This window comes from Lathamus discolor, chromosome 7 (assembly GCF_037157495.1).
Source record: "Lathamus discolor isolate bLatDis1 chromosome 7, bLatDis1.hap1, whole genome shotgun sequence".
Taxonomy (NCBI): Eukaryota; Metazoa; Chordata; class Aves; order Psittaciformes; family Psittacidae; genus Lathamus; species Lathamus discolor.
The window spans coordinates 18911665-19055068 of NC_088890.1; the positions used below are offsets into that span (position 1 = coordinate 18911665).

The 143404-nt window shown below is 45.1% G+C and overlaps 2 protein-coding genes across 3 annotated transcripts; both read left to right on the top strand.

The window, feature by feature from the left end:
* The first annotated feature begins 10681 nt into the window (after positions 1 to 10681).
* Positions 10682 to 120295, top strand: SYNPR (synaptoporin). 2 transcript variants are annotated; one of them, XM_065687638.1, is made up of 6 exons: positions 10682 to 10790; positions 10900 to 10965; positions 89532 to 89656; positions 107912 to 108110; positions 117591 to 117782; positions 118520 to 120295. In XM_065687638.1, exons 1-6 carry the CDS (start codon positions 10773 to 10775, stop codon positions 118784 to 118786), a joined length of 867 nt encoding a protein of 288 aa, XP_065543710.1. In that variant the 5' UTR covers positions 10682 to 10772; the 3' UTR covers positions 118787 to 120295. The 2 variants fall into 2 exon arrangements, with proteins under 2 accessions (XP_065543710.1, XP_065543709.1); XM_065687637.1 differs by lacking the exons at positions 10682 to 10790; positions 10900 to 10965 and adding an exon at positions 74967 to 75124.
* A 6327-nt stretch (positions 120296 to 126622) lies between these two features.
* SNTN (sentan, cilia apical structure protein) lies at positions 126623 to 130537 on the top strand. The gene is made up of 4 exons (XM_065687665.1): positions 126623 to 126790; positions 127410 to 127444; positions 127819 to 127958; positions 129692 to 130537. Exons 1-4 carry the CDS (start codon positions 126681 to 126683, stop codon positions 129848 to 129850), a joined length of 444 nt encoding a protein of 147 aa, XP_065543737.1. The 5' UTR covers positions 126623 to 126680; the 3' UTR covers positions 129851 to 130537.
* The last annotated feature ends 12867 nt before the right edge of the window (positions 130538 to 143404 follow it).

The following is a 143404-nucleotide window of genomic DNA, read 5'->3' on the forward strand; positions in this document are numbered from 1 at the left end:
CTTGCTGACAACAGCCTGGAGGGAAAGGAAACTTCTTTATTTTCTTCTCCAACCTCCCATTCTTCCCCAGGTCTACCAAATGCTCTCAGACAGCCTGAGCTTGTCATTTCTCCCGGATAAGTAATTTCAGAGACTCAAACCTTTGTTTTCCATCTCCCAGACTGATCCTGTGAGAGCTGACATAGCCTCCAGCTCCTGCTGCACCTGAAGAGATGCCCTTGCAGGACTGCAAATGTTTTTGAAAACTGCAGCAGTAAATACAGTCAAAAGCCAAAGTCTGAGGAAGTGAGACAAGAAGTGGTGAAATACAAAGAAAGAAAGAAGCTGCAGATTTCCCTTCTTCTACTCCCTTTTTAGTGTTTAAGGTCCCAGAACTCACGATTTTTCTCATTACTAAGACCTTCAGAATGAAACAAAACTTAGCTTCTCTTAAGAGAGCTATGAAGAAGACTAAACTAGAAAATGCCCAGCAGATGTAGACAGACTTTGGAGCAACTCAGTACATAGCCCAGTACTGCACCACACAAAACCTCCCCTACCTCTCTCATCCTCCCCTCAGGCACTATATCCAGCCTTCCCCAGCCTTCACTAATTGACTTACTGGTGTCTCTGGGAGGAGCTAACTCAATATAATCCCTCCCTTCAGCAAAGCTCATTTTCTTTTCTTAGCGGCAGCTCTCTGAGTTTTTTGTGCTGGGCTGTGTCTGCTATGCTTTTCTGTTACTTTTCTTGTTATGTTTGTGTTTTTAAAATCCTTTCTCATCATTTTTTCCATCCCATTTTTCTATTTCAGTTTCATGCTGTTTCTTCTGTTTGGTAACACCCTTTCACCATGGCTTTTGTGTTAGTGGTGTGTCTACCTGTTCTCTGTCCTCTAGGGTCTCCTGGTGTTTCTCTTTCCAGTAAAGAAGCAAGCTCTAAGCTCTTCAAAACAAAAGGCAGTCAATTCCTCTGCAGCTTCAGGGACTGTGGGTATTTGGACAACCCTAAGAGGGTATTTCTAACTGATGGGAAAGCTAATTTATCCTCATAAAAGCTGGGTGTTGTTTGGTATGTAAGACTGAAACACTGGCTGGTTCTTTGTGCTTTATGGTGCTTAAAGAACAACTTCAGGAGTAAATTGAGAGGAATGGCTTTCCCCTTTCACCCTGTCCCTGTGGCAAAGGAGAGCCTGGTCAGGGTTTGACTACTAGTGAGGATCCAGGCTCTGCTCTACCTTTGGGGGTACATGTGAAGCTGTGTAGAAACTTTACATGTGAGTACCTTGTTTGAAATGAGGAGGGAATGGGGTCTGGAAGTCCTTGGTGGGGAGGAGAGACTTCAGTGCTGTCCATCTCAGTCACCCCTCCCAGAGGGTGCTATAAGGGAAAATGAACTCAAGAGGCTGTTGGAGTGGGCACTAGAGGATGCTGCTATTCTTGTGTGTGTATTTTAATCTTCCCACTAAACCTTAACCAAAAAAAAAAAAAAAAAGCTTTTCTTAATTAGTTCAAATTGGATGAAACACAAATTTAAAACCACACAAATCCTGGGAGGAAAGAATGGATTTCACTTGTCAACAGTGCTATAAATAGTACTTCAGTAGCCAGCATGACTGTTGCAACAGCTTTATCCAGATTGCATATCCGAAGGAAACTCGGATCCCTTAGCATGGGAAAGGGATGTTAATTGTTATGAAAAGGAATGTCTCCAGTTGCTTTTGGTGTTTATCTATTGTTTTAAATAATTCTCTGTGACAGGTAATAAATCTTCTGTTTTGAGGGGTTACCAATAATCTGACTTCAGCACACATTGGTAAACTATTCACACTGTTGGCTAAACTTCCAATTACACCCAGCAAAGTTCCTTACTAAAACCTAAAAGTTTCCAGCACTGTTTCTTACTCAACTCCAAAACTTGACAAAGCAGTTGGGGAAACAAAGATAAAGAGTGAATAGGGGCTGATGTTCAGGGATGTTATAAGCCCTATTTGAGATCTGTAGGTTCTTGCTTTCTCATAATTTGTAGTCCATTTCACCAAATGTGTAGTCCATTTTTTGCTTCTGATCCCCAAATGTGGGATATAAAGAGGTGCTCATTTCCTAAAAGTTCCTTGAAATCCTGTTGAGGATTACAGGAACTGGTGCTATGCTTAGCTCTTTTATCCATCCACCAAGTACTAATTAGGTGCCTTTTACATGAACATCCAAATGGGTTACTGTCTTTAATGCCTTCAGTGCCCAGGCTTTCACCAAAGAAGCCTGCTGAGTGTTTTGATCGTATTTGGAGCATCCCCATTGCTGCCGTGACCTTGCCCAGCCTGCACAGCAGATGATGCTTTGCCTCCCACCCTGGCCTCAGCTGCAGTTCTGTGCTTGGGGCACCCTCTGGAAAGGATGATGTGAGTTTGAACTTTCCCTGGCTGCAGAAGAGACTGAATTTTCCTCCCATGCTTTGTGTGAGAGCTCAGACCAGCAAGCAGCAGGGTAAAAGGCAGGTAGCAGTTTTAACAAAGAGCTGTTGTCACTCTGAAAAGATAGGCACCAGCTCCTAGCTTCAGGCTGTAAACGCATGTGGAGTTACATGGCTGTTCCTTGGAGAGCAATGGCATTTGGGATGCTTACACTGTTATTAGCTACCTTGCACAGCCAGCTGTGAAAAAATGCCTTCCAACTTGCAGGGCAGTGCTGGTGTGAGTTTTGAGGCAAATAAATGCTCCCCTAGCAAGAAAATAAGAGAGAAAATACGTCTTGGGGTACAGATGTGCATGCTGCATGCCTACCTCATCCGTTTCTAAGGCTGTAAGTGGTGTGCGTGTCCTTTATACCAGTACTGAGGGATATTGTCTGGGTTTGCAGTATTTCTCATCCATTCCTGGAGCTGGCAAGGTGAATCCTCCTCACCACTGGCTAATCCTGGCCCTCTAATCCCTTACCATGAAAAGAGCTTTCCTCCTGCAGCAAGGTGGGTTTAGGGTTTTGCTATTGCTGTGGTGCCCTAAAGGGGCACTGGGGCAAGGCATAGCATGTGGGTACAGATATGTCCCTCATGGGGGTGATACAGCTGAGGGCATCATCTCCATGCAGGACATGGTGCAAGCACCTTCCTCCGAGGTTACCCCAAAGCGGCTCGGGTTTCTGCAGCTGCACCTCGGAGCCAATGCACTGGTATTATTCCCCTCTTCCTTTAAGAAAAAAAAAAAAAAGAGATAAAATCTAGCATTTAAACATTTGCTTTGGTAAAGGATGAAATGGAAAAGTAGGTCGGGTTTGAAGGATCCCAGCCCTGACAGTGTCCCTTCTAGAGCTTCAGACCCAGAATTTTGGAGAGAGACAGAATATGACTGCAGTGGTTCTCCTCATGCTCATGTGTGCTCTTTGTGTTCTTGTGTTCCTCTGTATAGAATCACCCTCAAAATACCCAGGATAAAATTATATCCCCATACTTTCCAAGGCAGGATTTGCTTGCCAGCAATATATTTATGAACTGAAGGTACCCCTGTTCAGTTCCTTTGAAATTTAGCTGGGTTTTACCAGGAAGCAAGGTTATTTTTTTGCTTTTAAACAGTCTAAGCTAAATTAGCTGGAACCTAATTACAGAATGCTTTTGATTAAAGCCAGACAATGCACTGTGGAAGCTAGGATCAAAAATGACAAGACTTGATGTTAGTGACAGATTAAGAAGGAAAAGAAAACTGATGGATTAATTTTAAACATCAAATCACGACTGTACTTTGTACATGGAACAAAGGTGGCAGCGAAGTCAGGCATACCTTTTAGACTCAGAGAAACTTGACTTTTAGTTTCATTTCATGGGCACAGAACTGAAATCCAAACAGAAACACCAAAGATGATTTCTGCAGCTACGCTTGGAGATTAGGAGTGAAATAATTGTAAGTCTTACATGAGACGCAGAACTCTGTTGTAGTTTAAGCCCAGCTGGGAACTCAGAAACCTGCAGCAGCTTGCTCACTCCCACCTTTCTTCCCTGCTTCCCCACTCCCAGAGGGATGGAGAGGAGAATCGAAAGAATGTAACTCCCACTGGTAGATATAAGAGCAATCCAGTAACTAAGGTATAACACAAATCACTGCTGCTGCCACCAATAATAATAATGATAAGGGAAATAACAAGGGAAGAGAATACAACTGCTCACCACCCGCTGACCGATACCCAGCCTGACCCGAGCAGTGATCCAACCCTTCCATGTAGCTGCCTCCAGTTTATATACTAGGTATGATGTGCTGTGGTATGGAATACCTCTTCGGCTAGTTTGGGTCAGGTGTCCTGTCTCTGCTTCCTCATGGCTTTCTGGGCACCTCCTCACTGGCAGAGCATGAGACTAGAAGTCCTTGATCAGAGTAAATACTACCTAGCAACAAGTAAAAACATCCACGTTATCAGCTTTTTTCTGAGGCTAAAGTCAAAACCACAGCACTGCACCAGCTACTAAGAAGGAGAAAATTACTGCTACTGCTGAACCCAGGACAGTATCCACCCCTTATTCCATACCATTCGTGTCATGCTCAGATCCTGTAATATAAAATGCACCATCGCTTTTTACCTCATATATATATACATCCACAGAGAGATATCATTCCTTTGTCCATGGACCAATCCCTATAAAGCTGCTGAATTCATCCAGTCCATGATGCCAGGCTCCACCTCCTGTCACAGTCTCTCAGGGCAGGAGAGATGGTGTGTAGTGTTTGATTGTTGCCTACTGACAACACTGCTGAACTTGTCGCTGCTCAGCTCATCGGGTTTCATCACAGTTCACTTTTTGTTGGGGTGATCATCAGAGGGAAGTCAGGGGCAGTTGATGGTGACCCGAAGACAGTTCTGCTGCTCCTGTCAGCTTTTCCCATGACTTTATTCTCCGCTGACAACGGTGACAGCACATATCTTCTTTTCAAGGCCCGAACTGGTGGAGATGGGCATCTAGTTGAGACCTTTTGGGTCTTTGAAGTACCCTCTCCTGAGACAGTCTGTGCCGAGGATGCATGGAGCCTCTGGACCAGTACGATGGGGTGCTTTTGCCACTCCTTCCCGGTCGCGCTGATTTCAGCCTCCTGTGCAGTCTACTCTCGGGATCCTCCTGTCCCTCCAGAAATACAAATGGGCTCCACCCCTTGATAGCTTGATGGCATCAGGGTACACTGTGCACCGGTATCTACTAAAGCCTTATGCTGCTGTGGGACTGATGTGCCAGGCCATCTGATCTACACAGTCCAGTAAATCCGATTGTCCCCTACCTCCACCTGGGTGGAGGCAGGGCCCCTCTAATATTGATCGTAAGATTCTCCACTTTGGTCTTTCAGAAAGGGATTAGAATTCCTTATCACAGAAGTTGCGGTAAAATCAGCTCTTCCACTTCCATAGGAAGCTGTTCATCGAAGGCTGGAGCAGCAACTTTCTTGGGAGGATCATCCTTGACCGTTTTATTCCTCTTTAATTCATGCACCCGTTCTTCCAGAGCTGAGGTAGTTTTTCCATCCCACTTTCTCATGTCCTCTTTGTGATCCTGCAGGTAAAACCATAGTGTGGTCCGTGACGTGCATCTCCTATATCTTCGAGCAGTAGGATGCCTTTTGTTAATAGCTGAGACTTGGGCTGGTACATGTGCGGAGCTGGATAGATCGGATAGATCATCTCTTGATTGTCTGAACTCCTGGGACAGTTTTTCCACTCCAGAAATGATGGAAGGGATGCTATTGTCTTTGAACTCTCGGAGTTAATGAGTTGCTTCATCCACTGTTGGTGTTGCTGCCTCAGTCCAGGTTATTGCTGCCAACGAGTGGACATATGATGATGGCTCACACTGTGTAAGTTTCTGCCACATGGGTCGTGTACCTTCTACGGGTGCATTCCTGTCATCTGTTTTGTGACAGATAATCTCTAGAACTGCGGATTCCCTCAGGGACTGGATAGATAGATTGACTTGTAGACATGATACTTTTTGGTCACCATCAGCTGTGCAGCCAAACAGCTGGCTGCTTGCCTTAATCACTGAACCTTTAGAAAGTGCTCCATAATTATTTTCATACCATACTCTGCAAATAACCCTGCTTAAAGAAATTGTGCATGTTGCTAGAAAAACAAATGCTGATTCAGCAAAGCCCTTCTAAAAAATGCTTTTGTACCTTCAGCTTAATAGCGAGCAATGGCCTCGGTGCTCTGCTGATTTGAATCCTGAAGACTTTTTATTATCTATCTGGCAACATATTGGGATAAGCATTTTTTTTCCCAAGCTATTTTCCTCTGAGACAAGCACACGTGGGTTTCTATATACAGACTTTTGTCAGCTTCTGAGGGTGGGATATGGTGCAGTACTGTGACATTCGTTGTTTAGTGACTTTAACACGTAGTGAGAGGGGATTGATGTATTGATGTCACTATCCTCCTGACAAAAGGAAAATTGGGAAATGAGTTTCCTTAGGAAATTAGATTTATTAAAGATTATTTATAGGCAGGGTTGCAAAGCTAGAACTTGAAACCAGAACAAGGTGTGGGAGGCTTGTGGGTGCTGGAAAACGTGGAGCAGGGATAGAGACTGGTCCTTCCCACAGACCCCACATGTGGTGCCTGCTCACATGGAAGGCAATTCCTGGCTCTCCCAAGGCCTCATATTTTGTTGCTTATCTGTTATTAAGTTTTAGAGTGAAGACATGAAACAAATGAAGCCAAGCCATGAAATGACTGGCAGTTGGCATTAGGATGGGAGAGTGGACTCCCCTGCACCAGGAAAAGGCGAAAGCTTCGTGGGGAAAGCCCTGGGGAAAAATATTATAACCTAATCAAAATGACTGGTGGCTTTAAAAACAACAGAAAGCCAAGAGATGGCACTGAGCTTTCCCTTTCTGGGGATAATGTATTGCAAGCTAATTTGATGGAGACCCCGAGAGGATGAAATGACCCTCGACAGTGTGGATCTTGAGAAGAGTGACAGGTAGAGTGTGAGACTGAGGCCTGGCTGGAGCTGGGAAATCTGGTGTGGTAAGCACCATATGGTCCTTCTAGCGCGTGTGCGAGACCTAATTTCCACACCCAATGGCTCACAAAAGAAATAGCACTGGTGCTATCACCAGTTGCCTTAATCTTGCTTCAGACCAGGTGTTCCCACCGTCTGGTCCTCCCTGCTGCAGCCCAAACGACCCATGGGTCATAGGCTCTGTGCTCTGCCCCAAGCAAGAAGAGACGCATTTTCAGCTATTTACTTTGTATTGAGTTGCATGCCTATACCTGTAAGTATATCTGGCTTACATTTAATGTCCAGTCTGGCAGAATGAGAGATCGTTCCTTACTATTTCCCCATTAGCAGATGGAAGTAAGATTTAAACAAAAGATGTCCCAAGCAAAGACAAATCCCTGCTGTCCTCTTTCAGTCCCTCAAGGTTGGTATGGCTCTGCAGCATCACCCCCATCCCTGAAGTCAGTGTCTCCTTGCAATGCCCATTTCTCCATTCCCACAGGGACAATTTGAGCCTGAGCCATGTGCTGGCACAGCCGTGCTTGCACTGATCTGCTGCTTGCATTGATCTGCGGCTTTCAAGCACAGTGTGGGCTGCAGTCCATGAGTGTGGAGCAAAAGGCTGAATTTAGTTGTCCTGGTACTTGGAGGACACAGGAATCTATTTGCCAAAATGCAGGTTCAGGCAAGTTAGAAGTCTAACATGATTCTTTTGGTAGAGCTCTGAAAGAAAACCTTTCCAAGGCAAGAGTGAAAGGTAGGCACCTCTTGATGCTTTTCCTACTGATCTGTAACATCCAACAGATGCAGTTCTTGTATTTGCCGTTAATTAGGGAAGCTTCCCACCTTCTGTACCCAAATGAAAAAGCAGGGTATGTGCTTCCTAGAGACAGGAAAGAAATCACTGCTTGTAGCTGGACAAGATGCTAATCCTGAAATGAGGACTTCAGCTTTTACAATTATTCTATCAGGATTTGTGCCAATTAAACTGATTTCCCTGAAGAGGGAAGAGCACTTAATCGATAATGTCCTGTGAGGGACTGGCATTGCTGCTTCCCTTATGGCACCGGTGAGCTCTCTCCATGGAAAGGAAAGGGCAGGAGGCTCCTGTCTTTAGGGAGCACACTGGGTGTCCCTGTGAAACACCTCAGGTCTCTCCAGGCTATTTTTCATTCATCGCAGCGATTTGTAACTGTACCTGTATGGTGGGTTTTGATTCATGCATGTCCGAAACAGTCATCCAGGTGTGAGAACAGTGACTATAATTTAGTATCTTGATATATAGCTTCTTGTAGTACCTCCAGTAGTGGCAGACATACCTCCGCTTGTTTGAACATACATTTCAGACTGTGTTTTATTATGTGGTATCAAAAGAAGTGTGGATCTTTCCTGTCATTTGCAGAGCAAGGTTTTGAAACTTGAGCAGTGGGAAAGAGTTAGCTCTTGCTTCTGAGCTAACTAGGACCATGTATAAAGAGAGCAACTGTGAAAGCCAAAGAGAGACACTCTGCCATATTGAAGTGCAAATGCTAATAGACATCTGGAAGACTTAATAATGGCTAGAAGAGGAACTGACTATAAAATCGGGTTGCTGTCATGGTCCTGGAAAGATTTCCAGCCAAAGAGGGAGCTGAGGTGGGGATGGCTGGGCCCTGAAGAGCACCAAGCCGAAACGCAGCTGGAATGGTAGAAAGGGAATGGAAAACGCAGCATGAGGGATCTCTGGTCACTGCTGCAAGCTAGGGAGCAGTGGGGAAACCATCCCAGGCTTTTAGAGGGCCCAACCTACCAGTGGTGAAGGACTTAGAAAACCAAAAGCAAATATTGTTGTCTTTGACAAGTCATGAATACTGAAGTTCAAGTGCTACTACAAATCTATAATGTTATAATGAAAGGTAATTACTACGGGGTTAGTGAATTAGGGGTTAGTGAATTAGGCTTCCAGTTCTCCATGGCAATTAATGGGGATTTGGCATATTTTTCCCAAAATATACTATTAATAAAATTAAGGGAAAAAAAATCTCCCCCTCTCCTCAGCCGGCTGCTCAGTTATGCCTTTATTGAATATTTCATTATTTTCTTGATCTCTGGAGGTTTTTAAACTCCTTCAGTACATCCACAGCTGCGAGCCTCTCCATGAAAGAAACCTGTTAAAGAAAACAGCACGAGAGTTACAGCAAACCACAAGCAATGAAACTTCCCGTGGCTGAAAGCTTTAGTAGTTCTTGTGCTGGCACAAATTAGAGCTGAGGTCGGATACCAGAGCTGGAATCTCTGCAGGAGGGAGCACAGTTACCTTGCTCCTCTTGGGAGCTGAGCTAATCTCTTCCTCAGGTGTGAGCGCTGAAGGCTCGCACTGACCTGGCTCTGTACCATCTGCACCGGTGGAGACGTTCTGGCTGGAAGTCAGAGGGATGTTTGTGTCCCTGCCCGCTCTCCCCTTCTGGAGCCTAGGAAAAGCTTTGTCCCTGTGCCTCTGTGAAGGGCCCAGCCTCCCGTTGCCACCAGCAGGCAGCTGCTAGAATTGCTGAGAAGTTTTGTATTTCCTAGAGCTTGCTTGGTAACACTTTGTAAGGAAAAGGTCTCCGGTTTTGTCCATCCCCCCTCCCAACACACACACTTTTTTTCTCTCCTAGGGCAGAAAAAGGGCACGAAACACAACATTTTTTTTCTTGAAAAAAATACAATGTGTTTTCAATGCTGAGCTCAAAGCTGGCTTTGGTGGGGTTAAAATTTATTTTATAAAAATACACCTGGACCTTTCCTATTGCTACTACAGACTTCATCTGCTGCAAATCTATGACTTTGACACAAAATTCCCTGCCTCAAATTCCAGTTAAAACTTCCCAAATTAACTCACTTCCCCCCCCCCCCCCCCCCCATCTTGCTTAAGAAGACATTTAGGTACTATTGATTTTTTTTAAACAGAGCTTCAGTCTGAGCAGCGCCTTATTAAACTTTTGCAGATGACTGGTTCCTTACAGGGCATAAAAGCTTCAGGTATCTTTTTAGGCAGATACTGTAGTCTCTGACCTACTTAGGTTCCAAATCCTATTTGAGCACTGGTGTCCTGCTGGTGGCACAGCTGGTTGTCAGGGTGGCAGTTCACTTGAACATCTGAGTGTCTGCAGAGCTGCAGACTGAATCCGGTTGCTGGATGTGTGCAGTTACACAGGGTGACGGGTTTGTGCCCTCTGCACTTTGCCGGGGCAGGACCTGGCTTCATCGCAAAATCCTCATGGTGATGCTTGAATGCCATGAGGATCTGGAAATGCTGTCAACAAGCTAAGGCAGCACAAGTGCGGATGAACACGGGGAGCTGCTGCTCCAGCTAGGCTGTGCCACCCGGGATGTGTTAAAATTATTAAGGCTATGCTGGGGAAAAAAGGCCAAAACAACAGCGAGGCAGAAAAGGTTCTGCTGTCAAGCAAATGTTACAGAAACAAGAGGAGGGAGTGCTCTGAGATCAGTGAAGCCGAGTTGCGCCCTGCTGCCGCCGACCCCGGGGAGGGCGAGAGGGGCACGAAGGACAGGACGCAACGTGGTGCCATCCCCATCGCTGCTGCTGCCAAGAAGACGTTAGCGGTTCCTTCGCAGGCGATGCAGGAGCCGGGTTATTTTCATCTTGTTTTTCCCTTTCCTTTTCCTTCCTGCCCCGGAATAAAACCATCATTTAACCCCAGATTAATGCCGGTTTAAGAAGCGGCGGGCGCGGTGCGGGGCGGTGCGGGGTGTGCGGGGCCCCGCCTGGCTGCTCCGCCCGGCGTGCTCGGGGGCGGCTCCGCTCCGCTCGGCTCCGCAAGGCTCCGCGGGGCTGCGGCGCCATGGAGGCGGTGGACCAGGTGCGCGGAGCCCCGCGGGCGGGATGCGGGGGGGAAACGGCCGGGATGGAGCGGGGGGTGCGCGGAGCGGGCAGCGGGCGCGATGCTGACTCGCTGTCTCTGCCCGCAGCTAGCCTCCGCGGGCACTTTCCGCGTGGTGAAGGAGCCGCTGGCCTTCCTCAGGGTGCTCGAGTGGGTGAGTCCCGGGGGGGGGGGATTGGGGTCGCGAAGCGATTCGGCCGCAGGTGGGTTTGGGAGGGGGGGGGTACCCCCGAAGTGCGCCCCGCGGAACAGGTGGGACAAGGTCTGGATTGGGGCTGGGGGCTCGGTTTGAGGGCTCACATCCTCCAGGGATGTAGCCGGGTCGGTTGGGTGCCGTGTTTGTGTGTGTCCGTCCCCGTCCGTCCCCCCCCTTCCATCTTTGTGCTGGATATAAACAATTTATTCTCTTTTAAACGGGGAGGTTGAGGGGGGGAATAATCCTCATTATGCATTTAGCAAACTTGTCTCTGGGCCGAGCCGCGAAAGAGGCAGATAATTGGTTTGCGGAGCAATGTCACTGTTTGTTGCTCTGATGCTCATTCGTAGTGAAGTCTGCAGGTCAAATGACATTCATCGCCAGTAGGTCTGAGGGAGGAGAGAGCTTCTCTGAACGGAAAGTTCAGAACATGTCATGGAGGATTAATCACATTCCCTAACGCCGGCTGGCTAGGGAATTATGTAAGCCATGTATTTTGGGGGTTGAGTCCCTGTGTGGGTGCGTTTATTCACATTCCACCTGCTGCAAGGGGCTGGGTTGGTGTGCTGGGGGCAACAGCTAACACCAGACCCCATCTCTGCCCATGTTCAGCAGCTCCTCTTCACTGCCGGGCACCTCGAAGCACCAGGTCTGGTGGAGCTGGGTGATGAAGATGTGGTGGTGCCACAGGCTTGTGATGAGGTGGCCCCACAGAGGCTGACCTGCATGCAGAGCATGAACAAGGTACCTTGTGTTCCTCACCCAGAGCTCCCCAATGCCACCTGGTGCTGCTGCTGCTGTCTCAAAGAGAAGTCAGGACATCCAGGGGTTGAGCTTGGTTGAGCGTTAGACACTGGTCCAAGGGTGTTTCAGCCACTCTGCATCACTTGCTGCGGAGCAAAAGAATTGGGAGCAAAGCTATTCCTATGACAAACCGGTGCTGGGAGAGTGGTCTTTTGACTATCTGCTCTGTGTCCAGTGGCGTATGGGAAGCGAGCTCCTCCAGGAAGGGCTTTGGGGGAGGGGGTGTAGGTTGTGCCCTTGAAGAAACTGTTCGCTGTGGCGTGTTGACATCCTCAGGACAGCAAGTGGGAACTCCTCTCTTGACAGTTTCCTACGTCTGTAACTTCTTCCAATGGCCGAATACAAAAGCTGCTGTTGTCATGGTTGAAAGCCACACGTAGAGCTCTTCTGGCTGCTCTATCTGCACGTTGCCTGTTTGTGTACATATGAACACATACGCGGCTGTGTGTAAACAGCTCTGCTGCCATGGCTGGGATGTACCAGTTCTTGGCCATAAGGGAATGCAAGAGAAGGGTGCAAAGTGTGTTAACATTAAAGATGGTCTGAGAAATTACTTTTCCCCCCTTTGACATCTATGTCTAAGTAGAATTAAGCATGTTATAATGTGTGGAAGACTTGGGGTTTTGCTGTTTGGTTTTGTTTTTTTATATTCTTGAAAGGCTTTTTGAATCACCCATATTCCAGCTCTATTCACTTCATCTTGTTGCTTTCATCTTCCTTCTCTTACCATGCCTACCAACTGCTACCCACCTCTCTTTACCATCTCATTTCAGCTAAGTGCCCATCTCTCCCTCAGGCCCCTTTTATCCCCCTAATTATCATTTTCAACTTTAAAAGGCCACATGCTCCAGCTGATTCTGCATCCACTTCCATATTCCCCCGTCAGCCTTGCAGCCACGGTGTGCCTGATCAGTACAGTCAGATTACACTTCCTAACACCTCCCACTTGAGTCCTAGATTGCATCTGCAAAGAAATAAAGTTCATAGCCCAGCTGGTGATGCTGTGATTCAGGGTGTTGGGTGGCTCTCGTGCTTGGAGGGAGGCTTATGGTGTTGCAGCATAGAGAGCAGAGGCATGGGGGCTCCTCAGAGTGGTTGGTGGTGTGGAGATGGTGTACACCAAACATGTCCTCAGCTGTTCCAGCCCCGAATCTGCATTCTTATCTGTTGGGCAATTTCTATAGGCCCATGGTGGCTTAGGGGTCAGCATGCCTTTATTCGTAAACCTCTTGTATTATGGTGCTGATGGAATCTGTGCATTAATGAGTGCAAATGTTTGCAAGTCTGAAGTAAACTGAAGTGGCAGCAGGTTTCTCAGGTGGGAAAATGCATCCATTGCAGAATTAATCTATAGATGGGAAAATTCCAGTTTGCCTGAAGTCTGGCTCAGGCATGGATCATTGTCTTAAGGAGCAGGGACTTTATATGACCTTTTTCGGTCTTCTGCTTTGACTGTCACCTAACACCCTGAGAGAAGATGCTAAGACTGATTCTTCTCAATATTCACAGCACTGTGATAGGTTTTCATTGGTATTTCCTATGTACGTTGCACTCTTATTTTCAGCCAAGGAATTGCATTTAGAATCCATTAAGAGACAACATTGGCTCAGGCCCAGGAAAGGTTAAAAGAAAGAAGGAGAAAAAGAAGAAAGAAAAAGTATCTGATAGCAATTAAGCAAGAGTTGCAATTTTTGAACTCTACCTTGGTAATAGACTGTGTACTTGGAATACGTGGATCACAGATCTGGGCTTGGAAAACTGCACGCACAGCTGTGCAAGATAGACCCTGCTATTTTTCCAGCTTAGAGTCAGCTCTTGCTTCATGGCATGTACCAGGGGCAGGGAAAAGCTGTTTAAAACTGTATTTGTTCTTGCTTTTCTTCATTGCCTTGGCTGTTACTCCACAGATCTTTGCATGAGAAGAGGGTGTCCTTCCGAAGCTTATTTCTCATGGTAATCTGTTGTGGCACTACGACCAGTTGCAATGTCACAAACACTATTACAACTTCAGTTGAAAAGAGGCTCTCCTACATGCACACCTGACAATAATGAATAAGGAAAGATGAAAGAGTGTTTATTCATTTCCCTGGATTAATTTCTGTGAATCTCTGGATGTATTTAGATTACTTTTATTGGGGTTCACAAACAGTGATCAAGACAAGCAAGTTTCTGCGCTCATTGCCTCTTTGGAGCCAAAGAGCTCCCTTTGGAGAGGGATTAAGCCAAAATGCAGGGCTCTGCCCATTCCAGTGATGTATGAGCTACTTCATGTATCATTTTATCCAAATATTTGTCTGAAAATAGCAGCTTCGTGTCACTAGGCTGAGGCTTGTAATTACTTCTCCTACTTTCTTGCAGTGCTTTGCCACAACCAACTTCCCTCCTGCAAAGCAAGCTGTCACATTTCAATGTAAAACAATGGGAGCTGCAATGATGTCCATCACGTCTTTCCTTTGTAACTAACACAGATGCAGGAACTCCACCAGTTTGCAAGCTGGGAGGTGTTATGATTGCCTTGCTGACTGTCTGCTGGTGGTTGTTTTACAGTTGCTCCCTGCTCTGCCAGCTTGCAGCCCTGTCTAGGCACAACAGAAGGGGTGTTTTGGGCACAAAGACCGTAAAAGTAGCTCTGTCTTAAGCCAGTGCTGCTTGTATCGGGGCAGAGGTGAGTTGTTTATGCTGTAGGACAAATCTTGTGGAGACTGGGGCTGTTCTTGATCAGATGACTTGGATGTGGACATTAGGATGCTCAGTGAACCCAAATGTGTCTGAAGAGTTGTTATAAGTCTTATCTCTGTGCAGAAAAATACATTCCAGGCCTTGCATGACTCAATATATTCACTGCTGTCGAGCATCTTCATGGGATGCGCCAAAGATGTCCAAAGCAGTGCAGGGCACTTGGGCAGCAACCCGCCACTCATTTTTGGTGGCAAACTGGAGAAAGGAATTGCAAAGTGATTTGGAAATGTGTGTGTACATGGACCAAGCTAACCTTGCTTTGCTTCCTTGCTTGCATGAGGTGATTGTTTGCCTGATGAGCTAGGAAAAAGGCCAGGCTGCTGCTTCGGTTGTATAGATTCTGTGTATATGTGACAGTCAAGCTTGCTTTAATTATATAGATTCTGAAAGGGTTAGCACCCCCCTCCTTGCAAACAGATGTATGTTTGGAAGGCAAAGGGAATCAGTCTTGAAAGACTGATAACAAGTCTTGTCTTTTGTCCTAATGCTGATTGCTCATCTGGACATGGAGCATGTTTGTTGGATTATATTTGCATGCATATGAATGGACATAAGTAGCTGCATGCTTTCAAGTGTGTCCTAGAAAAGCTTAAATAACTTGAGATGCTGAAAATAAGTGTGGGGGGAAAATTAAGAAGGTAATGCTTGCACGAGGCACGTGTGATTAGTAGTTTGCTCTGTATAGTGTATTATGGGCCTGAGATATTTTTATAGTTGCTTGAGACTCTTCGTCATATTTGCTTGTGTGTGTCTGGCTTTTGCTTAACCAGAAGGCTGCTGTCTACTTTGACATGGGCAGAGACTTCAGGTGACGGAGCAGGGTAACCTTGCTAGAGCTTCATGCTCCATATGGATGCAGGGCTTGGAAGAGTTGAGTGTTTGATCTTCTCTACCCTTGTATTGCAAGAAAAGCCTTAATAAAAAGGATAGTTCTTCCTGCTTGCTGAAGTGGCTTATGCAATGCCAGGATCAGATGCTGCATTTGGTGTTAGGTCTATTCTTCCTGATGTGTAAGGCACATAAACACATGTGAAAACTGTACTGTTGTCTTTTTTTTTATGTCTGCCTTGGGATATAGGTATGTATCTGTTCTTCAAAACCTGGTGCTGCTTCCTACCTCCAGGATCTTGCATGTGTAGTGTCAGGTCAGTGAAACACGTGCCACTTAATCAAAAAATGTAAATCCATTTCTACGGTATTTTAATATTAGAAAGGTAATTACCATGTAACTAACGCTTCTCTGTAAGCTGTCAGTAATTGGATGATTTCTTATAGGCAGCTTAGCATAATGCATGCAAAATACACTGTGGCTCTCTACAGATGAAAACTGCCTCAGTGAAACAAGGGGATGTGAGCATCAAGAGACCTGAGTCCTCTGTATTGGCTTTGCCAGCCCTTGTCGTTGCACCTACAACTTACAAACACATATTGGGGCATCAGTAACCTGCAGGCAGGGAACTCTCTTGGACAAGTATTTTTATTAGGAAGAAGTGGGAGGTGGGTTTTGCCATTCCCCATCGCACACAATGGAACCTGATGTCTAAGATCTGGAAAGTTTTTGTAGTCTTGTCAAAGCCAGATGTGAAAGCCGTTTGCCACTCTGTCAGAGGGACTAGGATAAAGGCAGCAGCAGCGATAACAATGCCTATGTGGTATTTTACCCTGTGGTTATAAAGCCTCAACTTCAGGAAGTTTTGTGATTCTGAAAGCTTTGGCTTTGATAAACCATACGCCTTTGGATCAGGGTGGCAGATGAATGGAAGCCCTAAAGACTGAAAACCCAGAACTCAAATGGAAGAGCAGAAAGTCTGTCTTGTGATCCCATGGTATTATGCAGACTGCAGAGCACTGGCTGTTCTGCATGCTCCTCACATGCGTGTTTATCTGTGTACAGATCTTGTTGGAAACTGAACAACGGTGTCCCATCAAAATGTTGCTGTTCAATGGTGCAAATGCTGGTACAGGCAAGGAAGGCATGGGAAAGGTCAGCAATGCCTGACCATATTGCAGATAAATGACGTCTTTCATCAGGAAAATACCTACCATTTTCCCCTTAAACTCATGTTGTGATCACAGAAAGGTTGATTTTAAAAGGGCACATAATGATTCATTTAAATCTTGATTCTCTAGCAGCCCAGAGGGGGACCTGGTATAAAACAGTTATATAGGATTTTAGTGAATATGGTTGAGCTACAGTGCTCCAGGAGGCAGGACTTTTGGGGTTATGTACTGCTCTTGTGGAAATCCCAGGGTTAAACTGGTTAAACCTCCTCATGGTAAGCACTTTTGATGGCTGGTGTCATCCAAGTGTAGCTGTTTGAAGCAGTAGGAATAGAGATGAGGAGAGAGACTCATTAATGCTAAATTTGATTATATATGCAAACCAGGTTTCTATGAAAGGAAGAACAAAAATGATCTGACTTTCAAACTAGCAAGAAGATGCATGGAGATAGAGGGCTCTGACATTAGACAATACACAGTTAAAGTCTCCTTGCCAATTTTTATGAGGGAGATGTTTCAGTCATCACTCCTGTAAATCAGCATCTGCATAATCGGAGCCGCGGGTAAAAGCCCTGCATGTTGACATCTCTGGATTCAGTCATTGCAGTTGGAGGAGGACAGGATTCGAGGTGCTTGTGCTAAAACCCTTTTGTTCATTATGAGGGTGCTGAGGCACTGGCACAGGTTGCTCAAAGAAGCTGTGGCTGCCCCATCCCTGGCAGTGTTCAAGGCCAGGTTGGACACAGCAAGCTGCTCTAGTGGAAGGTGTCCCTGCCCGTGGCAGGGGGTTCAAACCGGATAAGCTTTAAGGTCCCTCCCAACCCAAACCGTGCTGTATTCACGACACATGTGGATGAAGGGACAGGAGACCTCCTGCTCCCTGGCTGAAGTCTCCACTCTGCCCTGGAGAGACCTCCTCTTGATGTAGGAGGAGAGAGGCAGAAAGCAGGTGATGCTGGGCTCTGCACAGGGCTGGCAATGGAAGGCAAAGTGCTGAGGCCTCAGCTCTGCAAGCACAGCTTTCTTCTTCGGCACCAAATAAAAGTGGTTAAGTAGTGTTCTGGTCCTGGGGCGCAGCGTGGAAAACAGCACTTGGCCTTCTGTCTGCCTGTCCTGCCTGGCAACTGCCCAAAGGGGTCTTAATGGTTTTTACTCTCAGGGGGGTTCTGCAAAGTGCTGTGAGGAACATGATGGAAAGGAACATACAGTGTGGAGGTGCTGCTTTTAAGGTGTTTGCTCAAAGTGGCATATGTACTGTAAAGTGTGGCATAGTTGCTAAGGTGACAGCTTGCTTTTTGGCAAAAGCGAAAGAATACTGAATATAGACAAACTGTAAGCTTTTGCTTTGTTTTATTTGCACAGTTTTATCTCCAGGCCATTGTAGAGACTTCTTGGGTTTCTCTTTGGAAGCAGTATTTTCCTGTTCGGAATGCTTCACTCCATCAGAAAATCTAATATTGCTCCCCATTCTTAAGGAAATGCTTAAATTGCATAAAATGATGGGATTTTCAACAATTATAACTATATATACAAATTATGGCATTGTAAGGGTTTGGTAATGGCATTCACACAAGTAAGAAAGTATTCTCTAAGAACCTTTAATATAAACAACGAGTATTGTGGATGTGGGCACATTCCTGAGCGCACAGCCCAGAGGATTTTTGCATGCAGTATTTGCATACATTTGCAAAGGGCTCCAGCCTACACTGAAATGCATGGTGGGGTGAGAACTCCTGTCAGTCAGGCTCAAAAGCTGGCTGTGGTGAGGTGTGAAGCCCAGGCAGGGAATCCAGCATCAGACAGTGCGGTTACTGCCAGGGCTGAGTATTTTCGTAATGCTACTGCGGGAGGAGAATCAGCAGAGGATTAGACTGACATGGCCCCTCAAGAGAGGGGGTTTTCCACATAAGCAGCCATATGTGGCAGGAAGCAATGTTATGGTCTTCAGTGTGGAAAGGAAAGAAGAAAGAGCTCAAAACCTAATGCCAACTTTGGTCTTTCAGCAGTGGGGTACATGCATGATCCATGAGAAACAGCCAGGAAAGGCTGCAGTAACATACTCATTGCCCTTTGTTTTACCTTTCCCTTCTTTATGGTGTTTTAATGGATAGACAAACGTGTTTCTCTGAATGAGCTGTTCTGTCTGTGCCTTTTCCAAAATGCCTTACCATCTGGGGAGAAGACTGTTTTAGAGGCAGAGCCTGTGGGAGCTGATGAGCTAATGCTGTGGGGAGCAGCAAGTGCTGCAAGCCTGGAGCTTGGGATAAAAGTTGAGGGGAGGTCTGTGGGCTCCTGTTCCCAGATAAGTGCTGGTGCAGGTGTCTCAGTTTGTCAGTGCCATTGCCAAGGCTGAAGTTAGTAAGGGTATTTTCAGAGTGGTCAGAGACCATGATGCCCTAGACAGGGAGCTTTTGTTGGGGGAATGGGGATGTCTCTTTGTTAAGAAGACCCCAACAAGCATACTTGGCTCTGAGATCTGTACGGATGTTGTAGTCCCCTGTTTCCCTGTGTTAAGGAAGCAGGAGTAATACTGTAGAGCAGGAAGGTATCAATGAGTTCTACATTATCAGATAAGAGGGGAATAGTCCCAGCACCACTGTCAGAAATAAGTCTGACTGTCTTGCAAAACTCTCAATCTGTCAACTTGATCTTTATTGCATGAGAAATACCAGACCTGCTACATACAGCCTGACTGAAGTGCTCACGAACCCGAAGTATCGAGGGTGAAATTCTGCCCAGGAAAGAACTGCTAACTAACATTGGCAAGATCATAGATACATCAGGAAGTAATTTATAGTAATAGCTCTTCAGTAGCTCTTTGAATTTCAAAAAGAAGTTTGTTGTGTCTGTCCTCAGGCTTCACTTTCCCTGTTGTTAATTCTCTGCTCTCCTGTGTTATTTCTCAAGTGATGCCTCGGCTCAAATCCTTTGGCACTTGCACTGTTGTGTGCATGTGTGACACTGCATTTGCAGACCTTCCTAATATTAGGTGAAAAGCCTCTGTGGCACCCCAAATAGTACTGTAGAAGTAGCAAAATCTTCCTCGCTGGGTTCCCAAAAGCTGAGGAGACTAGTGGCTTCTTTGTTCAGCCTCCCTGATGTGGGTCATATTATGGCCTATGGCTTCCTTCAGCATCCAAGTCAAAATACCCCAGGATGTTAGGAAATATCTTACAATTTAATGAGCAAACTTCATCCTTTCTTGAACTTTTTGAAGAACAATCTTCTCCCTGGCTGTGTGCCGGAGGTATGCTTGAAGTAAAACAAGAGAAGTCTCCCATCTACATGCAAGTTTAAAACCATCTAGTTCCTTACCCCTACTACTCCTCATGCAGAGTCTATGTTGCACAGAACCCCACTGCTGTACGTCATTTTTTTTACCCCATTTAGAATAGCCTTCATACGGAGAGAGTGGTGGCTGGGAGCAATTGAACTTGGAAAGGTCACAGCTCCCTTTTGGGACTGTGAGGGGAAATGCTGATGGGTGTCTATCATTTCCAACCAAATGGAGCTAGGTTTGATACTGGAAACTGGCTTATTACTGCAGAATAAGTATATTGCAATAATTATCCTTTGGAGTTGAGTAGTTTCTCTAAGTGCTTTTATAGAGACTGTGCTTGAAAAGCAAAGCAAGCGTGGGATTCCCCCACCGCCAAATCCAGCAGCCGATAAATCCAGTAGAGCTCTCCTGATTGCCACCTCCGAGGGCAGTCAGCGGGCTGCGGTGGAATGAGGTCCCAGTCTGAAGGAACATGCCTGCCAAAAAATTAAACAATGGATGCCTTCCTGTTTAATGTTAACATTTTAATTAAATTCTTTGCTGCTGTGCACCTTTGATCTCAGTGAGCTGATATATGCGGTGTCTGCTGTTGAGTCGTAGCGGTGAGTTGTTCTAATCTTGCAAGCAGATGTAAGGATGCATTTGAGTGTGGATGAAAGTGCAAAAGCTGAACGCTGCCAAGTACATTGCAAGCTGACTTTTCCAACTGGTGACCAAATGGATGTGTACAGGGAGATTACTCATGAGTATGGCTCAATAGAGCTGCTTTCTGAACATACTCTCTCCCTATTTTTGATCTACTTCTGTGAATGGCGCTGCAAGAAGAGTCTGCTTGATGGAATTGCTCATTGAGAGGACTGAAGCCAGGAGCTGAGATTTTATTGCTAAACAAATTCAGTTTCAAGTTGAATGATTAATAAAGTTTGATCCTTTAGAGAGCTTAAGCAATACTGCGTGGTGTTGACTGGGCACAGCTATCGATTAGTCCCATCCGAGTGCCCAGTCTGATAGCATTTAATTGTTGTTTTCTATGCAGCCATGCAAAATGTAGGTACCGAGCAGCATGTAGCCAAGCAGCCCCACAACAGCTGACTTCTAAATGTGTGGAAAAGTCTTTAAATAAAGACACGGTTACACACAGTTTCCCCTGCACTGTTGGTAGATAGTCTTCAATGATGTTCAGAGGAAGTAGCAAGCTGGGAGCAGGATGTATTTTCATGGCAATGAAAGGTGCTAAAGTGCGTGTGCTTGTGTATAATAACCTGGAACAGGTGACTGAGGAGTGTGTGGAGCATTTGTCTTTTGCAATTTGAGCTGTACCTAGGTGTCAGGAAAGCATCTGTGATTGCTGCATCAATAAGTTACTGGTAGAGCTTGATTTGGGAAAAGGCATTTCATTTCCTTGGGGAAAAAATAATTTTCAATCGAAATTTCCATTGAAAACTGGCATTCTGGTGAGATCATGGAGTCACAGAATGGTTTGGGGTGGAAAGAACCTTAACGATCATCCAGTTCCAACCCCCTGCCATAGAACAGCTTGCTCCAAGCCCCGTCCAACCTGGCCTTGAACTCTGCCAGGCATGGGGTAGCCACAGCATCTCTGGGCAACCTGTGCATATTGTCTGTCCCTTATTTTGGTCAAACATGGAGTTTTTCTGAGGCAGCGCAGTCCACTTCACAGAGAATCACTGAGCTGCCTTCATGAAGCCTCCTTGTTTTGCTGTGTTGTCTCCGTGGGCTGTGCACGTTCTCTCTGCTGCCTTGCAGCCTGTCACTCGTGGCAGGCGGCTCTGCAGAGAGGGCACCCGATCCAGCACAAAATCTGTGCCTGTCCAGATTGCGTGGCCCTGGCAGGCAGCAGGAGCTGGCTTCGCAGTGGGCTGACATATGCAGGGGACGCTGGGTGTGCCACACTGCAAAGCCTCCTGCCTCCGCTGCCAGTGCACACATTACGGCTCTTCCCAGGGAAGGATGATACTGTGAAAATGGGCTCTTTGCCTGCAGTCCTGCACGGCCCCGCAGCACTCCCCACTGTGAGGACCAAGTGCTGTCACTGCTTTATTCCCCTTTTCTTTTTCTCATCCCATTCATCATGGTTTTTGCAGCAGAACAGCAGCAGCACAGGACCATGATGGGGCTCGCTTCTCATGGTGGAAGTGAATCAACACAGCTTTTATCGCTGAGGAGTTAACTAGAACAGCTCTTTCTGCATACACCCATGGCTCACTCTTTTATAAAAATAGTTTTCTGTCTTTTTATTTATGTGCTCATTAGTGCTGGCACCCATGGGTGAAGTGTTGGTTGTTAATGCAGCTGAAGAGCTCTGATGGAGCTAATAAATGGGGTTTTTTGTGCAGCTTATTCCCCCCAAAGTAGTGACTCAGCAATGATCAGACATCTCTCACGGGACAAACAGTTTCCAGCTATTCCCAACTGGCAATAAAACCTGTGTGTCACTGGGCTGCCAGGAGGTAGGGCTTGAGTACCCCACATCTGTATTTCTTCTGCACAGAGAGATTGCTAAGCATGTTCTGGGTGTTAGGACAAAAGTACTCTTGCTTGGTTTAAAAGAGATGATTATTTTTTTCCTGGGGATTTTTATACTCCACCCTGTGATGCGCTTTGGGATGCATTCAGCTTTCTCTTCTGAATAGGGCTCCAGATGATGGAAATAAATTATCATAAATTAGAATAGATTGCACTCTTCAGCATCTCTACATCTGTCATTATGTTTCTTTAACAGTTCAGTTTAACATTTATACACACTCTGACAGCAGCTACTGGTGTGTATGCTATAAATATTGGCTTGGAGAAGACATTAATGGAGTTTAGGTAAACGTTTGATGCCGCTGAGATTCTGTTCCATATGGTGGTATGCAGTGAAATCGTATTCAATGTGCCATGTATAGCGCTCATGTATTCCCTATAGACTGGCCTCTTGGGATTTCATAAGCTTATCGTGTTACTAAGAAAGCACAGGTGCCTTCAAAGAAGAAAGTGAGTTTCTTGCAGTCTAATCTGTTTTTCACCACCTGTACTCTTTGTTTAAAGCCAGCTTGTAGTGTGTATGGATGGGAATGGCTCAGAGAAAAGAGAGATCTTGCAGAAACAGTGGTCAGGTGTTAGGCAACGAGCTGTGGGAGCTTTCTGCTTTGAATGTGTGTGAAGAAAATCCATGTGATTTTCTGACCAAGATGCCGTTTCATTAGACAGTAACTAACAGGGTGAAAGTTTTGAATGTTGGCTGGTCACGGTTGCTAAACCTGAAATTCGTGACTCTTAACCCCTGATGAAACTGTCACCAAAATCACTTGTAGGAGCATGGACTTCATTTGAGGAATCTGACTTGCAGGAGGACAAATAGCTGAGAACATCATGGCAAGGGGCAGGAAGAAATATATTCTGGCCCCTCATGTTCCTTCCATAGATCAACAGGATTTGGGTGTCTCCCACAGTTTTGTTTCATTTTTGTTTTGTTGGTTTGGGTTTTCTTTATTTTGTTGGTTTGCTCACTGCAACACCTCGATTAGTGTAGGTTGATCATGTGGCTGCTTCTTTTGCAGTATTTCTCAGATTTAGAAACAGAATCACAGAATGGTCTGGGTTGGAAGGGGCCTTAAAACTCATCCAGTTCCAAGTCCCTGCCATGGGCAGGAGCACCTTCCACAAGAGCTCCAAGCCCCGTCCAAGGCGGCCTTGAACACCGCCAGGGATGGAGCATTCACAACTTCCTTGGGCAGCCTGTTCCAGTGCCTTGCCACCCTCACAGTAAAGAATTTCTCCCTTATATCTAACCTGCATCTCCCCTGTGTAAGTTGGAATTTACCCTGTTCTCAAGCTAACATGAGGGTAAGCAGTATGTTGTCTGGCTTGGCACCGCAGAGGGGCATTTGGGGTACAGCAGTGGGGCAGCCCAGCCTCCGTGCCTGATGTGGAAACATCTGGGATGTACCAGCCCCGGGGCATATCTGCAGCAGAGGGGTGGCTGCTTCGTTTGCCCCTGCGTACTGCAATGTAAGTAATGAAGTAACCATAATGTACAAACTGGCTCAGAGCAGGGCAATCTGAAGAGAAAGCGCTCTTCACACTGTAAATTGCTAAAGGTCTTTATGATGCCAGTGAATTAAAAATCCGAGAAGAAAAAACCCTCCAGTGCTGCAAGTTCAAGACACATCTTTTAAAAGCTGCTGGTGGGGAGGGGAAGAGATAACTTATCTGAATGGAAATGTATTTAAACTCTGTGTCTTGTACAGTTCTGGGTTACTGCAAAGAAAACAGTGTATTCCCTGTTGCATAGACTGAATGGGTTTCTGTGATAATGTTTCCCCTTTTGATCTGAATCATTAGTGAAATCTAAAGACCTTTGCAGGTATTTTGTTTAAAAGAACAAGTTGCTTCAGGTGTTCTGGTGATGAGCTCGTGTTTATCCACACTGGTGGTACAGAGAAGCCTGATGCACCTCTATGTACGTCCAGCAAGGCACAAGGCATCCACAGCCTCTTTCCACCCGGCTGGGCAGAACCCCCTCTCTTAGCCTTTCTCAAGTTTCCAGGTTTTACTGCTGTTCTGAGTGCTTGTGGGGTGGTTCTGCCTCAGATTCCCTCTTCTTTCTGGCTCCTGCAGGAAAAAGTGTTTTGCAAAACCATTAGCAGAATCCTTCTGCCCAGAGCAAAATCTTGCCCATGGTTTTCCTCTGAAAACCTAGTTGTCTCTGAGCTTGCAGCTGGCATTTATGTCTCTTGAATGATGCTATAAAGGAACTAAACTGTATTTAAAGAAAGACATCCTTTACATTCACCTGATATTTAAGACATTTTAGCCCAGTCAGCAGGATTTCATGGTGAGCCTTGATCTAGCAGGAAACCCTTCAGCCTTCTTGAAGCTGAAAGAGAAGCTGCATTCCAGGGAGCAATTTCAAAGCAACGAAACTCTGTTGTTGTTATTTGTTGTATTTCTTTCCTGCATCTTTTGTCTCTTTGAGGCCTGGGCACTCTGCGTGCAGTCCCTATAAGATGGCTTTGACAGGCATGGACTTCTCCTTGATGCCCTCATGTGAGCTGGTTCAATTTGAGAAGGGATGTGCAGCAGGAGGAAATTCATGTGAACAGTTTCCATTGGACCATTTGTCATGAGAATATCTCCTTGGATTATTTAATTAGTTGCATTTTTTAATTTAGCTCTGATCTAGACTGTAAAGATCCTCTTGGGTGGAGAGGAGAGAAAAGAGCCCTTATTCCAAGTGATTTTTTTTTTCTTTTGTTCTCATAGGAAATGGGCCTATGCTCTTCTTTTTCAATAAATCTGCCAGGTTTTAGCTTTCCCATATGACTGACATTCATAAATCCCAAATCTATTTCTTTTAGGCTCTTTATCCCCATAGTAAACCTGGGGATGGTGCATTCCCAGTTCCTAGTGTCACCAGTACCTGGCTGAAAGGCCCTTCAGGGTAGAACGGGAGGAAAGGCACGCTTCTTGCACTCTAATCAGTGCTGGATCTTGGTGTTTAAAAATATCACAAGTGAAAAACATGGATGTGAGTCATACAGAAACCACCCTTCACAGCTCAGGGAGAACAAATATCAGAAAAACACATTCTTCAGATGTTTCCTTCTCCTGAGAAGGAGCCACATCTAAGATTTGTTTGAAGTATTCAGTCGTAAACATTGGTCCCCTGCTGTCAGAGTGACCACTAGACAGAGGAGACGCCTATTAAATGTTAATAGCTAGTACTGTGCCAGAGCTACATCAGACGTGAGAGTCTGAGTGAGCTTTGCATCAAGAGAAAAGGTGGAGGAGGCTGTGACTTCACTTCTTGGGTCAAGATACTCCACTGATCACATTCTGCTGTAAATGTCTCACTGCCGGAAAGATCGGTTCTCACTTTGGACCTAAATTCTCATCCACATCTGACATCACTGGTGTCATATCCTAGGACAGCATATCTGCATGCTTTTGGGGGAGCTAGCTTCCTTTTCAGTCATCCGCTTTGCGCCTCAGCAGTTGGGAGACTGTGATTTTGTATCCGCTGGCAGTAATGGTACGTTTGAAGCAAGCGTGTGTTCAAATGCATATGCATTTCTCTGTGTTTTTACAAGATTAATATTTTAAAGGCTACTCAGTACAAAATTGCTCAAAATTATTTAAATCTGAGACACGCTGGAAAGATCAGAGAACTCCTGTCAACTACTAAATTAGTAATGTTGAATTAGACATGAGAAAATCCTTTTCAATTTAAGTGGCTTTTCTCAGAACGTTTTGCATGTTTAATGTCTTAATTCATCCTTCTAATAATTGGTCGAATTTTGGCTCTCCCTGAATATCCCTGCAGATGTGCACAGTGCATATAGTTCAGGCCCTGATCCATTCAGCCAAGCCACACATCCCTGAGGACTATGAGGGAGCCCCCAAACCACTTACCTCTTGGGGATACAGTTTCCTACTATGGATGCAGAGCAAAGATTGAGCCCTTCATTGGTAATTTCATACCTATATTTGAAAACTTTGGTTGTGCTGTTGTTTGAACAGTTAGGGTTGGAAAGGACCTTAAGATCATCATGAGTGCTTTTCAGCATAGACTCTTCAGTATTATCATCCATGAATCTTAAACTTAAAATTTGAACTAGAACTAACATTTGTGTAATAGTTTCAGGAAGGATCCCATGAGGCTCTTCAAGGGGAATTACAAATATTGCATTTGGTTGTTCATAACCCTTGGAGGGGGTCAGCCTCTCTCCAGTCCCCCTTGACAACAAGCTGCTGTGAGAGCTTAGCACAGCAATGTGTGTCCTGGTTGCAGCAGATGGATCTCATTTGTGTTGTTCATAGTCATGATAGGCAGCAAATGGAGTGGAGCCTGAGGCAGCACTTTGCTGCCTGAAGTTGATGTCTGATGAATTACAGAGATAAATAAGGCAAGAGTCTGCCTTTGCTTCTCCTTTTGAGTGTGCACATAAGTGTTAGGTGGTCCACGTTTGAAGACACAATGTGAAATGGGCTTTCAAATATTTCCTTGAAGTTGTCTTTATTATTTCATTATAATGGTAAGGAACAAAGCAGAAGAATCAATACGCCTAATTATTACATCTAAATGCGAGAGAAATTAGCCAGTGAACTCTCCCTTCTCTAGGGAGGATTAATCTTCCTATGCTCTATTTCAAATGTCTTCCAGAAAAATGAAAGGCTTATCACCTAGGAAACATGCGGTCCTAATCGCCAAGGTCTGGCACTTGGATTTAGAAATGGTTGAGGGGACTCTTAGTTGGTCTTCTGAAGCACAAAATTAGACGGTTTTGCTTGTGTTTAACTTGGAGTTTTGTAGCTGGGGGATTTGAATGACAAATGCTAGTGAGGCATGCACCACGTGCCATCCAGATACACCTTGGCTGGCTCTGGATGAGCTGGTGGACCTACTCAACACCAGGCAGTGCCAGGTGGAGGGGATGGGTTGGATCCTAATGTGATGCTGCCAGTGCGGCAGTGCTAATGAGCTCAGCTTCTCAGCAGTGAAGTGCTATATTGATGAGTCTATAATGCTTACAGAGCATTTATCTTTGCACTGTACAATATACGCTTATTTGTTAGCTGTAAGAGACTCCAAGAAGATACCATTTTTCTGTGGCCTGGTGGCAAATAACCATGAGATGCTTGCAGGTGATCCTGGCAGGACTCGATCCTTCACTCTGGAATTAGTCACTAAATTGAAATGACAAAAATATTCCCTGCATGCCAGGCTTAGTATGGCAATAAATTGCGGTTCTATCTCCTTGCTGCTGACTTGTACCAAGCCAATGATGCCTTGTGATATTTCCTACTGGGTTCATTATAACAGTATCAAGCTGTGATGCAGATATAAGGTTATTTCAGATAAATAGCTGAATAAATTCATGTTTATAAAAGATGTGTTTAACCCCCACCTCCCATAAGGTCTGACTTTCTTTACGTTTTGTCATTTGTTGTCATGTGTTGTCCCAGTAGAAATCCAAGACTGGAAATACCAAGATGTGCTTCCCTAGAATATCACCATGTTTTTGCCCAGGCAGATCATACGCAGGAAGAGAAGAGTTAAGTTCATTCCTTGCCTTCAAACCCCACCTCAGTGTAAAGAAGACTCAGCAGCTAAAATAAAAAGTCTAAATAAAAGGGGAAAAGGGCCATTTCTTTGCATAATGCTGGGAAAATCATCCTCAGAATTCACAAACTGAGATGACAGCTCGCTGTAGGGAAAACTTCAGTCCATCATTATTTTGCATTTTTGGATTGCGTTACTCATGGCGGTTTATTAATTAGTTTTTATTTTTCACTCTTTCTGAAACAAAAAGATTTCAACTCATTATGTATCACCCTTGTACCTTTCTTCCTTCCCAAATTGCTCTTTGCTTCATGGTCAGTTCCTGTCTTTCCTGGCTGTCGAGTTGATTAACTGGGTGATGCTGACTGGAGGGCATGAGATGGGCCACTGATGCATCACCTGATTATGTGTCCATGGAAACCCCCAGAGGTAAGGCCTCTGTTATCAAAATAAATTGGGATTTTCTGCCAACTAATAGTTGGCAGAGCTTGCACTAATGCTAGATTCTGCTGGGTGATGCAGTATGGAAGCCAATTAGCCTTTGCTGATAAGCTAGGCTTTGATTAAGCTTTTCCAGGCTTTCTCATCACGAGAAACATGTATTACTCATTGAACATGCAAATGCATTTGCAGTGTGTAATTACAGGATTCTCTAAAGAAGTGACCTATTTTAAACAGGGCTTTTGTGTCACTCTTATTCCTTCTCTGAGCTTACCAACTCAGTCACACAGTCCAATTCAGCAAATGTAATTGACTGGTTTTAGGAGTTAAAATATCCTGTTGTTGAATGTTTTATGCTTCAAATACTGAATATAATGAAGGCCACTGCGGTGGGTATGTAAGCTATCTGCAGCCACTCTGAAAGCCTTGCCCTTTGTAGCAAGTCTTTGGGAAGCAGTGTGCTGGCAGTGCTGCGATGTGCAGCTTGAGCCAGTTAAAAAAATTATCTTGTCCTGATAATGCTGAAAATAAACTCTTTTTCTGCATCCATAGGCAGGGATAACTTACCCTGCTAAATGTGCAGCTCATTGCACTTGATGGGAATTCACTTATTGATCTGATCAGCTCCTGACCTGTTCACAGGGTGATTGCGGATGAAATTATGTGATTAAAATTGATTATGGCTGTGTATTGTGTCTTTAGTCTTTGACACTTGGGATTTGAGTATTACAGCATGCCTTCTGTAGCTGATAGTTGATTGTGAAGAGCATCAAGGGGTTAACATGTTTTCATACTCCTTAGGGATACATTTTTCTGTGTTATATTCTCATTCATGGTCATGTGACAGTATCATGTTTCTTATCCAGCCATACATATTATGATAGTTTAGTCACTTTGTCTCAGAGATTGCATGAGCTAGTAAATGTGTCTATATAGGACAAGGGGTAATGAGTTTGAATTTAAGCAGGGGAAGTTCAGGTCAGATATAAGGACAAAGCTCTTTACTGTGAGGGTGGTGAGGCACTGGAACAGGTTGCCCAGAGAAGTGGTAAATGCTCCATCCCTGGCAGTGTTCAAGGCCAGGCTGGAGAGAGCCTCGCATGACCATGGCAGCGGGTTGGAACTAGATGATCTTAAGGTCCTTCCCAACCTTAGCTACTCTATGATTCTATATCCATACAATGGTGCTTTAGGAAAAAAAAGCCTAGGAAATAGAAGTTTTGTTTTCAGGTGTAATTCATGGTTATAGTCATTGAGTGTAACAAGGGCGTTCCAATAGCTAGATGCACATACTTCCTGTTTGTGGGACCAGATCTACTGCTGCTGTCATAGAGCCTGTGAGATGCAGTCTGAAGTCCATCAGCATTAGTGCTGTGGCACTTTGGCAGTTTGAGGTATTTAGGTTTTGTGGATATTTTTATTTTTATTTTTGCCTTTTTGGGGTGATTTTGGGTGGCAGGAACCAAGGGTTTGACCCCTGCAGAGAACTGGTTGAGAGCCATTATAAGCCCCAATCCTACAGGAGTGATCTTGAGTGTGATATACAGGCTTTGTCCCCTTTGCAGATGACGATTGATGACTTCAGTTTCCTATACCTTAGCACTGGGGCTGGTGGGTTCGAGAAATGCTTGACATGACGGCTTATGTAGAGCTTGGGCAACTTTCACTTGTGGGGCTCTTGCTCAGTCAGTTCCCTCTGCTAATCGCATGGATACTCCCAAGGTTTCAGCTAATGATCACAGAGCAGATTTCTCTTCTTGCTCTAAAGTCATGTGTTTATCCTCTTCCAAATTAGCAGTTTTCAAGTGTCCTACTGGAAATTTGGCCTAAAATAGCCTGAATACTTCTGTCTTATTGCTTTCATGCATGTACGCAGGCTCCAGTGGGGCCATAGTCTAAACTTGTGCCCCATTGGTTCCTTTATTTAAATCAGATTCCATCTATGGTAGGAATTTTGCAAGGGAACGTTCGAGGGATGATGTCTGAGTGTGAATATCTCAATTATAATTGCAATTCTACAGCATTTAGGCTTTAACAGAATTTTCATAGAATCTTAAGAATTGTAATTCTTTCTCATTCTATCAATAGTAACTGCAAACTCGAACATATGCAGCGAAAGGCAGGGAGGCAAATCATTGCGCTAGAGAGAGAACACAAGTGCCTTTTTCATCTGAGGAAAATTAGCAGAAAGGAGACAACTTCCAGCAAACTGTGGCTTCCGATCCACAAGCCGATAAAATCTGCATATTAGTCACAAGTTATTTTTCCAGACTTCTAGTTCATTCTGTTTGCTTTAATTAAAGATGCTGAAATTCTCTTTCAGTCTTTTTAGTCTGTGTTTCATAACTCGTATACATGGTGGTGGGAGAAAAAACAAGCTCAAAACCATCCACCATTATTACAGCTCACATCTGGCAGGTTGTGATTCGGTTTTGTTTCAACCAACAAAGATGCCAAGCTGGGTTTTATTTAGGAGTAAATCCAAAGAAGAATGAATTCTATTAGTTGGACCATGTTCTGTAAAAATTAGATATTTTTTCCCCCAAAGAAGGCATTATTTTATGACAAAACCCTCCACAAGGCAAAAATATTAAATCCAAACCCTTCATTGCATGGTTTTTGTGCTCAACATCCCAGCACATTCAGTGTTGGCACATTTTATGCCAGTGTGGAAGGAGGTAGCCATTCTGAGTCCTTGCAGTGGTGGATGTGGGTCTGTCCAGGGCTTGTTCCACACTGAATTAACTGCTGTGAGGATTAACGATGTTTTACTTGCCTACCAAGTGGTTTAAGTGCCATAAGCACCTGGAGACTCTAAGTCCACAAGCCAGGGACATCTTGAGATGGTGTAGCATCTTTTGGTGTAGCAGTAGTATCACCAGAGAATCAGCTTTTCTGCCAGAGATAGCAACCGCTGGCTAAAGCATTGGCATTGCTGCTGAGGAGAATATGTAAGAGTGTTTTGGTTGCAAAGCTTGGCTTTTACAATTTTGTGGTGTTACAGTGACTGAGGAAATCACTTCAGTCACAGAAGGTGTTTCCTGTACTCTTCTGGCATGTGGTAGTTTGTGTAATCGTTGTTCAGGTTGTGCTGCTGAGCCCGAGTTTCTGCCACACCATCACCTCTGGAAAAGCTTTGTCATTCTCAGCATTGTAGAGCAGCTGGCACAATCAGAGCCCATACCATGAAATCTGTTGGCTCTCATGGTTTCCTAATGCTCCTGTAGTTTGCTGCTGCCTGTTGTTAGTGCATGGAAAGTTTTATTGTCTTTTACTGTGTTTTCTATCCTAAATATCAATTTTATTCACTTTCATAGCAAGGAGGGAGGTGCAAGGGGGAGGATGCATCAACGGTTATCAGAGAACATGCTCAGAATTTGCAGAGTGGGAATGCTGATCTCTAAGCAGAAGACAGCCTTCAGCAAGGGCCAGTTTAACGTGTACAGCGCCTAGTTCCAGTTTAGTTTAGTTAGTTTGTGGTAGAAAGTGGCTCCTCTGCATTATGCATTATTTTTTTTCACCAAGGAATCATCCATACTTGTGTTTTTCAATGGCTGTTTTCCTTCCTTGCATTCATCTCTAGCCCCATTTTCACTGCTACCAGCACAATCATTGCCTAGAGATGTACACGTGTTGGACCATCACTTGTGAGAAGGATTTTTTTGGCTGAAACCAGACTTCACAAAAGGGCTAACAGAGGGTTTGTATTTTATTCTTCAATCTGTAACAGAGAAACTTAAAGATTTTCCAAGCCACTCTTAACTGATGAGAGTTGAAGTGAATCTGCACATCTAGATGCAGCAGAGATGACTATTTCTTTATCCCTTTTCAAATACTAAAATGCCAGTAAAGCAGAATGTTTGTAGTAACTTTATGTGTGCGTATGCATAAAAAACAGAAAGAGAAGTGAACCTTATCGATTTGATGGCACTCATTATCCTAGAGCTACTTTTTCACAGGGTCCTTCTACAGTATTTCTAGACCTTTTTTTTTATTTTCTCTTACAATTTGCACTGACATCTTTTGCGTTTTGGAGGAATTTTCCTGCCACAAGATGAAACGCCATCCTGTCATCTCATTCATTACATGTTTTTTTCACTCATGTTGAACTCTCAGAAGCTAAACGCTGAATTCATAGTGAGCCAGCAGGAATACCTGATTATGTTAACCTTTATGCATTGTTCTGTACCGAAAATGTCCTCTGTTTATTTCCTGTTGAGGCAAACTGCTTGATTTCCCCATGCAAGACTATACCTCCCCAGTGACATGCCACTAATAAAGACAGTCTGTTCTAATAGCTAGAGTGTTGTGTCTTTTTTTATTATTGTTATTTTCAGTGTGACCTTCATGTTGGTTTTGCCTGTTGCTAAGCTGAGCAAGAAACGTTCTGCGGTGTTACGACACTAGCTATAACAGCAGTATTGGGGTATAAATTGTGACTATTGTTGTTGCACAATGTGTGAAGGTGATCGGATACTGCTGTGCTGATACTATAATATTTGTTCTCTGGAAAAGATGGCTTGTTCCTAGAAAAATTGGACTCCTACAGAAATAACCCAAAGCTCTTTGTGCAAAGGGGGAAGCTTAAGACATGGTTTGCAAGGGAGCAGCTCCTCTGGATCCAAGCAAAGCAGGTGAGACAGACTGATTTGGTGATGATAGTGGATAATAAACCTTTGGCATGTGCCCTTGGCCTGCATCTCCTGGAGGGTTCTGCTTTGGTGCTGGGATACAGAAAACCCTGCAGGAGACAAGAAATCACCGTGCCCATTTAGAAAATAAGTCACTAATTTAAATTTACCTTACCTCTGGCATGCTTGGAACTTCACCACCTGAAATATGCGATGGAGAGCCATTCTGTGGGGCTGTAGGTAAAAACGGAGGGTATTTCCATGGACATTGATTTTTACTTTCTAAAGGCAGAGGCTCTGATTGCAGTCTGTGTCCACCAGGGATTCGTTTAAAGCAGATACACTCTCTAAAGATTTAATGATCAGAAACCTTTTCCTCTTGTTTCACTTCTCTTTTCAAGTGAAAGGTTGTAAAACATGGGCAAAATGCAAAGCTGAAAGGAAGAGAAGCCAGGAATACTAAAGAGTGAAAGGGAGCTTGCTTGAAAGTGTTGGCCAAGCAGCTGTTCATGCCTCCTATTTAGCATGAATGGAAGACATAGCCCTGATTAAAAATGGTAGGTAGCAGCTGCACAGCCTGGGCTAAGGATTACCAGATGGTTAACTGTGATTGACTTGTCTCCATGGAGCTCAGTGGGGAGGGAGGAATGGAATATCTCAAATGTGATGAATATGCTAGGTACACAATTTTTTTCATAATGAATGTGCCAGATTTGTTTACATGCTTCTTGAATAAAATATGGCTGCTAGTTTGACTTAAGACAGACATCTTTAGTACATGCTATGTTGCAAAACCTTGCTCTTTTGATTGTAGGTGTGATGATTCCCCTTCATCTCCCCCCCTTGTTCCCCCAGTGCTGTGATACAGCATAAAATAATTGGTTGACAGAATGTTGATTCTGCAGCACAGGGAGGATTTGCACAGATGGGAGTCAAAATATGTCTCTTTGCCTTATGCTAATGCCACCACAAAGGTTAAGGAGAAGTTCAGAACTGAATGTGGAATCCTTGTGCTGCTTTAGCTGTTGCAAAGTGCTTAAAGTCGGTACCTAAAGGAAGAAGATCTGGATCTAAATGCTCTGGCTGTCTGCTCCCTCTCCTTTACAGCAAAAGGGTACCAGCGTTTGCTGCATATTCATAGTACGACAGTGCTTGCGTGGCTGCTTTCCCTTGCTATGTGCCTATCATGGCTGAAGTAGGTTGTTTTTTTTCCTAGCGTAGGAAAAGCTAGAAATCACAGATCTCTCTAAAAATACCGTGGCAAGAGGATGATGCATCAACATGATTCCAAACAGCACCTTCTAACGGGGCTTGGCCGAATTTCTCCCAAGTGCCAAGCAAGTGGCACTTGTTTAAGCAATATGCTCTGCAGAGGCCATGCGCAAGGTGGTGCATTCATCCCACAGCCTGCTCGCTGGGGTGGTGGGGAAAAGTAGGCATCAGTCAGGTTGATGGCCAGACCCACCTCTTCTCTTGGGTGATCCATGGGAAGTTGCAGCCCCATGGCTTGGATTGCCTTCCGCTCTCTCTGATCTCTACTCGTTTGGTAGGGACAGCAGCTCTCGTGGTGTGTTTTTGGAGCCGTAGCACCCTGAATGCAGTGGGGTTTATGGCTCCCTCATGAACAGAGGCCAGTAACTTGGAAAGTGATACATTGGCATGTCTTTAGGAGAAATAAAATAGTATTAGCAGTGAATAATTTAGAAATGCCAAGGTAAATAATGTGTTTGAGGGAATGTGTCACCTCCAGCTGAGGGGAGTCAGAGGCATTGATTGCGTTTCTTTATCCTCTATGTTGAACATTCTTACTTTGTGTTAGCATTAACTTTTAAGAGCAAATTACAAACACGTCAAAACGATGGAGTTGTCAGTTGTGCCAACTCATTCCCTCAGATTTGAGCATGAATGAGATTGTGATGCTCTTCATAAATGCTTTGTTACCTAGAAAATATTACTTTTGAGCCTGTGACACTTAGTACTTTATTTTTAGTCTCACCTGAGCGTTGTCACTATATGAACGCAAACAAAATGCTAGTTCAAGCTTCTGATATTGAAAAGCAAATGGTTTATTTTGACGTTGTTGGATTTTTGGGGTTGTTTTGGCAGTATCAGAGCCTCCCTCCTTCTTCCCAGAATATAAAACCAACTGAAGAATCCATCTGATTTACTGAAAGTGGCAGAGTCTTAAAAGCAATGATTTAAAGGTTCATTATACTCAAACAGTACACGTAAAGGCTGAAGGTGGAGGTTGGGCTGGGGATGGTGGCCACAGCCTCTGCTTCTATGTGGGGTAAAACATTTGGCTGTGGGTTTTGTGGTCTTGGTGTAATGAGAGTCCCAGCTGCAGTAGCACAACACAATTTCCTGCATGTTTTGAGTGCAGAAGAAGCTCAGAAGAAAAACAAACCCGTGTTTGCCAGGCTGAGCATGAAACCCATGAGGTTTGTGCTGCCTTTGTAAGGGCTTTTGTTTTCCTTTTGGGCACTGAACCATTTGGATGCTGGGGTGTAGTGGATGCCAATGGCTGGTTTGATGAATTGGAGGTGCTCACTGAAATAGGGTGTTTATTGGGGTCCCTGTACCTCCCTTTCTTCTGCATTGTCCTGGAGGTCTGATTTCTGGGCAAAACTCGCCCTCAGCATGGTCTGCTTCTCAATGTGCTAAAAACTGAATTAATCTTAACGCTGTCATAGGCCAGGTAATAGACGGAGGTGATAAATCCGTTAGCAATCACACCGAAAAGGCTGAAATACTCTGTGTTTGTGGAGCTCAGGCACTGTTTGTGGAAGAGAAATGTTTGTGATTGGGCTACACGTTGCAAAAAAGAGCAAAAGAGGCAGCCAAGGAGAGCTTTCCTGCCTGGTGTGTGATGTGAAATTGTTTCCTGATAGCAGGGAAGGGTGTGAAAAAGTGCTGGTGTGATGTGAAATGGGGACTGCCGTGCAAGAGGGCTTGGTTTGGTTTTTTGGGTGGAGTGGGCATACCTAAAAATGGGTGCTCTTTAGACACACCAAGGGGAGAACAGCTGGTTGAGCTGATGAACCAGCTCTGTGTGGTTGCAGGCACACTGTAGGTAGAGGAACCCTTGGGAACTTGAGTCTTGTTTGCCAGCATGGTGGGAAGAAAGGAAGCAAAGCTAGGCTTGTGAGGAAACCAGGAGTGATGATGCTGTGCTTCCTGAGCAGCAGGAGACTCGATGACCCTCATGGTTGCTTCCAGCCCTGTGAGAGCATGGTAGTTGCAATGCCCCTGGGACAGGACAGGGCAGAGGCTGGCCCTGGTCACAGCTGTGCTCTCAAGGGGTTGTTGCAGAGTGCAGGGCATGGGAGGAGAAAAATCCGCCCTCTCCCTACATGTGAGGGCAATTTCTTCCTCAAGGAAGAAGCCACGTGCGAAAAAGCCTTCATGTTTCACTGAAAGAAGGCAAGAATGCCAACATTTTGTCTGAGTCAGAGAGAAATACTGAAATCTTGAAAGTCTGTTTGCCTTGAAAAAGATCCCAACCCCCCAAAACTCAGATCTGGTCAACTGAAGTGTTTTGATTTTGCTCCATTGTACTTCCTTTGTTATGCGTCTTTTGCAACCCAAACTGTTAAGTTTGGAAGCCTCAGAAGAATTCTGACAATATAAAACATTTCTGTACTGAACATGTCATCCTTCCTGTCTACAAGGGTTTGTGACAAATCTGAGTTTTAAGGGGAAAACACACATGCACCAGAATAGTTCTTTGGGAAGTTCCTTTCCAGCTGCATCACTTAATACATTATTTCAGTTTCAATGGGAAAGGAAACAGCTACTATAGACCTGTAGTGTATTTTGGGAGTCAATGGCAATTCCTCTTGAGGCTCAGCCAGCCAGCTTCTTGTTGATGGAGAGGGAAGATGGGTCTTCTGTTGTACTGAGAGCACTTGAGAGCCATCAGGAAATCATCTCCCACTACTGCCCCTTCTTAGCAGAAGGACATGCTTGATGACCCCCCCTGTCACAGTCCTGGTGGGACACATGGCTTTACCTGCTGGAGAGTGGAGGAATGTTGAGGCATTTGGAAATGCAAAGACAAAACTGAGGGGCCAGCAGCTCTGCAACCTTGGCTCTGTCCAGGTGGCTGACTGCAAACGGAAAGGTGAGGGGGAGTGAAGGTCAGGCTGGTGCTTTTGGGGAAGAAATGTGATTCATAAAGTGATCTTAAGAGGAATGCCAGGGTTTGGGGAGTGTGGGTTTGCATGGTGCCTCCTCGTGGGTCCTGCTTTTCCCTTCCGAAAGCAATAGGCACCTCTTTATGAGGGGGCAGAGCAGTCAGGAGCAAGTGCACCCTACCAAAGGTGAATTCCAAAATCAAGAGGAGCCTCCAGTTCCTTGGGGGAAACTACCCATGTGCAGCACTGTGTTCAGTACTAGTATTGTAGCTACTGTTAATGAGAGAACATGACCACCCATCAGTGGTGAAAGTGAGGAGGGGTAGAGCTGCACTGATGAGTTCTCTGCCAGCACAGCTGCAGCTTAGGCTTTCCTTTTTATTTCAAAATGGTCAACAAATATATGTGTTGCTGGAGCTGCCCTTGAAGGTAAGTGTTTATGGCCATGTTTTTTGTGTCATTTACTGCTGTTGTAATGCATGAAGATGGAATATGTACCCTATTGCTTCAGCACAGTGTAGTGTACTTGCTGGTGCAAGGTCGCTCGCCAATGTCTTTGCCATAAAATATTTTCATCTGAGTGAACAGATGAAAATATACATCAAGAAGTGCTTGATAGCAAACAGAAAATACCTGACTGCTGCTTATGGCTCCATCATAAACAAAACAGATGCAAGCGGTTTTTCTTCTTAGGGTTGTGTTCTGAGCTTTGGACTTTGAAAAAATCAGTGCCGTCCAAACCTATTTACATTCAGTATCAAAATACCATTTCACTCTCAGAATAAAACTCACAGTCTCCCTGTCATTCCATCATGGATATAGCTCATTGCTTGACATTTCTCCAGCCATATTTCTAAGCAGATTTTTTGTATCCAGTCGCATAAACAGTGTGGACATGGATTTACGCTCTTTAACTCAAGGCCTAGAACTCTGTATTCAGAATAACATCTCACCATCAATAAAAGTTTTGTGTCCGCATCACAGGTGAGTACAGCACCACAGAATTTGGCTCAGAAAGGGTATGATGAATTAGCTCTTTGACACTTGACTTCTGTATGTGTAGTCTACTTCATGGGTGCTTGGGTGACTCACAAACATTCATGGCTGAATGCTACCTTGAATGTAGACAATAACTTCAGAAGTTTTCTTCTTTGATACTGTGGTGTTTATCAGCTTAAATGAACTGTTAAAAAGAATTGTTTGCAATGATATAGAAAAATGTGGACATTTGATCCAGTTTAAGACAAATATAGATTGATTTTTGTCTAAACTTATGCCATGTTTTGCATGTATAAAGCAATATATAAATGGCTTGAAAGAGATTGCATCTGTAACGTGGTTTTTGCTTAGATCAACTAAAGTAAAGTCTTGCCATTGTCCCGCTGCAATATGGAATACATCTACGTATAGAATACAGAAAATATGTGTATGTAGGAAGAATATGTATAAACTTACACACATATGTGGACATATACACACGTATACATATGTATGTATTAAGTAGAGAGTGCATGTGTGGATGGCTGTAGGAATCTGGATTTGAAGCATCATCTGTGAGTTTGAAATCTGTACCAAACTTTAATGGATCAAGGTGTCACTCTGCAGCAGTTTGTATTTAGATATGCCAAGAGTAGTCTGGGTTAAATGAGGCCGGGTTAAATCTCATCAGTGCTGTACATGTTGTAAGCAATATGGTTTGGCCCTTGACCCCCCCCTTCTTGCCTGAGTATTTCTTTCAGTTGGATGCTCCCATGTAGTCATCTTTAAGAGTGATCTATGGATAGAAAATTGAGACACTTACTGAGCTGTCTTGTGACGACTGTCATCATGCAAGCCTTGCATATAGGATCATCCATGATGAACATGTGCAGACATCCCAGCATTGCTCTCATGATGCATGTGACCCCTAAAGCCCTGTATTTAAAGCTTGGATAGCATGGGGAAGCCAGGCAGCAGGTTTTACACACATCTGTGCCTTACATGCTTATATGTTTGTCTATAAAAGCAGCATTCCCTCTGTTACCTGTGCCTGCAACATAAGGCAGTGCTGGGCTCAAGCACAGCCCTGGAGGGGTGTTAAGCCACAGAGGGCTCAGTGCCACTTGCGCACGTGGAGAGGTGCCCGGGACCTTGCTGCACAGATACATCATCTCTTCTTGTGGTACCCTCTGTGTTTATGCAGCACAAAAATCTCATCACAGGGGATTAGAGGGTTTAGCTCCAGTTAAGCTGCACTTGGTTGATCCACGTGTCCAGATATCTTGATGAATTCATCCTGCCTTACAGCATGTGCATGTTGTGCTCTGAATTAGATTTATGCTTTTAAATTTCTAAAATAAAAACCCTAAATAAACTAACAGAGTTGAGCAATTCATCTGGATTAATGGGGACCAACTCTATTAGCCTAATACAACACTAATCTGATTCCAAACTGTTAACATATTAAAGCTGCTTAATTATATGTTTGTTTGACACAATGTAGTAATCCAGTATGATTTAGGGTATATTGTAGCAGCTCTTGACTTGCAATGCCTCACCATTGATAAAAACACAATTAAAACCCTCCAGTGTGGGTTAGGCATTCAATTCACCCTTTGCTGTATTGAAACATGGCTTGTTGAAAGTGCTGCCAAACATCCTTCCTCCTTTTATAGACAGGAGAAACAGTCACCACCTCTGTTTGGTGCATGAAAAGCAAGGGGCAGGAAAGGCTGTTGTTGGCTTGTGCAGGGAGTGGATGTCTGAGCTGGGAATTTAATCCAGGGTTCCCAAGTTTTCATCACTGATTTAAGGATGTGGCAACCTTCTTCTCCTACTGATGCTGCTGATGAAGCTGGGTTTCGTCATACAGCAAAAAAACCCAAAAGTTCAATAGAGGAGGAGGTCTGGAATTACTTCTATATTAACCAGTAGGTTAAGGGATAAGAGGATACAGCACTTTGTACTTGGGCAGTTGTCTGGTGTTGTGCAGTATTTTCTATCCAGCCTGGATACAGCAGTGCTCCAAAAAGTGAAAAGCCTCCTCACATCTGCTCACTGTGAAGAGTGGGATAACGAGATGCACAATCAAAGCAGCACACAAGCCTTCTTTGCTTGTTTGAGCCAGGCGCTGTCAGAGAAGAGACCATCAATGGGAACTTGCTCAGCTGTTTGAGTGCTGTTTATACAAAAGACCTGACGCGGGGAAGATGCTGCCTGGATCCACTGCAGGAGAAGGGACAAACCTGGGATGTTCCTGCCTCACCGCCATCTCTGTGGCGTGGTATGTTTTTTGCAGCAGAACATGCAGTGTGAAATACGACATGGGCCCAAAGGCAGGATGTGTGTTTCCTTGTGCAGAACACAGCATCTTTCTGGCTCTGCATAGAACCAGAGATTTGTGGCTCCTGGTGACAAATGAACTGAATGTGCTGTGGTCACTCATTACTGAAGATGTTACCAGAATAATTAGGATTTGCCTGTTCTAAAAGCTCAGGTACCACGTCTGCTTTTCAGACTGTCCAAAATATTTTCTGTACCAGATTACGAATTGTTTGTTGTTGGCTTTTTTACACCTTGCATAATACCCTTGGGATTTTGCATTGCTATCTGGCAAGGCTGGGGGGCAAATTTTACACAGCATCTTTGAAAGTCAGTAGAGATTGGAGGTATTTTTACTTGCAGCTTTGCACTGAATTGAAAATTTTAAGATTTTTAAATATAATTGAGTATCTTCAAGGATTTCTTGCAGCTTTGGTATGAAGATCTTAGCTTAAGCTTAATGCAGAGGACATGAGGCTTTGGTGCCCTTCCAAAGTGGAAATATTCCTGGAATGGATGCCATGGAGAGTAATGCCTTGAAAACAAAGTGAAACATTTCTGGTCTTGTGTCTGTGTCTTGAATTCAGCATTTGCAAAAAAATCAGATTCCAGGGACTGTTTTATATGAAGATATGGACACCATCCTTCCTGAACCTAATGGTTAGCGTCTGCAGTGACGGCGCCTTCAATGGACATTATAGTAGCCATCTCAAAGAATATGATGATGTGAGGACCTGCCAGATAGATGCTATAAGTTCTGAGGTATTTGATGAGGCTCTGGCGTTGGGATGAACAACAGAGGAAGAACAGAAAGTCCTAATTTCCATAGGATTCTGGAGATTTTGAGGCTACTGTTAAGTTTTGTCACTCTGCAAGGGTTTGCTTGCTTCAACCAAAGGACCTGGGGCTTATTGACCAGTAAGGAAGGTCTGTTTCCAGTTGAATACACTCGTATAAGTGGCAGCCCAACTCGGAGAGTTTTGAGTCCCTCCGGGAGCATCTTTCACGTGATGAGGCAGTGTCAAGATGCTGCAAGAATATTTCCTTATTGATCATCTTCAAAGTGTGGCAATGTCTGTAGGCACTGAGTATGGTGGCAGCATTCCCAGGGCTAGTGCTGAGTGCTGCGTTTGTGTATCCCTGCCTCCACACATGGCATTGCACTGTGGGCCTGGGGTACATTATTGCACGGCTTTAAACTGCCAGAGAGTAGATTTAGGTTAGATGTTAGGAAGCTCTTCACTATGAGGGTGCTGAGGCGCTGACACAGGTTGCCCAGAGAAGCTGTGGTTGCCCCATCCCTGGCAGTGTTCAGGGCCAGGCTGGACGGTGCTTGGAGCAACCTGCTCTAGTGGAAGGTGTCCCTGCCTGCAGCAGGGAGTTGGAACTAGGTGATTATTAAGGTCTCTTCCAACACAAACCATTCTATAATTTTCTTCTGTGAAAACTTTTTTTCCCCAATTAGTTTTGTAACTGATGCAGAAGTGTTGGTAACTCTCATTTTCTCTCTAGTTCTTATATTATGCTGATGTCGAAATGCCATGCATGTACATGAGGATATGAGACTGCAGAAAGATGATTTCCCTCATCTGAGCTGTTTCAATTTCTATCACTCCCACTCTAGTGTTATTTCAGATTCATATAGGAAGTCTCTGTCTCGGCGCCATTTGCTCCAGATGCCAGGACAGGTAACTGCTTTTTACAGTTATCACTTACCTTTTCCCAAGCTACTCTTTAAATCTCATGCTTTGCACATCTGGGTCTAACTCTCCCACAGCTGGAGTTGTGGGATTGACCCCTTCTGGAAATCCGGACCAAAACTGCTCTGTGGTTTGGGTTTTGGCAGTAAAGCAAAGGGTGCAATACTGTGTTTCCCTATGAACATCAGTCTCCCCTGTTCAGAGGCAGCACATGACACCCCAGAGTCCCATCTTTCACGGGAACAAGAGTTATAAAAGCTTTTCTACAGGAATGGAGACAAACAGCACCTGATCTTAGAGGGGAAAGAGGCTGGTTTTTTCTTGTTATATTAGTGGTACGTGTGAAAATCGTCCCTTTGAGTCATAAATAGCCCGATAAAGGAGCGTTTTCAGATCAGATCTGCCTTAATCAAGAAGCTGGTGACACCTGGTGGCAGCGCCAGCCGGCTGCGGAGCTCGCTGGAAAGCACACACTGCCTGACCCAGATTCGAAGATTGCCCTTTAAATGTGCTCCTGCCGAATTTGCTGCTGTTTCCTGACAAGGGCAAAATGCTCCACATCACAATTATTGTTTGCCAGGGCTTTGCAGCGATAAAACCTGGTAGGTAATTGCGTGCAGCAGCGGAGCATCCTGACTGTGATGCGGCTCCCGGCTGCACAGGCAGAGATAATGTTTCTGAGGCTTTCTGTGCCTTTTTCTAGCTGCTTGAATTCAGCTGATCTCCTCCTCTTAGATCACTGGGAGTGTGCTTTCTGTAAAGGATGGTGAATTTGGTGAAGAATAGACTGTAGCAGAGGTTAAGCTCAACTGGCTTCTTATCTAGTATGTTTTGAAGTAACTAAATGCTGTTTCTACTTACCAGGATGCATAAGTTCTGTGTTGCTTCTATCTGGCTTATCTTGCAGAGACATAGGGAATCAACTAAAGAGAAGATAATAACATGCTTGCTTTTATCCATACCTGTTACACTTGCAAGTGTCTAACTTGGAAGAATACTTTTGCACAGTTATCCCGGTGGCGTTTGCCACTGCAGAGCTGAACAGAGAGTCTTAGCAAGGCTGTGATTGGGATCCTTCTGTGCTTCCAAGAGTATAAAACGATTCCAGTCCCCAAACCCTGTAAAATGAAAACCAATTAAAACTGGTTTCCAAAGACTTCTTAAAAGTGATTTTCATCCTTTACAATCACATCTTATGGCTGATTGAAATATAGCGTCGTTGTATCAGAGGAGTGACATGAAAGGATTATTCAGTGGATATTGCTGCAAATGTCCTCCGATGATGGCTTTGTCACAAAAGATTAACTATGAAACCTATTTTTTGGGCAGCCTAAAACCTCCCATGTTTTAAGATCAGAAAAATAGCAACTTTTTCCAAAATCCAGTCGGTTCAGTTGTACTAAGGTGCATTTTCAGATATTATTCAATGTTTCAGGCTCTCAGTCTAACTAGCTTCCTCCAGTTGAATTTGGATTTTGCATGTTGACGAAGTGACTCTTCCCCAAAACCGCCTGAGGCGTCAAGTTGATCTCGACAGAAATGCTGAAGTAAACATTATTATTTGGTAGCTGCCACCTTTCAGAGCTGCATCACTGGTGCCGAACTGTTACTTGCTGTGACAGCTCATTATCTCCCTGCTTTCCCAGGCTCGGTAATACCAAAATCACGCTATCTGTGTTCTTAGGAGATCTTTTTGTTTACCCTGGCGGGCTCCAAATAGATTTGCGTCCATTTTTGCTGTTTTCTGTGACCATGATTATTAAGTGTACAACATCTTGCTTGTGTAAGTTTTGTAAGTGCAGAAGCCAATAAATACTGGTGCAGAAGCATGTACTGGTGTCAGCTTGTTTTGTGAAGTCCAGGGTATACATATGCATATATATATTAAAAAAATACTACATTCTATACTATATATACATTGTATATATACTATATATATACTATGTAATAGTATATATAATACTATATGATAGTATATATAATGCTATGAGTGTTTGTGAGCAGATCAGTCTGCACATGGATGAAGATGACAACTGTTTGCAGTACAGGTTAAGTCTGTGCATACCTTCTGGAAACAGGCAATAAAGAGCTTTCCTGGTCTAAGGTACTCGGAGATGTCTTCCTGAGGTCATCTGGCTCCTGTGATGGATAAAGATATTAACATTGTACACTCCAGGTTACTTATTTTAATAATACACCAAGTGTATCTGTTGTGATCCATCAGGTGTTTGTTGGAATTGCTGTAAACTTTTGGAACCAATCTGAATCTGTGTTGGGTATTTAATGTCCATCTCAATAAAAGTGAAAATATTAAGCATTGAAACTCATTCCTGTGCTGTATTATTTAGATGAAACACGAAGATAAAAAAGCCTGTGTTTGCTTTGCAGTTTGTCCCTCTGTTGGTTTAGAAGGTGGCCTTTCATGTAATGTATCAGGGAAGTGGAGCAGAGGGAAAACTGGTGTGTCCTTCTCTGGCTGGGGATTTGTGTTTCATCGTGCTTTATTGCAGCTGGATCATCTTGGCCATCAAGCTTATTTTGATTGGGAGTTCCCAGGTTTTGCACAAGTGGCTGTATTTACATCAAATCCCACAAAATGTGTTTAAAAGCAAAGGAAAGAGTTATTTCTCTTATGTATTAGGGGGAACAGCAACAGGATCATAATTGCAGAGACTTCTACAGGTAAAAAATGCTGTGACCGGGGTTATGCCACGTGGATGGAGGACTCCAGATACAGAATGTGTTTTCAATAGAACAGCTTGCACAGCTATTGTAGCATTGCTAGGTTGAGGAAAGTCACCAGTTTTAATTACTATTTTAAGTTTTTAAGGAAACATGTTGCCTTTTTGTTCATGACCTGGGACAACCTTGTGATTCTGACCTTCTGAACAATGTTTTTGTATGTACATGGACTCTGTAACCCGCATTACACAGCAGATCATGGCATATTTAAAAACAAAATTAAATCGGGTATCTGGCCTTAGTAACACACTGCTTTTCAATTTCATCAGAAGCAGGGATAGAGCCATCTTGAAGGCCGCAGGTCTGCCTGCAGTTGTGGTTCATATATTTTAGAAAGTGGTTTCTAACACTAGAACACATCCCTGGCAGTGTTCATGCTCAGAGGAGCAACTAGTGGAAGGTGTCCCTGCCTGTGGCAGGGGACTGGAACTGGGTGAGCTTTAAGGTCCCTGCCAACCCAAGCCAGTCTGGGATTTGATGAAAGCCACCAGCTGCGACTGGTGCTGGAAATGCCACTGCAGAGGAAGGATGTCCTGCTCTCAGGGCATCCAAACATCTCTGTCCTAAGCAGATCCCTGGTGCAACAGGCTGAACTTTACCAGCAGCCTGGTCTTTCAAGGCTTCACTAAAAGGATTATGCTCTCACAAGGTGCTGGACTAAGGAGCTCCATTAACATCATCTGCCTGGATCTCAGACCCTCAGAGTGGTGTCTTTTGAAGCTGTAATGTGATTTTATTTAGTCAGCTAGGGGACATTATTCCCAAAGCTCTGAGATAACAAATGCACAGCTTAACGTGCTACAGATGTGTGTGATGATGAATCAGGGCCTTGGAAAGCTTCCAAAGAGCTTTGCTGCTGCTGGTCGTGCATTACAGGAGCTCACATTGGAAGCCAGCCCTGTCACCCCTGCGTGCTTTGGTGTTGTGTAAATGCAAGGAAGCTCCGAGGGGTGGTTTGCAGAGGATGGTCATTAGAGATTTATTTGCTTCTTCTTGTGTTTACTTTTCCTTCATTTGCAATAAATCTCAACAGTGAAGAACTAATGAATAATTTCAGGAAGATGCTGATAGTCATTCCAGACCGGAATATTTTTTCCCCAAATCTTCCAAATTTTATCAGAAATGCTTTTTTTTTTCTGGATTCATTGCATTATGTATGTATATGTTGTCATAAAAATGCTGACAAAAGAATTTGCCAAAATAACATTTGTTTGCAAACATTTAGCATATAAGAACCTACTTGTGATGAAGTTGGATACAGGGAAAAGCTATTTGGTATGAAGAGCAATGGTCTCCATTTATGCCATGAGTTATAACTTTGGCATCAGAGACAACCAAAGGTATTCCTGTGCACTGACTAGTGCATATTTATGTGTAATGTATGGGAAGAGTGATGTTTTAGTGGTATTTCAAACAGTGTAGAAGGAGCCTGTGTTGCTGCAGTGAGACAGTGAATGCCGAGGGTGCATGCAACCCATCTCTCCTCTTTGGTGAGCTCGTATTGCCCATGTATTACTCATGTTACACCTGCAGGTTGGGCAGAGAAGAGATTCAGAGCGGCCCTGCAGAGAAGGACTTGGGGTGCTGGTCAATGAGAAAATGAACATGAGCCGGCTTCAGTGTGCGCTCGCAGCCCAGAAAGCCAACCGTATCCTGGGCTGCATCAAAAGGAGCGTGACCAGCAGGGCGAAGGAGGTGATCCTGCCCCTCTACTCTGCTCTTGTGAGACCTCACCTGGAGCATTGTGTGCAGTTCTGGTGTCCTCAACATAAAAAGGACATGGAACTGCTGGAACAAGTCCAGGGGAGGCCACGAGGATGATCAGGGGACTGGAGCACCTCCCGTATGAAGACAGGCTGAGGAAGTTGGGGCTGTTCAGCCTGGAGAAGAGAAGGCTGCGTGGGGACCTCAGAGCAGCCTTCCAGTACCTGAAGGGGGCCTGTAAGGATGCTGGGGAGGGACTCTTCATCAGGGACTGTAGTGACAGGACAAGGGGTAATGGGTTCAAACTTAAACAGGGGAAGTTTAAATTGGATATAAGGAGGAAGTTCCCGGCTGTGAGGGTGGTGAGGCACTGGAATGGGTTGCCCAGGGAAGCTGTGAATGCTCCATCCCTGGCGGTGTTCAAGGCCAGGTTGGACAGAGCCTTGGGTGAGATGGTTTAGTGTGAGGTGTCCCTGCCCATGGCAGGGGGGTTGGAACTGGATGATGTTGAGGTCCTTTCCACCCCTAACTATTCTATGATTCTTCGTTATGATCAAGCTCCTGTGCTTGGCAGCAGCTCTAGAGTTGCAAGGATTTGACAAACCCACAAATTCCCATGTTTTTCTCCTGTAACATCCAAAATACTGCTCTTACTTTTCAGTTACTGCCACAGTTTATCTCCCCATCCCCAACACACATGGTGTCTATGGTGTAAGAATATGGAAAGAAAACAAAACCAACAAAACACCAAACTAAAACAAAACCCAGAAAATGAATATGGGATAATTTGAAGGCGGTCAGCTTTATATCAAATATACACAGTTCTTATTTAAATCATAGAGAAAGAGAATGGTTTGTAAGGGACATTAATAATCATCTAGTTCCAGCCGCCTACTGTGGGCAAGGACACCTTCCTCTAGGCCAGGCTGCTCCAAGTCCTAGCCTACCTGGCCTTGAACACTGCAGCGATGGGGCATCCTCTTGCTTCCATCACAACTGAACTTGTGCCATGGGAGATAATTCCATACAGGCAGAACCTACATTTATCTGGGGAGTTTCAACCACCTTGACATTAAATGCAAGTCAAGGATGCTCTTTGCATGGAGCTCAATGCAAATGCTTGGAGGCAGAAAGGAGGCAGTCTGACCTTCTCCAGCAGTGAGGACTGATGACCAATAAGCAACTGTGTGTAAAAGACAAGATCACATCCATCCTCAACAGATGTGTGCATGTTATATTTGGAGTGGTCATGCTGGAAGCCTGGCCCAGAGGGGACTGTCTTCATGGATGGAGGATGCAAAAGGAATGAACACATTTGCTGCAGCCCAAATCCAATGCTGTTTTCTCAGTGAACAGACTGAGCTCTGCTGCAGGATTAGCTGCTGCTCCTGCTTGTGAGGCAGGAACAGGTTAGAGAAAAGCAAACCCTTCTAAATGGGCTCTAGCCCAGCATGATTCAACACTGATGTCCCAGGACTGGCTCTTCTGGGCAGAGGAGGGAGGCGATGCCTTGTCCTGAGAGCTGCTTGTCTCTGAAATATCCCAGAAGAACCAGGTATACAGCCAGTGTGGATGAGGGCTGGAGGATAACTCCAGACTGGGATTGACACAAGAAATGTTTGCTGAGAGCTCTTTAATGAACTTTACTGTGTGTCCTTCCTGGTGTCTGCAGTGACTGAGGCTTTCCCTAACAGTAGTGGCACTGTAACTCACTTAGGAGTCTTCCCTGGCTTTTAATAGACTTACTTTCTGTGTTTCTTGGTGCTCTGAGCTATTAAATTACCCAGTTGTCTGCAGCGCCAGAGGGAAGATGGAAGAAAGCTGCCTTCTCAAGAGTGAGCACTAACATCTCTGTGTATAGCAAATGACCCCACACCGAGTGCTCTGTGTGTGCCAAAAGCATCTTACTTCATGCGTATCCAGAGAGCCAGAAAAGTTAGAAGCAAGTTTAAGAAGCCACTATAAAAAGCCTTGTTCGGAATCTATCACGAGGAAGGCATCATCCTCCAGCTGCTCCTTCTCGATGTTGCTTTTCCCAGCAGGTAAAAGCGGGGTGCAGGGAGGGTTGTCCCTGGACCCACTCCAACAGCAGCACCTGCACCCCAGCTGCCGCAGGTTTGCCCAGCAAAACTCTCTGCCATCACTTCATCTCCACAGGCTTTTTAAGGTAAGTCCCTCTGCCTTGTCAGCTTGGCATGGCTCGGCTGTCAAAGCAGCACCAGGGGAGATGCTCCCTGAAGTCAGACTGATGCTACACAAACCCTGCGGGTAATCCCACACTCACCCCTTGGGAAACTTGCCCCTGGGTGTTACACATCAACTCGGGTCAAGGGAGAGATAACTGAAAGTATTTTTTCCTGTTACCTGTTTTGACATCATAGTGCACTGTTTCATTTGTAGTGTCCATAGTTGATACAAGGGGTTTAGTGTGGTTTTTTCAGCAAGTGCACAAATGGTGCTCCCTTAAAGTAGAGTTTAAAGCAAAGCATCCGTTTTCTGTTCTGTGTGTGTTTAAGCAACTGTGACAAGCTCCCTGGCTTTACACACTCCCTGCTTTCCTGCGGTACATCAGATGTGTTCCCTTCTCACTGATGGTCACCAGAAAATTCCTGCTCCTCTCCCAAGTGCTGCACTCCTTACCTTGCTGTGAATCTTTCCATAGCTGTCTGGCACCGATGGGGTGATGCAGGCTGGGCAGTTAGGAAGCTGAGCAGCCAGCCCTGCAGGTGAGGTATGGCTCACTGATACACTTCAGCCTTCAGATCCGTATGTCACACAGATAGATACATAAAACAATATGTTTGGTAGCAAATTCTTATTTATAAAGGTAGAAAAAAGTACAAGCTGATAAATGGGCAGAAGCAGTGTGGTGACTGTAATGGATTTTTTGTTCAGCATCTCAACTAACCTCCAGTTCTTCCTTTTAGGAAAAGCTGGAGTCTCCCTCCATTAGTTTAAGGTGAAGGTTCTTGCTTATATCTTCTAGTGGTTGAAGCTGTACCTTCTTTTTCCACGTGGAGGAGAAGGGACTGACCTGGGCAGGAAACAAAAGCCAAGTCCTGCACCATCCCAGGCAGGAACGCAGCACTTGTTCTTATTTCAGGGTATTTCCTGCAGTTGGATAATGAACCAACCTGGCACGTGGTGGAGGGGTTTTCCTCCATCCTTTATATGGGTTTGGAGGGTTTTTTTCTTAATTACCATGTTGCTTGAATTTAATAACTGGCCTAATTCTGGTTTCTGGCTGCTATGTCTGTCATGGTAGGTACCAAGTGAATCCTTTCACTAACAGGTTTGTAACTACTCTTCCTCTGTGAGCAGCGCATAAGAGCAGTTATGTGACACAGACTGTGAATTTGGGAATAGGATGCTTGATAAGCACAGTTCTCTTCACAACAGAGCAACCACACTTGGCTTTACCGGATCTCTTCTCATTTAGAGGAACACAATGATGATCAAGTAATTGCTCAATTTTGTCCATCCAGTGAGTAATAATTTTTCCATATAATTCAGTTTTTTCACATCCTTTTCCATCTTGAGAGTTGATTTCATCTATTCTCTTGCTCCAGGACAGGATCAGCCTAAATTGTTCCTGACAGGCATTTATCTAACCTACCTATTTCCAGTATGTTCCGTGAAGGAAACCCATTACCTTCCTAAAAGGAATATGGTGTTTCAATATCTCCAGCTACTTATTTCCATTCATTTCATGGGAATAACATGCTGTGAAGAAGATAGAAGTTTGAAACAGATGACTATCAGGATTGCACACTTGGACATAGAGTAAGCTGAGTAGCTTTTTATATTGTACGTAAAAAATGTGCAATAGAATATGTAACAAAACCCAAAACAACAAACTGTTCAGTTACAGACATAACCATATAACAGAACTACTTCACCTGTTGCTGTAGGATTTTAAATGATACAGAGAAAACCACTTTAGTTTCTAAACTCAAGTGTGTGAATTGGGTGTAACTGGATATATAATAGCAGGTAACAGTGAACGGTCTTTTTAAAAGATGAGTCCCAAATAAATGAATAGTTCTTTATTTGAGGGAACTTGAGTGAAGTTGTAGGAGTCAATGCCCGATAATGGCATGAAAGTGAAAAGCAGAAAGAAGTGGGCAGATTTAAGGAAGAGAAGGCGGGGGGGGGAAGTGGCTTTTAAAGATGGTTTCCAGCTCAGCAACTCTTTAACCCACTCATTGATAAGAGTGGGGAAAGTGAGAATTGATCTGTGTATGCCCTGCATCTCCCTCTCTTCCCCTTTTTTCCAAAGTATTAGCTGGCACTGGTCATTTCTCAGCTGTGCAATGTGAAGAAAGGACATAGAGCTAGATGGTCTTATTGGCTGACCCTGGATGGCTGTTCCTGTTTGCCCTAGGGATGACACCATGGAGTGACTGCTTGGTGCTGTGCCACCATTGTCATATTTCCCTCCACATCCCTTTGGATCTCTATTAACACATTGCTGAGGCAGCCAAAGCAGTGTGAGATTATGAGACAATGAGACAAATTGCTCTTGACCTGTACTAATACATTTCACAGACACAGAAGTGTATTTTCTTAATTAGGTAGGTTGAATTTTCTTCTATGGATTTGCACTGCCAGTGCATTCCTTCCAGCCTTCCTTTGATAGGAAGGATGTGTTCATGATGCTGGACTGCCACCGCGAAGTCTGGCTTCTTGGCTGGGTCACAGACTTTGCGAAGTGCTGGCAAGCAGCTTCTTCTTATGCCTTGGTTGTAGATGAGGAGATCTTCTTTTCCTCTATGAGGAGCTCAAGGCTGTTAATAATGCACCAGCCTCAGTGCTGTGATATTAAAAAAAAGCTTTCTTTTACATATTTCTGTGCAGTAGTTTGATCATCACTTCAAAGTTCTCTCCAGATATTTCATTCTTTCTTTATTGATCGGTATTATCCTGTCTCACATTTTTATTAGCCTTTGCCTAGCACTGATGAAAAAGAGATACACATGGTGACAAAGTACAGCTTCTGGTGTTTGCCTTGCAAGGCAGGCTAGGGTGAAGAGCTTATCGCTTGCAAGCCTTCTCTTGAAATCCTGACATGTAGGTTGGAGCACAAAAAGGACCTTTTCTGAATGATGTTGGAGGTAGCATTCAGCTCATAAATATTTGTGTTTCATCACTGCATCAATGCAAATCCAGAAGGCTGTTATAACCCAGTCAGTTCTGTCTTCAGTAACAGGAAAGTTTTAATTGCTTTTACCTCTGGTGCTTCTTAACCCAAATGCGATGTGTGTAATGTGTGCTTTCATGTTGAGTTCAAGGAGAAATGAAACCCCTTCCAAAATTTTTGAGATAAATCATTTAAATAGGGCCTGGTTTTGTGATTAATTCTTTCAAGAAAAAAACATTTTGTGCTTTTTGTAAAGGAAAAGCCTCCCACTGCCTTTATCCATGTCCTGAGTTCAGCCAACTTGTTTACAAGGACTGTACTTTAAAATCAAAGCACAGTAAGGACTCAGTTGTGACTTTGCCTGGATTATAGCGATGACAAGATCCCTAAGTAACTGCATTGTGTTATTGCTGTAAGCTCTATGGAAGAGGCAGCCTTTGCTCTTTACTTTTTGTACCATCTCCTGCAAAGCATACTGGACTATGCCCCAGGTGAAACATCCATCCTGACTTTCCTATGGGAAGCTCTGGTTTGACACTGTCTCCATAAGCCCCAAACTGGGACCAAGGTTAGTGGATCAGTCTTTTACCCTCATGGCAACAGGAGCTGCCAACCTGCTAGAGATAAAACCTTGGGAAAACAAGGTGGACCTGCAGAAGAAAAGGCTGATGAGCAAACCAGGCTTTGGAGGAAACCACCTCTCACCACTGGGTCATCTCTGTTAGGGAAGCTGGGTGTCCTTGTGATAAACTCCTCTGCACTTGACCAGCTCCAGTCTGGGTTTAGGGAGTCCCTGCAGCTGAGCGCTCCAGCGCATTGACCAAGGGCATCCCACTGATCAAAGCAATGAATGTTTGCCATGCTTCCAGCTATCTCCATAGAGCACTCCTGTGGGCTCCTGTACCGGAGCAGGCTGGCACCAAAATAAACCCCAGCAGCAAAGCCAGCTTTCCCCAGTCTTGCATACGGAAGTTTCAAAGCTTCTGTTCCTTTCCTAGGTCCAAACAGCAATTAGGGAGAGAGAGCATAATTGTTGTGCTCTATTTCTTTAGTTAGCTAGGAACTTGAAGATTCAGTACAGCCTCTCTGGCTTGGATAGATAGTGACTGAACTCTGCCCCTCCAGCATAGTCAAGCTCCAGAGAAGGAAGGAAAACCATTGCAGAAGAAGTCAGAGATTTCTTCCAGTGTGTGGATACTCAACCCCAGGTTGGGCCATGCGTAACACTGCCAGTGGGAACTTCATTCCATTCCCCAGCATTAATTTGGGAATGTGCAGGCAGCAGAGAGCTTTAGCTGTGGGCTTGGAAAACAGGGTGTTCCATTTTTAGAGGTTTGGGGGTTTTCCGTGGTGGCTTAAGAGCAATAACTGCAATTAATTTTGCAGTGCTGTGGTTATTTCAGGGGGCTGGCTGAAATCATATGCCATAGGAATAAAGGCCTGTTTCCCCCGTCACCTCCCAGGACTTAACGGATGTAAAAGTGAAGGCAGTCCGACTTCTGTTTTATTTGACGCAACTCTTTTTAGTCACAGACAGTGCCGATTCCCCCAAAGCTGAGCGAATGCACTTGTTTTGACATCCTTAGTATCATAGAATTATTTCAGTTCTAAGGGACCTTAAAGATCGTCTAGTTCCAACCCACTATCTACAAAGCCTTGTTTTAAGCCAGTGTGTGTTTGAAGTCACATACTACAGAATATTACTGAGTTTGTCACTGACAATCCTCATGCAGAGGAGCCACCAAACTCCAATTAGAAACAATGAAAAGTAAATTTAATAAATAATACAATACTACATGTCTGGCTGAAAAAAACTTAGGACTAGAGGGGTTTTTTTCCTTATTTCTCGCTGTTTCCTTCTCAAAGTATGCTGAAGTATTTGCAGTTTGAGTTAATCCAAAACATGAGCGTTAGTGTCACTCGCTTTAAGTGACCTGGTGATACAAACATTTTTAACCCTGCCCCAAATCGCCCAACATGAACAGTAAGCTGCCACCTCCCAACTTGGTGGTAAAATCACAGTTCAGGTATGAACCAGCAGTTCATTTACAACTGTAATTATTAGTCTTAACTGAATCTGGCAGGCTGGAAACATAAAGCTCTTTCCTGCATTAAAACATCTTCAGGCAATGCTAGAACTTTGCAGTGCTCTATGAAACATGCTGTCTCTAGTGAAATCAGTCTCTTTGATGTCAGTCTCCATTTGGGGTTTCTACAAAAACTAGGCAAATATTTGAGAAGAGAATCAAATAGTTACATTACAAATAAAGCAACTTTCTTTCCTTTCATTGGAAACATATTTAAACTGGTATTCCTGAAATTGAAAATACTTGCTTGACAGAAGAGAAGTTGGTTTGTTAATTGCGTGGATTTACAGCAGGTGATTCTCGGGTTTTAAATGTCACAGCAGATGTTCTTTAACCTCTTTTTATCCCCTAACTGGTAAGGGAACTCTTCCAAAATACTTGGCAGCTCTGTGAGACACAAGAAGTGAGCTGCAGGTTAAAGGCTGAGAGATGATAGAGGGAGCAACCCAGGGGTGTGGGGAGAGCAGTTTGATGTCTGGTGACCTGCTGGGGACCACATGAGGAGTGTGCGTCTGCAGATCCCACTACCCATTGCCGTCTGCCTTGCAGCACTGTCTGCCCTGTGAGGCTGCTTTGCAAGGGCACATTTTCCTGCTACATGATCAGGTCCTTTGCATCAGATACCCCAAGCTGGGTCCCTTTCCTCCCCACCATGGGGTGTAACCCTGGCTGCATCCACAGGCACCAGGAAAAGCAGCCTTTACGAGCATAGGAAGCATCACGTAGGTAAGGATGGGCACAGCCTGCTCCAAAACTACTGTGTGAAATGGCACCTGCACACTCCCTGTACAAGCTCCTCCTGGATGGCCAGCTATGCCTAAACATTACACAAGAATGTATTACAAGTCACATTTAATATGATAATACATATAGCCGAAGACACACACATAGAGATTCATGCATTAAATTGTTTGCAGATTCTTCTTTACCACTATTGATTCATGCCAGCTCTGCTCTGCTTTTAAATCCATCCAGGCCTTGGTGTTCTTCGGCTTTGATGTTCAGACTCCTCAGATAGCAATTTGTATGTGTTTTATTTATAACCTCACGACAGGCCACAGTTTTCCTGTGACAAAAAGGGTGCTTTAGAATGATTAAATTGTCAAGCAGCTTCTGAGCATGCACTGAAAAATTGTCCAAGCTAATTGTGTCTTTATGGTTTTCATGAGAATTTACATGTGCTAATTAGGTATTGTATTGCACAACTACCATAGGAGTTGCTGCAAATGCATACAAGCAGGTTTGGCTTGTGTACTTGGGCAAGAGTCAAGAGCTGCTACATGCTAAAAGCCTGGAGGGTGGCTGAAACCGGGCTCAGTCTTGGTCATTGACATTAGACCAATATTATCTTTTAATGCATCTTAATCCTTGTCTGGCTGCTCTGGTTTTGGTTGGGATAGAGTTAATTTTCTTCCCAGTAGCTTGTACAGTGCTGTGTTTTGGGTGTAGTTTGAAAGTCATATTGATAACACACTGACATTTTAGCTGTTGCTTAGTAGTACCCACCGTATGTCATGTACTTCATTCTCTCATGCTCTGCCAAGGAGGAGGAGCACAAGAAGCCTGGAGGGAGAAGAGCCAGGACAACTGACCCAAACTAGTCAAAGGGATATTCTATACCATAGAATGTCATGTTCAATACAGAAACTGGGGGGAGTGGTTGGCCATGAGCAATTGGTCACTGTTTGCGAATGGGTTGGGCATCGGTCAGATGGTGCTGAGCAATGGTATTGTGCATCACTTGTGTTTCTTGGGTTTTGTTCCTCTCTCTACTTCTGCTGCCTCCCTTTTCATAACAATTACTATTATTATGTTCTATTTTATTTCAGTTATGAAACTGTTCTTATCCCAACCCATGAGGTTTACCTTTTGTTTTCCCTGATTCTCCGACCCATCCCACTGGGGAAAGGGGAGCAACTGAGTAGCTGAACAGTGCTTAGTTGTCGGCTGGGGTTAAACCATGCCACTGGTTTCATTTTATTATATGCAGGGGTGCTAGCATTCTGTGTTTCCCTTGATAAGGAGCTAGTCCTTTTTGGACAGCCACAGTCACAGAGGGATGACCATGCAGCTGGTGAGACTAATGTATCTAATATTAGCATGCTGCTTTCCAGGAGTAATTTGTTAGTAATTATTTGGGAAACAGGGACAATATCCATCTTAGTGCTCTGCCCAACTCTGTTCATACACAGAAAGGAGTGAAGGAAGTTTATCTGCAAATCTAAACATTGCTCAAGTTTGGCACAAACCCAGAGTTGCCTGTGCTTTGCCGGGTGTTGAGAGAAGGATGAAAGGAACAGTGATGGATGAGCTGAGGAGGAGCCTGGCCACACCTGTGGTGCATTTGGGATTTGTGAGCATTAAGTTAATCACCAAACCCTGCGTGCTAAAGTCAGTGCAGGTGAGCTCAGGTCAACCGGACTCAGAGTGTAAGAGTCTGTCATTAATCATATTTGCAGTCTCATTCAGCCATAGCTTTTAAGGAAGGCAGGCAGGAAGGGAGAAGGAGAAGCAGCAGCATTTTTAACACCAGCTGGTGCAGATGCAAGCAGAACATGTGATGTGTAAGTCAGGCCTGTCTTTCCTGTTGCCTTTCTCTGCAGTGCAACTCCTGCTCATATGTGGGGTAAGACTGAAGACCTGCACAAGCCAAAGTGACCAGTGAATAATGGAATCAGAGATTTTAAGATGTTTAAGTTGTGCTGTGCAGTTTGATAGGGCTTTATGAAGCCAGTGGAACAAGAGAGGCTGCCCTTTCAGGTAATTTAAGGGATGACTTTGATGCTGAGAAAATATCTGGAACCATCTGATTTTGTCTAAGTATCCTTTGAGGAGATTCAGGAATAGCACATTTGGGGTGGAACTCTGCAGAGGGGGAGGTCTGAGGAAAGGGTTTGGTTATGACATGATGTTTCATAGACTGCAATAACAAGTATTCTTCTGCAAAGCAGCCAGATGGGTATGTTTGGCTGTAAATATATGCCAAATAGCTACAGCAAGCTGGGAGAGCTGCCTAACAGGGAGGTGAGGCAATTCTTCCTCTTTTACTCTGTGCTGGTTAGACCTTGTGAAAGTATCATACTTGGGCTTTATCCTCAAAAGAAGAGATAATTGGGGAAACCAAGTCAAGAAAGGTACAGCATAATTGAGCTGAGAACAGAAGCTTTGGGGAGAACAGTTGTGCTGTTAAAGCTGTTTACTGTCAAGAGGATATAACTGCAAGGAGATAAGTTCATGTTGTTTGAGTTCTCCTGGGCTGCTTCAGAAAAGAAGAGAATGGGCCCTTCTCTGTGTCGTTGGTGGTTGGTAAACCAGGATAGGTGAGAAGAAGTGTTATTATGGGATATATAACTTTAAGATGAGGATGGAGAAGCACTGGGATAGATTTGCCTTGGGAAGTTGTGGAGTTGTAGTCACTGGGGGTCAGAAGTCAAACAAACATCTGCCGGAACAGATAGAGCTGACCCTGCCTCAGGCAGGGTGATGGGCTGCCTGGCCACTGCTCTGCGGCTCCTTCCAGCCCTCTTTGTTATGATGACATGGAAACCAAACTCTGCATAAAAATAACTCAGTGTGTTGCCTTATTCTGTATTTTCCTCTGCAAGGAGGTGCAGGGTGTGCGCAGGAGGAAGAGGAGTAAGGCTGCTGTGTCAAGGGACACAAAGTGACTGAGCTGTGAAACCGATGTAATTATTACTTTCTTCCTTCTCTTTATTAATAATAAACTTTTCTTCATGCTACCAAGGTTGCAGGCTGTTGCCTAAGCCGCTAATGCACTGTGCTCTGAGTTATGTTTTGCAGGCTTTTTTTGCCCCCTCTCAGGAGAGATTTTCTTATGAAGTGTTTTATGAAGGCAGTGGAGCTGGATGCTGGGCTACAATGCACTGTGGCACTTTGTGAACTGTTCCTCATGTTCTGGAACAAATGGTGACTTTCTGACAGAAGAATCCTTTGCTTCCCAACTCCACGGGATAACTGGTATTGACAATAATAAAACACATTGTGTGCACTGGGGAAATAATAAGAGAAGGATTTTTAAGTGGTTTGGAGTGGGATTTTAAGGGCTGGCATCCATGTCTGAGAGAGCTGTCAGTACCAGCAATGTGCAATAAAAAAGTCAGCAAGTGACTATATGGAATCCCAGGTTGGTTTGGGTTAAAAACAACTTCAAAGCCCATCCATTTCCAACCCCCTGCCACGGGCAGGGACACCTTCCACTAGAGCAGATTGCTCCAAGCCCCTGTGTCCAGCCTGGCCTTGAACACTGCCAGGGATGGGGCAGCCACAGCTTCTCTGGGCACCCTGTGCTGGTGCCTCACCACCCTCACAGGGAAGAGCTTCTTAGAATCATAGAATGGTTTGGGTTGGAAATGACCTTAAGATCACCCAGTTCCAACTCCCCCTGTCATGGGCAGGGACACCTCACACTAAACCATCTCACCCAAGGCTCTGTCCAGCCCAGTCTTGAACACCCCCAGGGAAGGAGCATTCACAGCTTCCCTGGGCAACCCATTCCAGTGCCTCACCACCCTAACAGGAAAGAACTTCCTCCTTATATCCAATCTAAACTTCCCCTGTTTAAGTTTTAACCCATTATCCCTTGTCCTGTCACTACAGTCCCTGATGAAGAGTCCCTCCCCAGCATCCCTATAGGCCCCCTTCAGGTACTGGAAGGCTGCTATTAGGTCCCCACGCAGCCTTCTCTTCTCCAGGCTGAACAGCCCCAACTTCCTCAGCCTGTCTTCATACAGGAGGTGCTCCAGTCCCCTGATCATCCTCGTGGCCTCCTCTGGACTTGTTCCAGCAGTTCCATGTCCTTTTTATGTTGAGGACACCAGAACTGCACACAATGCTCCAGGTGAGGTCTCACAAGAGCAGAGTAGAGGGGCAGGATCACCTCCTTTGCCCTGCTGGTCACGCTCCTTTTGATGCAGCCCAGGATACGGTTGGTTTCTGGGCTGCGAGCGCACACTGCAGCCGGCTCATGTTCATTTTCTCATCGACCAGCACCCCAAGTCCTTTCCTGCAGGGCAGAAAAAAAACGGAGGAGAGAGCAAACACAGTCCCTAATATCTCCCTAATAACTAATCTACGCCTACCCTAGATGTACCTAAATCTAATCGAAATCTACCTGTAAAAAACCTTTGCGTGTAACAGCATGAGTGTCCCATGTTTGGGAATTACAGTCCCTCTCGTCCTTCCTGAGCTAGGCTCAGCAATCTGAGGTCTGGCAGCTGTAGTGGTAGGGCGCTGTGCCCTCAGAGTCCTGCCTCCCCAGCTACAGGGGTTCCTGTGCGCTGTCGACATCTGCTCAAAACCAGAGCTAAATAAACCCTGGAAAGCTTCTGTCTGTCTAGAAGCATTTATCATCTGTTGAGATGCTGGGCAGCAGAGTGTCAGTGTGGTCCATAGTTTTGGGTCTCTGCGATGAAAGCTTCCTGATGAGTAAGGCCTTTTTATGAACATCAGTGGTGGGAGGAAAGCAACCTTTGTTATGTCCCTGCTGTGGCGGTTATTTGTATTGCCCTGTGCACTCTGGACTGCAAGGAGCAGGGCTGGCAGTGCTGCTGCTGCGTTGGCAAGGGCTGTTCCACACACAGAGGTCTTCCCATCTTAATAAAGACAGTCAAAGCAAGGCAGTGCAGGCTCTCCGTTGGCTCATTAATGCTTGAGCTTGTCACTTCTAATTGGAAATATGTTGTGTGGATTTTGCGTATTAACGGGCTTTTGCTGTTGCACAGGACTGCGGAGAATTCAGCTGTTGGGAAGTCAGGATGCTTTTTCCCTCGTCTCGGCTCTGCTGAGGGTAAACAGCTCTGCCCTCTAGTGCCGCTTCCCAAATCTGTTCAAACGGAACCCATCGGCGATCCTGGGAATATGCCTCGCCCCGAGCATCCCTTGGAGCACAATGATCAGAGCCAGTCCGGGGCTGCTCTGCGCATCGTGCTGAAACCAGGCAGCTGCCCTGTTAGAAGGGCTTTAGCCCCATGCCGGGCAGGGGGAGCATGGCACATGTTGGCATATCCCCTGCACAGCATCCATGAGGTAATTTCTGTATTTTCCCTGAAGCAACCCCACTGAGCCTGCTATTTGCTTTCCCATAATGTTTGTTATGCCTTTGAGAGACATATAGAAGAGCTAAATGATGAACAGCCATTTCAGCAGCTTTGCTCTTTCAGCCACATAAATAATGAATTCATCAGGGTGAGAAAACATGTGCCCAGACACAAACACATGCAGAGCTTTGTAGAGGAAAGGGAATAAGCACAGAAGTTTGAGATCCAAATGCAGAGCCCTGGGCCAGCAAAATGGGAACTGCTTCTGGAGTGAGACAGCGTCAGAGGGTGGGTATGGAGTTAACTGCCTCACGAGGAGACAAAAAGCAATTAGGAATGCAGGCAAGTGCCAGCTGAGCTTTGAAGTGAGAGGTTGCTACCTGGTTGGCTTTGGGAGAGGGCCGTTAGCTCGAAGGGGACGTTTGCTTTATTGTCTGTCTTTAAGAATCAGCTGAAATAATCTGGTTGCGACTCAGCTTGAGTGGTGCTGGCTCCCAGCAGCCCAACAAGGTACACAGGTGCGTTTTGAACCCGCTGGCCAGCTTCAACTCAATAGGACAGGGTGGTTTCAAAGAGCCTGCATTCCTGGAGGTTTTGCGAGAGTGAATAAATAAATGAAACCCCACAATTCCCACAACTGCCCCTGCTGAGAGTCCTTGTAGAGGTAGCATATGCACAACTTTTTATAGACACCAGAGAACCCACAGTGGGGAGGACTGGAAAGGCAGCTACATGGTGCTTCCTTAGCCCCACTGCTCACAAACGAGTCATGAGGGTTGTGTGGCAGGGCATTGCATTGCAGAACATGCTGCTTCCAGGGCTAATGTGAGAAGAAGGGAAGAGCTGGTTTCTTCTGCTTTGTTGGCAATTCAAATGGGCTAGCACAGCAGAGTGAGGGCTGCGTGTGCTGGCAGGGCGTTTCGGCTGACCCCTGCAGATCCAAGTCTAATCAGCTGAAATACAGAGCTGCAAGCGCTAGCCAGGGGCTGGGGAGCCTGGTGGGATTCAATGCTTCATGCTTCTCTTTGCTCTGATGTATTTTGTCCAATTTCTCAGCACCACCAGCTCCTGCCTTCAGAGAAGCGCCTGCCTGCTCTTTTGATCAACAAATTGCATGTGGCTTGACAGCAACAGCCTCTGTCAGAAGCCACGTCTCCTCTTTGGCCATGGGAGCACGCATGAAGGAGTCAGGCCTGCTACACGTGAGAGGTGGCACTGCTGAGTCCCTATGGCGGCAGAGGAGTTTCAGGGCACCATCACCATTCCTCCTCTGCCAGGCTGGCTGTGCTCCTCTGGGCTTTGCAGGGGCTCTCTTGCCACTGATGCTTTTGGGTACTTTTCCCTGGAGAACCTTTGTGAAGCGGGAGGTTTGAGCCCAGTAGTGTTGGGAGCTGCTGGGTGGGATGGTGGCCAGGGTGAGCTCACGAGTCTGCAAACCTGGCTTGCATTGGGAAGATAGTAAGATGCAAGTGGTTCACCTGGGCAACCTTAACAGTGTTTTGCTGGCATCTTTCTGATAACTCTGTTAAGTTCTTTTCTGTATAAACAGCAAAGAAAAAAATACCAGCTTGCAGTTAGCCCTTCAAACACAAGTGCTTCTGGACAGCCAGCGGAGCATATAGGCGGCTCTTTGATTTATGAAACACTGAGGCTTCAGTTCTCTGGTCCATCTTACCTTGATTTGCACTGATAAGAGCTAGGGCGTTTTCATAAAGTTTGATCATCCGCTTACAGCCTTGTCTAAAATGTTTCATAAGGCAGCTCCCAAGATGAGATCATCTTTTGTGGAGCTGGAAATTTGTTTGGGGAAGGCTGGACAATTCAATTTGGAGGCACTTTGCCACTCAGTGGGTGATGATGGGGGGGAAATTAATGCGGAGTTTAAAGATACTGAATTTCTGAGCTTAACCGGAATTTGCAGTTCTTACGGTGGCATCAAACCCATAACTGCTTCACTAGGGCATAAACAGCCCAACAATCTGCATTGATTTTGCTGTCTTTTAGTTTATTATTCCCCTTGAAACTTGGACCATTTATGACAATTCTTGATTTTCTGCATTTTTCTTGTTGACCTCTGAAGCAAGTGAAGACTACAGAATCTAAGCTCCTTCCTGCTCCCCATAGATTTTGAGCTTCCTTAGTCTGTCTTAGCCAAATTTGACTGGGAGTAAATACTCTGTCACTGGGTTTTATGACCTTTGGTGGCTGGAATAAGTAGAGACCTTTTAGTATCTGGAGATGTTCACTGCAAAGCTGACAAACGGAAGCAGGGAGAAGGGAAACAGAGGCCTTAGTAATTCCCAAGATCAGGAAAAGTTCAGCCAGAGCTTCCCCTGGTAACTGCCAGATCCCTTCTTATCCCCCTGTCCTGGGTTCACCAGTAGCTGTTTTTCTCCTTCTTAGTAGCTGGTGCAAGCTCCTTCCCTTTATATATATTGTCAGTGTCATGGCAAAAGCTTAAATGTGAATGCAAAGGCAAGGTAATTTTGCAGAACATCATTCCTACTAGGGCTACAGTCATTACAGGCTGACATAAGTACAGAGATAATAGTGAAGAGAGAGGAAAATGGATAAGAGTGAGCAAAGAGAAAACAAGTTTTCAGCCTAGTTTTGGGAAGAAACAAAGCTATTGAGTTGGAGCTCATCTAGATGGCAGTAGCAGGCATTACTTTTCCTACCAAGAGAGGTGATGTCTTTTTGTCTCCTTTATTCCGTCCGCTGAATAAAGGAGAATTTAGCAATTGTCTGATTAGCTCCTTTAAGCCCCATCCACTACAGAAAAGGACTAGAAGTAGACTGAAGTGGGGTATCATGGATCTATACGTACTTTGGTTTATTCAAAATGAATGCCTTCTGCTGGGCAGTTCATACCAGTCTGCTTTATTCATTATTCATAGAATAATGTTTGGGTTGAGCAGCTTTCATCTTGTTGCTGCTACAGAGTGGCCAGGAAGGGAGAACGAAGGTGACAGCAGAGGCTTTGCCCCAGCCTGGAGACCAGCACCAGGGTCTGGGGCCATCAGCATGCCCAGCCTGACCCCACTGCCTCCAGCTGATGGGAGTGAATTTTGGGAGCTTTTGCACTGTGCCGTGGCCTGGGTGTGAGCACAGGGTGGCCCCCCAGCTAAAGGCAGTACACAGATGTGCAGAGCCCTCCTGCTCAGCTGCTCATTCAGGGTGAACCAAGAATGCGGGAAGGAGCAAATAGCCCCCAGCATCCTCGGGAACTTGAGGCACATGTATTTTATGGGCTTGTTTATCCTCTGCCCTCTCCTATCGCAACAAACCTGGTGCACTGAGTACCTTGGGAAGGCTGCAGCCTTTTGCTCCAGAGATGGTGCCAACCGGGGGATGTTTTGCATTTGATGTAGGCAGCTCCTTTACCTTTTTTCTTCTTCTTTTTTTTCCCCCTTTTTTGCATGTGAATCCTAGTCAAGGCAGCTAATAAAGTCAGCAGCTGTATAGTTAACAGGAGCAGGTCTTCGCTCTTGCAGGGGTCATTTGTTAGCTAGGCTGAGCACACACAGTGCATGCAGAGGTGCTCACTCTGCTGCCTCACTGCTGTGCCAGATGGAGACGTCAGTGAGGATGGACACAGGTGGGCTGCTTGGTGTGATGGGGAATAATTAGCAGAGCTTTAGGTTTAGGGTGAAGTAAATGGGCTGTCCAGCTGTAGCTGCTGTAGAGAGGAAGTTGAATGTTAATTAGATGCCACCAGTAATTATGGTGATTATGTATTTTTTGAGTGGCTGTTGGGAATAGCTAGATTCAGATCCAGAGGGGGATGTGAATGACATTTCTAATCGCTTTAAAGAAGAGAGAAGGTACTTTTGTTTTAAACAAGGGCAATTACATTAAAACAAAGCTCCAGCAGAATCCAAAGAGCTGTAAGTGGTTTGATGTAACTGCTCAGGAAAAACGAGCGTCGGTTGAAGGAAGGGAAAATGCATTGTGGTACAAGATACACACATCCTGCTTTTCAACACAGGAAAAATAGACCATGGCAGAGATGGGACCTGTACCTGTTCTTCCATCTCCTGGTGCATTTTCTTAACTGAGAGACAAGCAATCCTCTTGAAAACAACTAACAGTTTATTTTGCTGGCTTTCAGGCCCGTCTGATGATCCCCTCCCCTTCTTCCACAGACAAACAAAGGTGATGCCAGTCAAATTCATGGAAGCAGTGATTTTGTAAGAGACTATCATTTTATGTTATTTGCAGTCATTTCAATTTTAATATTTAGACCAAAAACCTAATTTCACAGGCTTGTCCATACACAAGGCTACTCTGAAACTCCATGCATATTTATGTAGGCATTGCGATAAAACAAGTGCCCACATTCGAATCTATTCAGGAATAGCTGTTGTGCTCAAAATTCAATTTTCCTTTCAGTGTTTTCTTTCAGTTGTAGATCAAGCCTCTCACTTAAACCCACTAGTTAAGAAGTGAACTCATTAACATGCCACCCACTGTGTCTGATAACCTAACTAACACCTTCGATCTCAGACAGTCACAGCTCAAGTTCACTCTTAGCATTAGTTGTCGAGCTTATTTGTAGAATAGATTTGCATAAATTCCTAACAGGCGTGTTCTGGACACACAGCCTTTTGTGGAATACTTTACTGGAAATGGCTGGTGTGCAGCAGTGTTGTCTTCCATGCAAACCCACTTTAGTGCTCCTGAGGGCTCCTCACTTCAAGGAATAACAACAAACACTTCAATGCATCTTATATGCACAAAACCATGCAAAAGCCCAAGCACCATGAGCTGATTTGTACAGAAACCCTCCGATGGTTGGACAAGCACAGTCTTCTGCGATCCACAGGGAAGGTCCACCTAAAGCACTTGTGCAGCTGCCTAACTTGAGACTTAAAAATGCACCGTTCCCCTTCATTCGCAGGGGAAATACAGTGCATCACCACTGACTTTCCTGCAGCTGGTGTTTGGAAGACCCCTGCTGATGATGATTCAGGTAAGATATTACCTGGTTTTTACATCAACAATGTTACTTACTGTCAGGGGAATGACTGATCTTTCTGAGCATGGGGACCATACAAGATACCCTCACGAGATTCAGTGGTCAGCTTGTCTCAAACAGAACTAAATAGGTACCCAGCACAGTGGCATAGCCACCTTCTTGGTCTTGCACTGCCTGGGCGTCAATTGGAGAGGTGTAATCTCCAGATGGCAAGCCTCTCACTTTCCTCCAGCTTCTTTCTCCATGTGGAGGTTCTTTAGTGATTCCTGGTCTTGTTACATCGGACAGCCAGCTTCTCTGAGTGTGACTAGAAGTCGATCCATTACAGAGGCAAAGTGCAAGCGTTCTGCACCGTGAGATGGGCATGTGCAAACAGCTCCTCTAGTGTGCCTGCTGCATGATGTGCACTTGTCAAAAGCAGTTGTGCTTTGCTCCCATAATGGGTATAGCTGTATGGCAGGGGAAAGATTGCATGTCTGGGGGAGCTGCAGCAGTGGGGTGCCCCACATCTGGGAACAAGCCTTGGGCTAACATCTGGTTGAAAACTTTTGGTGGGTTGGAGGTGTCCAGGGCTATACAGCTTGCCAAAGGAAAGGCTCCCCTCTGAAGTACAAACACAACCACCCTTGCATTCCTTAATTACTTCTATCTAGGAAAGCTGATTGAACTTTCTAGGCATTTAGGCCTCTTTGATTGAACTATGTTCAATGAAAAGCAGGTGGCAAGATGAATGCTTTGTTTTTTGCAGCTAAAATCCCACACCTAATTAAATCTTATGGAAGCAGGAATGCACTTTTTTCCTTTTTCCCTGGTCAGTGAGTCAATTGAAATACATTTTCACCCTTATCTAATTCAGGGAATAGTGAGACCCTGCGCACATTTTCTTGCATGCTCAGACTTGTGTGCAAACTTGAAAGCTGGGCTTGCCTTGATTTACCCAGTGCTCACACAGCCTGTGCTCTCTTCTTCCAGATTCCTCCTGGAGGATCTACTGCTGGGTGATGGGAAGTTGTCAAAATGCATTGTGCCGCTTCAGGAGGAGCACAGGATAGCCTGGGACTCTCGTTCCTCCTCTTTGAGGATGAAGAGTTGACAAGTTTAAATGGACACACCAAGAGCAGCTGAGTCTGTGGGAGATGGAGGAAGATCAGGAGCCTCTGGCAGTTTTTGAGGCTTTGAAGAATAAGACCCCAAGGATGTTCATCTAGATATTAAGGCCTGTGTTTATAAGAGCAATTGCTCTCCCATGTTCTCCTTGAGGACCTGGCTGAGCATCCAAAGAGGAGGTATGCGTTGTCACCTCCAGTAGAGGCAGGCTGGCTCATGTGACTGTATCTGTTCGGACGCTTTGAGCTTCTCGGCGTGCTGTGCCATCACCAGCACTTGTTCCTATATAAGTTTTTGCTGCTCCTGTGCCCAGTAGCTTCTGTTTGCTGTTTACTCTTCTCCTCTTATTCTGTACTTGGGCACAGAGGTAGTTCTCAGTCTTGCAAATGGGTTTGCTTCAGCCCTGGTGTGTTAGTGCTTCCCTCCTTCATTCTTTCTATGTCTGGTGCAGATGTGGAGGCTCTGCCCACTGGCCAGGGGCTGGCAGCTCACTGACTGAGCCATCGGCACGGTAACTTTGGCTGTATCAGTTTCTCCCGGTCTCTGCAGCTTTCTGGGTTAGGAGATCCATCAGCCGGAGGGTTTATTTGCACTAACACCATGGGTGAGAAAACAAGCCCTGCATCAGGCCATGTTTATTCTAAATCTCAGGGGCTGCTGTGTCAGCCAGGGCAGTCCCACAGGCCCTGCTGGCCCCAGGGATCCAGTCCTGCTGCCTGCAGGCTGTGAGGACCGTCTCTTGAGGGGCAGTTGTACACACTTCCCCCTGCCTAAGCTCCAGCTCCTGGGACCACCAGGACTCTCCAGACTGGGCTTGCTGGGAGCTCTCCTGGTTTGCCCGAGAGCATCATGGTGCCGCTTGGCAGCCCAGGCAATGGCATAAATGATTTTCTATCCTCTTGTCTCAAACATTAAAGCAACTACAGTGATGGAGAGAGGAAGGAATAATGCCAGCTCAGGGAAGAGCTCTGCTCCCTCGGGTTGCACTGGGCACACTCATTCTCCCAGAGCACACAGAGGGGTTTTTTAACCCTGGGATCCCTCTTTGGTGCTGGTAAGGATGTCTCAGGCTTGTGTGGGCAGCAATAGTTTCCATGTGGCTGCAGTGCGCTGGGGCTGGTCCCTCTGTGCTTTGGGGTGATGGGGATGGTCCATCCCAAGGATGGCTCCAGCTCCAGACCATGAGTGAAGGCTGCAGTACCGCAGCTCTGCGCAGTATTACCTGCCTGTGGCTGTAATAGTCAGGGTGACGGCTCTTCCAGGAGGAAAACATCTCAGCTGAAGCAGTGCTCCGTGATCCCCCATGGACTCATCGGCGTGCTTTGTGCTGTCAGGCTGCACATCAGTTGTAGCAAAAAGAGTGGCTCCAGTGGCAGCTGAGGATGCGATGAGGATGTAGCAAGTGCGATGACTCCAGAGCTGGTTCAGGTTCGTGCAGAGCCCTGGTGCTGGCTCCCTCTGGCATGGACACCCCACACCCTGGCTCTGGGACACTGCTTTGGGAAAAGTGTTTCCAATCTGTTCCTCGCCAGCTGTCAGCAGTTTCTGTGTGTGCCCACCAGAGAGCAACCCCAGCACAGGGTTGTTGTCTCCAGAGAGACAGAGGCTGAGATGGAAGGTCTGGGTGTGAAGCCAAATCCGTCTTCTCTCACTCTTTCCAGCCCTATACCTCATCCCAAACCTGAGCTAAACAGTGAGTTTGGCCTCATGGTGTCCTGGGCAAGAGGAGCATTCCACTGGGCAGGGAGGGCGTGCTGCCATGTGAAGCTCTGGCAAGAGACCCTGCCTGGGTCTTCTGCAGGGAAGGACCAATGCCATCTGCAGGGAAGGACCAGGCCAGGAGTTAGCAAGGAGCATCAGTCCAGTGCACAAGGAGCAAGCAGGGGCTCAGGCAGAGCTTACAAAACTTGGATGGGTAAAAGTCTGGTGCTTTATGCAATCTCCTTGGTAAGTAAGCACAATTTTGTGCTCATCTCACAGAATCATTCAGGCTGGAAAAGGCCCTTAAGGTCAAGTCAGTGCCTATCTTTGGTGCTTGAACACGTAGTTGGGTGTCTCAGTGTGGTTTTGCATGTGAGATACTATGTCAGAGCTTAGTGTTTGGGGAAGGAGGAAACCCATGCTTTTCATGAAAGTCAGTGCTGGCATGAAGTCCCAGGGTAGGCAGACACATCTGGGCTGGAGGTAATGCTCAGCTGTGCAATATCGAATACCTTACCTGAGCTGCCTGTATCATCAGGGAGAGATGGACAGGATTTATCCTATCCAGGACAGGGGAACAGAATCGTCTGCTGGAAGGATCTGTCCCTCTCCTCCATGCTTTGCTTGAGCCAGAGAAGCAGCGTCCACGTTTTGTTGTTGGGTGCAACAGTCCATGGCATTGCTAAGCTGCAGGCCCGGTACCTGCAGAACGGGGCTTTGAGAGAAAGCTGAGGGAAGAAACAACCTCTTGCTATTTTAATCGCTGTACCAGCCCCTGGGGATTTCGATTGACAGGATTAGTTATGAAGCCAATATTATGAGTTTAACTATGAGTGAAATAACACAACTTCTGTGGGAAGCAGAGTAAAAGAAGCAATTATACAGTAGTTTAATAATAGTGCTCTGCTGGCTGGGAAGCTGAAAACTTATGGTTGACAGTAATTAGATTTTTTCATTCTTCCTGTTAAATAGCTATAAAAATTACAATAGAAATTCATCTGGTTCTCTTTTATTCCATGCTGATTTTATCATCCAGTTCGTGCCCATTTGGCCTTCAGATTATAATTTTATATGTTTTTAGAGTCTGGTATTTAAGACATGCAGAAACAGCATTTAATGCTGAAAAATGCAGAAAGCCTGAAGAATAAGTGGGTGGCAGTAACATTCTTCTGAGCATTCTTTTTGCAAGATGTTTGGAGGGACAGTGAGGGCTTTCCAAATTGTCTTACCCTGAATCACAGCTAGACTTCTAACGACAGGAGCTGTTCCAAATCATTTCAAATTGCAGTAAAAATTAGATGTTAGAAATTGAAGTACTCTTTTTACCTGCCTGTTACTGGAATGGACTGTGTGTAGATGAACTGCTGGGGGGGAGGCGGTGAGGTGCTGTGATACCTCACTGCACGCTGGTTGCTTGCTGCCCTCACTTCCCTGGTGAGATGGGAGTTGATGCAGTGACCTGGTTTGGGGCTTTGCTCCCACCTCGGGCTCTGTGCTGGTAAGGCAGTGTGAGTGATAGGGGGGTATTTGTCGGCTGGCAAAGAGCTCGGCTTGTCCTAGTTCAAGCAAGAGCCTATGGGGCATCATCTCTTCCCAGTCTTTGCTGCTCCTCTGCAGCCCTGCAGTGCTGTGGTGTGTGCCGGCAAGCAGGGGCTGTGCAGGCATCTCATCTCCCTGTCGTTTACATCCCAAGTGATGCTTAGTTGTCAGCTGCCCTCCTTTCAAGCACTGTCCTTTTTGTGTGTCTAGACAGCAGTGAGTTTTCTCTTACGTCATTAAAATTCGAATTACTTTGGCAGCTGTGGGTTTCCAAACTTGCAGGGTGAAACTTGATGAGCCAGCAAATGTGCGGCACTTGGGCTGCCTATGATCACAGCTTGAAAGTGTTATACAGAACAAAGGAAAGAGCTCTCAGGTTTGCTCTCATCCTTGAAAGCTCAGGTGCTTGGAGGCTGAAAGTATTCTTCCTCTTGTTCTCTTCTATTTTATAATGCGAAAGAGCCAGGTATGATAAATGATATCCCGATGTTGTGAAGGGGATTGAGTGTGAGGTGATGTGTTGCAGCTCTGGTGCCTGGTGTGATCACTGACACATGCAATAAACCGGCTCTGCAGCAGCACACCTGACCTCACAGCACAGCGTACCTCTTATTTGATGTCTTCCTCTGCAATGGCAGAAACAACACAGCTCAACTTCACACTTATATTTTAGTTTTAAAACACACTGAAGATGCCCAGAGCCATTATTAGGGCAGAGGCCACTTCCAGGTATGCTGCTGTCCCATTTGCTTCCACTTGTCAACAGAAATAGTTGTGCAAATGCTGTGCAAATCTGTGGCAGATGCAAATGCTCCAGATGGTACTGGGGAAACTGCAAATGAAAGATTTGATTCCAGCCCTTCCTCACTTTAATAAAATCTCATTCATCTCCCTAGTAGAGCCTTTTTTTTCTAGGGGCTTTTACAAATGCATCCCTCCTTTCTCTCTGAGCTTGTGCCCTTGAGCTCATCCCCATGCCACTGGAAGGCATGCTGCTGGTTGTTGCAGTCTGTCATCCAATGCCTGTGCTTTCCAGCACGTCATTCTGGTGCTGGGATCATGATCTGTAAGAACTGGGTATAATCCATTAATCGGGGTGTCCAGATGTGCCTGTGGTGGGGCCAGTTGCCAGGTTTGGGCCAGGTAGTGATGGTTCATGTGTTTTCAGCACCCAGCCATGCACTGGTGTGGTGCAGTGCAGACCTTCAGTGCATGCTGAGGCAAATAAACCCTTGTGCCCTGGGTTCCCACCACCCCAGTGTAACTGCAGCAGGGGCAGCATCTACCCTGATGCCACTCTTGGGCCTTGCCTGCTGCCCAGGTATGCAATGTTCTTCTGCAAAGCCAATGTAGAAGAGCAGGGAGGCTGAAAGCTGTCACCCTCCAAGGGCAGCCCAACCCATGGGGCACTACCTGGACCTAAATTTGGCTTGGGAGGATGAGGGAGTGGAGAGCTGTCATCTCCCCCATTAACTCCATCTGGAATGACGTGTGCTCCTGATTGTGTGCTGTGCTGATGCTCATACAGTGCCCGAGTCACCACCCTGCATTAGCTTATTCCAGCACATTTCCTTGTTACAAAATTAGATCCGCTTTGCAAATTGCTGCTGCAATGGAATTGGGGGGGGGGGGGGGGGGGTTGTTTGTCTATTTTTTTCTCTATTTTTTTCCTTTTTTCACTGGAGTAAATCAGGAATAAGTCAACAGAATCAAGCCCTCAGTGCTTTCAGCAACATGCTCATTTAAATTGGATGCAAGAGGGTGTCTGTGTTTACATTTGGCCTGCCAAGAATCTCTGTTTCAGAAACTGGCTTACATAATATGTCAAAATTGGTTTACTCATTAGCATTGCAAACTGCATGAAACAAGCCGCAGATTGATAAACTCGCAGCAATATTTTGCAGCCAGAGCTGAACGGCACAGGGGGAGGGGAGATTCATTAGGAAATGTTCCATTTCCAAGGGAGAAACCAATGGTTTCCAGTTATATGCCTCAGACTTCATTGATTTTTTTGGTGTCTTCCTAAATTTAGATAAAGATTGAGAGAGAAATGTGAAAATCTCTGCTAGCAAACAGGAGCCCGTCTTAGTATTTGCTGGGCTGATGGACTATGTGCTGCAGCAACTCCAGGTTGGACCATTCTCCATTCCTTGGTTGAGGATGTAGCCCCTCTGCCAGGCTCCATCCTGCTCACACAGCCACTGCTGCCTTGACTGATGTTTTTGCTATAGCACAGGTGGAATGGAGGCTCTGATATTATTAATTAGCTCCTCCAGATGTTGAACAGGCACAGATGTTGTATCATGGTCCAACGGGCTTGTGGTGCTGCTGCCTCCTTTTTCCTTTAGCCTGGCCAGGGTGAGCATGGGTGCAATGCAGCCTCAGGCAAAGCTGAGGACCGTGATGCTGAAAGACTGATAAACTTTCATCCCTGCCATGTGGTGTGTGATTTTATAGGCATTTGTAAATCTGCACACACACATGAAAGCATGAACAGTGCTTCCAGAGTAATATGGGCAAATAGAGTAAAGCAGCAGTGAGAGGGTCCAAGCATAACTGGTGCTTTTGGACTTCCACTGTGTGGGCTTTACAGAGCCTGCGGTGGGCTGGGGGAAGAGACAGCAGAGTGGTGGGTAGCCAGAAGAGCAGCCCTGTCTCGTGCTGTTCTCATGCAGATCCCTCCTGTGACTAGTTCTGTACTTGGGGAGAAGCCTCTTCCCAGGCTGCAGCCCTAACCATTACTGGTGTCACTGCATCTCTTTTAGCTGCAACCCTCCTGCAGGCAAGGGTTAAACGTCTTCAAACCCTGAGTGATGTGGCAAAGCTGGTGGAAATCTGCTGGGTGTGTACAGCTTTTCAGCGGTATCTAAAGGAGTTTGGGGCTTAAATCCCGGGGAGCTTTTTAGTTTGCTTTGAAGCTCCTAACTTAAGAATCAAAAGTGGAAAGCTCTGATACAGAGAGATGGCACAACAGCCCTGGTATTGGTAGCATCTGGTTTTATGCTTGGTGATCCTGAGTGCCCCATCCAGTGTTTCAGATGAATTTTTTGAATGATATCTAGTAAAGCTGAAGAAAGCACCAGCCTGCAGTGCTGCAGCCTAACAAGTGTTTTGCCTTGTCGGCAAACACCAATGCATCCTCCTTCGACAATGTTAAACCTAATCCACAGCACTCATGGCATGTCATAGGTAAAAAGCAGGCTTGATCTCCTCATGCTGTGGACTCCGTGTTGCAGCATTGTTTGAAGGAGCTGTGTGACAGGACAGGTCATCACTTGCTGCAACACATCATGCTCTGTTTAGAACACCCTCACATCCCACAGAGGTACCCAAGTGGGCACATCTTTTAGAGGGCTGACACAGCAGCTCCCAGCAGCGCCTCTGCAAAACTATTTTAATAGATGTTTCATAAAGTTTTCAGAAGAGTTTTGTGAGTTGAAGTAGCAGCAGTTGTTAGCTGTGGGAAGGGAAAATAAATTATCTCATTGGAAAATGAAAATGAGAGGTGTTTGCATTTCACTTACTGTCACACCTTGCAGCAAGAGGCTGGTCACCATGAGATACAGTGAGTTTCAGTGCCAGCTGGAGAGCTGAATGCAATGAAAGAGGCCAAGAGGGATGAGATGCATCAGCTGGGGAGCTCAGGCAGGCTGAGGATCCTTCGCCAATATGTGGGAGCAATCCAGGCACTCACAGGCTGGAGAAGAGCTCTCCCAAGGGCGTGGGAGAGCCAGCATCACCCCTTGTGCTGATGCAGTGGGTGGTAAGTTCTGTGTGGTCCTCAGTCACCTTTGCCCATTGCTGGCTTTTGGTTCATGTTCCAATTCAGGTCTGTGTTATTCCTACAAAACCTCCTCCACACCTTGTCTGGGCTGTTCTGTCTTTTCTAGAGATAGCAAGGGAGGAGGAGTGAGGTATGTGAGCCCTGTCCTTGAGGACAAAGGCGTGTTGGCCACTGCTAACCAGGCAAATGAGGAACTGCTGCAGCCTGTGTGGTGTGACGCATGTCTTCAGAGGGTAATTCCAGTATGGATTGGGCATCTAAGGGCTGTTCGCAGTGCAGTGGGAGGCAAATTCTACCCAGCTCTGCAGACCAGAGGTGCTGAGTTGTTTAATCTTTGCAGCTGGGACTCAGGCAGTGTGCACAGTGGCTGGCAAGCGCTTACGCATACGTTAAAATGTACCGAGCAGCAGAGCACTGCTTCAGCCTGGAGAAGTCTCTCAGCACTGCGATGTCTTCTCGTTACAGCATCAGGCTGTAAAGCAGGGGCCGCATCATTGGCAGTGACATCTGCCATGTGGCAATGCAGCTCCTGCTGTGGGAAAGGGGCCCTGAAGGTTCAGCGCTCATGAAAGACTGTTGGAGTCCCCTCTGTGCCAGGTTTGTGCTACAAGTGCCAGCCCCAAACAGATAAATTCAATTATCTGTTGCGTTCAGCCTCCTTGCCTTTGTGTTTAGGGCTTACCCTGTGAATTCCAGCTCTTCTCGCACAGTGTAAATCCCAAGCTGCTGGGAAAAGCAATTGTTCCCCAATTCTGCTGCGTAGAGAACTGTTGTCACCCAGCAGGTGTTTCTGTATAGCAGCATGTAACTTCTGTCTCCAAATAAAAGACAAAGTTCACCTTGTGTCTCATCCATTGTCATGTGTACTTGAAAATATTTGATGCAGTGTGCAGAAAAGAGGGCAAAACAGTGACAAACCCCGGGCTGATAAATAAATAGCACAGAGCGTGATTCACAGCCTCAGTTACACCAAGCAGTGCTGGTAAGCACAGAGCTGGGTGCCTGGTAGAGAGGGACCCATGGATCCATTTTGTGCTCTCAATGTGCTGAAGTCCTCAATGCAGAGTGGAGATCAAGGGACCAGCCTGAAAACCCTCTTGTGAGCAGGTTTGTAGTGAAAGGACATGGGGTTTGTGTGCTTGTAGAGCTGCTGTGGGAGGCAACTGTGGCATCTCTCCAAAGAGGTGGCATGCGTTTGCCACTGAGGTGTCCCATTCACAAGCAGGTGCCTGTATGTCAGAGGCAACGAGCTTACCTCCTGCTACCTGCTCCTCCTCCTCCTTCCAACACACATACAGCACAGCAAAGGCTTTGTTTGACTGGATTAACAGCACAGAAATGTCCTCTTTTGGCATAAGGGAGCCCATGGATTTCCCATAGGTTACCTCTGATACACAAAAAAGGGGCGAAAGCTCGAGTTCCAGGAAGGTTCTTTGTGCAGGAAGATGCTTTGTGGGTCTGGTCCTGTTTGAGCACAGGAGGAGCTTAGTGCACACTGAAGTACGGGAGACCTGAGAGGTCTTTTCTGTTTTCTGAATGATCTCGTTGCTCTAGCTTCAGGGCAGCTTTCTAGGATGTGTAACAGAGAACCCCAAAAGCCCCCAGATCCAGCAATGAAGAAGCACTGCTCCAATGGCAGTCTGTGTCAGAGCTTTGGAGGATCTTCAAGCTTAGTACAACTTTAGCCCAGAACTGTGAACTGTTTTTTTCCTACAGTGCACATACAAGGGCTAAAGCGATGCTTCATTAGCAGTGGGGAGGAAGGGGTTGCATCTCCCAGCCCACTGTGGTGGTACCTGCACCACAACAAAGCAATCAGCCTCTCACTGAGGGACAAGTATTTGCTTTCTCTACTTAGAGTGTGTGTAGTCATTGTCTAATAATATGAGCATTTTGCCATCCCTCTGCAAATAAGGCTGAGGCTGCTGCCTGATTGGTATATCATCTCACTTTCTCTCGGCATTGATTTTCTTGCTCTCCTTATTTGCTTCATAAAAAGAGAGGCAAGGAGCTCGCTCCCTCTTCTTCCCTCCCTCCCTCCCTCTCTCTCTCTCCCCCCCTCCTGTGAGAAGCTTTTGGGAGCCTTTATTTTTAGCATGAGACAAACCTTGCTTTATTCCAGGAGACGCAAGTTGGATTATAAACCCTTTTGTAAATGTGTATGGTGATATTTGCTCCGGTAAGTTATATGCATCTCTATTTATGTGTGTAACTGTACTGTCTGGGGGAGAAGGGGGGTTTTACAGGAATCGTGAAGCCCACTAAATAGGTTTTAGGTTTGGTTTCTTTGTACTCTCATGCTGAGCCCAACTGTTCCATGTTATTTAGATCTACTGGAATATTTTCAGTTTGTATTTTGCTTTGGCAAAGGGGGGTGCCTGCTTTGAAAACTTGTTTTGCACTTCATTTTACAGCAGAAACGTGGAGAGTAAGGATTAAAGGGAGAAGGAATGGTGATTTATCCTATTCCTTTTGGCATTTTAGATCAGATGCCTAAAATAATGCAGTAATGTTTGATATAAGAAAAAAAATCAGTAAGAGCTATTTAATATTGATCAAGCTCAAGTATGAATATCTGACTGCATATAACCTTAGAAAGATCAATCTATAGACTGCAGGTTGGCAGCAAGCTGCTCCTCATCAAAATGTATTAGTGAAATAGAGAAAATCTTTAAAGTAATTAAGAAAATAGGTTGCATTTCAGAGTGTAACATCATTAATACAGGTCAATAGACTGTTGCTCTGACTTTGTGCTGCCTGCCTCTGCTTTGAGCAGCTCAGCAGCCTCATTCCTCAGCACTCTCGGCTAACTTGGACACCTCCTTTTTACCTGTAAATAACAGCGAGGGGCAGTTATTTCTCTCTCCCTGTCAGAGCTCTGCTGTGCTTTCCAGGCAGAACAAGACAGTGATTGTAACAGCGTGGCTGAGGAAAACAAGATGTATGGCTGCAATATTTTGATTCTACATAATAAATACTTGAATTTGCAGCATTATATTGGCTAATTTATTGGCACTTCCATTCTTTCATACTTGGATCATATCCATGGGCGCTCATCGCTGTGGTGTTTCAGAAGTCTTTATAAACTCCAGCTGTAGCACAAGCTGGAGCTGCGGTGAGCTTGAGTATATACCTGCTCAGAAAATTAGCGTGTTAGACCCAGAATAACCTGCCTGCTCTCCTGATAGGAGGCTATGCTAACAGATATATGAAGTATATACTTTCATAAGAGATTAGTAGACTGTAACTGGGTTTATTAAACCCAAAGGAGAAGGTAAGGATGTCGTGTCTGGCACTTCAAGCTAAACTCTTCCAGACAAAAATTTCAGATTGGCAATAATTGCTTAGTCATTTTAAGATGCTTTTGGACCGGTTTAATTGTTCCTGTTTCTCCAGGGTGGAATAGTTGCACTTGCCATCTCACCTGCCTGAAAAGCAGCTAATGGGGATATTCTGTGGGGCTCCTGAGCTCTGCAGAGTGTTGCACAGGCGAGAACATGATCTCGGTTCCTGAAAATGTGATAACCAGGCACTACATTCAGTGGGTTTTGGGGTTTTGCTGTTTCATAAGGACCATATCTATTTATAACTGCTGTGTAATTTGAATGTGTGTGCTCGGCACAGTGTTACAAATTGCGGTATGTAAAATGTGTTATATACCACCGTGTTAGAGAACAAGGTACGTAACAGTAATTGTCTTTCACAATCATTTAGCGACTTGGGTGTGGAGGGCATGGGTGTCTGAGCTGTGCAAATCTCACACAATTTCTAAGCATAATTCTGCTTGCCTGAGGATAGCATGAAGCATTCCCAACTTTGCTGAGCCTTGCTATCTGGCTCAGACAGCAGCAGGACGATGTCGAAGAGCACATTTGGGTGATCCTAGAGGGGAAGGGGCTGGGCAGCATGACCTGAGGAGCATGGTTCCTGCTTCCCACACCACAAAACTAAAGGCCTTGGGTTTTGTGCCATGTAACTCATCGTAGCAGGGGTGCCAGACTGCCCTGAAGACTGGGCTGTGGTTTATTAAGGAAGCCAGTCGAGCTCATCGTAATAGCTTTGAAGCAGGAAGAGAGGCCAGGGATGGCCGGTTTGACTGCAGGCAGGGGGAGGTCTCACCTCTGTCCAGGAGGGCAGGTTGCCAGCAGCCAAGGGATTATGAGGCACAAAGTGAATACTATGGTTAAGTCCATCACTACAAGACTATGCTTTGGCAGAGAAGTTTGTGGCTGAAGAGTAATGATCCCGTCAGTCCTACAGGCCGTACCTATAGGATACAGCTGAGACAAACTCAGGGGAACAGGGGAGCTTCCACTGCTCCTCATATTGTACATACAAAAGTGTCAGTGTTCATGGTTTTCCGTCTGTTGCCTTTTGCCCATGCTAGCATGTGTGACGTTCCTTCATCTCCAGCTATTTGGCAGTAGCAGGTCTGGGAGCAGCTTCTCCTGAGTCCCGTACCCCCAGCCACCACTCACCCCTCAGACACTGGAGAAGCCTCCATCACCTCCCCAGAAGCATGGCATCTTCTCTCCAAGATAACCTCAGAGTGATGTGCAAACCAGGGCTTGGTGCAGCTCCAGGGACAGATTGACAGCATTGGCAAGCTCCAGGGCTGAAAACAGGGTATTTGTGCCAGTAGGACTGAGGAGTCCGTCTAGCAGGTGCATCAGGGTTTGAAAGGAGTTTGAAGCATTATTTTAGGGATGCCTGGAACCTCTAAGACCTGTCTCCTTGGCTGCTCCTGTAGCAGATCAAGCAGCTCCTAGAGAAATTCCTTAAGCTATTAAAACATTGATTTCTTACATATCTGCCTCCTCCTGAATGCCAGATCCTCCTTTTTTTAGCCAAGTCCTTGGAAGAATTAATGAGTTCTTTCCTCACCTCTGTTAATCCTGCTCACATCAATAGGCACTGTACAGGGGGAGAGGTGTTTGTGTTGATATTGGGTAGCAGCTGCCTGTCACTGCTGGTGATGGCAGGTGGTGTTTTGTTCTTCACGTCACTCTTGATTAGAAGTTCCTGTACAATTATATGACCATTTCTTTCAGGGGTATTTCCCCATACATAGGATGGCAGATGGCAACTTGACCTAGAGTCTGGTCCTTTCTGATTTTGCTTTTGGGCTCTCTTTCTGTCTGAGTACAAATCGTTTTAAATAGTAGGGTGGTACACCCTTGTGAATACAACACGTTTGTTTGTGGTGGGCTGGGGGTTCAGCACAGCTAATTTGGGAAGAACTGGGACCGCTGTGTCTCTGCCTGAGCTCTGCCTGTGTGGGTACCACTGTGTGATGCAGGCATGAGGAGAGTGGTGGATTCGGGGGACATCCCAGTTCAGTGCATCCCTGCTCCTTCATTCAGAGCTGGCGTGGGCAGCCTGATGGAAGAAGAAGAGATGAAGCTGTTGCCTGCCAGCACAGCACATGTGTTTCAATATGTGGGATACACAGAGAGCGCAGGCAGGCCCAAAGGAAAGATTTAGCTCCTCGCCAGGGTGTGTGGTGGCATAGCATTAACCCTGAAGAAGGTGCCCATCGGTGTGTCTGGTGACAGGCAAGGCTGGGTCCAGGGACGTGCATACTCCTGAAGGGTAGGTGGGAGTAGGACTGTGGAGTGCTTGCTCAGTTTTCATTCAATTCAATGTCCAGTGCAGAAGGAGGGTCTGATCCTGCCTGTCCTGAGCTTGTAAATCTGGTTGTTTCCTATTACTCAAAGGACTACTCAGAGGCCTTGAAGCTGCAGTGAAACTCCTCAGTAAGCCAGCTCTGGGCTGGAGACGTGATGATACTGTGAAACTCTTCAGCCTTGCACTCCCACCATGTACAGCCTTTTATTTTGGAGAAGAAAAACGAAAAGGAAAGAAAGGGAAATGTGAAGGATGTGCTGAGCCCTTCTGCAGAGCCAGGGGAATGGAGAGGTGATCAGCATGGGGTGCCGAATATCCAGTGCTGTGTGTCTCCTCTCCAAAGCACCAGGGCTGTCTGTCCATCCATGCAGAGCCAGGCTGTCTGGGTGTAAGGGCTCTGCTCCACCTGAGTGGCTGTGCAGAGCCTCATCTGTCACTAAACTTTCCCGGCATCGTGGCAAAGCAAATATGCTGCAGCAGGCTGTGAAGCTGTAAACATATGGGCACTAACAACAGATTAAGTGAGTGATTTAGTCTAAGGGGCTTGGTAGATTACCATAAAATGTATCTTAATTAGAAAAGCAATCAAACTTGCACAGAGTCAGTGAGGATGAAGTGTCCCTGTTGGCAACAGTGAGTGCTTTGTCCCTCGTGCCAGGGGATGAGGATGGCGATGGATGCATCTCATGCCCACTTTGGGGGGTTTGCTGTGGTTTCCCCAATCCAGGTACGGGTGGAGGGTACCCTCATGCTGAATTGTTTGGATTTTGACCTGTGAGACCAAGCTGCTCAGAATGAGACCAATGGTGAACTCAGACTCCTGTAGCAGCATTAACAAACCAGGAATTGCTGAAGGGGAAAGAACAGAGCATTTGTACATTTTCCTTTAAAACTGTGTGCAATTACCCAAAGATATATTTGAGTGTTTGCCATGTATAGCACATCTAGTCCCAGAAAAAGGATTGGGGCTTCTAAGTGCTACCATAACACAAATAATTAATAAGTCTATCTCCCTCACTGTGTCCTTATCTTCTTAGTGAACATGGCCATAATTAGCTTTCACCTGATTGTGAATTTACAGCATGTTCAATTGCTTTTTTTTCATTCTGCTTGTGCTGTCTTTGCTTCCTTAGTTTTATTGGCACAAGTTTTATTCCACAGGCCTGAATCTACAGATAAAAAAAGCCAGATAATCATCTCCAGCAGTGCAGATATAAAGGTTGTAACAGCTAAAACCATATTGGTGCATTATTGGTTTTGTGCAAGTCCTTGGAAGGATTTGAAGTACATTGGGAGGTGGCACAGATGTGCAATAGCTGCTAGCAGTAGAGAGAAAGGAAAGGACGAAGGAAATGGAGACATTCAGGAAAGCTTTTGCCAAGGTTTTTTGTTATCTTCTTTTGTGCTTAGAAGCAGGAACGGGTTGCAGATTTCAGGGAACCTTAGTGAAAGGCTGTGAAAAGAAAATGACATAGGCACGAGGTGTGGAGGAGCACAATAAGTGAGAGGATGTAGAGAGAACAGGACAACTTAGGCTGTCCAGTTCAAGTGTGACAACAGTGAGCGAGATCAGGAATATGCTTTTATTTCGGTTTAAGGACACTGTTAGCAGCATGTTGACTCACAGGTGTTGCTTTTCATGATGAAGTGTGGGGAAGGAGAGTGATGCCACCTCTGGGGACACTCACATAAAATGAGGGGCAGAAAAGAGAGGTTTTACTTTAAAAACTGTTTCTTGCTCAAAATGTTCCCTGTGAATTCCCAGGGCTCAGCAAAGCAGAGGTTCATTTATAGCCCTTCATTTTAATTATTAGAAAAGAAATTATTTTTACCATGCGGGCTGACAGTTAGCCAGGAGCAAATTCTTCTTCCAGCCATTTGCACAGAGGTGGGTGCTGAGGTCGGAGCCAGCTCCAGTGGAATTTTCCATCTAAAACTGGTTTGAGATGAGAAAACAGGTCCTAAGTTTGGGTCCCAGATACCCAACAGAGCTCTGATACAAAGGGCTCAAGCCGTACTCCATCATAAAAGTGCCATGGTGAGTCTGGGTGTGGGGCGAGATATCTGTGATGGTCAGATTAATGAAGGACACCCTAACAGGTCTCAGTGGCCAGGGATGGGAGGCTTTGTAGGCATAATACCTAGAAACCAGCAGTGCTTTTCCAGAAGCAGAACATCGGTTCTCAGTGGTGCTGCTCATACAGGACTGAAATAAAAGGGAAAAATTGGGCAGGCATCATCTGAAAGAGAGCTGCTGGGTGTGTAAGAAGGGACTGGAGGCCCCATTGCTGGGAGATTTGAAAGCACTCTGAAAACCTCACAGGAAAAAGCTGTTGCATCAGAATATTAATCCCAAGGGCTTTGTGGATTCTTTCCCAAGTCATTTTCACCCATTTCCTTAAATCTGCTTGAGAAAGGAGACAGAACTGAACACAGGCATGCACGAGTGTGGGGAGGCGGTAGATGACACCAAATAGCAACACAGCAGCACACGGAGCTGAGAGGAAACTACTAATGGCTTCTGATGAGCACAGACGTGATAATAATGAGGTTAATGCCCTTTCATTCACCCATAAACATCTTAGAGAACTATAATCCCTGCTAGTCAATGGGCAATCATTAGGTCATAAATAATACAGCGTGATTGAAGGGCAGGAGCCTTTCCTGTACTAACAACATTCAGTTGGTGCTGACCTGGCAAGGGTTTTGTTGCAGTCCCCATGCTGTGGGAACCGAGCTGAAGGAGCATTTCCTAGTCAGAGGAGCGCTCCCACCTCTCATTTCTGCCATGTGCATCTGTCATCAGAGCAGGAAACTGCTCCACTGGAGCCCAGGTCTGGCAGGTAGAGCTGGGAAAGGAGCTGAAGCTAATGGAAAAGAGAAAGATGCAGGCTTGATAAGGCAGCAGTTACAGCAGCCATCAGACGGTGGTGCCAGGGGCCTCGATCTGCCCAGGGGTACATGGTGGTGTCTTCTCCCCAGATGGGAGAAGTGCCATGTCCCAGCCAGATGGTGTGTGCATTGCGTACAGCACTGCTTTTACAAGCTGGGTCTGCAGTCCCCTGCCATCCAATGCTGTGGTGGTGTAGTCCTGGTTGTTGTTGAGCTCCTGAGGCTGTATCCACCATCAGGGGTTTAGCAACACTAAGTTTGGGGGCACCTTCCATCCACAGAGTGCTTCCCATGTGTGGATGTCACTCAGCCATAATGTAAATCTCTGCCCTTATTAGAGGGAGTAAATCCTACTTAGTAATAACTTGGATCACGCTCTGTATTCATTTATGTTTTATTGTGGGCCATTTTAAACCCAGATGCTTTTAAACCCACCAAGAAAACAAGGAAATGAGCAGCCATCCAACCTTTTTTATTTTATAATTAAATGTTTACACTTGTTACATGGTAAATCCCATATAATCAGCCTGTAAAGCCTGCACAAAACCTGTGTTTTCAAGAGAAAGCAGGAACAGAACTACATTACATTACATTTATGCACATTATGAATGTTTGCTGGGTTGCTGAACCATACCCGTTAATAAAGCAAGAACTAGCATGACCTTTTAGAAAACCTCTCCTTTACCTGACCATGGTTTTCCTTGGGTTTTTGTGGTCACACATGATTGATGCCAAAGCAGCTCATGAAACAATCTGGTCGTGTGGGGGAACAGATAGTATAGATGATAGGAAGGGGATACAGCCCAGGGGCGGCTGCTCTCTTGGATTGGCAGTGATGCTCTGGACACTGTCTGAATGTGGATCCTGGTAGAGACCACCACAGCTGGTTTTTGCTAGCAGTCTAGGGCTGGAAAAGTTTTCATGCCCAAAACTCGGTGCATGTCTCTGCTGAAGTGATGCATGTCACAACATGAGCTATTCAGGTATCATACGTACAAATCTAAACAAATCTGTCCAACTTGTGCTCCCACATCCTTAAAAGAAGAGGGTACAAATGTGGAGCTGTGGAGACTGCAGAGGAAGAGCTGTAACTTCCAGACTGCTCTACAGCTGGGGGAAAAAAAGGGCTGCAGGCTGTAAATGCAGTGAAACTACCGTTATGTACCGTGTCTCAAATGAAGCAATGTGCACCCAGTAAATAAAACAGGTATTCCTAAATCTGTCTGCAACACGTATTGGTGTATTTTGTTTCATGGAAGGCTCCATGTTGATCTGTCAATGCCCATGTGCAGTAAGCAATTTATCCAATAAATTAAACAACCCCTGTGGAAGAGCTTAACATCTCTGCCTCACTGGTATAAGTAGCTTTGTCCTCTGACAACATTTCATTTCAATGAGTCCAAGAAGAGGGTGGTTGAAATATGTCTTTATTTTCTGCCTGTTAACTCTTACATGCGTGCTGCCAACCTCAGCATTATGGCTGACCCATTAAATACTGGACAAAACACATCTCATCAGCTTGCATTACATTTTGAACTTAATAAATAGGAAAGGCATTACCCAGATTCTGTCTGGCCATCTGGAGGAACAATGTTCTGTAGCTCAACGAATGTCTATCTGATCCTCCCATATACAGTTGGGTTTTATTCTATTAAAAATATGAGAAAAGACTACCATACCATTATGTGGTGGTGCTAAATGGGATTTTTAGAATAATCAATGAAAGATGAATAAAAAAGGTAAAGGTTTTCTTCAAAGAAAAAGAGAGAAAATTGTCTCCTTGGGATTAAAGTATTGTAAAACTGAACTATTATAACATGATCGTTACTCATTAAAAATACCCCAGTTTCATTTCCATAAATCTTTCCATTAAGAATAAAATTAAATTCTGTTTGTTTTTTGGGGGGTTGTTTCTTTTTTATAATTTCAAAAATGCAAAGCATTAAATGGAATGCTGTGCTTTAAAGAGAGGATGCTGCGAGTTCCTGCCTGCTGTGGGCTCAAGTCCTACCATCCAGCTGGTGGCATCGAGGGCTGCTCTCTGTGGCGTGCCCTAAAATGCCAAACAGAGGTTTGCTGCTGCAAATGCCCTGGTGAAGACCCCAGCCATGTGGGGAGCTTTTGAGGTTGATCTCCTCCATTGGCTGGCTCCAGCATGGTGGCACCTAAAACCCTTTCCCAGCTGCCACCGTGTCCTGGAGGTGCCTGTGGTCTGCAAGTGCCTCCTAGTGTGGGCAGTTATAGAATCCCAGACTGGTTTGTGTTGCAAAGGACACGGCCAGGGATGGGGCAGCCACAGCTTCTGTAGGCAAGCTGTGCCAGCACCTCAGCACCTTTGTAGTGAAGACCAGGGCAAAAAATCCATTTGAATGCTAAAACCAAGGCACCGCTGGAACTGATGTTCGGGCACATGTGGTTCTTCAAGCCCCAGATTCTGAGGTGTTCCCTCATTCCTGAGTTTCCACCTCTATGCAGACCAGGTCTGGGCAGGGCACTAAACTGTCCTTTGCAGTGCTGCAGTTTATTTGAGAGGGGGCACATTAAATCCCAGCAATTAGTGAACAATTGCTTTAGGGTTTCTTTCTCAGCAGGAGCAGAATATATTTCAGCTTTCTGCCTGTATAGCTGTTGGAGGAACGTGACTCCTGCTAGTCATTCCCTGACCCCCAGTACTGCATCAGCTGCGATGCTACCCACCTCCAATTCATCAACCAGTCAAGTCGATATAATTAGGAATCCCAAAGTCAATAATCTGATAATCTCCAGTGCACAAAGGCTCGTATGTAGGAGAAGTGATTCCAGGAAGTCTGCAGCTCAGATGCGTGCAGGAAATATGCCAGATTTTAAAAAAGAAACAGGCAGAGACTTGGAGGAGAAAGTGCTTCCTAATCCTTCACTGATGACATATTTTGGGCTATCAGCTCTGCAGTAAATGCTTTCCCGTACAGTCATTTAGTGCCTTTGAACCTTCCCTTTACAGCCTTAATAATAATGTTCAATTACTGGTTCTGCTCTATAAATGAATGATCTCAGTTTAACGAGACACTCAGCTGGGTGAGCAATTCTGACTGCGGGGGGATGTCTCCAGGGTGGATGTTCTCCCTCTCACGTGCACTGTTGGCCATGGCGAGTGGCAGAAAGTGTAAAGCAATATAACGTTTGGCAAACGTTTTGCAATCTGTCTATTAAGGAGATCCAGAGAAAGGGAAGTCTTACATCCAGAAATGATGCCAAAGAAATACGTCTTTTGCAAAACACTTGGAGTGTGTAAAATGACTAATAAAGAGTAAGTATTTTAAACATTTCAGGTTGCTTTTTGAAAGCATCAGGAGTTCCCCTTGGCTTTCCAGTATTTGGGCAGGAACAGGGGGACCAGGGGAGACCTCTCTGGGAAAGCAACCAGCAGGTTCATTCCCATTTTCCTCCCTCAACCGCAAGGAGAAGTGCTGAAGACCAGCCCATGTAGTGAGCTACATGTCCCTTGCACCTCTTTTTGAGCTCCAGGCAGGACAGACATGGTTTCTTTTTAATATCTTGCCGTACTGAAGGAGTCACTGCAGAGCCTTCAGGCAGAGTAGAGATCTCCCCTTTGCACCAGGATGGATTTAGGATGCATTCGCAGGGTGGCTCCATCTCATCTCCCAGCTAGCTGCCAGAAGCTGCTACAGAGGGCAGATGTGCTCCCAGAAAAAGCAAGTGGCTTATATAAAAGTTTCATCAATTTTGAATGACAGTGTTATCTTCCTAACAGGATGTTTTAGCTGTAACACATTCTACATAAGCCTTTTAACTCGCCTTGTCAGAAATCATTCTGCCTTCTTCTGGTGCACACAGCGAGCCTGTCGCTCAGCAGGCATTGAAGGGCATTGTCAGAAAGCCAAACACAGAGAAGCAATGGGAAATCATCCTACTTTTCCCATCCACATTGGGGATGGGATGTCCGGGGTCACACACTGAGGCTCTGCCAAGTCTCTAATGCACAGCTGGGATTTCAGCTGCACCAGGGTATTGCACACCCCGAGCCCCCATCCATCAGGGATGACTGGGCTGGGAAATGAGGGTACCAGCTTTGAATGTGGACTCTAGGTAAATCACAGCTCCTGAGTACTGAATTAGGGGATCCATTGCCGTTGTGTTGAAGCCTAGCATCAGAAGAAGAAGGGCTTCCATTTGATCCTGTAAATCAGCTGATGAACCTTTTTCTTCCCTGTGCTGGTGTGAGAAGCGTGTGCTCTGCCGGATATATTACCACTATTTTTCCTCAAAGTGCTGAGGAACCAACTGATCTTTAAAACATGCTAATCTGATTTGATAGGGAAGGCTGTTTATTATTGCTCAGTACCATAATATAAATGCTGTTGGTTAAGTTATAATACGGGATTTATTTGACTTCCTTACACGAATACAGCAATAATGCTGGCCAAGGATGGAAGGTCATCACAATGATGTGGAGGTCATCACCATGACGTGTTAATCAGCATGCAGAAAGTCATTGCAAGCTTCGGAGATGTGCTGCCTTGTTAGAAATGTGTCTGAAACCATATGGAAGAAGGGTGATCATCCAGCCAGGCTGGACTGCACACAAGGAACGAACATTGTTCAGGATCCATGCTAGGGAACACAAATAATGTCTGCTCCTCCTCCTCCCTTCAGTCTATGGTCTCTTCAGGTTACTGCTTCAAGAGGGCATATCGAAAGAGCAGGATGCTTGCTTGGGGTGTTATGCCACATTGAACATGGATCATTGATCCAGGGTGGGGACTGGCATTTTCCATTCCCCTGCAAGGTTCCAGTTGGCTGTGAAGGTACCAACCACCCTGTTGAATCGCAACTGCAAGGCTATACCTGCTGCTGCAGGAGGGATGGGGTGCACAGGGGTTGGCTGGGCTTCACAGGAGCAGCCCAGAACAGCACAGGTTTATTGCCTTAAGGGCTCCATGTTTCTCCCAGCTGTTGATCCAAGGAAGGCAGGCACAGCACTGGCCATCAGGGCTGAGCCTTGAGCCATGCGATAGCCAGAGGTAACTCTGTGCTGGGGAGTTTTATGTAATATGAAGGGGGAAAGCAATATGCATGCACATTGCAGATGGGGCTGGCACTGCATATTTATAGGCAGAGAGTAAATCAGAACATAGGGAAATGCTTTCCTTTTCTCCATAAACTTTTCAATTTCAGAGAGGCCAGATTCAATAAAATTATCTTGCAGATGGAGGTTTTATTGAATCTGACCCATAAAGCTCCCATTATGGGGTTTACAACTGCTATTTACACAAATCCTGCTATAATAAAACACAGTGGTGTTTACAGCATTCCTGCAACTGCCACAGAATTACAGTGTGCACAAAACCTGATGTGTAAATCTTGTTTTATTGCATGGGGTGCTCCACTGACAGTGTAAAGCAGCAAAACTTGGGGGCAGAAAAAGGCAAAATGCAGAGGTAGGAGGAAAAGGTTGCTTGGGTGGGAGGAGAATTATCCCTGCTGCTTGGCCAAGATACTCCAGGGAAATACCATTGGTTAACAGCCATGCTCTCCTTCAATGCAATACACAAATATGCTTCCAAAAGGTGCTGCATGGCCTCACTACTCATTACTGGCAGCTGGGTGATCCCAGCTGTTACAGCATTTGATGCAGCCACGGCAGAGAGCCAAGCTTGGGTTGGCTGAGGCCGTGCTAAAGTTTGGTATAAAAATCTGCAGCTGAGATCTTTTGTGTTTCCCACCTGCCTTATGGGTGCTGCCTGGGTGCTTGTAGCAGAGTGTGTGCTAAGCAAGGGTGGAAATTGGCAGGTAGTGGCTGGAAAGGAAGGAGAACGAAGGGTTTGCTGACTGAAAGCATCTGAAAAGCTTAAGCACTGAACATGGGGCTAACTGGTGAGTAAAGGCTGGAGCTCAATTGTGAGTGACTGAGATTCATGCTTGAGGCTGATGTAAAGGTGCTCTCACTAGGGCAGAGGAAAAGCTAGGAACTCTGGAGATCTCTTCTGAGGAGGAAGAGCCTGGGCTGTGGTTTTGGGCATGGCTCCATGGCCTTGGCGAATTAACATGGTGGCACACATGCAATTGAAATGCATCTCCTTTAATTAAACAATGAACATCAGCATGTCTTTCCTCTGCTTGTTCTCATGCTGAGCACTGACGGATTTCCTTTATGGTAGGTCTGTCTCACACCACAACTTTTTTGTTCCCTCCTTCTGTATCACAGCATTAATCTTTGTGCCTCCCTATGTATCTCCAAAACACTTGCATTTGCAACTCCATTAATTAGGCCAGAAAACAGGTCAGCACTAATCTCTCCTGTTCTCCTTAATATACTGTTTTCTGACACCGCCTCACCAATTAAACTGAGATGATTAATACTGGTTTTCAGTGCTGTGCTACATGTAAGAACAGAAACTTGTGTTTGCAGAGGAAGTATCCCATTTAGGATGAAGGAACTCTATTCAATTTATAGCAGAAACATTTGTTTCATGGCATTTATTTCACAAGTCATTTCACAGTAAAATTCAGCTTTCCTTTTTTCCCCAGCTAGCTCAGCATGATGATTGAAAATTTTTATCCACTTCTCTTGGCACCTAAATACCTTAGCAAATCCGTCCTGGGTGATACACCCCAGTCACACTAGAAGTGAGTAGCAGGGTGGAAACTTGTGCTATTCTTCTGCTATTCTCTGTGCTCTACCTTGCAAGTTACTTTGTCATCAGTGTGGCTCTCCTTGCCTCAGTGCCCAGGAATCATCCCTTTGACCCCGCAGTTTCTAGGGAAAAGATGCCCATACAAAGCCCATGGAGGCTGCCAAAACTTCTGGCTTTGCTCCTGCTGTGAAAGGGGAGAGCTAAGATTAACAGTCTGCTTCAAAGAGCCTGGGGCAGCAAAGATAGGTCTGCTTATTTACTGCATTTCTGTATTGCTTTTACTGAATCATTCAGCCCTTTATTTTGTGATTACACCCGCTTGCTGTATAATTTTTCAGTGCCCAAGAACATGTTTTCTTTTCCAGATGTGCACACTGTTTCTTCTGGGTTGCTGACTTTTAACTTACTTAGTTGTGACTGGTATCAGGTGTTTACTTGTCATTTCCCATATCTACCCCACTGTAGATCTTAGAGTAACTCTGTTAAAGCTGATGGAGTTGCTTCAGAGCTACAGTGCTACAATGAACAAAATCTAACCTGTCCTTCAATTTAAACAACAACTGCATAAATGAACTGTCTTCACTTCTGCTCATGGTCTTCCAAGGAAGCCTGAATTGGTGATGTTTAAAGACACTTATGCCTTCATGCACTTTATATATGGACCCTTGATATAAATGCAAATGCTGATATGTCTCTGGCCTGCACACTCCCTTCTTCACCTTCTTCTCCTGGAAGATTAAGATTCATCAAAAGCAGCCAAGCTCTTCATTCCTATCTGGTTTTCCTGAGCTTATCCTAAGTCTTGATTTTTTTTCCCCATTTTGCTGTCAGTTTACTGCACCCCTACAGCCATGTTGGCTTATAGTAGTCATTTAGGAAAAAGAAATAAGTATTGTGGGTTTTTTTTGCCAAGTCATAACAGAAATGGAAGAGGGGCAGCATGATTTTCTGTTTTGCTGTGTCATGGGATGGTGGCCATATGAGCTGTCTTGGTCTACTATTGCTACTCCTGGTTGCTCCTTCTAAATACTTCTGCCAGCATTTTATTCAGGTTAAGACTGATTCATTCTGCTCGGTCAATATTCATCCTTCTCTTGTCCAAGCTTGTCTGTCAGCGGGATGATTTAAATAGCCTGCCTGGGTTGTGAATCCCAAATGGGGTTCAAAACAGGAGGGGAGGGCTGAGATGCCTGGCACAGTCAAATGGTGATGTTTGTGTCTACATTTGGCAGCAGAGCTTCATGTTTTGTGGTTCTTTTTATTTGCTTTTGGGAAGGGTGCAGGAGTAGTGTCATGCAATGCTTTGAGCGCACGGAGTGATGGATAGACCTGACCTGAGGGGGCTGGTGCTGCAGCAAGAGCTGCTGCATGCATCTGATTGTGGGGGTTGCTGAAATGAAATAAAACAAAAATGTTGTTTGTTTTTGACAGCTTTTTGCAATCTTTGCATTTGCAACATGCGGTGGGTACTCTGGAGAGCTGCGCCTCAGTGTGGACTGTGCAAACAAGTCAGAGAGTGACCTCAACATTGACATAGCCTTTGCCTACCCCTTCAGGTAACCCGGCTTGCTTCGTGGTGGTTTGCTTGCAGGCAGGCATTCAGGGCTGATGTGAAGCCCATTTTCAGTGGGGTTTCCAATCATTTATAGCAGGTTTTGATAAAACACTGAATCTGGGGCTCCAAGGTATTCCTCACAATGTTGTTTAATGCTCCGGGTGTGCATGCGGGATGGATTTGGCTAGACCTGATGTGGATGGGGCTACAGGAACCTCTGGGGAATGGGAGCTTAATGAAGGAGAAGAGAGCAGTTGTGAGCATACAGAGCTGTGTAAAGGCCAGGACAACCCAGGGAATGGAAGAAGGAAAGCAAGGAAAAGGAACAAAACAACATTGGCCCAAGAATAAAATGTGGGTAATGTATATATTAACTGTAGTGTAGCTATTAACTAAGCTGGAAATGTAGGAGGATTCCCAATGATTGGAGGAGCAAAGATCTGGAAGAGATACTCCGTGGGGAAGGTGAAGCAAAACTCGAAGGAAGTTTGAACCATAGTGTTGAAATGCTTTTGAAAATTCCACTAATTGCCTTTCTGCATCTCTTGGTGCCTGAATACTTTAAACCTTGGAATCTAGTGAATTAGGAAAACAGTTTTTCTTGTTTAAGTATGTCTGAAAGCTGTAATGAGTTATAAATATATGCATTTACATGTATATGTATTAAAAATGTTCATGCTATTTAGGATCCTGCTTCAAAAGAACATCCAGAGTCTTCTGCTTTTAAAGATGTCAAGTCCACTCTAGAAACCTTTCACTTCTGTAAAAGTGATTTCTTTGAGGAATTGAGATGATTAAGAAAATGCATAATCCAATCTCAAGTCTAGTGCACTATGACTCAAATTATTTTGCTTCCTTGTGAGATCATATCCTGCTTTGCCAATGATTGCTACGCACAGACCAGATGTAATAGCATCCACTTCTTTTAACGTGTGCTAAAATGCAGCAGTTTCCAAACAGAAAACTGAACTTGATGCCTTTATTTTATTTATTACTCCAAAGAGACACATTTCCTGGTATTACAAATGTTTATTTTTTGTCTTTAACTTGTCTGCATTTTCTTTCATTTCTGCTTAGTATGCATGAGATGGATCCTGAAAATTGAGTTATATGAATTTGTCATTTGATTTGCTTCCAAATGCCTCCAGCATTTGTTACAGATTGCACCCTACAGTAAAGTGCTTTTAGTTTGCATGATCATGAAATAGTACTTTATGTAAAAAGTTAATAAAATAGAGAGGAGTAGCCAGAAAGTACTTCCTGGTGTTTTACAAGGCACAACAACTCCTGCTTCTAGAAGGAAGGGACTGGGTCTGCAGCTTCCCACAGTTTTCCTAATTAGAAAACTGGAAATAATTGCTGGGTAATTGTGTTATTCCAGCATGTCGGAAAGATGAGTCAAAATAGGGTTTATTTGCAGAAGGGATCCAACAGAGTCTGTAGCCGGTCCTTGAACTGTGTGGTTCCCACCTGTGGCTGAATGTGTTCAGCATGCACTGAGTGTAAGACATCTACAGCAGGATGGCTGGCCACATAGTACAGATATACCTGTAATTTGCAGGTGAGAGGGAGATGACACTTAGCCAGCTGGTGTTTATAGAGTTTATTTGCCAAGAGTTTAATCATAGAATAGCTAGGGTTGGAAAGGACCTTAAGATCTTCCAGTTTCAACCCCCCCTGCCACAGGTAGGAACACCTCACACTAAACCATGTCACCCAAGATTCCATCCAACCCAGCCTTGAACACTGCTAGGGATGGAGCATTCACAACTCCCTTGGGAGAAGCATGAAGATACTTAGTTCTTGTGCAGTTTAGAACTTCCATGCCAACTTGAGGCACCCGCAAGAAGTGCCCAAAGATGTATAGACTATGTGGGGTAGCAGATGTGTGTCTGGAACATCTGGCCCAGTGCTGCATGTGGAACTTGGTGTTATTTTACTGTTTTGTCTAAATATTCTTGTGACTTCCTCATGAACTTGCTCTTTCTGCTTTTCTCCTGTGCTGCTTCAACAGAATGGGGAAAGGATGCTCCAAAGCCAGAAGTGAGATTAGTTGGTAAAGGTACCACCTCTTAGAGCAGTTGGTACCCCTGAAAAAAAGCGGGCACATTATAAATTCAGGGTCCCTCATCAGTTGTGATCCTGAAGATCACTTTCAGCAAGGCCATGTAAGCTTTGTAGGTAGGATGAACTTCCCACCAGTTGTCTTGCATCCAGGTCTGAATAAATCCGTATTCACGTGGTGTTTTCCTTTCAAATGCCTTCAGCGTTCTGATTCTTGGCTGATGGCTAGGGGAGGTGTAGGTGGAAGGAGAGATACTGCTGAGCATCTGACATGGCAGTGCTGTTGTGGCTGTCAGTAATGACACTGAAGCAGTCGAGTACCTGAGCGCTGCTTTGAGCTGTGCCTTCCAGCATGACTTGAAACAAAGAAAGCCATGCTACCAGCTGCTTTCATTCCTGTTGCTGTGAGTCTGAGGTTATGTTTTCTTCTCCTAGAAGCTGAACTGCTAGACCTTGGCTGCTTGATGACAAGTGTCAAGAGCTTTAAGCAAGTAAACAAAATTGTAATGCTCAACAGGACAGCTTGGCAAAGCAAGAGGGCTTGGATTCTTTGGGAATGAGATTAAAGGAGCCTGCAAATGTTCTTATCAAGGCATGACAGGAGCAGTGAGGGAGTTTTCCAGACTGCAAAGGGGGAAGGTCATACTTTTGGCTATGTGCTTCTGGGCACATCACTTTTGATGAGATGGGGATGTGTGATTAAAACATACCAGTTGCTAAGCTGACTTCAAACCGGTGATTCATGTAGCTTCAGCCCAGTTCTGAATGTACTGAAGCACTGCACTCCACAGCAGGTAGCTCCAGATGCTTCTGCAAACCAAGGAGCATCTCCATATTGCCTTACTGAATTTCTCAGCCCCAGCCTACAAGCTGCAAAAGTCTCCAGCAAACAATATAAATGAATTCAAGAGAAATTATGAGTTCCACCAGATGGGGAGTTTTGAAGTGTACAGCTAAAAGAATAAAGACAAATGATAAAATTATAGTTGGCTTATGTATTACCTTACTGCTGTTGTAACTGTGGGAGCTGGAACTTTTGAAGCACCAAAAAAAACCCTCAAAGAAACCCCCTATACAAGATAGTCACTTCTCACTTCTGCCAGAATTCAGTCCTTTTCCCAGTTTAATTCTGCTTCTCTGGTATCACTGCTGAGTAACTGAACCTAAATCTGGCTCCACCATCTCCCCTGGAATACGAGGTGAGGTGTATGCCTTTCCATTTTTAACTACACTGATTCATTTAAGCTTCCTGCAACCCACATCCGTGACCCAATATTCAACCAGTAATATGCAAAGAAACCCGTAGTCCAAACCCTACACCCTCCAGCTGTGTCTCCTGGAGCTCTGCCACGCTTTTCTGCATATTCTGCCATGACTCTTCCATGCCCAAGCTGATATTCATGAGGCTGCTTCAAATAATCACCTCACGTTTTCTATCATTATTGCCTGATTCTAATTTTATGGCAAAGGATTTCTTTGCCTCTTCATGCTTTGAAACATAAACCAGCCTTTTTTTCTGGGTACCTGTATACGTATTTCAGAAGTTCTGTGAATATGGACCAAACTTCACCGGTTGCACACTAGTAGTTTTTCTCAGCAGTAGGATCTGTGCCTGGTGTATTGGATCTGTGCCTGGTATATTACCTACTGCAAATCTGGCACACATTAGGGTATTCATCAGCTTGACCCTCACCTCAGTACTGATTTTTTGAGTGGAGAAAAAAATGATCAGCATCTTGGAATTATTTGTTTCTCCCGCAGTCCTTCACCCTTCCAGATTGGATCTGTTACTCATCCAAGTGCCCTGAAGCAATATTTTTTCTGTAGTAAGGGTTCTGGTGAAGGTCCTATTTGTTTATTTTCAATTATTTCTTCTGACCCCAGCAGCATTTTTGTCATGTACTTTGCTATTCGTAGGTTTTGCTTTCATAGTAAGTAGTAACTTTGAGTAGTACACCAACTGTGCATTGCAATGTGGAAAAGCATTTCAATACAGCCCTGTAAGTGTGCTGTCTCTTAAGTGCTGAGGCAGATCTTGAACTAAAATCTCTTTGCCTTTAGATTTTGGGGGTGCTTTAGCCCAGCCTACATACACAGGGTATTCCCAAGTTGAATGGAAACTCATTTGGAATTCGTGTATTGCCTTTTCATGTGGCACTCATCTTGCAAGCTGCTTGGGAAATATTGGCCCAGAGGATTACATGATTAAATTTTAAATACAGTCTCACCTAAACCAAGGGTTAAGGTAAGTACGTGCATAGGTGTTAGGAGAATTGAGCCTACTGGAGAATAAGAGTCTGTTAGGAGAATAGGTATTAGTAGGACAGAACGGGGTTGTTTTGAAGTGCTAACGTGAGAGCCTGTTGCAAGAATAGGTCTGTGCACATCTCTGTATCACAACAGTGAGCAAAAGAAAGGTTGTTTTCCATTTCATTTTAAATCACCTATTAGTATCTTTCCAGTGCATTAGTAAAACTGACTCTTGAAGTAATCCTTGCTTCTGAAGGAAAAGGAAATTGTATCTCATGGGAGTTTTTCATTTACCCTCTAAGCATCTCATTTGGATAAAGACATTCCCATTGAGCACCCTTTAAAGTGTATGCCTCATCTGCATGCAATGGGTTCCATTTGAAATATGACAGCCAGATCTAAATTGCCTACTTAGAAGCTGCAGATGATAATTAAGGAGTAAGCTAACTCTTTCTGCTTTGCAACTTTCTTTGGAAAAAGCCTCTGATAACATTAGCACATTTCTGTGCCGGAGTGTGCTAGCCTTTTTTTATTATTATCCATTTGCAGTAAATCTTGCTTCAGAATTCAGTGAAAAACCATCTTGACCAAAAGATTATAAATGTCTGTTATAGCTGGGAGACCAGGAGCTGCTGATTAGTAAGTCTTCACCAACAAAGTAGTTGCCTGCAGTGCTGCCTTTCAGGCAGCTATGGCAGGCTCTCTTCCCAGCTGCCTTGGGCTGCTATAGCACGTGAGGTTGGGAGATAGGAAGGACTGAAGTCACCCAGTCAGTTAAACTACTTAAGGTTCATGTTTTATTTTGCACATGCTTGTCACACACAAGATGCTCCTTCTGCAAAGGCAAGTTGTAGCCTTGTAACACTTCTGTGGGTAGAGAGAAGCAGAGGTTGCACTAGCTCCAGCTGTGCTCTGTGCCAAAGCGTAGATGGCCCAGTTCCCAGGTGGATTTGGCAGCTCCCAGGAAGGTGAGAGGCACTGGTTAAACTCTGCATAACCCATTCCAGCTTAATGGAGGGAGAAATCTCCATCCTGGAAGTCCTTGAATTAAAAAGTCCTTAGATTAAAGCTTGGTGTGTTTTGAAAAGCTGTGGTTCAGCACAAGGAGGAGTTGCAGGGATGCTCAGGTGAAGTTCAGCAGCAAAGACCATAAGCTGCCTGGTCCCTTCTGGCCCTGCAATCAATTGTTCTATGAAAGCTGCATCAATTTATTCCCTTTTCTTGCTGAACTGTGACCACCTCATCTAGCACTACAGATCTGGGTTTACAATCTGGACTGAAAAGTAAAGGTGTTCAATAGTACATCAGTGAAGCTGGAGATTTGCAGCAATACCTCAACTGTATGAAATGGTTCTTTAGGATGGGCTGGGTCATGGCTTTAATTAGCTTCTTCCACAACAGTTCCAGACCTCCTTCTCAACAGTGCTTTTTATACCCAATTTTGGCCTCTGATTGAATAGATTTGCCTAACAAGGACTTTTAGGTTTTAACTACTGTTAGTAGAAACTGTAAATGATGTGAGTGAGGAGCCTAATGTTGTATCCTGCTGAGCAAAATTCAGGAAATAAATCCTTCAGGATACAAATATCTCTAATTGTGACGCCTTCGCAAAAGTCCCTTCATATTTAATTGTGACCTAATGATGCAAAGCAGACTGAAACATTGAGATGTACTTTTTACTAGGAAATAGAGATGTTAGGGGTTTTTTAGCTGTGATTTGTACATTCTGGGAATTTCTAGTGCTGTCCAGGAAATTGCAGCTCAATTTTTCCAAAATATTTTCTTTCCAATGGAAACCCAGTGAAAATATTGTATTCCATAAGGACATGAACACGAGAACTTTGATTTTTTTAAAGTATGGCCCCAGTACAGTTCTTCCCTGATGGTGAAGGTATCAGAGACCTTCGTCTAGTTTTTGTACTGGAACAAATCTGTAAGCAACCTGAATGTGGAGCTCACATAGGCAAGCTGAGCACTCTGATCAATAAGCCAATAAGCTTAGAGCTGTTTGAACTTACATTGTCTCCTGAGCAGAGGAAAAGATGATCCAGGTCTGCAGAATTAATGTTTCTTTTCAGCTTTGAATGAACATAGTTTTTTAATAGGAAAGAATATTTCACATTTTTGCAGCCAGCTCTGTTTATTATTAGAAAGTTCAAACTTGAACAGGAGAAGTTCAGGTTGAATATAAGGCAGAAGTTCTTTACTGCGAGGGTGGTGAGGCACTGGAACAGGTCGCCCAGAGAAGTGGTAAATGCTCCATCACTGGCAGCGTTCGAGGCCAGGTTGGACAGAGCCTTGGGCGACATGGTCTAGTGTGAGGCATCCAGGGGTTGGAACTGGATGATCTTTAGGTCTTTTCCAACCCAAACCATTCTATGATTCTATGAATGCCATGATTCAGAGCCCTGATAGGATTTTTATTCACCTGTGCATAGCTACAGACTACTGAAGTAGTTAAAATCTGCAAATCAGTGCTCTCCAGTATTCATGAGTCTCTAAAGAGCATGCTAACTCTGGAAATACCATCTTTAGACCAGGAGGATAGTAGAATGGGAGAAAATGTCCATGCTTTTGTACTTGAACAGCCATGGTCTGCAGTAGTGGCTGTCTATGAGCACAATGTACAATTTAATTCCTGTTATCAGGGAGTTTGATGAAATCATTGCTGGTCTGATTAAAACTGATAAAGTAAGGGTGACTGTGGCTTTTCTAGTTTTGAGTGTCTCTTCCTGACCCCAATTACAGTCTTCAAATCCCACTTTGTAGAAACCAAGATTGGCAACTTGGCCAAAGAGTATTACTGATGGTTTGCACTTCTGTTCAAACTGTGGATAAATGCAAGTACCTTTTTCCCACCAGTGAGGGACTGGGAGATGCTTCCAGGCACTTGACGCTTTGTTCCTGCATGACATTTATGTAGAACTACCTGCAGTCTGATACAGCCACATCTTTGTTCTTCTCTTTGAGTAGCACAATGGATGCATTGTGTTGTATGAAGGAAGAAATATCTACCACCTTCACAACTTGCTAGCTGCTCAGAATGGCTTTGCTTCTGTGTCGGCTATTTTGTACACAGACAAGAAGCCACAGCTGAAGGGTGGCTACACAAGTGGCAAAATCTTTGCTCATTCGTGTTGCTGGTGCGTTGGGCTGTGTGCAATGATACGCTGCGTGAATAAGTCGGAGAAGGTCTGGCTGCCAATATGTGTAAAACTGTGAAGTCCCCAGTCCATTGCACAATCAGGTAGAGGCTGATTGCTCCAGTCAGTGGGATTGTCCCAGGGCAGCAGCTCTGCACACAAAATAACTTTTCCAGATCATAGGATCATGGCATGGTTTGGGTTGGAAAGGACCTTAAAGCTCAGCCAGTCCAAACCCCCTGCCACGGGCAGGGACCCCTTCCACTAGAGCAGGTTGCTCCAAGCCCCTGTGTCCAACCTGGCCTTGAGCATTGCTAGGGATGGGGCAGCCACAGCTTCCCTGGGCACCCTGTGCCAGTGCCTCAACACCCTCAAAGGGAAGAGTTTCTTCCTAATAGTTCATCTAAATCTACCTTCTTTCTATTCAAAGCCAGATGTTGAGGTCTTATCAGTTGCCACTATCCTCTGTATTCTCAGTTTCTAGTTTGTAGTTATTAATCCCTTAAAGCTTGAAGCAAACGTGTCCTTGAGTGCTGAATTGAGGCCATAGAGGAGGATTGTCTTTACAGCTTTTCAGACTGGTCAGCTGCTGTCTTCTGTTATGAACATCCATGCACAAACATTGCATGGACACAGGGCTCATGGATGCACAGCTGGCTGGGAAGTAAATGGGGAGGGGAAAGTGGCAGCAGCTCTCTGGAGATGATGTCTGCTGCGGAGAAGGGAGTTCTGCTTCTTAAAGCTTCTACAATTTGACAAAGATTTTCTTTCGGCCTCAAAACAATTGGATTCTTGATGAATTTGGATGGTATTGATCCAGATGGGCTTATTTTGTTTCATAGAAGCTATATTTTATACTTAACACTGTTTTGGTGACAGAAAAATTTTTCATTCATTAGTACTCTAGATAGAATTTGTTCTTAAAGTGGAAGTCACTTTTGGGGTTGTTAACATGCAGCTTTTTCACCATTTGAATTTTTAATATATATTCATGACTAGTCTCTGCGGTATTGTGTGGTGATGGTGCTTTATCTGTGCCTGCCACAAAGGCTTTTGCTAAAAGGCAGGCTTTTTACAACTTCCCTTGCAAGTTTCTTTTTCCACGTTTTCATGCTGCCTGTACAGAAACAAATCAAAGCAGAAACCCTTTGGCTTTGCTTTGTTTGGCATTTGGTTCCAATGAGGGGATGATCAAACCCATCCTTTGCCTTTTCCCTGCTCCTGAATGTGCGTTCACTGAGTAACAGCACTGAAGGTTTCCCCAGGACCATAGGGAACTGAATACAGTCTGCTCTCACATATGGCTTCTACATGAATTTATTTGCCAAGAGTTTAATCATAGAATAGTTTGGATTGGAAAGTACCTTAAGATTATCCAGTTCTAACCCCCTGCCCTGGGCAGGGACACCTCGCACCTAAACCATGTCACCCAAGACTCCAATATTTCTTCTTATTCAATGGACTCTGGAGACAGTGGGCATCTGACCCCATCCAGCATAGCCCAACTATGTGAGGTACCTCTCACTGTCTCGTTTGGATTCCCAGAAGCAATGCTTTATGTGTTTTAAAGCATAAAGGGGCCAGTAGTTTGTCCACAGATCCAACAGCAGATCCACAGTTCTACCTTAGCTCCTGCCCTTGTGCTGCTCTGCCTTTAATTTTGCTCACTGCTCCCTGGGAAAAGGATTTAACGTGTACTTGGAATGTAAATGTTTTGACTGGGAGTTTGATTGGTGTCATGCCTTAAAACTCTACAGAGGACTTAATTTGATTGCTTTAAGTACCTTAGGACAATATATTTGGGAAAATTATAATTAGAATACAAAGTTAAAGTTTAAATACGATACAAAGGAAGAAATAGTTGCTGTATCTTCCGTAACTGCACTTGCATTTATCTCAGCTGGTCTTGGGGGGAAAATTGCTGCTTTCAGGGTTTATAGACCTAGTTTAATTGTATGTGAACCCTGCTTCTCACAGGGCAAAGGATTTATACTTTCATGTGTTTCTGGCGGAAGATGATGCCCAAGAAGATCTGGCATCAGATGATGCCCAAGAATTTAGATTGATTTTACATGGTGTTCATAGCCTGTTTGATTGTGGAAGGCACAGTGGATTGGAGGTGGCACAAATGTTGTGAACCAATGCGAGCGGCAGCAGAGCATGTTGGGGTGCAGGAAAAAGGGGCTCAGCAGTCTCACATCTCTCCATACAAGAGCACTGCCCAGGGATTCGATACATCCGCTTCCCAGCAATGGTCCTATTACACTCAATGGCTGTGTTTTAGGCCTTTGTTTTGTGCTTTCTGTTGCTTATGTTACATCTCTAGGGTTTTCGATTCTTGTAGATCTTTCTTTAAATGGAAGCTTTTGTTCTGTTCTAACACGGGTTTGTTAATCAGGAAGCTGATTCCTGCGCCTGTCTAGATGAGAGGGCAGCAGGAGGAACATAAGAGCTATGGGCTGAATAAGGATCTCCTGGTGGGACCAGCCAATGTCGAACGGTTATGTATGTGGCAATGCTTGTGGTGTTTCCAAGCTTCGTAATTTGTGTCATTCCATTGACATAATGACTTGTTGTAAGGTAACCCAGGGTTACCTTCCTCCAGAGGTAGCAACCAAACTTCCCAGTGACTAGGAAGTGGTTCACTCCAAGAAAAGAGCTCAGTGAAGGGAAATCTGAGAAATGCCACTAATTTGTATCAAAAAGAATGCCAGCTCCCATTTTGAGGGGTTATCTGAGTTTGTGAAGACCAGTGGAGCATGCCTTTGAGCACTGTGTTCTGCTTGCAGAGCAAGGAAAAGCATGTGTTTCTGAGAAGAGCTGTGAAAATATCTCAGGAGATAAATCTGGGTCTGGATGTAGGCTTGGAAGTGGGGTTGGGATCACCCACTCAGCTTTCTGAGCACTCCCGGCGGCGCGTGTTCTATAATGAGCCGATTTATTTCTTTTTTGGTGCTACGATGGAGTACTAGGGTTTGCACTACTGCTATGTGCACAGTCTGGGGAGGTTCATTGCTAGGGCTGGCACGCATCCGGAATGGTTCTTCCTCCAGGAATGCAATGAAGCTGTTGTGTGTGCTGTTTCCCAAGAGCTTTGCGAACCCAGTCCTTAGGAGTGGGTCCTGCAAGAGAGATGCCAAGCTGCGGGTGTGACTATGATGCCCTCCCCACTGCTGTAGCTGTCCCTATTCCAATGTCTTTAGACCCCATCCTCAGAAGGGTTTTGTAGCTTTCTGGAGACCTGAGCACCTTGTAGGGTCTCTGATCTCCTGTGTTAAGGGATGCGAGATGGAGCAGAGGATGCGCCTGTTTCTCCAAGCTGCCTGTGCTGGGGGAATTACCACCTCTCCCAGCACAACACACACAATGTGGGGTGTTGAGACAGCAACTGTGGCTGACAGCTTGTCCTATTAAAAACAGCACTGTAGGGAAATAGTATTGGCCAAATGTTTGCACAACAGCTATGTGTGAGTGAGGGCTGGGAACCTGGCGAAGTTAGAAATTGAAAACATGGGAGGGGGAATGTTTATGGGGAGGGGAAGAATATTTTCTGTTATTTCGACTGGACACAAACCAGAAGAGAATCTAGGTTACTGGAGCTTTCCCGGTCAGCTTCCCTGCAGTGCCTTCTGGGTGTTTTAGTGATGCTGCTCTGAACATGCTTTTGGATAGGTATAAGCCACTGAAGGCAGCTGTGACCAAGGGGAGATCTTCAGGATGCACAAAAGTCCAGGACAGGAGTTAGGAATAAATCTGTTCAAGATGAAGTATATATTTGTGTGAATCTACTGGTTGTGTTGAATACTTCGAGATAGATATGGGTTTTGGGATATTTTTTTGAAGAAACTAAGAGGTTTCATTAAGAGAACAGAGGTTCAACGTTAAATACTTTCAAATATCTTTGATCAGCACACTGTATTCTTTCTTCCTTTAGAAAGCAAGGAAACAAAAGAGCAAGCTTAGATTGCTGAGTCAGCTGAATAATGTTAGTTTTGCTTCCTATCTCCAGAGAAAAACGAGTTGATGTTGTAAGGGTAGAGATTAAGTGGAATGAACATGCTGCTGCTCTGAAAGGGGAGGAGATTCAGCAGAGGAGAGTTCTGAAGGCATCTTTGGATGCTGGGCAGTCTCAAGGGGTGTTGCTTCTGGGGGCTGCTAAAGTGAGGTATGGAATACTGCTGGGATACTTGGGGAATATTGATAAGCATCTCTCAGCTTCAAATGGCTGTGGCATATGCAGGCAGCACTGGGATGTGCATCGTGGCAGATGGGCAGTGGGAACGGTGGGGGATAGGAATGCTGGAGTACATGGTAATTTGTTCATCCTGGGAAAAGAGCTGTTAGAGAGCAGGCCTTGGGATGAGAAACAGCCTTGCCGCTGTTAACAAAGGAGTAGACAACTCTTGTTTTGCCAGAGCACTATAGGTGTAGAAGGGCCAGGAAGCAGCTACCTCTGTGGTACCTGTTGTCCAGCTGCTGAGCTAAGCACATCACATCACAATAGCTGTCCAGGGCTCTAAACACTTCAGTTCTTTGGCTTGGAAGGGTTGAAATCACTTCAAGAAGTTCAAATGTGGTATTAACAGGCTGGCCGCCTCAAAAAGAGACTAATTTCAACAGCTTCAGTGTGCCTGCGTGCAAAGATTCAGATCTAATTATAATATTATAATATAATTGGCAATAAAATATGGACTTGATGCAACTGCTTAGCAGTGACTCCCTCTGCAAGAGTTTGTGGTGTGTGTGAGAGCTTGTAGTGTGGCTTCATTGCTGCAGGATTCAGATTTAGCACTGAGCACATGGGGATGTCCATCACAGGGGCAAATGTTCTTTGTAGTGAGGAGCACTGTGCGCATTGCTTCCTGCTTCAGAACAGGCTGTGAAGAGTGTTGGGAGAGTCAATGGACCTCAATTCCTTTAAAGAAAGACCTTTCCTCCTCGGGCAGATTCCTACATCCACCTGCGTATTCGAGGTTACTTTTAAAGTATTTTTCTTCATACAGGTAATATCTCTGCAGAAGTCTTATGGGAATGTGCTCTGCTGTGAGAGGAAAGGCTCCCATTTATTAGTCTTCTTCCACTAAACCTATGAAAAACTACGCATTTGGCAGGTTGAGAAGGGGCATGTGCCCAGGGACTGGCTGTCTGGAAGCAGCAGTGTGACAGCACATCAGCATAGTCCTCTGAAACAAGGGAGTCGCAGTGTCTCCAGGGCTAACTAAAAGAAATGCCTTTACTTTTTATCCCAGAGAAAGGAATGCAAAACCCCTGTCATGTTCTTATGCCTCGATGGAGCATTTGACTTGCTATAAGGGGCCCTGTGCGTCTCAGCGTTTTACTACGGCATTTTGAAATATTGTTTTTTCTCTTATTTTGGGCTGCATCAAAAGGAGCGTGACCAGCAGGTCGAAGGAGGTGATCCTGCCCCTCTACTCTGCTCTTGTGATACCTCACCCGGAGCACTGTGTGCAGTTCTGGTGTCCTCAACATAAAAAGGACATGGAACTGTTGGAACAAGTCCAGAGGAGGCCACGAGGATGATCAGGGGACTGGAGCACCTCCTGTATGAAGACAGGCTGAGGAAGTTGGGGCTGTTCAGCCTGGAGAAGAGAAGGCTGCGTGGAGACCTCATAGCAGCCTTCCAGTACCTGAAGGGGGCCTATAGGGATGCTGGGGAGGGACTCTTCATCAGGGACTGTAGTGACAGGACAAGGGGTAATGGGTTAAAACTTAAACAGGAGAAGTTGAGATTGGATATAAGGAGGAAGTTCTTTCCTGTTAGGGTGGTGAGGCACTGGAATCAGTTGCCCAGGGAGGTTGTGAGTGCTCCACCTCTGGCAGTGTTCAAGGCCAGGTTGGATGAAGGCTTGGGTGGGATGATTTAGTGTGAGGTGTCCCTGTCCATGGCAGGGGGGTTGGAACTGGATGATCTTGAGGTCCTTTCCAACCCAAACTGTTCTATGATTCTATGATTTGGAACAACATTTCACAACAAATTCCTTCTCAAGAACTACCTGCACTGATTTCCGCTGGTGTATTTCTCTCACTGCTTTACAGACAATAAATACAATTGACAGTTTGACTACCAGAAACAAGCGAGGGGGAAATAAAGCCCAAGGAAAGGATAATGGATCTCTGGGTTTTTGCAAGCACATGTGTGGGTGTTGTAGATTTTGTTCAAGCACGTTGTAGATGGGTTAGGGGGTGGAATACAAGGTGCTATTTTCAGAAAATAGGGCAACCTGCCAAAACAGACTTTATTTTTTTTTTTTTTTTTTTTTGCTTGCTCTTCACCACATCCTAGTAAAGGAATGGAGAAACAGTAACCCCCATTGAGAATTTTTGGAGGCAGAGCTTTATCTGTCATTTATTAATCCAGGCACTGATCAAAGCCCAGGAGAGGAAATCTGTGCCGGTTCATCAATAATACTTGAGCGCATACTTGGCATTAATTACATGTTCTGTTGGTTTCAAGTCTAATCCCTTGGTGCACTGCTGAAGGGGGAGGTTTTGTGAGTCAGACAAGATTAGATCACTTGGGTGCATGCTCTTCTGTGTCTGCTGGCAGAGTGGGGCCTGGGATAAGACTGGTCTTTGGGGTGGTTGGCTCTGACCGTCTTTGTGGTCAAAGATGATGAGGTGGAGTAAGCTGCCTGGAAAAGAAACAGAGGGGCTATAATTAGCAAATTGTGGCTTGAATACTGTGCAAAAGTAGTTCAGGAAGGAAAGGCAACTTCCCATTTACACAGTGAGAGCAGAGCTTCTGCTCCCCCGCTCCCTTGTAACAGCTGTAGCTTTGTTCAGTGTGTCTGGCTGGATGTATTGTTTTCAGAGCGAGGGTAATTAGTGTCTGAAAATGCAACTGCTCTTTGCTATTGTAGAACAATGTAGAAATGCTATTTTTTTCCCAGTGTAAAACATTCCTGCCCTCTTTTGATCTTGTCAAGCTAGACAATACCTCTGTCTTGTCATCATATTTCCCACGGCAACGGAAAGTTTGCCAAATGGTAGGAGAAACCTCAGAAGCCCTTAATTACTGTGACTTCATCAGTGAAACTTGACTGCCTTTGGACTTGCTTCAGATTCGACTGTAGTTGAAGGGATTCAGACCTGGATGGCTTGACAATGACGGCTGCTGTTGGGTAACAGACTCGGTGGGTGAAGGGGACAGTGTCAGTAGCGATGAGCAGCAAGCACAACCTCAGTGCTGCTCTGCTGAGTGAGGGGTACAAGTCACATTCAGGAGTTATCAACTTTATTTCTGAATTAATAATGATATTAAAAAGGGAAAAAGCACCTTCCAGCTTTTTTTTTTTTTTGAGGAACTTGGATGAGGGAAAGGTTTTTATTACTTTTTTCCCCTCATTAGGTAGATTTATCACTGAAGTTCTCCTTACTTGCATTGTCCATCACTCACTGAAAATCACTTCTGCTAATGCAGCCCAGCAATCTTATTCAGGTGTCAACCAAGAGTCACTCCTGGGGCTCCTGCCTTTGTTTAGCAGCTGGAGAGGCAAAGGTGAAAGGCAGAGATGGTGCTGGAGGTAAGAAAAGCAACCAAAGGAAGACATTGGCCAAGGATGACTTGAAGGAAAAGATGAGGTGTAAAGTATGGGAGATAGGAGGAGGTTAAAGAAGTCAGGAAGTAAGAGAAAGAAAAGGTAGTCCTGCATCAAAAGCAGGAAACAGAGGTAGAGGCAATTAGTTTTCCTGAGTCATCACCAAGCCATCCTGCCCCAAGAAAGGCTGACTGAGCAACATCAGTGGAGAAATCAGTTTCTCCCTGAGATGTCATTCCAGATCAAAGAGGCTTTGATCGGTGAGACTGGATTTTCTGTCACTGATCCTCCCCTGCTTTAAGGAAACTTTTCAAATGTATCTTGCAAAGTTAGCATCCACCCTAACCACCCCAGGGCTTGGCTCACTCACCTCTCTTCCCTGCCACATCTCCTCTTCCCAGTTCTGAGTCATGGTCTATTTCAGGGGCCCTTTGCACAACTGAGATCTCAGTTGTTTGGGCAGAGGTGAGGCGGCCACAAGAGGCACTGATTGCAGCACATCCTCCTAGAGGCTAGGGGAATCAAAAAAGAAAGAGCAAGTGAATAAAAATAACTTGCTGGAAGAAGGCTTCTGCGATCTGGAATTCCTGACAGATGCTTGGCCGTAGAAACACTGCTGGGAAGATACAAATGTGGTGTTAATATATGATCTTTTTTTTTTCTGGCTTATCATGATTCAGAGCTAAAGTGCAATTGGAGAAACAGGAACTAGAAAAGCAAACTGGTCTCAGTTTACTGTGTTGCAGGAAGGTTGGTGGGTTGTTGGTGATTAGACAGGATGCGGCTGGGGCCAGGCAGAGGGTGGGCAGCAACTCCCAGTCTAAATCCAGATAGAAACATTCCTTACGTTATTTATTTCATCTTTATGTGCAGCAGTTTGAATTGATACTTGTAATACCATGTGCTGCCCGGTGGGCTGTTTCAAGACTCCGAGGGGGGCGTGGGGTAAGGAAGAAACAAGACCCTAAAGATGCGTTTTACACTTCATAAAATGCATGCAGAATTGCCTTGGGTTTTGTTCTTTAATTCCCCCAAAGCAAACAAATTGTATGTAATATAGTTCAGCCAAGTTCTGTAGTGCTTGTGCAAGGAATGTGAGGACCAGAGCAATTCTCTAAAGCCTGTTTGCAGTATGAGGTGGTAACATAAACCACATCCCACATGCTGCAGTGGGACCTTAAAAAGGAGCTGTGGTACCTGAGCATGGCTGTTCAAACACTGCAAAGCTGGTTAATTATTTAAGAACTGGAAAATACAACTTAAGCATTTGGTAGTTTTAGAGAGGGAGAAAAACAACCAACAATGAAAGAAACAAACAAAATCCACCTGATCTTGAAGGCCTTTGTGTTGAGTTGCAAAGTCTGGGCTGATGCGGAGACCCTGGCTCTGCTGCTGGGTAGGAGCACAGCACGGTCCCCAGCTCTGGCTCTGACACTACCACAGGTATCATCCCAGTGGGAGATGGGCTGGGCGGGATGTGAAGCCTGGCTTAAACCCAGCCTCAAACCCTGGAGAGACCTAAAGAGGACCATGAGCTCAGCCGCTGGCTGCACAGCATTGCATCCCCAGGGGGAAAGAGGGATGGGGCAAAGTTTCTTACTGGTCCACACAAGACCATGCCACTGCTTTCAAGGGGTCTCCAGCGAGGTTCCCAGTTTTGTTCTGTGTCAATACAGCGCCCAAGCAGCTGTGCATGAGGAAAGCAGAGAAAGTTTTCTTTTCAGACCATGCAAATCATGTGTTTCAAATCTTCCCGTAATCCTGCTGATGGGTAAAACTAAACAACTTTCTTTCCAGGCTGCAAAGTTGGCATGACAGGCACTAGGAATTCTTACTACCCTTTTCTCCCCCGCCCTGTAGGAAAGAACAATAAGCCCTGACAAAAAGCATGTGCGCACTGATGCCAGGAAGCTTGGAAACCAAGTCAGGAAACTGCCTGATCATGAGCATTAGAGTCTTTTGTGTGTTCAGAGTTTGCTGGGTTCACAGAGGGGAGGCAACTCAGTCACCGCTCATCTCCACCGTCAAGGCAGACTCTTCCCATGTTTTCATCCCACCGCTTATTATAGCGACAGAAGCTCAGGGAAGAAAATGCCTGAAACAAATAACTAACATCATGCATCAGCTGCTGATGAAAAGGTTCTGCCTATGTGTTTGGGTACATTTAGTCTGGACCAGGAAATGCAGAAAGTCATGCAATCCTCCAGTGTCCATTAATCCATCTTCTGCGATTTCTACTGCGGGTGTTTTGTTTTCCTCAAGGGACTTAACTTTTTATTTAGTCGTATATTCATGGCCTGCTGTTGCACACAGTAATTGCCCTTGATCAGACGAATGCTTCCCAGGAGGCCTCATCCTTTCTCTGCATCAGATCATAACTTCTTTAATCGCTGCTGTTAACTTGCTGCTGGCTTCATCCCCTGTGTGGGGCAGAACAGTGTGATCCCTCTTTGGGACCCATGTCCCCACTGATGCTAATCTGGGCTGTGCAACAAGCATTCCCCCAAGGATTCCCTTTCTAAATCAGAAATTAGAATTACAGCAGCAAAAAGGGTTTGGCAGGAGTTGCCGAACAGAACCACAGATCTATTAGCTGGGTCACTGATTGCAAACACTGCGAGTGTTTGGGCTCAAAATATTAGTGCTTTGGTTACTTAAACCAGGGCATGTGGACTGTTCCTTTGACCCAAGCTGCATACTTCTGCTGCAGCTTGGATTTAAAAGCTTTTAATGTAGAAGCCCTGCGTGGCTCACAGCCCCGTGGGCTAACAGGAACACTAGGCAATTTTACACAAGGAAGTCTTGAACTTCCAAACACAGCCATCTCATGGGCCTAGGTTAGAGGATAAGACTTGTCTTCTGCTGCCTTGATTGTAAGAATTCAAGAATCAAATAATGTCTCATGTTATCCTTTTTCAGTTGTTGCCATGGTAAAACCCCAGAGAGGAATGGGGGGAGGGTTGTACCAAGCTGTTGGAACATCAGCTTTCCTCTGAGGTTGATCAAAAGATGTGTTCAGGTCCTCAGTCTCACCTAGATGCTCACATGGAAGTAACCTCACGTGTGCAAGCAGCTCTGAAAAGCACAGCCCACAAGACAACTTACAGGGCCAGTTATTCAAGCAGGAGATCAATGTGCGTTGGGAATGAGACTGGGAGAGCAGAGCAAGAGTATTTATGTCTCTTGAGACAGGATTCCGTTTTCTATACTTCACCTGCTGCTCTTTGGGATGTTTTCCAGGTTGCATCAAGTGAATTTCGATGCTCCCACTTGTGAAGGCAAGCGCCGAGAAAGGCTCTCCTTGATAGGGGACTTCTCCTCTTCAGCAGAGTTCTTTGTCACCATTGCAGTCTTTGCCTTCCTCTACTCGCTGGCTGCCACCGTGGTTTATATCTTCTTCCAGAACAAGTACCGTGAAAACAACAGAGGCCCTCTCATTGTAAGTGTGCGTTTGCAATGTTTTCTGGTGTAGGTCTTAACCTTTTGCTTTTTTTGGTGGGGTCTGGGAGATTCCAGTGGCCCAATGCCCAACGCATCTCTGCATTCACCTGTTGGGTTTTTTTATCTTAATGGTGATTTGAGCTTTTAACAGGGTAACAGAAACTATATGCCGGTCAAATTTACTCCTAAACTTGTATGTACTTGTGGGATTCTCTGCTTCTCTCCTACTGCCTGCAGTGAAGTTCACACAAATAATGAACAGTTGGTGCGTGGTGGCATGATTGGGGTCTGAGCCATGTGTCTGTGACAGCAGAGCTTCACAGGTGGGGAAAAAAGGGAAGAGGAGATCTTGGGCATCAGCCCAGCAGACAAATGAAACCATGCCCCTGACCAAAGCCTAGCCACGGAGATTGCTTATTGCTTATTATTGCTGGGTTCAACCAGATTATTTTGCTTTGGAGAGTTGTGTGGCTGGTTTTCCGATATTACACTGAGCTCCCAGCACATTTGTGTCTCTGTGCTTGTTTATGAGGCTGCTCATTTTCCAGTTACCATTCTATGCACCCATCAACCTGCAGCTGTTTGTGCCTTTATTTTTCTTTTTACTGGTGCCTGAAGGCTCGTGATAAAAACAGTTTAAGGTAGAAGTTCTTTTCAGTGAGGGTGCTGAGGCGCTGGCGCAGGCTGCTCAGAGAAGCTGTGGCTGCCCCATCACTGGCAGTGCTCAAGGCCAGGTTGGACAGGGCTTGGAGCAACCTGCTCTAGTGGAAGGGGTCCCTGCCCATGGCAGGGGGTTGGAGCTGGATGAGCTTTAAGGTCCCTTCCAACCCAAACCAGTCTGTAATATGATTCTGTAAAAAAGCAAGTGCCACTGTGCATTTGTTTTCTCATAAATCAAGACTGTAAAACCAGTGAGAGCTATTTTGTTCTAGGTGTTCATTACCTGTCAGTGCATCACACCCCATGATACACCCCTGTCTTGCTCAGCTGCTCAGGGCTGGGTGCTGATCCTCCACTGCACTGAAGTTGGGTCAGGTCTCTGCATCTGTGGGCTGTAGGGTTGCACCATGCTCTTCCTTCCACAGGCAACCCTCTCCTCCATGATTGCAAGGATGAGGTTACACTAAGGTAGAGGAAATACTCCTCTGAAGTCTTGGTGTGAAGAGAGCAATTCCAAGAGAAGGTGGGGAGAGATTAGTGAACACTGATGTAAGGAAAGAGTCAGTCCTGGATTTCAGAAAAATCTCGTCTATGTCTGACAGAAAGCAGACATTCGGCTGAGAATTGTGCCTTAAGTGCTTGAAAGCCACTGATAAAGGGCATCAGGAAAGTAACAGAAAGGCGAATAAGTCACCAGCTCGGAAAGGCTGTACCTGTTAAAGGAAATAGCAGCAGTAGCAATAGGCGAAAGAATTAACTGTAGGGAGCTAATCTTAGCACAGGGTATTGAGGGAAAGATTTTCCTGCTGCAAGGAGATGTAAATTGTTTTATTTAAGTTTGCATAATTAAAAACTGATGAATTGTTACAGAAGGAAAAATTCCCATTCCACATCAAAGGAAATTAATCCTCTTCATTTTGGGGGTTGTTGGGACCTTTCCTCTCTCTCTAGAAAATAGTGAGGAAAGGAGGGGAAATCTTCACAGAGGAGAGGTAGAACAAGCAAGATAAAGGGGTCCCTACGGAAGCAATAAATAAAGTGGCTTGCTTCTGCTTGTTGCAGTTAATATCAAGTAATAACTCATTTCAAACTGTCTCATCAAAGAATTAGTTGCAGAGATCTGCCATTTTAATTTTCTTGCAGGAAATAATTCTTTCTTCTGACCAACCGCGTCATTTGGTGAAGCAATAGAAGAAAAATCAACAGAAAAAATAATGCAAATATGTCAGATTATGATGTGGCCATTTGCTGTTGTCTAGGACTTTCCAGATACAGCTGCTGCAGTCATGCTTGTCACAGGATGCACGGCGCAGTCTGTGACAGCATTAACGTGGCATTGATTTAATTTGTTCTGTATAATGGATTGTAATTGAATCTACAGGTTAAATTTAACGAGCGTCTGTTACCAAAGCCTCTGTTTGCAATTTCCCAGTTTCTAAACCAAGCCTAAATGACCTTACTTCTTCAGAATAAAAAGATGCTTCTGAGTTTGTCCTGCAGTAAACGCAGCTCTTGACAATGAGTAGTGTTGGGAAGTGGCTGAGGGTAACGCTCAGCCCATGCCTGCCAGGAGGAGAGTCCCATCTGCAACTCCTTTGTATTGCCAGCTCTGTCATGTTGGGTATTTTTAGGAGAAAGCCCCCTTTTCATTTGGGCCACATCCTTGCTGGTCTCACTGCCCAGTGAAGTGATTGTGGCACCACAGCCTGACTGGAAGAGGGTGTGAGTCCTACTGTGCAGTAGAGATACAGGGAAAACCCAGAGCCCCAGCCAGAGCAAGCAGCTGTAGCCTGGAGGAATTCAAGAGTCAAGAGAAACTCAGAGTGAAACCCAGCTTCCCATGGCTGCAGGCATCACCTAAGGGATGCAATGTGTTGTGCAAGGGAGGCAGGCGATGCATCCCCCAGCTCCAAGCAGATGCTACACTGAGCTGACGTACCCAGCAAGATCACACATGTATCGGATCAGAAGTGTGAGTATGTCTCACCCATGAGATTGTCCCTCCCAAAGACAAGTGCTGCAGAAATCTGAGATGCTTTTGTGCCTGCATGAGCCCAGCCAGCACTCCCAACATGTGTCAGTGCAGGAGGCTGGGCAGCCCTCACTCCTTCATCAGCAGGAGGGATCCGCGCTTCATGCAGTTTCATTTCCAGACTACCGTTCTTTCACCCTCAGTGAAGAGCTAGAAGATGATAGTTTCATCTTTCCTTGCTTCTGTGGCAATGACCGACCACAATTTCATATTTAAAGCCATTCCCATGTTAAGCCTTGTGATTCCTTTTGGCTTGATATGCTCAGTCTGGGACGACATCTGCCTTTAAGCGGCACCCTTGCAGAGCTGGCTGCCTTTCCTCCCGATGAATTTTCAGGATTTGAACGAGTATGACAGGAGCAGAGGAGAGAGGAAAGAAAACCTTTCACTTGAGATTTTATGTCTTTATCCAAAAAATCCTTGCACAGGCACTGCGAGGACCATCAGTGCGCAACCAGCTGGATGCAGAATATATGATTATAAAGAATTTAATGACCACAAAATCACGAGAAAGAGAAAATTCCAGTCACAAATGTCTCAGGTTTACCTTGTTTGATGTATATGACATAGGGAAATCCAACTGCATGTGCTGAGATCTCACCAAAGCATCACTTTAACTGTGGAAAAATATTTTAATGTTCGGTGGGAAGTGAGACATCATGGCAAGGCAATATTTCCAGCAGGAGAAGGCATTAACTCTTTCCATGGCTGTTCGCATGGCACTGGCGTGTTTTATTCACTGTGCAGGGAGCCGTGTCTGTTGCTAACATTGCCTGCAAGGTTTTGGGGATAAAAGTTTTCCTTTTGGTCACAGAGGGTCTCTGTTGTGCTATTCATTCGTGATGGAGGTGTGAGTCTTCCTTTCCTATAGGGCTGTCAGCACCAAGCTCTTGCCATGTGTGCTCTCTGCTTGCTTCGCTGGCTCCATGGAGTGATCATTCGAGGGGGTCCATACTAGAGAAACATTAGAGAGGACCTTTATTCCCGATTTCTAAAGGAGCAAGGAGCAGTTTACCAGGGATTAAACACCTAATAGATATGTGCAATGTGTTTCTGAGCTCTGCAAACCGCAGCTGAGATTTGAGTTACAAGCTCCTGCCCAACAACTGTGTACAGTGGGGAGCTGTGGGGACAAGTGCAAGCTCGCAAATGACTGATCAGTGCTAATGAGCCAGAAACTTTTTAAAGAAATTAATTGGAGATGGCAACTTAATTTTAATGAATGTGATGTACAAAACCTCATCCATTTTCAGTGTATCTGCATCTCTCAGACCAACAGAAACTGGGTTCCACTTGTGTAACACTACGTATCCAGGAGAGACATTGCTGGTTTGCAATGAGAGCAGAGATGAGCTGCACCCTGGGACTGCCACCCCAAGCACCTCTGTCTTGATGCCCTGCTTTGGATCTGCATGTTTGCAGCTGCTTGCAAGTGGAGAGTAACCAACCCAACAGTTAGTCCTGTGCTGAAGTTTTAGTGGATCAAAGGAAGATGCTTCCATATATCTCTGGAGTGGCAAAAATAAAGGAGAGAATAGTCACAGCAATGTGCACCCATCACTCAGCCTTCTTACTTTTTCCATAGTTTCTGTACCTCATATGCTCCATTTAAAACCCACGCTCTGAAACTCTATGTTCCTTCAGGTTTGTCTTTGGGAAGTTATAGATTAGCCATGAAAAAAACACATGCATTCGTGCATAATGCAAAGCACTTTACTTGTATTCCAATCAATTAATATAAAAGCATAAAATGATTCAGCAAAGTGACTGACATAGCCCTGAAAAGAGGTGTTTCATTTTTATAGCGATTTCTTGAGAATCTCATTTTTACAGTGTATAAAGATGCTTACACGTAAGATGAGATCTCTTTGCATCTGGAGTCCTGTGAATTATCACATTAAGCAAAAAAGCGTTGAGTTCTTTTACATATGTTGTGGACCAAGTGAGCCAAGAACACTTCTAGCCTGCTCTTTGGAGATGCCTCTGATTAAACATCTTTTGCTTCCTCCCTTCTGCCCAGCTTTCCAGACAATAAATAGGAAAAGAATAAAGAGCCACCTGTAAAAGCAGATTGAATGCTTTGCAGTTGAAAAATGAAATTATAATAATCTGACTAATTTTTTGCATTTCAAAGAGCTGTTTCAGCCCACTGTTTTCATCTCCTTTCTGAAACAAAACCACAGTGACCTTGCTGTGGATGCTGGTGCCTCCCAAAGGGCTCTGCACATCGTTGCCAGAAGCAAGCTTGCAGGGTCATGCAATACTTGCAATAACCATGTAATTCCTCCAAAGCTTCATTCAGCAGAAAATTTGGGGTGGGACCTTGTTCAGACCAACAAAGAGCTAAAATGCCACTGTAGGAAGGCGCTTTCTGCATTCTGCAGTTGCCTGCAGGAGCCTGCTGTTGACCACTTTCCCAGGTGGGGGCCGGGACTGTGGCTCTCACTGGGGTTGTTCTTGAATTTTTAGGTCAGTTTGGACTGTGGAAATGGCTCTTCTGAGCAGTTTGGGTTTGATGGGGTAAAGAAAACTCCCTCTGTTCCTGTGTGGCTCTCCATGAAACCTGTTGGCAGTGCTGCTGGGCTAGGCATGCTCTGGTTAGGAGAGTTTCTGGACTTCTGCTTTCTTCGCTTGTTTGCTGTGAATGCACGAGAGGGTTTTGTCACATGAAAAGGTTTTGTAGCATGAACATTAGTGGATGGAAATGTTGTGGAGAGGCACTGACAGCCCTGTGTGGAAGCCAGTTATGGAGCCAGCAACTGCAGTAGAGCGAGGGACAAGGGCAGGCAAGTGCTGCAGGGATGCCAGGGCCCTCCAGCCAGGCCAGAGCGGAGGCTTTGCATGTTTTCAAGCATAACAGCCCAGGGTTGTCATGCCAAACTTGGGCCACTCTGGCTGGGAGGGAGAGCAGGGCATGGAGTGCATGCAGGGACCCGTATTACAGCACACTGGGGGTTGCTGAATCCACCAACCAGCTCAGAGCGGGTGAAACACATCCCCTTTCCAAGTGAGCAAACAGCTTCTGCAGATGCTTTTGGCTGGGTGAGGTTGTGTTGGACACCGGGGATCCGAAATTGTGCTTAGGAGACTTAAGTGTCTGCGCCTCCAGAGACAGGCGTTTTGCAAAAGCTGCTAGCTTGATAGCGGGGAGAAATGCTTTAGTCATCATGAAAAGAAAAGGCATTCACAGTTCTATACTATGGCATATAATATATGAAATTCTTTCAAGCAGTCATTTTTGGCAAACTCAGTAATAGCAAGTTTCAACTTGAAAAAGGCAACAGGAGTGTTTTGGGTTTTTTTTTTTTGTTAGACACACTTCGGGCTGTTAAAAATTCCCTTTCGGGGTATTCAGCATATTTTAAATCTTATTTTCTTCTTTCTCCTACATTCTCCTATTTTGCCTCCTTCCCAAAGGCACCTGTAGGCAGACCAAAGTATCCCAGCTGAGATCTGAGAAAGGAACTTTGCAATTAGGAGTGTAGCTTAACTGTACAACAATACACGCTGAAGAGATCTATAGACACCATTTCAAGAGAGCAACTACAAAAATCACTTTGTTCCAAAGGAAAAAGAAAATTCACCCATGCTATAGGGTTATTAAACATTCAAATGCAAGATTTGGTTTAGTATGCAGACACTCTGGCTTTAATTACCAAGAGAAATCCCCCAGATAGACATTAAGCCACAGAACAACTTAGCTTGAAATTCGCTTTTATTCTCAGCATGTCATTATCTTGTAACTCTGTTCCACCCAGAGCTGTGAAAATGTTCAGCCAGAAACGCAAACCCACTTGAAAACAAGAGAGGTTCAAGTTCCAGCCAAAGCTGAAGGTTAGCAAACTTTTGAAATAAATAGGAAGACACAAGTTTGCTGTAGTCAGATTTTGCTTCTTGCACAGCCCACAGGAGATGGAATAAATCCTTCAAGAGCCTGAGTCCAGCTACATAGCCCTGGTGAGAGCACCTGTGGGAAAAATCCTGGTGTTTCTTTGGCCTTTCTGACCTATGGAATCACAGGATCCCAGACTGGTTTGGGTTGGAAGGGACCTTAGAGCTCATCCAGTTCCAAACCCCTGCCGTGAGCAGGGACACCTTCCACTAGAGCAGGTTGCTCCAAGCCCCATCCAACCTGGCCTTGAACACTGCCAGGGATGGGGCAGGCACAGCTTCTTCGGGCAACCTCTTCCTAATATTTAATCCAAACATACCCAATATCTAAATATCCCTCTAATCTAAATTTAGCTTCTTGATCAGCTGTTGGCCAGCTAGTGGACAGGCTGCATGGTTTCTTCTCTAAGTCCCATATGTGTGATCTTTCCCATTTGGCTTAGTGTGCATCTTGCACCCAGCCAGACTTCACGGTTTTGGGGTGTTCCTGTATAAAAGGGCTTATCTCGGCCCCCAGGGAGCAGGGACCTTTTTCCAAGGCTCTGATCTGTTCTCAAACAGGGAAACTAGAGGTAGATTGGTCAGGGTTAGGTTTTGTGTGGACACCCTGGTGCAGGGGAGCAGAGGAAGTCAGCAGAAGGCTAGAGGATGAGATGAGATGGAGAAATAACACAAAATACTTAGTCTGTTTAGGACCAGCCCCTCAACTGCCCAGTGCCATTGGGTGTTTCTAGCAGAGACATGAGCTACTAGCAGTTAGAGTGAGGGACTCCTGCAAATGGTAGTCATTTGTGCCATGAGTTGTGCAAATACGTCACCAGCATGGGGTGAGGATCTGGTAAACACCTGCTGCTGTCTCCTGCTTGAAGAGCTTTGCTGACTTTTAAAACTTCCCTCTGTTTAGCAAGTTCAAGCTCCTACACTGTTAGTTTGGGTCGGTTTGTCTCCGCTTCAAATTTCTACCTGCTGTTCAGCATTTATTTTATTGTTGTTGCCAATGCACTGACTGCAGAGCTTGGTTTAGCTGGCAGAGTCTGAAAGCGAGGTGGCATCGAGGGAGAATCGCTTGGCATTTAAAAAATGTATTCTCCAGAACACTGGTGTGTGCCTCTCTGTTGTATCAATAGAGCCTGTACAAGGGCTTGACATCCATAACATGTCAAGCCTCAGAGCAAATACAAAGGGTATCCCATCATAATCCACAATTCAGTGAATACCTGGTGTTTCTACCAGCTGGAATATTTAGGAAATGTTTGCAATAGAACAGTTGCCTCTAGGACGCTGTTTCTCAGTCAGTTGCTGCCAGGACATATAAGATACAATAATTTCTTTTGCTGGAAATCTCCCTAAGAAGAATAATTACTTTGGGCTATATGCCTCTGCCTACACAGGGTCTCTTTGGGTGTTAGGATAGTTGTCAGCTCCTAGACTTCACGCTCTTCAAGAGAGCCCATTTGGGCAGCGTGAAGGGAGGTCAGAGGATCTCAAGGCTTGGTGGCAGAAACAAGCCTGCAGAAAAAGAGTTGTGGCACTGTTAAAAGAGAAGGATGTATCCTTTGGGAAAGCATCCAAGCACAGTTAATTTAATCCCATCTGCGTGAGCAAAGAAATCCTTTGTTCATGGCTTGCTTGTGCGGCTGGTTTATTGACTGGTGCCTCTTCCATCATGACAGAGGCTCATGTCCTCCGTTCCTGCAGTGCTGTGGAGAGTTCCTTCCCCAAATGTCAGGTGCTCTTGTAGAAGATGAGAGTACTTCCTAGGGATCACTTATTTCTCTGCTTAGCAACCCAAAATGCTATGTTCTTAATGAATGTTTTCTCTTCCTTCCGTGTACACCTTCACTTTGTAAGGGGGAAGGGGAAGCAGCCCCCATGGGAGGTGGGATATCAAGACGCAGCGATGCAGTTAGTGGTACGTTAGACTTTGGCACCTCTACCATCTGCTGTGGGCTGACAGATGGGATGAAATATGACAGCAGAAAGGCTCTTCTGTTTTAGCAAGACACAAGAAAGCTTGAAAAATCACACCTCCTCCCTCCTTTCCCCCCAAACCCACACAACAACAGTGTCACTTGGCCACTTGTTCTGGCTAAGACAGGGAGAAGTTTATGCCTGTGTGTGCTCCTGAGAGTCTTTCAAGGGAAAAGTGAGCAGAGTGGTTCAGAGCAGAGCTGCTTGGGGGTTCTGGATCCTTGAGGGCCTACCACCCCTTCTCCCCTCTTTTCACATGGATGAGAATCAGGAGCAAATGCTTTACCAGGACAGGGAGGAGCTGAGGAGTCTCTGTGCTTGGCAAGTCTCCCTGTTTATACGTTCACTCGTGATGATTAGTGGCTGCACGGCTAGTGAAGCAGGGACATTTGGCCTTACCTGTAGCTGTGAGAAAACTCCTCATCTGGTCGCTGAGGATTAGCCAGTTTCAGGTTTTCCCTGGGATGCTGCCACAGATGGAAATGTTTCCTATTGGAAACCCACCCTGGATGTCTGTAGGAGCACCCAGGGAGAGAGCCAGCCATTACAAGGTCCCAGCTCCTTCCCAGGCATCTATATTTTTTAACTGATCCCAATTCATCAGCCAGGTGCTGTGAATAGCCAAATTTCCAGGGCAGCGCAGCATCCTGGGTACCAGCCACATGTTTGTGGGAATGTGGCTCAAGGCCGGAGATGCAAATGGTAGCCAAAGGGTTCTGTTCCATCAGGCACATCTAGCACTTCTGAAAATCATCTCTGTAAATGATGACAATAAATCACAACCTTCCACAAAATAACAAGCTCTTGGTCTTGTTTTTCTTTTGTCTCCTCTGATGCAAGCTGCCGGTTTTCTGGTGATTTTTAATGTTCTTTTCTTCCTCATGGACACACCAGTATAATGCTTCTAACTAATTTGTCTTTTAGGATTTCATTGTGACAGTGGTCTTCTCATTCTTGTGGTTAGTGAGCTCATCTGCTTGGGCTAAAGGACTGTCTGATGTAAAGATTGCAACCGACCCAGAAGAAGTGCTGCTGCTGATGTCCGCCTGCAAACAGCAGTCCAACAAATGCTTGCCTGTTCGCAGCCCTGTTATGTCAAGCCTCAATACTTCGGTTGTAAGTGACTTTGACCACTACTTTTCACCCTTACCTTGCAAATGTGTTTTCCCCTCTTTTACTCATGTTTTGACCTAAATCAGCTGGTGTCAGTTAGCTGCCATGATTTAATTGGAAGTACAGTCTTGTTGCAGAGAAAGGCAGAGCTTGACTCATTAGAGCCATCTGCTGTGGAGCAGCAGTTTGATGAGCGTGCAGGGTTGGGATGGGGAGAAAGCAAAGTGTCTGTCCAAGTGCATTGGGTGGCCTGTCTGCTTTTAACTTGTTCCCTGCAACACTTTGGAAGGCAGTCTGAAACTCCTGCAAACCCTGAGAAGGTTTTGTACCTAAAATTTTCTAAATCCTTGAAAATCAACAAAAAAATTGATCTTTAGAATTTTTAAAAAGAAATCACCCACAACAAGGCCCTCCAGGCAGCTGATGGATTAATATCTCACTTTAAAGTTATTTTCCTTCTATTTTATCTTTCCATAGTTTCTTTAAACTAGATAATGTTTACAAACACAAAACCTCAACTTTTTGATGGAAGCAAAAAGGAAATCAAACCCGTAAGATACAGTTAAGGGAAGTGAATTTGGGAATTTGCTCCAAAGCTGAAAAGATTTTCCAGCGTGTTTTGGGCAAAGGGTGAAGTCGGAGCAGCACTTACTTCTCCCAGTATGGTGCAGGTCCATAACATTAGGCTGGGCTGTGAGACCCTGGCTGTTGGGTGACCAGCTCCTCTTCTTCCCTCTTAGGTCTTTGGCTTCTTGAACTTTATCCTCTGGGCAGGCAACATTTGGTTTGTGTTTAAGGAGACAGGCTGGCATTCCTCGGGCCAGCGGCATGCTCAGGACACCATGGAGAAGCAATCCAGCGGCTATAACCAAGGTGGCTACAACCAAGACAGCTACGGGCCAGCTGGTGGCTACAACCAGCCGGGCTCCTACAGCCAGGTGGGTGAATATGGTCAGTCCCAGAGCTATGGCCAGAGTGGGCCAACCTCCTTCGCTAATCAAATATAGGGTTCACACAGAACAAGCTCTTGTATCCCTCATGCGTAGAGAGTTTAAAAGGTCTGAAGTTTCAGTGGTCCCAGGTTTTTAAGGGGTTTACATAAATTAATACTACAACATGGTGTTTAATGTTGATGGAAGGTCTAAGCCTACATCCTGAGGTGGCCAGTGGGCTGGAGATGGCCTTTTCTAACCCTGACTAGCCAGATACAGGGCATATGCTCAACGCTGATGGTGACCTGAAGTCAGTCTTGTAGTATGTACTGTAGAGATAACTTTATGGTAGTTTTGTATGTGTTGAGATGGTAGAAGCATTTTGTAGCCTCAAGTCTGTAGTATTTAATATGCATAATAAAATTGAATTTCCTTCTGCATTTTGGTGAAAAACAAGAGTGTTTCACTATTATTTCTACGGATTATTCTGTATATCCATGCATGTAACATTGCACCTAAATTCTCAAAAATGCCTGTTTGTGACTCTTCAGAGCGTTTGTTTTGGTTATACCTTTTGGGTTCAGAAGATTGCACTATCATTTCAGTTATCTGAGACATCTGTAATGCAGTGCATGGATAAGCAGTTTCATACTACCAAATGTCTGGACTGTGTAAATGGAACTTCTCGACTTCTGCCACTACATTTTGTTAAATGTATGTTTAAAACAAGTATGCATCTTTTATATATATTTTGCAGAGTTGAATATATGGCTTACCCAAGTTCTGAATGCTTTGTAACTAAAATGTTTTTCCTTGAAATAGCATTCAGTAGTATATATGGTACCTGACCAATGTTTATTCCATTTAACTCAGCTAAGTATTCATTCTATAAAATCACTATTTCTATGGATGTTTTGTGAATCTTTTAACGTGAGCTGTGGAGAATTAAGGACCAAGTAACTGTGTTATATGTTTACAAAGGTATCTATTTAACTAAGATAACAGAGGTGCAGATATCAGTATACAAATCTATGTGAAAATGCCCTGTTGCTTAATACAGCAAAACATGCAAAGCACATGTATTGTTGTGACCTTAGAAAGCATATATATTCCTTTATGCCCTCTTATAATAACAAAACCTTTCTATCCATGCTGTTCGAAGATTGTCAGATCTCCCTCTGTTAGGTTGCTGCTCTGAGCATTAGCTTGGTGCTACTGCAGAATGTAACTGGACTGACCAAATAACCCAGGCTCAGAGGAACTCATCCTAAAATAGCCAAAGCCAGAATTGTAGCCCATTTGGATCTCTACCTGGGAAATTCATCCCTTCCTCACTACAGCTTATGAGATGCATTGACACAAATGAAAGCCTAAAGCACAATATACTAACCAAAACTGATCATCTGCATTTCTTAATCAAAGTGTATCAGTATATAATCTTATTGTATGAGCTGTAATGTTGAAAGCATCTTAGCTTAAAACAGCTTAGTCTCTTCCATGATTGTTGTAACCAATTTATGGCTACTCAGTGGATGAATCTATATTGTGATATCTATTTGATCCTAATAAAGTTATTGCATACAATGCATGTTTTCAGAGTATGTTAATATTAAAATGTCTCTGCAAAATAACAACGATAACTATTAAAGATAGATAACTATTCCTGTGCTTGACCTTATTGGTCATATTCTTGCTGTTTTCCAACACTTTAATGAGGATTGTTTTAATGTACAGTGGAGTACAACACTTCTACAGACACTGGTCATTAAATGTCAGCATTATAAGTTTAATACAGAATAATTAAAACTGTGCAATTTAATACCTACCTGCCTCATTACATCTCTTTCCACCTGTCAGTAAGATTAGCCTAGCACTGTGCTTAAGTATCCCGCTTCTGTGTGTTGCTGGAAAGCCATGTTTCAGCTGCAGAGAGGACAAACTATATATATTGGAATGTCTCAACGTCTTGGTATTCCAAATGGGAGCAAATACAATTCTCTAGGTCAATGACAAAATAATTCTGGCTCTCAGTTCTTTTTTCTTTGTTTTTTTAAGTTTTGGTAAAGTTTGATAGAAGTAAGCCAGGAGAAAATGAAATCTGTGCGCGCGCAGGAGATGCGGGGGGAATGTGTGCTCTTCGTGCCCCCTCCCACATAATCTTACCTTTTTTGTTTTAAATCCAATTTCTATTACTTAATAAGGAATATCCCAAGGTTCATCTAGGCCTTCCAGCTAGAAATAGAGCTTTTTGTGTCAACTGGCTTTCTCTTCATGAACTTTTCCACCCAAATCAACATGGTCCCATTTCCAGACTTTCCTATGCAATGCTGAGGGTTAGAAACTTGAGTTTTGCTTAGGTTTATTCCTGCATTTCAAACAAGCTGAAACTCTTGTGTAACTCTGTGAGCACAGGAACTGCAGCTTTCAAACCGTTAGGAGTTGACACCCCTGGAGAAAGGGCAGTTTCTAACACAAGATTGGGGCCAGAATTACTTATTTGGGGTATTATTTATGCAACTCCAAATCTAAGATTTTTCTCATGAAGGGCACAGCTGGTCGAAAAGCTGACAGAAGCAGTGAGAGGCACTTGTTTTCATGGGAGACTTGCCCTTTGCTTTACTCACATCTTCACAGGTACCTCAGCTCCTTGCTGCCAAGCAGAACAATTGAGCTGGTTGTTATACTTTGGGGGCTATAGTCCTCACTGTGAATTAGGAATGATGAAAAATCTCTTCACCTATAGCTTCTCATAATCATAGAGTATATAACAGTTGGAACAGTGAGAACAAAAATGATGCATGCACTTGCCTGTGTTATATAAGAAAGCGTATCTGAATGTTTCCTCTGTGTTCTGGATTCAACTCTTATCGCATCCTTTGGCAATCACTGAGAAATTGGAGGTTTATTTGAACTAGAAATAGTGATGGTATAGCAAAGTGTTGAGCTGCAAGAATCATGAAAAAGCCTGTATTTCATGTTTCCTGGGCTTGAGACAAATAGCTAAGTACACTTGAGCATCCTCTGTGAAACTGCTGCTGGCAGGCTGATTGCTTTCCCACTTCACCATTAGTGTGTATCTCTGACAGTTGAATAACTAGGTCAGCCTGGGAGAAAAAAAAACATGTTTCTTGATCGTGTGTGCTGTCCCTCCTGTTTTCCCATGTGTTTCTCTTTATAGCCCATTTCTCAGCTACCCAGGATGGGAGCGTATTTGCATTATCAAGTGTAGAGATGTGGAGGAGAGCTGTGTACTCTCAGGTACCTCTGAGAGTGTGGCAGAGGAAGTGGAAGAACAGGACTTTCTCTCCAGGTGACTCAGAAGCCAAGCAAGAGGAATCATTGCTTTTGGCTGGGGAGGGATGCACTTTGCAAAGCTGCAGCATCATACCTTCCGTGGGGAGAGCAGGGAGCATGAATCTGGGTACGCAGTGACTTTACAGCCTGCTTTGTTCCCTGCCCAGCACATCAAGGAGCCAAGGAGAAGTTCAGATGAAAATCCAGCCCACAGGGCTGTGCCTTCACTAGACAAGGTATTTTCTTATTGTGCAATACTTTCCTGATTAAATCTCCTTCGCCATGGCCATTGAGCTGCCCATAACAGAGCCTCGGTGATGGCCAGGACTTGGAGGAAGTTTGTGCTCCTGTTGCATGAATTCATATTGCAGTTGCGTGACCTGATTAGGTTGATTATTTCCAATCTGTATGTGCTCTCAATTTGAATGAGCAATTCGGGCTCTAGCCCTGAAGTATTCTTGGCTGAATGCTGATGTACTGATGACACAGGCAGTCGCATGCAACCCGCATTGCACCTGCCTGTAGTCTGCTCCTGACATCATCTCCAGAGTTTCACAATTAATGTTGCAGACAGATAAAGGAATACTGAGTAGAAAGTACCATGTATTGTTCCATCCTTTCTGGAAAAGTTCTTCCCCTATTATGCCATATCACGTCATAAGTATCTAGTCCTCTGTCTACTAGTTTTAAGCCAGATATGAGTCAAAATCTTTATGAATGTGAATGGATAGTATTAATATCTGGTGCTGATCATCCCATCATTTGTCAATGCCATACATCCTTAGTATGGAAACCTTAGCATTTCAATGTGGAATTTTAATAGTTCAACAGGGATGCACCCCACTTATTGCATTTATCTACCAGCTTCATTCCTTGCATTTTTCTTGTTGTGTCCTTCTTTAATAACATCTTAGGGTTTTATAGCTGTCTTTTTAAAATCTAAAAGTCCTATAATAAAACGTTGCTCAAAGGAAAAATTATTCTGTTAGTGTATTTTCAGGCCTTCTTCTGAAAATGAATACTATACCAAGAACACCAGGCTCATCCTTGTGAAACTCGAAGAGCTGGGTCCTTGCACACAGGGGATCCCCACAGCCACTGTGCTCCCTGACAGCCCCCATACAAGGCACAAGCATATTTTGGCCAAAGTGCTGTACCACGTCTGAAAAATGCCTGGATAAGAGATGCCAAATGATGCTTCCCTGCAGACAGACCAGTTCTAGTGGCTTTTCTTAAATGACATCTTACCTGCTCTTGTCTCAGCAATAGGATTCCTATTTCAATTATTCATGACCCCAGAGGTAAAGGTCAGTCTGAACTATCTCATATGTTTGTGGAAGGGGACATGGGCTGACCCATCCGTGCCTCCCAGCCAGGTCTTCCCCTCACCTCAGCCCCTGCACAGACCCGTCGAGCGTGCCAGCATTTGGCATTACCCAGTGAAGCGCTGGTCCCAGCTTCATCATCAGGCACCAGTCACCAAACTGCACCCAGCCCGACTGAGGCAGGTAAACACTGGCGCAGATTTCACCCTTGGGCAAAACCAAATTGACTATGAAGAGATATTCTTTATAAAATGGTGATGTCCAAGACGAAAATATTCCTGGGACACACAGATCATCACTTGAGCTACCCCAGCATGAATGGAAGCAGCAGCAGCAGCATCCACCCCAAAGGCATGGTGATGGAGAAGCAAATGACTAGGAAACACTCTGATTTTATTTATCCTCCTGGACCCATTTATTTGTCCTCCTCCTCAGGGTGCTTAGCAGTACATTAACATGGGTAAACCAGTGACTGGTGAGCAGGAGCCAGCTGGGCTCTGTGACCAGAGGGGTACAGTGGCTATTTGTTCACTTAGATTTGTGGAAAGCAGACTGCTTGTTGCAGCAGCAGGGATATTAATCCCTACAGCTGGTTAAATCCTCCATTGACCTCTGCTGGGTTGTGTGCCCTCTTTGCATGCCACCATGCAGAAGAGAAGAAGGTACTTCCCCAGTGGGAGCACCACAGGTTGTGGCTGCTGTTGAGGCCAGCAGCAGTGAGCACATTAGACCTGCTGCTTCTGGTAGCTTTCCCCATGTTAAGTAATTGATTTCACAGGGATGGAGCAAAAGGAAAGTGTTATTAGGCTGTGACCGCCGGTTCTGCTTTGGGCTGAGGTGATGTGGGGGGCTTCTCAGTCTTGGCTCTTTGGAAAAAAGTATACATATCATATAAGATCTAAATGACCATATTCTGGTCACAGAGAAATCAAGCTATGCATAGACTCATCGTAGAACCACAGACTGGTTCTGGTTGGAAGGGACCTTAAAGCTCATCCACTTCCAACCCCCTGCATGGGCAGGGACACCTTCCATAACAGCAGGTTGTTCCAAGCCCCGTCCAACCTGGCCTTGAACACTGCCAGGGATGGAAGTGTTTTTCTTCCCTGTGTGCAAGTTAGCATCACTTCTGCATTTGCTGAAGGGTCTGCTGAAGGATAGAACTCCTGGTTTAGGAATTCCCTTGTGTCTCTGCCTCCTGCCCTGGGCATGCCCATACCTGCCCAGTGCTGTAGGGTCATCTCTAAGGGAGCCAGGGCTCCATCACACACAACTGTTTCGCAACAGAAGACTTCCTGAATTGCATAAAGTACTTTAAAAAGGGTGAGAAAACTCTGGGGAAATATCAAAAGAGAAGCAGAGGCTGAAGCTTTTTGTAGTGGCAATTATTGTCAGTGAACTGCCTGTAAAGGTTTTGCAGTTTTAGGTGTCAGGTTGCTTATTTGGGGCAGACAATATTGTTAATGTGTGAAACATGCTAAAAATTGACCAATAAAAGGACCTGGATATTTCAAACATAAATAGTGTGTTTAAAAATAGAGACAGAGCAGATGGCCTGGCTCCCTGCACACCTTGCTGACCAGAATACTCGAGCAACACGTACCGCCAAAATCTTGCCATCTTTGAAGCTGATCATCTGCAAAGGCAAGGGTTATCCTCATGCTACTCTTTACCTGTTAGGCACTAACACTCCTGCATACGCTGATTAGTGTATCCTAGAGGGATAATGCACCCTGGGCTTGTTTGAACTTGTTGCTACCTGAGCAAAGCAAATCATCTGGTTTAGAGCTCAGGTTCTTAGGAGTCGGTTAGATAAAAAAGGCTGCGAGCTGAAATCTGATGTACAGTGGAGAGAGCCCAAAACACAGAGGGCTGGGTTTGCAGCCAGCTCTCAGCGCTGCTTGTAGCTGACAAACATGCAGCAGAGACTGCCTCTCGTTCTCATTTTTACCTTGGACGCGAAGACCAACCACCACCATCCTGCGGATTAAGCAGGATGTAAGGCTTTTCATGCCTCCTTGTATGGTTCAACAGATGTGAAAGGGAATTATCACTTCAACATGATATCAAGACTCTCTTTTTTTTTTTTTTTCTAGCTGATGGCAGATTACTAAGCCTGAATTCTTGTTTAATTTTAGTGTGTTAATTGATGGGATAATGAGCATTGATTATATGTGTTTTGGCTGCGTCATTGCAATTACAGGCTCTGTTTTATTCATGAGCCAGTCCTAAAGAATGCACTAGAGATCTAAGACAGCTTAAACCCCTCAGAAAAAGGCTCTGAATTGTTTGAGTAATGACACTCTTAGATGGAAAATTAAAGGTTCTCTTTTCCCATGCTTTTTAAGATAATTAAAATCCAGGAACAGTAAGGTGGTGAACATCCTTATTCATTAGTCTTCAGTAATTTAGCTTCTACTAACGGAGGAAAACATTTTAATTCTCCAGGCCATCTGTTGCAGTCTCCTTTGCGTGTCCTGTTACATAAAGTCTCATCCTGGGTAGTTTTAGCATCAGCATTGTATTCTTTCACCAGGAATGATGAGCTGGGTGAGGTAGGTGAAGTCACTGTTAACAGACCACCCTGGGATTAAAAGGACTGCTTGGTCTTTTAGGTTCAAGTTATCCCCTCTAGACACCTCTGGGTTTCCGTGCATGGAGACAGGCAGTGTGACAAGATGCGTGTTTTCTAGAAGCAATATCCATGCCAATAAATAACAAAGTTCATCAGAGCTCTTCCAGTTCCTCAACGTGCAACTGCTCTGCCATATGGCTCCGTGCTGCTTTTGGAAGCAGGTAGTATCCACTCACATAGAAACCAAAGCAGAGGCTCTGTGCTGGATGCTGCTTTGCAAGAGGTTCAGAGGAAGAACAGATCTCTTTGCTCTGCATTGGGGAATAAATATTAGAGCAGGAGTGTGCTCACCTGGGATAAATGCTGGGTCAGGAAATGGGATTTCTGACTATCTATTGGAACAACTCACTTTATAGCTTTGGGCAAGTTACATTAGCCCACACTAGAAACATTTCCAATTGAAATGATAATGTGCATAGCTCAATGGATTCAGGTTCTTACATTATTCCTGATGCAGTTACATCCCTACAGATCTAAGAGGATTCAGGTTCCATTAATTTGGCTTGTTTCTGTCAAATTCTCACATCAAATCAAAGCCATGCTACTTGTCAACAGGGGCTGCTTTAGACCCATGTGTTTAACCAGCTGCATGATCACCAGGCAGTGTTTCCATTATTGATAAGGTAGGGCTGCAAGCTTCCACAGGGTAGAGCTTGAATTCACCTGCTTGCTATTACTCAGGTTGCTTAGAGATCACAAACACGCTGGCCTCGAGATGTGTGGCTGCAGAGCCAGTGTCTCCAGTACAAAGCAGTGCTTGGACAATAACCCAGTTCCTGCACCTACCAAAAAGAGCACTCGGGCTGCAGCAGACATGTCCAAGCGGTAAGTCACCATTTTGCTCTTTGCATCTCAGGTGATCTGCCATTTGACTTGAAGTTCATTGTCTGGATGTATTTGCCTCTATTACAAGCAAAATCTCTGCTGTGTATTGGCTGCTCTGTAATTATTCCTAGCCCTTTAGCTAAAGTAAGCAGGCTCTATGCTTTAATAGGAAGCCGGGAGGTGCTGATCACTGATGTAAGTCCTGCTGGAAATAAAAGCTGCATGTCTGCTCCAAACTGGGAGCACTGGTGAGCAGGGGATGATAGACCCCTCTGTTCTTCCCTAGTGACAGGCTTAAAACTGAGAAGCTCTTTCAAGTTCTAAAGAAATTGCTTAAAGGATGTTGCAATGCCCCTCTCTGAAAGTTATTTAATAAGCACCTTTAATAACAACTCCAGGCTCCTTGCTTAGGTGAGGAATTAGGAGCTGTGTGATGCTGAGTGCTGCTGGTAAAGACCATTTTCCTTTCAGTTGTGAAGAAAAGCTGGTCTCCCTTGGGAAGCCCTTAGTTTCTGGGGGATTAAATGAAACAGAAATGAGCAAGCTTACTCATGGAGAAACTATATGTGCACACAATTCACCTGGTGATGACTGTGCCTCTCTTCTCTCTCCCTACCAGCATACCCATAGCCAAGCAGCTGGCATCAATAAAAGGTAAGGGGGCCAATTCATTGCCTCTGGGTTCAGGCCTTCTCTGGCCAGTAAATCTGGTGATGTAGCAGAGCTGCAGAGGCCACGCAGACCCTCAGCTGACGCAAGAGGGGCAGGAGTAGACTTGATGGGTCTCATGTGTCACTCCGCACTGCTGCCCCAAAAGCTTCCTCTCAGGGTGTGTTTCCATGGGACACGGGGTGTGTTGCTGTCCACTCCAAATAAAATCTGGACAGGGTCCTCTGTGGGTATAAACAGTTTCAGTCTCATTAACTTTAATTAAACTGCACAGATTCCAGCCCACTCAGGATGGTTCTGACAGATTCCTTTAAATGATAATGCCGCTTTTTCTGATAGTCTGATAACTTCTCCCCTAGCTCTAGGAAAAGGCTCAGACCTTGAGAAAGCTTTTGCTACAGTGGCTTTGGTGTATAACAACTCTGCTGACCCCGAGGGCAAGCTCAGCAAAGGTGAAACCAAAAGCTTGCTGCAAACCCAGTTTGGGGGTTTCATACAGGTGAGGGGAACTGTGGGCGAGAGGGTGGTGGTGGGGTGGCACTGGCTGGGTGATTTGGGTGCAGAAATGGCACCTCGGGCTCTGTTCTGCACCTGGGCATCACTCCATGAGGCAATGTCAAGTGAGACCTCAGTGATTTGGTATGAACACTGCTAGTGAATTAGCTCTTTTTGCTGATACTGGACCTAACACAGGGCTAAAGGAGGAGAGGCACAATAAATTGATGTGCTTGTTTGTGGGGTTTTCTTAAAAGAAAATACGGATTTTGGGGAGAAAAACAAAACAAAAAACCTCAGATGATGACAACAGACTGTATTTATGAAGAGAAGAAACCATCATAGGATCACAGAAGAGTTTGGATTGGAAGGGACCTTAAAGCTCATCCAGTTCCAACCCCTGCCACAGGCAGGGACACCTTCCACTAGAGCAGGTTGTTCCAAGCCCCTGTGTCCAACCTGGCCTTGAGCACTGCCAGGGATGGGGCAGCCACAGCTTCTCTGGGCACCCTGTGCCAGCGCCTCAGCACCCCCACAGGGAAGAGCTTCTGCCTAAGATCTAATTTAAATCCACCCTATTCTAGTTTAAAGCCATTCCCCCTTGTCCTGTCATCCCATGGCATTCAATGAGGTGTTTGGTAGTTTGCCAGAGCACTGGCCTGGTACCAGGAGAGCCAGCCCAGTGCTGCAGAGCTGCAACACTGCGGTCACTGGTGGGACTGCTGGGAATAAGAGAGCAGAAAGCACCTCTCCATCAGTCACCCACCTGGGGTGTTCATGGCAGTTGAGTATGGTGGGAAACAGCTATACTGGTACTCAGGTTAGATATAAGGAAGAAGTTCTTTCCTGTGAGGGTGGTGAGGCACTGGAACAGGCTGCCCAGAGAAGCGGTGAATGTTCCATCCCTGACAGTGTTCAAGGTGGTAGGAAAAACAACGCAGGACTAGTAAAAGGAGCTCAACTCAGTAAATGAGATGTTTAGGATATTCTTGATAATACCTTTGCTTCCAAGAATAACAACATAATGTGACCGGTTGGGAAGGGGGAATTGGCGGCTGGTTAGAAAATAGGTTCCTTATGGAAAATGATGTGAAAATTTCAATAGCCAGTCATATCTGGCGTTTGTGATGTTTGAAGATTATTAAGCTAAAAAAATAAATCCTGTAGCTTTTTTTTTCTTTTATGTATAAAGAAATATGAATAACAGACATGATACATACTTGTTCATAATCCCTTCTATTTCAACAGTAATGTCTAACGGGGTAGAGAATAGAAGCTACTGAAGCTGTGTATGTAAAATCAACAGTTTCTGAGGTGTTCACAATATATATATGAGAACTATCTTCAATCTGAAGGTAGGAGGGTGGGTTGGTTTCATCAAGACACAGGACTCCATTTTTCCCAGCAGTTACTTGCTGCAGCATCATCCCTGCCAGATTTTCAGCTATGACGAGGTGTCTTTAAAGATGTATTCTGGGTTCAGGTGGAAACCTTTGAGGACCAGTTTTTCTCCTGTCTGATTACAATAATATTTCTGTTTGAGTTTCTTGGGATACCTTTAGAAAAACTAAAATGAATGTGGGCATAAAAACCTGAATGGGAATACAGGAAAATAATATAGGAAAATACACAGATTTTTATATAGGTGTCTTTTTGTATGATGCAGTAAAAAAGGAACTTCATCATATTTTTTAAATTTCTTTTTTCTTCTTTTTTCCCATTTAAAAACCTCCATAGGGCCAAGAAAACAAACCAAAATACCAGGAAATCATTTCTGCCCTGGATGAGGAGCCAGAGAACAAAATTGACTTTGAAGACTTCATGATCTTGTTAGTCAGCCTCACTCTAATGTCTGACCTGCTGCAGCAGATCAGAAACACGAAAACCACAAAATGAGCAGTGCTTTACAAGAAGAAAGGGCTTGGTGCTTCATAAGGAAAGCAGGCGTGAAGCACAAGTAGAGATAACACTGAGTGCCTGGATACTCTGTACTGATCCCTTTATATGGAATAAAGTCTTGTCTGAACCTGGCTATCTCACTCCTCTATACAAATGATCCATGGAGTGAAATGTTGGTGCTAAGGGCTTCATGCACATGCTCTGGGATGGTGTGCTGACTGGACCTGCGTGGGTCCTGAGGCCCCAACACCAGGTAGCATCAGGGTGCAGCCCCTAGCCCAGCTTAATGCTGGGGAAAGGCAGCCTGTGCTCTCCCAGACCTCTCCATCATCTCCCACCCCATTGTGGGGAGATGATGGGGAAACTACCTCAAAAACATGCAGCTCCATCTCTCTTCAGGGCACAGCATTCACGTCATGGCCAGTCAGCTTCCTAGGACTTTGTTACCCCAGCCCTGAGACAGTGATACCAGGGATGGGTTTCACAATTGGTAGCGACCACAAATCTATTGCAGCCTTCAGTAAATAATGACTTCATCCTGTATGATTTGCAACCCATCACTGACCCTCCTGAGAGAAGTATTTATGTGTGTTTATTTCCTCCTCCAGCTCACCTTTGCACTGAGTGATCACTATGGGAAGAATTTCAGGTCCAGCATTTGCAGTGGTGCTTTGGCAGCGCTGTGCTTGCACCAGCATCGAAGGGATGACTTAGTTAAACATGTCAGTCAGCTGAGCCTGTTGTTTCATCAGACTGTGAAGAGGACAAGCCAGATAAGCTAAGAGTGGTCCAGACTAATGATGGTGAGGAATAAGCATGGCCAATAATGTGTTTGTATTGGAGCTGAGTGATAATTGGCTACCCAGCCATGGGCTTGGTGAGTGCCAGAGCTTCACTATTAAATGTTCACCATCCTAATCTTTGTTTCGACTCCTATCTAAGAGATCCTGGCTCAGACCTAACATTTAGCCCAATGACACCCCTTTGGTGCACAAAAAGGGATCTCTTACCCCAGGAATAGAATGTCCTCTGTAAGCATTTAACAAGCCTCTACTAAGAGAGCTGAGTGAGCCAGCGAAACATTGCAACCATTTTACTTGTCTCTTCTTCCTTGTCTGGAAAGGAGAAGACAAGAATGATTTAGCTTTGGTGCATAATTTTTTTTTTAAGAGGAAGGGATCAAAAGCACTGGTGTTAAATGAGGGAAATTAATGCCAGCTGAGTAACAAGATTTAACTTCTTGACATAAAAGAGCTCTCAGTGTTCCCAGAAGCTAAGAGGATGCTTTGTAATGGATTTTGGTGCAAAGGAAAGGCAGCAGGAGGCCAGCAGGCAGTTGTTCTGAGAAAGATGGGTTGTGTCTTTGTGCTGTATTGGATGGAGCTGAGAAGAAATGCAAATGGATGCTGTGCAGTTTGAAACGAAGGTCAGCAGCTAAGGTGCTGCTCCATGAGGTTTGGCCTCTGCCAGGACATGGCTAAACATTCACAAACGGCCCTCCTACAAATAAAGCCTCGTATCAACCAAGTCCCTTGCTCTGATAGTGAGTGCAAGAACAGCAGTAGCAAACCTCTGGCAAGAAGTGACAGAACCCACAAGCAGCCATTTGCTTGGTCATAGACCCATCTCTCCCACAAACCTTGCACTGCGGGACTGGTGAACCTGTGCTGTGAGGATGGCTGCCCCCAAGAGGTGCACATCAAAGCTCTCAGAGATGGGATATGGGAGCACAGGGATGGATGAGGAGGGCAAACCTCCCCTGGAGACCATCCCTTCTGCGCTTGTGTCCTCTGAGGAAGCTGGCCTTGACCAAGAAGCCTGGATCAAAATGAGGACTTAATCTGGTAGCCTTATACATGCAGGTATCACAGCTTCATATTGAAGATGTGTCCCTAGTGTTGCTCAGTCCCTTTTCTTCTCTAGGCAGATGATCTCTGAAAGCTTCAGAAAATCAGCTGATGCCCCTTTTCTGGGGTAAAAAGATCGAGTGAAAATCCCTGGAAGCCTTTCCCATTACTAAAGTAGAGAAAACAAGGCAGAGCCCTGAAAATCTTGTTTGGGAGCCACTGGTGACTCTGAAAGTACAAATTTCCTGATACGCCTTTACAACAAATAGCCAAAAGGAGCAATATTGTGAGGACAACTAAGAAAGAGTTCTTTGAAACTGATAAGGCCCTAACACAGTTTCTGTTATTGCTAAAATGTTTCTCAATTTTGCATGGCTTGAATTAATGACTTTAAAGCCTTTTATCAGATCAGTTCACTCTGTCATTTCATCATATGCAAACTTTTTTTCTTGTAGCACAGTTTGCTGTGAGCTAGCATCCTAAATCCCTGGCTTCCATCAAAAGCCCTTTCAGCTAAGCACAGTGCAAATCCAAAGTAAGAAGCAATTCCTGAACAACTCAATAGCAAAGATACACAGATAGTAGGGAAGGGATCAGTGGTGCACAATAAAACCAACTGCCTTGCTCAGCACATGTAGCAGAGCTGGAACTGGATGCCAGTCTACACTGGGCTCCTTGCACAGAATTCCACGGTTTTCCAAGAGTCACTTCGATGGTTTTTAAAAGAGTTCCTGAACAAAGTGAATGGGATGTGCAAGGCTTGATCTGCATCAGTCCTTGAAAGTCCTGCCCAATGCTCAAAAGCAGAAGGACGCATTTGGAAGAGCATCCTTCTATAGTTAGGAGTAGGCAGAAGTTTGAGCTCAGCTGTGGAAGATGCACTTTTATTAGCTCGGGCTGTGGCTGCTCTGAGCACTCTCAGCTAACAGCTTTGAAGCTGATCTGGCACAGACAGTATGTCTGACTGCATCCTCAGGGAGCTGGCTAAAAGCTTGCTTAAAAGGCTACTGTTGTGCTTTGTTTCTAGCTTGCTCCTATTGGAAGCGATGGGAATTCATCATTGATTTCTCATAACAGAGCCCACACAAGTGCTAAGGAGTTGAGCAGGCAGATAAACTGATGAAATCTGCAGGCTCCTCTGCCTCAGCATGTGTGAACATTGCATCAGTATCTGGTACCTCCTAGAAGTGAAGGCAGGATGAAGAGCAGCTAGTCAAAACCTGACCTCTATGGGCTTGGGTTGCGATTTGTGCAGCTACTCTGCCCAGGTGTGAATAACCACCCTTGGGAGGCTCTGCAGACTTTTCATGTAAGCTTGAAGTTCTGTTCTGAAAAGTCTGAGTCACCTCTGCAGTTACGTGAGCTTCCAAATGACTGCCAGGGGAGAAATGGGGGTCAGGGATTGCTCCAGCCTCAGAACTTCAGCTTCCATTCCCCAGTATCAGCTCAGGAAGGCAGGTTCATTCTCATACTTACAGCACACTTACAGCTCCTACCCATGGCTTCTTACACCCTGTCTGCCCTTAACTCTGTGGCCTGCTGCACTCGGAGGTTTTGAATATCTGGCTTCAGCCTAAGGTGCTCTCCCAGATTGCAGGGGAGCTTTTACATCCAGCCACTGACTTACAGTGACCCACAGCATTGCTTTGCACGTTGAGCTTTCTGCTGGGGGCCTATGGCCACACACGCCGTGTGTGCTATCATGTGTAAATCTTTCAGGAAAGAGAAACATGCTCCCTGACTGTCTCTCTGTTACTGCACCTTCAGTAAGACCTGTCTGGTGCACTGGAGCATGAATGCTGAGGATGCCTTGCACTCTGAGACATTGTGCCTGTCTCCTCCTCCCTCAAAGTAAGTGCTGTGTTACTTTTTCATGTAAAATAAACCTTGCTGTGGTTGCACAGACTTTGCAAGTATGTGTGTGTACTTCCAAGTGCTGTGGTCTGGGAAAGCTTCTTGCTACATCCACTCTAGTGGTTATTGCAACAGGTCACTTTGCTGGTAGAGGTAAAGGTTTGCATCGTAGCCTGCCAAGGTAGCAGTAAAGCAGTGGCTGCATGGTAAGAAAACCTTCTAAAGGAGTGTTGGAGTGACTAACAAAGATACTACGCGCAGCATCCCCTCAGGAGGTCACTACAGAACAGACGAAAATCTTTGTCCCAGAATTACGTTCTCTCCAAAGCGCGACGGTTTGTGTGCCTCAAAGGAACACCGAAACACCTCATGGAAAACAGAAAATCTCGGCTGCAAGCTCCGCCAGGGAATCCAGATAAAGAAAAGGTGGTGGGTTTATGTCTTTCTGAACCGACAGCTTTTAATTCCTGCATTGACTTTTACTGCAGTTGGTGGTTTGCAAGGTTGCCATGAAGCTATGTCTTCTTGCTTTGTTCATCTGCCGTTCCCTCACCCTGCAAGTGCTATGGTTCTAGATCTGAGTCCTCCTCCAGGAAAGGTAAACAGCAAATGATATTCAGCAGACAGATATATCAAGCTGTCCCTCTAATCCCCAACTGCACAAAACAGCCATTAGGTTAGACAGATTCAGAGCCGCGGAACTTAGCCTTTATTCATTGTTATTGTAGGAGTGAGATGAAGCGATGCATAGCCATCACGAGACTCAGTCCCAGCATCCGGCACATACAGGGGAGCTGAACTGTGATCCTCCAAACTGAACACAAAGAAACTTATAGGATTGACCCAAGCCCAGCACTGGTTGTCTGTAGCAGAGGCTGGTAGTGCATAGCTGGTGTAGTGCCTCGATCATTGTTCCTCCCATTCAGAAGCCCCAGAAAGGCCAACTTGGAAAGGCTCTGCTGTGCAGGGAATCATAGGTGATGCTTGGTTCCTCTGGGACAAAATTCAGGCTGGGTTCTATAGTGAATATGTAATGGCTTGCCACTGGGTCTCAAAAAGGACCTTGAGTACCAAGGGCCTCTGGGCAGGCAGGAATCCCGTGTAAGTGATGGCCCCTCATGAGATGGCAGCACAAGGTGCAGCCCCTTCTGACACCCATAATGCAACCCCTGGAGCCAAGGGACCAGTTTCCATTTGTGATTTCCTCTGTTTTATTCCCCTTGCTATGATCCAGCTTTCTCGGTTCCTGTCTGCTGGATTTTGATGTCGAGAGAAATTCAATCCACAGCACATACTCCTGTGAAGCTGCTGCTGAAATCAGTGACAGGTCAGGAGCTCTGGAGTGGAGGGAAGATGCTCCTCAAGTGGGCATGTTTGTAACCCCACAGTAAAACCAGCAGCCCAAACAGATGCAGAGGTTCATCAGTGGGCAAAATCAATCCCTGCTTGTCCTGAGATGATCAACAAGCGATGTACAGGATACCAGGAGCTCTTCTAACCTTGCAACGCAGCAGCTAGTTGGCCTCTGGGTACCCTAGCATCATCAGAGCAGAGGAGAACAAGCATCACAGTAAATGATCTTTCTTGAAAATCTTGCTTTGCTGCACGTGATAAGTGCATGGCTTGTTAAGCATTAATCACTGTTACAAAACTAATTACAAGCTCTCTGGAAAGGCAGCCAGAGTTAGGACAGCTCTTTGGATAAATTGGTGTGTGCCTGGTCTCTGCTTGAGTTTGAGCAACAAAGCTGGTTAGTACTAGAAATTGTCCCAGTATTCTTACAGTGGGCACATGTAGAAAGATCTACAGTCCAGCCCAGAGACCTCTCATTCTCCAGAGATAGCCCAGAGAGCCCTCCCACTATTACTTTGATTCCTTTTCGCAGCAGAATGAGATTGGTTTGCTCTGACACCTGGGACAGTTGGAGGAAGCCTGTGTATAGACATTGACTCATTTCCCACATCTCTTGATGTAGCTGTTCTGCCTCCATCCTTCACGATGTGCTTTTCGGTTTTGTTTGGAGACAACACGCCCTAGTAGAGACATCCAGGTTAAGCGTTGTATGACAGAGTTTGCTTTTCTAAAGCTGCAGGGGTGAAAACCACATTGAGGACAGAACATCAACAGGTAAATTTCATCTTTCCTTGGACGCCGCAGCTGGTGTCACAGCTTCCCTGGGCCTGTATGCCACTGTGTGGATTTTACGGGGTTTTGCCTAATTAATGAAAACAAATTGCAAAATTACCTTCTTATTAAACTGATCTCACTATGGTGATAATGCTGATTACTTCCCTGAAAAACTTCAATTAGGCAGCTACAACAAACTGTAATAAAGAGCCCAAATTAAAACCAGATCACACTAGATGTGGCTTTGTCAAATGTGGTGTTAATACCAGGCACATACATAATGATTAAATCACACATGAAAAGCCCTTCTTTCCTCCTGTGGTACAAATCCATCATGTTCCTAGAGGAGAAAGAGTTTATATAAAAACATCGCATTAATAACCACCACGTCAGGGACTGTTTATCAATAGTTTCTTTCCAAGAGCAGCTTTTAACTCACATGTTCGGCAAGACTCAGCCATTACAGCGCTCTTTAGCTCATCTCTGAATTTATGCTTGTAGTACACATGACCCACGGTTGTTGCCAAGCCTCTGAGGAAGAGAAAAGCTTTATTACCTGCACATATACTCCTCAATTTGCCTTTTCTCTTCTGGCTTTTTAGTGCTTGGATCCAGCTCAGCTGAAAACAGAACACGATTTGAGAGCAATTTGCATAAGAATTGTAAGCAAAGGCCCACACAAATTAGGTATTAATTAATGAGCACCTAAAGCCTTCTGCTGCATGCAACCCGAGGTGAAGCAATGCTGGGAGTGCTCAAGCGTATGTGAGGGAAAGAGTGGGTAAGCTAGCAAGTAAAAGAGCAACACTTGACTCTTCCTCAGTATTTATTCTCGTTGCTGAGACCACAGAACTGCAGGCCTTTTACCCCTGTTAAAGGATGGCAAGAGCTGCCTCCGTGGCATCACCGGGTTGAAAGGAAGGCTCTTCCACATGCATCTAGATTCATGTAGCAAATCCCAGGCTATGCCTAGCTTGGGGTGATGATGGTTGAGGAGCTGCAGAGTCACAACCCAGCGAGGAGGGAGCACAGCAGGGCAGGGGATGCTGGGGTGGGTGTTTGAGGTCTGGGATGGTAGACAAGATGCTTATGCCCCAAGGTATGCAGGCAGCACCCCAGAGATGTGAGGAAGGAGGCAGGTCTCTGCTGCCTGATACAGGGTCTGGGAGGGATTAACATCCTCTGTGGAAGTTAAGAGATCACTGATATAACAGGAGAGTGAGCTTTGGACTTGAAGGAAGCTCAAGGTTGAGTGGAGACTTTTGAAACCTGAAGAGACCATTTTTCTTACTAGGTTGGATGTGTGCATCTAACACAGTGGAAAAGCTCTTCCAAGGAACTTAGCTTTTAACTTTACTAGGTGGTAGCCATGCTCTGGACATTGCTGCCTCCCAGAGCTGTTACAGACAAAGCCCTCAAAAGGGAACATTCTGAGTCTCTTTTTCTAGCCCAGAAAAACATTTAGCAACTCTTCCTTAGGGATTTAAATGGGAGCTCTCAGCTGTTGTGTGTTTCAATTCAGCTCAGAATTCTGATAAAGGGAAAACACCCTTTTTCCATAGATCTCTTGGGAGAGAGGTTGGGGTGTTGGACTTCTCATGGTGCGCAGGAGAGAGAGCTGTTTTGTGCTGCTTTACAGGTATGTAAAGTATCTCTTTGCATCGGAGATTAAGTAATATACAAGAAAACAAATGCTGGTGCTAACCAGTGTGGGGGTTGTTGGTGTCTTTGACTTAATTCAGTTGTGAAGGCTGTCTTGAGCACAAAGCTTGCATCTGAACAGCTTTAAGAAGGTCTAGTCTGGGGATGCTGCTTCTTTTTGCAAGCACTAAGAGCTCAGGAAAGGCAGGATTGTTCCCTCGAGCTGGAAGCCACGTGAGCTCTCTGCTCTCCTGCAATCTGGGAGTATTTTGCCACCAACAACTATTTCATAACAAGATTCCTGTCTAGACATGTGCATCCTAATGAGTGCTGTGAGTTAACAGGGACCAGTAAGTACTTTGAGATCAATTGAAGTACCCAGTTTGTTAAAGAAATAGACCAGAGCCTGAGCTATTGGCTAATAAACGAATGAATTTAAACTGTTACCTTTACAAGCTCCACAGCCCCAATTGCTGCAGCATCCCAGGTCTCTGTAATGACCTCTAAAAACACTAGCTGCACTTATGGGCTCTTCTGGAAGATGTTTTGTGGGTCTTTGGCAGAGGGTGGTTGTGTGCCTTCCCATCTCTCTGTGTGGCCAGGATGGAAACAGGCCCCAGAAGAGAACAGGAAGGTCTGGCTTCTGGGACCAAAGTGGATCCCAGGCCCGAGGTTTGGTATTCAGTTTGCTCTGAAGAAATGTATTTAAGTTGTTGCTGAGATGCTTCTGCTGTCACTGCCGCATGGAGCCATGCATGCTGCTGTGTTGCATTACTGACTGCATCCCTCTGCATCTGCCCTGTGAGAGGGGCTGAGGCCTGGTACCCAGGGAAAGACTGTAGCAAAGAGTATGGACATCAGTTATGTATACACTTGTTTGTGTATTATATATCTAAATGTACATATGTTTAAAACAATACACATTATATTTTGGTTTATACATGCACAAGATATAATATATATGTGTAATTTATGTTTATTATATATAAAATATCTGTGTATATATATAGACGTAAAATCTCCAGTTTTTACTGTCCTGATATGCCTCACTTACAAACTCTGTCTTGCTTCTGCATGGTTTCCTGGGCTATTTTTGGCTACAGTGAACAGTGCAGATCCCTGTGTACATCCCTCCTCTATAGAAAAACTGGGGCTTGTTCCAAACCGTATGGGTTTTGGGTTTTTCATCCCTCTAGTTATTAATGCATTAAAGGATCCTGTGACATCCTAGTGGTTTTAAGTGCTTTGAGAGGGGCTTTGTCAGAAGCCCTTTGGCATCAAAATACTGCTAAATGGAGTAAGTAATCACTGTGCTGGTCACGGCTGCTTGTGTGACAGTGCTGTTTTCTGCCAGGAGCCACCCTGCTCCCTCCCTGCTGATGATGCTGCTCTTGACACAGCTTCCCCCAGTTTTCCAGGTACTGAAGCTGCCAGGTCCCAGGGCTCTCTTTAAAACCTGGTGTTGCATTTGTCTTTTTCCCATGTCTCTGATACTGATGTTAACAAGAGGGGCTGTCGCTCCGCCACAGGCACTTGTGGCTAGATCTGTGGTGGAAAATCATCCAAAAATACCTTTCTTCCCTCTTTTTTCAATCTGACTGTTCAGCTATCTGCCTGTTACTTGACAGGGAGATGGCAGGGGAAGGGAGGGCCATGATGATATCAGGGACTTGCTGGTTTGCCATTTGTGTGTACCGCACTGCTGCGTTGTAACTGCGTCTTGCTGAAAGTAATTACTACAGAAGAGTCATCGGCTCTTTCTCAAGAGACCCCCTTCCACAGGTGCTTGTGGTGGGAGGCAAATACCATGTCCCTCATGATGTGATCTCAAGCGAGTGCTGAGACGCTGCTCCAGAATCACGTCTCAGTTATTCATTAGCTAATGGATCCTTGGGGATGTAAGGAAAGCTGGGACATGGTGGCTTGTCTAGAAACACAAGGCTTAAAGTACAAAGGGGTTCTGTTATTTACGATGACAGGAGTCCTAGAGATGCTCTGGGTGAGCTGGGTTTCAAGGAGGGACACAACCCCAAACCCTCCCCTATGGTGAGTGGACTGACTCGAGGAGCCACCACAAAACCCCAGCCAGCTGAACCCCCAAACCTGCAGTGCGGGGTGAGCAGGGGGGTCCTGGGAAGTGCCCTTCCTGGGATTGCCATGCTGTGAGTGGAACTTGAGGATACAGGCTGGTGATGAATGGTGCCTGTACTGGGGTAACTGGAGTTGCTCACACACAAAGATGTATAGCACAATACAGTGTGTGTTAGCACAGCCAAACCCCAGCTCCCAGTGCTCTGCTCTTAGGCATTAATAGTGTGAGACACAAAACTGCCCTGACTTGTCATTTGGAATATATACCCTACATTAAGTGTATCATCACACCTCCTGAAGCCACTGCACTGAGCCACCTCCATCTATATGCTTCAGGATGTACAAGCCCAGCTGCTGGCTGTCTGTGGCCCTTGTACTAAGGGAGCCTTCCTGACCCTCCCTGCAGGGTAGGGATGCTGTTGGTTGAAGTATCCAAAACAAAATTGCATGGATTATTTAACAAGGGATTTTTTTTTCCAACAAGTTTTCTCTGCTTTATGGCAGGGCTCTTAATTTGATGAACTACTGTAAAGACATGCTAATTTACCAGCAAAGACAGCAAGCAAAGGTCTCTCTGCTCACCCCAGACACAACAGATTTCAAGCCTGGTGTGTGCTGATGCCACCAGAAATTGCCAGAAAGACAACAGCACTATCTCTACCTGCCACACAGGAAGATGTTTGTGGCTTTTCTCTTCTCCCTCCCTCTGTGGTAGGAGTCTGAGCAATGACTTTCATGGGACAGAAGCAGGATGGTTGGAAGGGACCATAAAGCTCATCCAGTTTCAACCCCCTGTCACGGGCAGGGACACCTTCCACTAGAGCAGGTTGCTCCAAGCCCCTGTGTCCAACCTGGCCTTGGACGCTGCCAGGGATGGGGCAGCCACAGCTTCTCAGCACCCTCACAGGGAAGAGCTTCTGCCTAAGAGCTCATCTCAGTCTCCCCTCTTCTGCAATTCAGCATCTGCAATTCAACCCCAGGGAAAGATGCAGATTTGAAGTCAAACTGGGAAGCCGCTGTTACTGGTCTTGGAAGAGGCCAGGTTAAGGTGCTGATGTGGGGAGATGTTACCTTAGTACGGATGCATTTGAATAGGTAGCTCACTGCTTGTTGTGGGGTTGCTTCAGGCTTTCCACACATCACCTATATAAATAGAGATCTGATGCTGGGATAAAGGGGACTCTTGCTGTGTTTCTAGAAGCAGCTCTCCTGTGGTCACTGTGTACGGTGACGTGCTGGTACTTTCACAGCACACAATAACCATCGCAGTTTGCATATTGAGAAGCAACTTCACAACTTTGCTGTCTGCTTGAACTTACCCACAGCAGGCTCTCAAATGATGCTTATTGAAATGGAGCAACCTCGAGATGCCTTTGCCTAGAGAGAGAGACCACCAACCAGAGGGGACAGGGTTGCTTCGTTGCTGTTTTGAAAGATGAATGATCTGACTGCGAGCGGCTGCCTGCTCGCATGAGGAGCGTTTAGTCATTTGGCATGAAGCAGGATATCTAAATCATTAAGGTGTGTGGGCTTTGCAGTGCATAAATAAGTTACGAATTAGGGATTCGGAGTGGTTGCTCGCCCCTTGTGTGCAGTGCTCCGAGTGATTACTGTTCCCCTCTTTGTCTAATCAGAGATCCTCAGCTCAGAGCAGGTTTCTAATTTAAACACTCGAGTACAACATATCTCACTAAATTAAATAACTTTTACCCAGGCAAATCATTGCAGACACGTGTCTTGAGCACAACGGGTTCTACCCCCACCTTATACATGACTTTTCCTCGTCTCTAATATAGCTTCTGAAAGGCAAATGATTCCTAATATAAACATGAATAAGCCAGGCTTTGCAGTATTGTATCTTCAAACAACTCATTTTAAGACATTTACTAGAAAATGCAGAAAGCACCCTGTGACTTTAGATATGATGCCTTAGTTTCTGGGGTCTCTGGCTCCCCAAGCTAAATTAGAGTTACTATAGAATATCTTTAGTTGGGGCCTCAAACACCAGTACTCCCGGTGTCTCTTGCAGCTTCTGTCTGTATTGCAACGCTGGAGTCAACTGAGTAAAGCGTGTATGCAAATGCTATAGAGCTGCTGCCTACATAAACACACCTTTATGGAAATAATTGCTTAGCAAACTCGGCAGGTGGCCATCAGTACCTCTGGAGATGTCCCAGCACATATACCTCTCCTACCCTGCCTCTGGGTCCCCGCTTTTGGCAGTGCTGCCTGTAGGGTTGAACACAGACTCTAAACCTGCCTGAGGAAGGAGCTGTGCTACAGGCTGGCTGTCTTCCAAATGGAAATGACTTTGGTTCTTTATAGATAGTAACAGAAAGATATTTAAGATATTCAAAGCCCATGAAAGCCTATAAACACAAGCTCCTGTGTCTGACCTAATGAAAGGGGGAGTGTGCTGTGCTTGATAAATGCTGTCAGCTGGCCAAAGGTACATCCTGAGGGTCAAGGGCTGAAAATGGAGCATCCTTGTAAATAGAGGGAAACATTTACTATGGTTACATGTGTGCAGGGGGGAAGATTGTCCTTGCTTGTGTAGTGGATGAAGTGAATTAACTTGGAGCCTGAAACACTCTTGGTGTGTGCTTGGTCTCTAACTCACAAAAAGGGTGGCTTTGTAGGTCTGCTTTTCCCTCTGTGTCCTGGGTTCAGCAGGTGTATGAGGGGGCACCATGGTGCTGGGGACCCCCTTAGAGTGATGTCTTGAGGGGGGTAGTGAGAGAGCGGCTGTATGGTTCTGAGTTACCGGCTGGGCTTAAAGGAGGACCCTCTGCCAGAGGCAGAGACCTCTCAATCAGCTGTGAAGTGGCTGCTGAGCGCAGACCAGCACATTGAAGTACAGCTGATGCAAACTGGCTCAGTTTGAGCTGGGAGCTGTGGCCACTGGATAGAGGGAGTGTACTGCAGCACCAAGGGGAGTAGGTCACGGGAGCAGGGCACAGGCACTGTGTTCTCAAATCTGCTATTTACACGGGTAAATCTGAGATAGGTGTTTGTGTGTGTAAGTGTTTAGAGTTACAAACACAGGCTTTTGGCTCAGGCTTGGAGCTATGCAGACATTCCCTCATGCTGCCTTGATCCTGTCCATGTCTTGATGCTTACTGCAGCCGGAAGATAGATTTTACAGGTGGAGGTTATCGGTTAACTGGCTTATCCCACAGGGACAGTGAAAAAGAGCTTCATATGCATGCAAATATTCAAATATGTGGTTTTAAAAGTTCTGTGAAGTCATGGCTTAAAGGGGATTCTTGGGGTGGGGTTATGGCAGATGGGATCCTGTGCAGGAAGGGTCAGCCCTGTGCTTTGCTCATAAAGGGTCTCTCCATTGCCTTTTCTGAACCATTTCTGGGTTATATAGAGCTCAGCTACTTATCCTCTCGGGAAGAGATGCAGCTTCTGCTCTGCTGCTTTTTTGGCCAGGTTTTCTGATGAAGAGCAGAGCTGTCTTGCCAGTTCTGGCAGGCACAGGGATAGTGTTTGGACAAAACCCTCTCTGTGCCTGCCCAGTTTTGCTGTGGGTAAAACCCTGTGGCCAGCCAAGGGCTCAGCTTCAGGAATGATGGAAGAGTTTGAAGGCATCTGTGTTAAGAGACACCCATATTTCATGCATAGTTCATCACAGACCAGGGCTGTCCTGCTTTTATCTATGATTTAAAAATCTGTCTACCTTACCCATGGGTGCACATAGCTGGGGGGAGCATTGGCAAGGAGGGGGATCATTAGAGCAGCACTCAAGGAGATGTGCCATCCATCAGCAATGTAGTAGCAGCAATCAGTGTGGAGCTGATACCTGGCAGTCAGGTGATGAGCTGCAAATTAGATCCCTTTCTCAATTCAAAGCATTTTCAGGGTTTGGAGTTTGTTTCTGTCTAAGTGATCAACAGCTCATCACTTCTGGAGGTGTATCCTTCAGACAAGGGACTGCTCCCACTGACTGGAATTGTTCCTGTCTCCTCGTTTTGATCTAAACCAT

Bases quoted from the DNA above. Each gene is read 5' to 3' on its own strand.
- SYNPR (XM_065687638.1), top strand. The intron at 10,966-89,531 runs GTGAGTCCCGGG...TGTTTTTGACAG, and splicing joins TCCTCAGGGTGCTCGAGTGG to CTTTTTGCAATCTTTGCATT. The intron at 117,783-118,519 runs GTAAGTGACTTT...CTTCCCTCTTAG, and splicing joins CAAGCCTCAATACTTCGGTT to GTCTTTGGCTTCTTGAACTT.
- SNTN (XM_065687665.1), top strand. From the start codon at position 126,681: ATGTGTGGCTGCAGAGCCAGTGTCTCCAGTACAAAGCAGTGCTTGGAC. The intron at 126,791-127,409 runs GTAAGTCACCAT...TCTCCCTACCAG, and splicing joins GCAGCAGACATGTCCAAGCG to CATACCCATAGCCAAGCAGC. The intron at 127,959-129,691 runs GTGAGGGGAACT...AAACCTCCATAG, and splicing joins AGTTTGGGGGTTTCATACAG to GGCCAAGAAAACAAACCAAA.